Source organism: Aquarana catesbeiana, linkage group LG11 (assembly GCF_042186555.1).
Source record: "Aquarana catesbeiana isolate 2022-GZ linkage group LG11, ASM4218655v1, whole genome shotgun sequence".
Lineage (NCBI taxonomy): Eukaryota > Metazoa > Chordata > Amphibia > Anura > Ranidae > Aquarana > Aquarana catesbeiana.
Window position 1 is genome coordinate 88513493 of NC_133334.1, and position 144179 is coordinate 88657671.

The window sequence follows — 144179 nt, forward strand, 5'->3', positions numbered from 1 at the left end:
GAAGGGGGGTAAACCTTCCGGAGCTAAAGTAGTTAAAGACTGTTCCTTTTCCTTTGTTTCCAGTCACCTGTCAGCAGGGAAATCCCAGCTGACAGCTGACAGCTGACTGAACAGCTATACAATCCAATGAGAGCACTAAAGGACAGCCTTTCTGCTGCATTTACTAACACTTGTGTAACCTGCCCTCCTGAAACTTTCCAAGCAGTATATCACACTGCATTTTTATTTGGCATCTGCTCACCTGATTCCATTTAAGCACAGTCAGAATTCTTAAGCCCTGATAAAGGGGAGTGTGTTTGGCCCCCGAACAGTGGTGGCTGGTGCTCAGAACTTTTGGGGGGGGGAGCAAACAAACTGAAAAAATGTGGAAAAAAAAACATCAATTGCATCATGGTGGGCCGTGCGTGATGTGACGCACACGGATTGGGGGAGGGGCCTGGCGGCGCCGCCATGGAAGCGGGCAGCGGAGTAGCTCCGGATGCAACCATCAACCGCACGCGAGACCCCACCGGACCCACCGGAGCCGTAAGTAGGTCAGCTTTCTCGGTTCCCAGCGGCGGTTCCCGGGTTGCCTGGGGCGCTGTGTGTGCCGAGCGGGCTCTCCTCCCTGATCCCCACCTGCCACATTGACGTGTGCTGGGTGTGAGCCGCCCTCCATAGCCTCTCCTGGGTCCCCCCCCCACCTGCCGTGCATACTTCTCTGACACTCCTGGGTCTCTCCGTAAGGCTGACAGGCCGGTCAGCATATCATCCTCACTGCGGCTCGATAAATAAAATGAGCTACAGCAGCCTGCGGGAGGACAACCTCAAAATCTTCTGGCCATACCTTGGCTATGCCTGAGTGGATGGTTGGCTTGAAAAGCCTCAGTTGGACTCCATCCTGCGAAGCGGATGAGAGCTGTATTATCAGCGAGGTCGCGGGTGTAACCCCTGGGAAGACAATATTGGTCTTCGAGGTAATGTTGTGAGAACTGTTTTACGTGAGCAGGCTTACAAGAAGATATGTATCATTTACAGATTCCAGCGCAAATAAGTGTGAAGTGCTGGTTGGTTCTTGCATAGATCAAATGCCCTAAAAAGTTCTGTGCAGGAGGCTCTGCTATAATCAACGCCAAGCTTGGTCGCTTCTGAAAAGGAAAACATTTTTGTTATACTCTACAACAATATATTGCAGTAGGTTGGAGGACTGGATCACTGATAGAGCATCAATGTTTAAGGGGTATGTTAGTGCTGACAGCCTTGAACTTTTTTTTTCTTTTTTTTTTTTTGTGCTTAAATAACGATCTGCCAAAGGTCTTAGAGTGAATAACAGTGCGCTGGGGAGTGCAGGGCCCTTTGTTAAAATACGCAATATAAGATCGGCGGGGTGGCACGGAGTGCAGTGGGGACAAGCAAATAGAGAAGCAAACACATTTAGTAAGTGAGGAGAGAGAGAAGAGGTTCGTGAGTGGTGTTGAAAATGAGAGGGCGCCCTCAAAGAGGAGCGGAAGTGAAGCAGCTGAGAGAGAGCCTAAACTCTAGCTCCATACAGAAGTATCTGAAGGAGGCAAATCCGGGAAGTCCAAAGAATCCAGTCCAAGAAAGCAAACAGCAAAGTGGGAAGGATAAGAAGAAAGGATTAGGGAAGGATCAAGGCACCCAAGGCAGAACATCTGGGGAGGAAAGGGAAGCCTCCTGCATGGTGGAAGATAGTACCATGGAAGCACTCCCAACAAAAATTGAATTACTGGAAATGTTTGCCAAATTGGAAACTGTAATCAAAACAGAAATCCTTAACGTTAGAACTGACATGGGCCATTTGCTGAAACGAGTAGAAATAGTAGAAGAGGTCTCTGAAAAACAGAACCGAGAAATAGTCGAATTAAAACAACAAGTAAGGAATCTGCAATTTGCCCAACGAGACATTCTCTATAAATTAGAAGAACAAGAAAACCAAAGTCGCAGACAAAACTTGAGACTGCGTGCTTTACCAGAACAACATGGCGAAGACCTGCCTACCAAAATGAAAGCTATCTTTAATCCAATCTTAGATAGAGGCCCAAATGAAGAACTGAAGATTGATAGGGTCCATAGGTTGAGGAAACCCCCAAACGTCAGTGAAGATTCACCTAGAGACGTGATTATAAGGTTCCATCATTATGAGGATAAAGCAAGAATTTGGAGCAATCTTAGAAAAGTTCAGCCTGTAAAATTTGATGGGGCAGAGATTCAGATCTTTGCCAATATTTCGGCGGGGACCCTAGCCAGGAGACGCCAGCTAAGACCTCTGCTGGAAGAACTGAGGAAGGCAAATATAAAATACAGTTGGGGTTTCCCCACTTCATTGAACGTAGTGAAAGCGGGCAGAACAGTCAGATTGAAACATATGGAGAACTTGCAAGATTTTTGTAGCGAGCTTGACATCCCGGTCCCAGTTATGTCTAATTAGTAGAAAGATATTCCTGATGGCGGTCAGGTCTTCAGGGACATTGGATGATGCAATTGAATCAGTGACTTTGAAATAGTGGGGGGAGGATGGGGGGGGTCTGGGGGGAGGGGCAGTGCCCTGTGTGGGGGGATTGGCGGGCCTTGGGCCACCCGCTTGCCTTGTCCCCCCCCCCTTTTCTCTATCTAGTGGGGGGGCGGGGCGACTGTGGCGACCCGCTGTCAGAGTCGCACCCCAATGATTTGGCTGGTCGCAGACAGAGATCAATGGTACCTCTCTGCTGCGGACTTGTAGCCAGGGATTGGCTGGCAGGGAGTGGGGGGAAGGGGGTTAGGGGTTGGGGTGGGTGGGTTGGGGGGGGGATTTGGTCCTGCAGAGGCTCCGTATAGGGGTTCAAAGAACAACATGCGTCATTACAATGCCGTTCTATTTAAAGATTAAATGACAGAGTTCACTTGTCTCACATATAATGTTAAAGGGCTGAACTCCCCTCTTAAGAGACACAAGGTGTTAAGAGAATTAGAGCAATTTAATGCAGACGTTGTATTTCTTCAGGAGACCCACCTCTCACAGGATACACATGTCAGATTATTTTCCAATTGCTTCCCCAATTGGTTCTATAGTGACTCCCCTATCAAGAGGGCCAAAGGGGTGGCAATTGGGCTCTCAAAAAGGACCAAGTTTGCACTCTTGGAGAGGAGCGCAGATATGGAGGGCCGCTATCTCTTCTTGAAGGTGAGGGTGGGAGAAAGGGTTTTTACTCTGGCAAATGTTTACTGCCCTAATAGAAACCCAGTCGAATTCCTGTCTCAGGTCCTGAATAAGTTGGTGGATTTCAGGGCAGGTGAGGTGATTTTAGCAGGAGATCTCAATTTTTGCTTAGATCCAACATTGGATAGTACATCTAGTTCACAGGGAGTGGGTAGGAAACTCTTAAAAAAAATAGGACAGAAATTGCATAGCTGCCATATGATCGACGCATGGAGAGTACAACACGCGAAGGAAAGGGACTATACTTTCTTTTCTTCAGTCCACGGGTCTTATTCAAGGCTCGATTATTTTATGGTAGATCACAGATTACTAGAACATGTTAAGGCTACAAAGATTGGAGTCACTACGCTGTCTGACCATGCCCCAGTCCTGATGAAGGTGGAGATCCCGGGATTCCGGAGGTCCCCATTTTCATGGCGATTGGATGAAAAGCTCATCGAGAATCCCAGTGTCAACAGTAAGATACAGGAAGAAATCGATGGGTTTTTCTCGATAAACGATACCAGTGAGATTTCTGGATCAGTCTTGTGGGAGGCGCTGAAAGCGTATATAAGGGGTATTCTGATTTCAAAAGGGTCCAATGAGAAAAAAGAAAGTACAAAAAGGAAAACAGAACTTATAGAAGAAATTTACCATCTCGAACAGTTACATAAGGCAGCTAGTGGTAGTCATAACTCACTCCTACATCAACTAATTACAAAAAGAGAAGAACTAAAAGATCTAATGGAGGTAGATTCTAAGCATATTCTAAATAAAAACCTAAAAGATAGATTTAGATGGAATAACAAGGTGGGGAAGCATCTGGCAACAGTATTGAAAAGGAAAGGGGGGACCAACCTTATAGATAGGATCCAAAATAGAAAGGGGGTACTAAAATATACTTCCAGAGACATAGCTGAAGAATTTCGGAGTTACTTTGCATCCCTCTACAAGGTTAGGCAAGGCGGGGTAGGTACCCTGGAAAGAGAGGAAAAAATGGATGAGCTTATAAGGGAGGCAGGTTTACCAAGCCTCTCGGACAGCGATGCAAAAGAATTAGATGGTCCGATCACTGTAGAAGAGATCGAGAGGGCCTTAAAAACATCTTCCTCTGGAAAGAGTCCAGGGCCAGATGGTTTTACTTCCTATTTCTACAAAAAATTTAAGGAGTCCCTGATCCCCAAGCTGTGTCAGATTTGGAATAGGGTAGGGGGTCAGGAAGAGTTTTGCGAGGGGGCACTGACGGCGTCAGTAACTCTAATACCGAAGGAAGGGAAAGATAGCTCACTGTGTTCGAGCTACAGGCCGATAGCTTTGCTCAACACAGATATTAAATTATACGCCAAGGTATTAGCCAGTAGATTAAAGGATAAAATGTCGTACTGGATCCACCCAGATCAGACGGGTTTTATACCAGTGAGAGAGGGGAGGGACAATGGCGTTAGGTCGCTCCTGGTCATGGATGCGATGAAAACAAAGGGGACCCCCTAGTCGGCTTCTGTTGATTGATGCAGAGAAAGCCTTCGACAGAGTAGACTGGGGGTTCATGTTGAGGACGTTGAGGGCAGTCGGTTTGGGTGGTACCATGTTGAACTGGATTAAAGCATTGTATAAATCTCCCTCGGCATTTGTCAGGGTGAATGGTACATCATCGGCGGAGTTCAGGATGGAGAACGGGACCAGGCAGGGCTGCCCTCTGTCCCCCCTTCTGTTCGTTCTAACCCTGGAACCCTTACTAGCCTTGATTCTAAAGAATCCGGATATATGTGGATGCGTGGTGGAGGGAGATGTACACAAGCTCTCGGCGTTTGCCGATGATGTATTGTTTTATAACGTTAAACCGAGGATTTCACTCCCCAACCTAGCTACTCTGAGGAGATATGGGGAGCTATCAAATTATAAGGTTAACCTTAGTAAATCTGTTGTTCTAAACATCAATATTGATGGACGAGAAGCAACTAAACTCAAGGAAAATTTTCATTTTCCGTGGAGCAAAAAAATAAGTTACCTGGGAGTTACATTAGCAAATTCCTTAAGGAAATTGTACCTCTTAAACTTAATTCCTCTCCTCGACGAGATCAAGCAGGAAATGAGAAAAAGTATGCATCTTCCGATCTCTTGGATCGGACGAGTAAATACTGTTAAAATGACCCTGGCCCCGAAGATCCTGTATAAAATGCAGCTACTCCCAATCCCGTTAGCGCAGACTTTTTTTTAGGGTATTGAACAATATTCTTGCTAGATTTATATGGAAAAATAAGAAGCCACGGATTGCCTACAAGGTCCTGAGTAGGGATAAAGCACAGGGTGGTCTGGCTCTTCCAGACTTTAAAAAATATCACAGAGCGATAGTTTTATCACCGGCAGTGGCGTAGCGTAGGTTGTCAGCACCTGGGGCAAGGCAAGTAATTTGCACCCCCCAACCTGCGGACTTTTAGCTATCCCTGAGTCCCTTCAAATACAATAGTACTGACCTACCTGATTCCTATACTGACCACTACACACTACACTGAGAACTACACCTTCCACTACACTATATTGTCCACTACAATGACCACTATACTATACTGTCCACTATACTACACTGACCACTATACTATACTGTCCACTATACTGACCACTATACTATACTGTCCACTATACTACACTGACCACTATACTGTCCACTACACTACACTGTCCACTATACTACACTGACCACTATACTACACTGACCACTATACTGACCACTATACTGTCCACTATACTGTCCACTACACTACACTGTCCACTATACTACACTGTCCACTATACTGACCACTATACTGTTCACTACACTGTCCACTACACTGACCACTACACTACACTGTCCACTATACTACACTGACCACTATACTACACTATACTGACCACCATACTACACTGTCCACTATACTACACTACACTGTCCACTATACTACACTGACCACTATACTACACTATACTGACCACCATACTACACTGTCCACTATACTACACTACACTGACCACTATACTGACCACTATACTACACTGTCCACTATACTGACCACTATACTATACTGTACACTACACTACACTGACCACTATACTACACTGTCCACTATACTACACTACACTGACCACCATACTACACTGTCCACTATACTACACTATACTGACCACCATACTACACTGTCCACTATACTACACTACACTGACCACTATACTACACTACACTGACCACTATACTACACTGTCCACTATACTACACTGACCACTATACTACACTGACCACTATACTACACTACACTGTCCACTATACTACACTGTCCACTATACTACATTACACTGTCCACTATACTACACTGACCACTATACTACACTACACTGACCACCATACTACACTGTCCACTATACTACACTACACAGACCACTATACTACACTATACTGACCACTATACTACACTGTCCACTATACTATACTGTCCACTATACTACACAACACTGACCACTATACTACACTGTTCACTATACTACACTACACTGTCCACTATACTACACTACACTGACCACTATACTACACTGTCCACTACACTACACTGTCCACCATACTACATTAAACTGACCGCCATACTACACTGTCCACTATACTACATTACACTGTCCACTATACTACACTGACCACTATACTACACTGACCACTAATACTACACTACACTGTCCACTATACTACACTGACCACTATACTACACGACACTATACTGACCACCATACTACACTATCCATTATACTACACTACACTGTCCACTACACTATACTGTCCACTACACTGCTCCCCATACTGACCACACACTGACCTCCTTACTAAACTACACTATAATGACCACTATACTAACCACTATACTATACTACACTGACCACTATACTACACTACACTGTCCACTATACTACACTATACTGTCCACTATACTGACCACTATACTACACTATACTGACCACTATACTACACTATACTGACCACTATACTACACTATACTGTCCTGCCTACAGCCTCTCTCTCTCGCCCCCCCCCCCCACACTGACCTCCTTACTAAACTACACTATAATGACCACTATACTAACCACTATACTATACTACACTGTCCACTATACTACACTACACTGACCACCATACTACACTGTCCACTATACTACACTATACTGACCACCATACTACACTGTCCACTATACTACACTACACTGACCACTATACTACACTACACTGACCACTATACTACACTGACCACTATACTACACTGACCACTATACTACACTACACTGTCCACTATACTACACTGTCCACTATACTACATTACACTGTCCACTATACTACACTGACCACTATACTACACTACACTGACCACCATACTACACTGTCCACTATACTACACTACACAGACCACTGTACTACACTATACTGACCACTATACTACACTGTCCACTATACTATACTGTCCACTATACTACACAACACTGACCACTATACTACACTGTTCACTATACTACACTACACTGTCCACTATACTACACTACACTGACCACTATACTACACTGTCCACTATACTACACTGTCCACTATACTACACTGTCCACTACACTACACTGTCCACCATACTACATTAAACTGACCGCCATACTACACTGTCCACTATACTACATTACACTGTCCACTATACTACACTGACCACTATACTACACTGACCACTAATACTACACTACACTGTCCACTATACTACACTGACCACTATACTACACGACACTATACTGACCACCATACTACACTATCCATTATACTACACTACACTGTCCACTACACTATACTGTCCACTACACTGCTCCCCATACTGACCACACACTGACCTCCTTACTAAACTACACTATAATGACCACTATACTAACCACTATACTATACTACACTGACCACTATACTACACTACACTGTCCACTATACTACACTATACTGTCCACTATACTGACCACTATACTACACTATACTGACCACTATACTACACTACACTGTCCACTATACTACACTATACTGTCCACTATACTGACCACTATACTACACTATACTGACCACTATACTACACTATACTGACCACTATACTACACTATACTGTCCTGCCTACAGCCTCTCTCTCTCGCCCCCCCCCCCCCGGCCAGTAACATGACTCTCACGAGGGAGTCTCACTCACCTTCTTATCCTGGCCTGCATCGATCCGGATGAGGAGGAGAAGACAGCGGCGGCTCACATTGTTTCTTCTCTCCCCTGCGCCCTGCCTGCTGCCATGTTTAGTGTACAGCGCCCAGCGATTGGGCGTATGGGGGGTCATGTGCGGAGGTAGGACTTCAGTAGCGATCGAGGACAGGCCAGCCCTACGCCTCACATGACCCCCATACGCCCAATCACAGGACGCAGGACACTTAACATGCCGGTCGGAGCGCGGGGGACACAGGAATTTTAAATTAGGAGGAGGCAGCCAGTGACACATACTGGGGCCCCCCTAAATGTCGTGCCCGGGGCCACAGCACCCCCTGCACCCCCCACGCTACGCCACTGATCACGGGTGTAAGATTGGGGAAAGGAACCGATAGATAAAAGATGGGTAAAACTAGAAAAAGATTTGAGTAATGCGAAATTACACCAATTAATTTGGAATCCTCCACACTTTAGGAAGCTAGGCCCTAATGCACATAACATAACACGTTACACTTTAAAGATTTGGGACCAGTTACATAAACAAAATGCTTGGGAGTTTAATTCACCATTTATTTATTTAAAAGAGAAGGAGTTTTTTTCCGCTTGGGTTGAGGGAAGTGGGAGGGAATTGGATAAAAAATAATGATACACAATTGTTGGATATTATGAAAACCAGTAAAATTGTCACTTTTCAGGAGTTAATCCTACTCAAGGACCTAATGAAAATAGACACATGGCGATATAACCAGCTTGCGCTCTTTATTAAAAGCCTCCCCAGTCCTATTAGAGATAAGAAGAACCTCAGGTCTTTTGAGAAATTATTTTTGAAGAATAGAGTTATAAGGAAAACAAAAGAATTATACAAAATAGTGCGGGATGAGGGTGAAGTAGCGAAACCGTTATACTTCAATAAATGGGAATCCAAATTGGGATCTATATCCAGCGGAGTGACTTGGAAGGCCATTCTAAATGCAACACACAAATCAGCAGTAGATACGAGAATGATAGAATCAAATTTCAAATGCTTAGCCAGATGGTACATGACACCAGATAGATTAAATAAAATGCAACCGGAAATTTCTGGAAACTGTTGGAGGGGGTGCTCCATCAGGGGAACAATGGCCCACCTCTGGTGGGAGTGCCCAATTATTAAAAAATTCTGGCAGGATGTGTTAAAGATAATACAGGAGATAAAGGGTACTGAGATCAAGGAGGATCCTTGGGTGTGTTTGTTCCGTGGGACTGAAGGTCATATTAGCAAGTATAATGTATCTCTAATTCCGGTACTTCTAAATGCAGCAAAAAGTTTAATACCAAAAAAATGGCAAGAGGTTGAGGGCCCAAGCATTGGAGATTGGTTAATAAGGGTTAATGAAACTTATATCTTAGAGGTGGGCGAGGTTGAAGATACTAGGCTAGAGATAGAAGAGGATCTGGATGGAGCAAAGTGGATATCCTTTAAAAAAACAGGGAGATTTGCCAAGAAGTTCATATAATGAATGCATGTTTTATTGGAAGCACGACTGCAGGTTGAGGGGGGTATGGGAATTTAGGCTGCTTATTGGGCTTAGTGTTAGTTGAGGGATTTTTAAATTGTGTAAAGAATAAACAAAGTTTTCTTAAAATGAATAAAAAATAAGAAAGTCATGTTTCTGCTACTATGATGTGACGATAATGAGATGGGAAAAAAATGAGCCATAAATGGTGATTTAAATCCTCTCAATGTAAACGCTGAAGTAGCAAAAAATAAATAAATAAAAAAAAAATTAAAAAAAAACATCAATTGCAGCCACTGTGCCATCAAACGCAGCCAGTGTGCCCATCAAATGCAGCCAGTGTGCCCATCGAATGCTGCCACTGTGCCAAGGAATGTTACCACTGTGACCCCCCCGTCCGCTTGCCATCTGCCCGGCACTTACCCTGTCTCGGTGGGGCAGCAGGTGATGGCGAGCAGTATCCTCCATGTGTCCCCTCCCCTCCTCTCCTCCTGATAGGCATCCAATCACAGCGCCTGTCGTTTTAGCCAATTAGGTGATGGACAACAGACCCGAGCACCTGATTGGCGGAGAGGCGGTTCAGTGTTTGAAAAGCAAATATTCATTCGCTGTTCTAACACACCTGGGTGAACTGCGAGCGCCAAGCATGGCGCTTGCAGGTCACATTTTTTGACGCCTATTAGAGCCTATGGCTCTAATCAGGTGCTTCAAAAACACCCTGCGATGCTGTAATTCAGACGCCTGAAAAAGGGCCTGGCTCCTGAACAGGGGGTGGCAGCAGCGGCCATGGATAGATTCATGCAATGCATGAATCTATTCATTGGTCATATTAGGGGCGGCTGGAGAAAAGGGGCGGCACCTGTGCGCCCTTATGGACACACCGCCACTGCTCCTGAAAGTGCATTGGCTCTATTCCGCTATGAATCAATTTTATCATTAAATTACCTTGGACGTTTGGCGCTCTCATTGGATTGTATGGGTGTGAATTCTCAAATCTAGGTTCTTTGCCTATTTCCTGAGGGTTGTCCCCGTTTTATGAAGTGCTGCTGAACCGGAGCCAGTGTGCCCAGTGACAATTTCAGTGACCCTTAGAATATCCGAATCCTCTACCCTATTTGTTCTTGTGTTTGAGCTGAATGAGCAGGGCAGGGATTTGTCACTGGTTGTTAAAATATCAGCAGGTTCCAGCTTCCCGACAACAAGCATCCCTGAGCTGGAAATGTCACATTTAGCAGTGGTAGGAATATTGAACTCCTGCGACCCAGATTCAGCTGACAGTGGGCTAAAGTCTACTGTCAGCTGATGTCACAGAAGCCATCCAGGCTCTGCAGAGATCCTGACAATAATGTCAGAATCCACCCAGATGCCCGACCGGCAGCCAGCTCAGCCTCTCAGTGCACCGCTGATATCCTGAGCCTGCCGCTCCCGCCCCCTTCACAGCCTGTCACTCCAGTGAGCACGGGAGGAGCAGAGCACAGAACGGTGATTCTGTGCTATGAGCAGACACGAGAAATGAGTGATCAGCAGTCTTTTATCGCTCAATTCTCGGTGTAGAGCTTGTGACAGACAGTTGCAGCTCAGATAGGTGCTACAACCATGTAGGTGAGTATATATATTTGTTTTTTTTAGTATCCTGCACTTTTCTTTTAATTAATATATTCGTTAAATAGTGAATTTTGGTGGAGGCGGAAGGCACAGACACATCATCCAGCCCTGCTGCCGGCAGCCCTTTAAAACTCTATGAGAGATTCACTTCCTGATTGGTTGGGAGGAGAATCAGTGTTACAATAGCGAATATTCATTTGCTTTTGTAACACACCTGGGTGGGCTTGGTTCGCATTCTCTGTGCCCCAAACCCACCTTATTTTGAAGCCTATTAGAGCCCTAATCAGCTGCCTCAAACCCCTCCCATTGGAATCCATGCATCCAGCATCCTGCAAGGGGCTGGAGGCATGGATGGGGGGGCGGTACCTGTGCGCCCTTTATTGACAGGCTGCCCATGCGCAGGCTGAATGACAGAAGTCAATAGATGTGGCATGGATAGAGCCATTTCCCTTGCTGGTGATTGTACTCTGACAGCCACAGCACCCACAGGTGTCTGAATATCTGAACAGTGACTGCTGATCTGATAGGGTGCAGTCACTGTTTGGTCGGCAATTTGAATCTCGATTCCTTTGATCTTTCATCTTTTGTGGAGATGGGTGATGCCAACCAAGTCACCCGCTGCCCGAATTTGATCAGTTCATCAGGAATCTGGAGAAACTCAAGCCACGTATGACCAGCTTAATAATCTGAGTTTGCCAAGTATGTTAGAGGGGTACAGGTGATATATTGATAGATTTTTTTTTAACTGTAACTTGTGGGCTCAGTGCTGTATTTTTTATTTTATTTTTTGCTACTTGTACTTGTTTACATTTTTTTTTCTTGTACTTCTAGTTCTTTTATCCTGTGTGACGGTTTGTCTCTGTTATTCTGTACTTGTACAGAAAAAAAAAATTAAACAAAATTTGATTAAAACAAAAAAGAATTTTGATAAACTGAAAAGATAGGGGTAGGTGACATAAACTGAAATGAAACCTGTCCATGCGAAACATGGCGTCCAACCCTGAGCAGGTAAAGGGTTTTTTTTGGGTTTTTTTTTTTGTACATGATCGGACATTTGGAGGGGATAAGCGTTTACTTCACCTCAAATTACAGTTTAACATTTAAGATTCTCTGTTCAAACTGCAGCATTTACAGCAGAACTGGAAAGTTTCCACTTTGTAATATTACCCTGTATTACTCTGTACATTCCGATGATCTAGAATAAACTACATATCCCATCATGCATGGAGTTCCTGTCTTGGGCCAGTTTGTCACTTATCACAATCTGCAGTGTCGACAGCAGGAAGGAGTTAGTCAGAGGGGTTAATGTGTTTAACATGTTGCAGGCTCAGTTTGTTTCAGCATGTGTGTTAACGTGTTTTCCGCAGTTTAAGGGTCTATGCCGGCTGTACCAGTGTACCAACGACGTGTGGCACTGAAGGGACAACTATGAGACATAAGATGTTGGTTCGCGTCGCCAGATGCCAACTGCTGGTCAGCTGCCTCTTCATCCTGGTAATGACATCATTTCTATTATTTCATAACACATCTGTACTTACAGCAATGCTTGCCATTTTGCACCTGCGAAGTATAAATTTTATATCTCAGATAAATGAGTTGTAATGTGTATGTATTCCAGTGTTTTTAAAGTGATTTCTGTGCTATAGGCAATGGATGAAGAAAAATGTGATGTATGATATAAGATGTGATAAATGATATAGCATATGTAATATGTAATGTAGCCATGCTAAATCTTAATTGCCACGGCTAAAATGATACCCTTTGACACATTTGATGGTCAGTACTGTACTACTGACATGCCCCTTTCGGAGTGGGGACGCACTGCAATCACATGAGAATGTTTCGAGGTTAGGAGGAGACATATTGTTTCCAAGCCACCTGCCAATCTCCCTTTGAAAAGCAATCCACAGGGAATTGCTTTTCAGAAGGGCAGCAAGGGCTGCCACCTGTGTGTAGTGCTCCAGTGTTGTACTCTCATGATTTAGGATAGGAACCACACTTTGCTGGTTATGTGGCTTCCACATACTGTTGGCTTATAAATTAGGGTTGCCACCTCATTCCTTTAAACCCAAACACATATTAATTACACAGGGTCTGAGGATAATTTAATGCAGATAAGGCACCTAGTGAGTTTACTTACCACCTAATCAGCTACAGAACCTGTGTAATTAAAGGGGTTGTAAAGGCTCGTATTTTTCACCTTAATGCATCCTATGCATTAAGGTGAAAAAACACCTTGCAGTCACCGCCCCCCCAGCCCCCAGTTTTACTTACCCGAGCCACGAATTTCCGTTGGCGCGTCCCCACTGTGACGCCATCCCTATCTCCACGGGTTCCCGGTTCTTGATTGGATAGATTGATAGCAGCGCAGCCATTGGCTCCCACTGCTGTCAATCAAATTCATTAACCCAGGGGGGCAGAGCCAATTCCTACATTCGGCCTCTACAGACGGCGAATGCTGTACTCGGAAGCGCGCCCGCAAGGTAACCCCATCGGGAGAGCACTTCTCCAAGGGGGTTATCTAATTAGGGCTGCCACCTCATCCCTTTAAACCTGAACAGCTTTGAATTACACAGGTTCAGAGGCTAATTAAATGCAGATAAGCCACCGAGTATGTTTAATTACCACCTTATTCAGCCTCAGAACCCGTGTAATTAATATGTGTTCGGGTTTAAAGGGATAGGGATAAGGTGGCAACCCTATATCTAATGCGGGGAGGAGCTGCAAGAGCCGCCGAGGGACCCCAGAAATGTATGTTCGGGGCCACTCTGTGCAAAACGAGCTGCAGAGTGGAGGTAAGTATGACATGTTTGTTATTTAAAAAAAATTAAAAACGATCCCTTAGTATCGTTTTTATATGTGTTCGGTTTTAAAGGGATGAGGTGGCAACCCTATTACAAATCCTTGCAACTGAGACCACTGCTTTCATTAAAATGTTACAGAGAAGTTTAACCACTTTAGCTCCAGCCTGGCCTTTTTCTGACACTTTTGTTTACATGTAACAATCAGTATTTTTTGCTAGAAAATTAGTTAGAACCCCCAAACATTATATATATTTTTAAAGCACAGACCCTAAACCACACTGTATTTGCACAGCAGTTTTTCAAATACAATATTTGTGAAAAAAATACACCATACCAAACATGTCATGCTTTAAAATTGCGCACGCCCATGCAACGGCGACAAACAATGTAAATTTTACTTTCCATAGGCGACGCTTTAAAAGTCTTTACAGGTTACCACTTTAGCTTTACACAGGAGGTCTGGTGTTAGAATTACTGCCCGTGATCTGACATTCGTGGAGATCCCTCACATGTGTAGAGACGATCGCTGTTTGCGTGCGTGCCAGACCGACGCATGCATTCGCTTTTGCAATTTTACTTTTTTTTTTTATTCATTTTTTATTTTTACACTGTCGCTTTAAATTGTTTTTTTTTTATCACTTTTTTTTATCAGAATGTAAACATCCTTGTGACAGCAATAGGCATGTGACAGGTGCCCTTTATAATCCCAGATCCCTCCTCTGCCCTTAATAGCATTTGATCACACCAAGATCTGTGTGATCGAATGCTTTTGATTTTCTAAAATTGTCGCCATTTATATCTGAGTAACCCGGAAGTGATGTGACTTCATTGCTTCCGGGTTACTATATCATAGAGCCCAACAAAGCTGATCCGTTCTTCATTGAGCTGTATGATCAGTCGGCAGAAGCGCCAGCTAGTCGATTGGGATTCCTGGTAGGATGGGAGATCCCTGTAAAGCTCTTTATTGAAATAAGCTGTTGTATGACAGAAGAGATCTTGCCAGTCTCGTCTGTAATAAATGCTCCCCCTGCCTGTCAGACATCACACTGAGCCGTATATGCGCAGTTCAGTATAGATTTATGGCCCCGGATCTGTGCCGCGATATGACCCTTTTGCACATGCGCAGGAATGACGTCTTTGAGGCCCAGCCATTCAATCGCCTGAAAGCACAGAACACAGAAGGAAGATCAGGCGAAGATAGAAGCACCAGTGGCCGGCCGGATCGATTACACTGCAGCGTGGAGGGTTTCTTTGACAGGTAACTCTGCCATAATGTGCTAAAATGACATGTATACTAGCACATTATGGCATAGCCCACCTGGGGAGGCCCCCCAAAAAAGTTATATTATATTAACTACCGCTTTAATAGCCACAAAAGATATAAATCCACCTTGTGTGCCTCAAATGCCTTTTCCACACCCACATGATACCCCATAAAGGTAGCAGTGACATGATCACTGTGATGTACATAGGCTGTGCAGAGAGCAGAGCTGTGGGAGGGGTTCAGCAGGCTCTACCTACCACAGGCTGCCTGGAGAAAACGACAGGAGGGGGCGGAGACAAAACCAGTCATTCTACACAAGTAAAGGGAGCATCAGTGACTGGTCTTTAATACAGGAAACACCGATGTGGAATAAATACAGAAAAGACACCAAGATTCAAGGACAAATGTACATATCTCTTATATTTAGAGAATATTTGGCTATCCCAGAGTTCAGCTCTAAATTGGATTCCTCTTTTTACCTAGCAGAGCAAAGGCTCATGTCACACTGGCAATATAGCTGCTGGCGTTGTGACATCTAGTCAGTGGTATAGCGTGGGTTGTCAGCACCCGGGGCAAGGCAGGTAATTTGTGCCCCCCCCCCCCCAGCCCATGGACTAACCTATTCTCAGCTCGCTTCGGTCTCGTGACATGACCCCCTGTGTTAGTCAGTTGGTCAGTGGTGGCTGCGGGAGAGAGGAGAGAGTGCTTGACAATGTCCGGTAAACCCTAGAGCGGTGACATCACCCATAGGTTCCCATGTCCCATCTGTTGTTTGCCCCCCCCCCCCGCATACACTACTGGCTTACACAGGGGATAAACGTGACTGGATTTGTGCAGCCTAAAAAAGTTGTATATATCTTTTTTACACGGGTTAGCCAGCATAGACATTAGAATTTTTAAGGCTAGTTAGGTTTAAACTGGAAATTTTACTTTAATCCCTCCCCATTGGTGGGTATTGGCGGAGTTAATTAAACGCTTTGTGCTGCATTAGTGGTCACTGGCATTTTTTTTCTAACACCTTCATAAAGGGGATAATTAACACTGACACTGGTGCCACTAATGCAGCACAAAGGGGTTAAATAACTGTCACCAATGCATCAGTGACCGGTAGCAGAATATTAACCCCTTCTTGCTGCACTTTACTGACTAACGACATTGATAATGAATTAACCCCTAAACCCCCTCCAGGAGTTGACCAATCCAGTTTACAGGAAAGTGAGACTGGGGGGGGTGAGAGAGAGAGAGAGAGAGAGAGGGGGGTGAGAGAGATGGGGATGAGAGAGAGGGAGTGGTGAGGGGGTGAGAGAGGAAGGTGAGAAAGTGGAGGCAAGAGAGAGAGAAGGGGGCTGAGAGAGAGGGAGGGGGTGAGAGAAAGAGAGAGAGAGAAGGGGGCCAAGAGAGAGAGGGGGTGAGAGATAGGGAGTGAGAGAGAGAGGGGGCTGAAAGAAAGAAAGGGGGGCTGAGAGAGAGGGGGTGAGAGACTGGGGTGACAGATAGGGAGGGGGGTTAGAGGGGGGGGGGGCTGAGAGAAAGAGAGAGGGCTGACAGAGAGGGGGTTAAGGGAGAGAGGGGGGCTGAGAGACAGTCCTCACTGCTAATGTTGGAGTGGGGAGGAGGTTGTTAGAGATGGAGTCCAGGCTTTGAAAGGCGCCCGCTGCTATGCGCCTCTTCGGGAGTCAAGGAGGCTGGGAAGTTCTTCACCCTGCTGGGCTCCCAGGCCTAGCAACCCTCGGTGTTAACCTTCCACATGGCCTCCGTCTGCAGGGCCACCCACTCACTGTCTGGGGATATATGCCCACACGCCAAGGACACCGCTGTGCCATGCTCTCACCGAACTGACATGACATCAAGGGGCAGCACACTCGGGCCAATTTTGCGGCCGGGCGATAGCCCTAGCTGCGCCCCCCCTCCCCAATGCTATGCCACTGCATCCATTGGAAGAATCTTCATGAGAGGTTTCCACTTTCACTAAAAAATTACTACCAGATTGGTAATGTGGTACTGTAGTGTTCAGTTGGTGCAATGTGTCAAAGGTTTATAAAACTGCAGTGGTTATTTTTGTATATCACTTCTTATAAAATATCATATATATCATATAACACACATTACACAATTGTAATTGCAATGGTATTAAACCCAAAAGTTACCAATTCATAAATGGTGATGTCTGCGTTAGGCAGGCCATAGACGCAAATTCCTTTTGTTGTAGGAAAGAAATTTGGACGATTCCCCCATCAACACAGACAGCGCTGACAAGGGGATCCCTCCTGCCGAGCAATTGTCTGCTCCCGGCGGGGGAAGCTATTGCCACTAGCGAAAATTGCAAGCAAATCCAGCAGGCTGGTTGTACCCAAGTTGATCGATCGGTCAACTTGGTACATTCAGCCTGCCCACACAAGGTTCGAATCTCGGGCGGTTCCTGATTCGAACCGTCTATGGCACAGTTTTCTTTTTTAGGCTTTCTTTCCTTTATTTTCACCTGGTGATCTGGCCAGTAAGTTTGTTGTTTTTTAATAGAAAAAAAGCTCTCCAACAAAGTTAGTGTGTTCAGACAAAACATTTAACACTGACAGGGGTGCTTATAGTTCAATGACCAGCTTTTATTTATTTATATCAATTCTTTATCTCAAAAGGAACAAAACTGTTGCTGTAACTGTAGTGTGAGCTGGAGTTTGGCTTCAATTTCTTTGTGTATTTAAACATGCTAGCACATCTAACACTCCCCTTGCCCCAGACTGACAGTGCTGATGTCCAATGATGCCCCTGTGCTCCTTCATCCAGAGTGGGGGCGCTCTAATACAGGAGGTGTGTTACTGGCCAGATCACCAGATGAAAACAGAGGGGGTAAATGTCTAAAAAAGAAAACTGATGTAGCCATCACATCTAATGAATGGTAAGCTGCAATAGATTACATTTTTGGTTTTTGGGTTTAATACTACTTTAAGAGATGTAAAATAAATATCTCTATCTGAACCCTGATTGGTGTTTTTTTTTTTTTTAAGATCCTGGCAGCAGCATGTTGCTTTGTGACAGTAGTGACCGGTCTGAGTCCTCACTTCACCATACTTATAGGAGCTTCCACATCTGAGAGTCCCATCAGAGACCTGCACTATGCCAGTAAGTAGGATTGTTTGTCTACATTATGCTCAGTGTATTTTGTGTTTTATTTCAGTTTTACATTGCTTAGTACTGATTGACTGGCAACTGGGCTACAATCTAGGGGTTAAGCGTTCTAGCACACTGAGTTGTGTACTTTAACAACATAGAGAGACGCACACACAAGAATGTTCCCCTAATGTTAGGTGTTGACTTCATCTATATTTATAAGAACAGCAAACTAAATTTATGATTACCAGTATTTCTTTTCCCATGTTATTGTGTGCAAATTAGGAAGATATTAAAACTAAACTCCGGCAAAAAGCTAAACATATTGGGGTTGATTTACTAAAGGTAAATAGACTGTGCACTTTGTAAAGTGCAGTTGCTCCAGAGCTTAGTAAATGAACAGAGGCTCTGCTGACTTCCATCATCCAATCATGTGCAAGCAAAAATGCATTTTTTTTTTATTTTCCTTGCACCTGATTGGATATTCTTTGCAAAGTAAAGCTTTGAGAGTTATTTACGAAAGGCAAATCCACGTTGCACTACAAGTGCAAAGTGCGCTTGAAATTGCACTGAAAGTGCACTTGGAGGTTCAGTCGCTGTAGATCTGAAGTGAGGGGAAGCTCTGCTGATTTTATCATCCAATCACGTGCAAACTAAAATGCTGTTTTTTTATTTTCCTTGCATGTCCCCTTCAGATCTACAGCGACTGCACTTCCAAGTACACTTTCAGTGCAATTTCAAGTGCACTTTGCACTTGTAGTTTGCACTTGTAGTGCAAAGTGGATTTGCCTTTAGTAAATAACCCCCTTTGCCTCATTTACTAAGATCTGAACTTTGCACAGTCTATTTCCCTTTAGTAAACCAACTCCACTGTTTGAATACTAATGTAGAAGTTGTTTTTCCTACAGAATGATCTGTGTTTTTGTCCATCCATTCTTAAAATTCCTAAAGCACTGCCACACAGTATAGCTGGGCTTGTGATCTGACTTTTCAGTCCTGTAGTGCAGGGGAAGGGGGGGCGGGGCTGAGCCACACTGTCTGTGTCTATAGACACAGGCAGCTCGGTTCAGGATTGAGCCTGCACAAGTGCCCCCATAGGGAGTGGCTTTATATGGGGACAATCGTGTAGAACTCAGCCCAGCTTCTCACTTTCCCTCATCAGACAGCAGCAGGAACCAATGTCCATACCAGTCGTATCCAGTTTAAGAGAATAGGAATCTGTACTTTATTCCAATAAATCAGGAGATGTGACAAAACACATTTCTTGGAATGGATGGAATAGATGCGGCATGGAGCAAAAAGTGCATCGGGGAATTTGGTAAACATCTATGTCCACGATTAATCTGATCTCATTGGGAGGCTCTGTCCAAATGTTTTTAAATTCAAAAATCAGATCACAGCAGGAAAACACAAAACAGCCAACATGTTTGTGGGGTCAAACTCCCTCATTTTCAGGAATAAAAAACAGTAAAAAAGGATAAAATAATAAAAGGACAATATATTATTATATAGATATTAACCAATTATTATTATAAAGGATGGGTAGATGTATGATATATAGAATGCATGATTTCATTTTCCACAAAATATACTAAAGAACCATGTTGGCTTTTTGGGTTTTGTAAAGCCCCTGGCTTCTTTTATGACTTGAAATATTCAGATCTGAGTGAGATTCCTCTGCCACAATTCCCAACTCTCTTCCTGGCCACCTTGGAGATTCGGGTATTTCTGCCCACCTTTGTGCGCTCCAGCATTTTTTGTTGCATCTTGTATAGCATGAAAATAAATTGACCATCATATGGGAGAATGGGACCCCCTTCCAATTTTTACGTTAGACTCATGATGATGGAATCCGTGCAAAACTCATTGGCAGATATCTTATCAATGAAGGTGCTGAGTCAGGTGATTTAACTATCCAGCCCTAAGCAAACATTTTAATACTGATTTTGGGTACTAACATTTTTATACAACTAGACAATAAATAAATGAAATGAAAAGTAATCACAACATAAAAGAGTGACAAAGTCACATAAAAGTTTGTTAACCCCGATGGAAATTCTGGCTCATCCTCTGTTGCAAGAAAAGCAAACAAACTCCTTTAGCATGCATGGAAATATGCGGAGTAGTAACAGCACTTGGTATGAAAGTGTAAGTGTAACCTTCTTTTAGAGTTCTATTATATGAATACAGTGGAAGTTTTATAGTGTGGGAGATGAGCATGTGAGGACAATGGTTATCTCTATAGATTGCCGTTACAGATGATGCCCAGACAGGAAGGGCAACATAAAAAGATTAACACACAATCTACTAGTCCAGTTCACATCATCACTGATAATATATCTACAATTTGTAAAGACGTGCAATTTTTCATGTGCCTGGGAATCTCTAGCATACATATACTACACGTGTCTACTGTCTGAGTGGGCAATTTTGTATGGCCAAAGGCAGACCTTTTGGGATTTGAGGGGTTTTATTTTTGTTTAATTTTTTTTTGCAAACTGATGTTTTATACTATATATACATATATATATATATATACACAGTATATTGTAAATAATTAATATTACACATTACTTTTAAAACACAAACTCAAATTAAATAATAAAATAATACAGGGCTCCATTCACTAAAGCAGATAGCATGCAGTATTTAGGACTCCAGACACATTTTCCCTAAATGTCGCATGCGATCCTGACACTGTCAATTTAATATGCCGTTTTGTGGTATTTACTGCAAACCGCTGAAAATGCTCAGTAAATATGGAATGAAAAGGCATTAAACTCAAATCACAGAAGGAAAAAAATAGTTCAATGCATGCCGTAATTAAATATGGGTCCAGGCATTCAGTATTTAAAGAATGTAAAAATCAAATAGACACTTGTGAGTAGTCTCTACATTTTTGGATCAGTTCTCCCAACAGTATTGCGTAGAAACCTAAATATGGAAATTATTAGGGTTGATTTACTTAAAATATAAGGAAACATTTTTTTTAGTTTTGGATAGAGTGGAGATGGATTAGAACACCTGTCGAGATTGTATTGCGGTCTGAGCCCCCATTAGGGAGATTCACCCTCTCTATTTGTCCTGTTTACCATTACTATTGAAAGTGAAATTAACCCCTTTGCGACTAAGGAGACCGGGCCGTGATGATCTACGTCAGCAGCTCAGTCCCACGACGCCCTCCTCCTCTCCTGCCAGCCAGTGAAAGAGCGCAGCGCGATCCTCGCATGCGCAGTAGGGGCCCAGCCCTGAAGCCGAAAGGCTACACTGCCAGGTTCCCTTAGTAGCAATGGCCGCAGCAGCACCCAACAAGCCGATCCGAAGATCGCCTGCGGTGCCCTCATCGCTGGACTCCAAGACAGGTAAGTGTGTAGTATGTGTAGCTGCTGACTTTTAATTTTTAAAGGGGCAGGCGGACCTCCTCTTTAATGCCTAAGCCCAATTTTCCAACTTTGACATGTGTTAGTAAAACCGTACATATCATCACAACTACTTCCAAGTGAATATCTTGTTTTTTATTCAGGACAACTTGGGCTTTCATTTGGTGGTAAATGGTAATGGATATCTCCTGATTTTTTTATTTTCAAAGGAAAACTGGCCCAGAATAGTAAAAAAAAAAATTTTTTTTTTTAAATGTAGCTGTATGTTTCTTGCTACTACCATAACCATGTTATTTTGTCGACTAAAACATTTTAGACGACTAAATGAATACTATTAGTCTATTAGTCCTACTAAAATGAGACTAAATGAGACTAAAACTAAAATGGCATTTTAGTCAAAAGACTTAGACTAAAACTAAATTGAAATTTGACTTCAAAATTAACACTGGTCTGTAGTGCATGTTCATACCTCAATACCATAAATAATAACATATTAGATTTTTTACTCCAGCAGTATATAATGAGTTTGGAAATTGTAGAGAAATGTTAACTAATGCATTACAATTTAATTACACCTATTAGATTTTAGATGACTAAAATTAGTTTTAGTCGACTAAAATGTACTGGAGATTTTAGTCGACTAAAACGTAGGACATTTTAGTCGACTAAAATGTACTGGAGATTTAGTCGACTAAATACGACTAAAACTAATACAAAATTAACACTGACCATAACCTACCACCAAAAAACCCAAAACAAATTCTCCCACTCCTCTTGATCGCAGCGATACCACATCAGTTGTTGTTTGTACCCGTAGTACAGCCCAGAAACAATAGTTTGACCCTTGACCCAAACACTAACCCTGGCACTGACCTAGATCAAACGTTGATCCAGTTTTTTTTTGTCATTATTATTATTTTTTTTTCTACATACATTTTTTTTTTTCCTCTAAGGGTCGGTTCACACTACAACGACTTGGGATCCGACTTGTCAGCCCTCAAGTCGCCCCAAGTCGCTTGACATTGGGAATTGCATTATAGTCAATGAGAGCCGTCTTAATACACTACTGAACTCGCTCCGACTTCAGAAAAGGTTCCTGTACTACTTCAAGGCGACTTCTAGGCGACATGTACCCATAGAATTCAATGGAAGTCGCCTCCAAGTCGGATCCTCATCTATAGTGAAGCGACTTTACAGGAAAAAGATTATGAGGGGGAACTCCACGCCAAATTTTAAATAAAAAACCGGCATGGGTTCCCCCTCCAGGATTTTAGGGGAACCCCCTATGCTGAAAAAACGGCGTAGGGGTCCCCCCAAAATCCAGACCCTTATCCGAGCACGCAGCCGGTCAGGAAAGGGGGTGGGGACGAGCGAGCGCCCCCCCTCCTGAATCATGCCAGGCCGCATGCCCTCAACATGGGGGGTGCTTTGGGGAGGGGGGGCGCCCTGCCGGCCCCCACCCCAAAGCACCTTGTCTCCATGTTGATGAGGACAAGGGCCTCTTCCCGACAACCCTGGCCGTTGGTTGTCGGGGTCTGTGGGCGGGGGGCTTATTGGAATCTGGGAGCCCCCTTTAATAAGGGATCCCGGATCCCGGCCCCCCACCCTATGTGAATGAGTATGGGGTACATCGTACCGCTACCCATTCACCTGGGGAAAAAAAAGTGTCAATAAAAAAACACACTACACAGGTTTTTAAAGTAATTTATTAGTCAGCTCCGGGGGTCTTCTTCCGACTTCGGGGGTCTCTTCCGACTTCTCCGCTCTCTCCGGCCTCTTCTCTCCGGCCTCTTCTCCCGCTCTTCGGTTCTTCTGCCGGGCTCCTCCGCTATCTTCTGCTCTTTTGCCGCTCTCTTGCTAGCGGTGGCCCGGTCTTCTCCGTCGTCTTCATCCCTCTTCTCTTCTTCCGATGTTGACACGACGCTCTCTCCCGCTGTGATGCTGTGTGAGCGGTGCGCAATGACTTATATAGGCATGGGGCATGGTCACCGGGTGATGTTACCCGGTGACCCCGCCCCTTATGACATCACATTCCCATCATGCCCCGGGCCTTGACGTCATAAGGGGCGGGGTCACCGGGTGATGTCACGCCCCATGCCTATATAAGTTAATGCGCACCGCGTACACAGCATTACAGTGGGAGAGAGCGCTGCGGGTGCAATCGACGCTGGCCACGTGCGATCACGTGTGCAAGAACCAGCACGGGGATTTGTGTGTGTGTGTGTGTGTGTGTGTGTGTGTGTGTAAACACACAAATCCCTGTTCTATCAGGGAAGAGGAGACATACCGTTTGTTCCTACTAAGTAAAAACAACACAATGTCTTCTCCCCAGTCAGTCCCATCCCCATACAGTTAGAACACACTGAGGGAACACACATTTAACCCCTTGATCGCCCCCTAGTGTTAACCCCTTCCCTACTAGTGACATTTACACAGTAATCGGTGCATATTTATAGCACTGATTGATGTATAAATGTCAACGGTCCCAAAAATGTGTCAAATGTGTCCGATCTGTCCGCCGCAATGTCGCAGTACCGCTAAAAATTCGCAGATCACCACCATTACTGGTAAAAATAAATAAATTATAAAAATGCCATAAATCTTCTCCCATAGTTTGTAGACACTATAACTTTTGCACAAACCAATCAATATATGTTTATTTGTTTTGTTTTTTGAATTTGGGGGATATTTATTATAGCAAAAAGTAAAAAATATTGTTTATTTTTTCAAAATCATCACACTTTTTTTGTTTATAGCGCAAAAAATAAAAACCACAGAGGTAATCAAATACCACCAAAAGAAAGCTCTATTTGTGGGGAAAAAAAGGAAGCAAATTTTGTTTGGGTACAGCATTGCATGACCACGCAATTGTCAGTTAAAGTGACACAGTTTGAAATTGTAAAAAGTGCTCTGGTCAGGTAGGGGGTAAAATCTTCCGGGGCTGAAGTTATTAAATTCATTATTTTCCTAAAAATTCTACAAACAATACCCCATAATGACAATGTCAAAGAAGTTAGTTTGAAATCTTTGCAAATTTATTTAAAAAAAAACAGGAAAAAAAAACCAGAAAAATCATATGTACATAAGTATTCACAGCCTTTTCCATGACACTCAAAATTGAGCTCAGGTGCATCCTGTTTCCACTGATCATCCTTGAGATGTTTCTACAACTTGATTGGAGTTCACCTGTAGTAAATTCAGTTGATTGGACATGATTTGGAAAGGCATACACCTTTCTATATAGGGTTCCACAGTTAACAGTGCATAACAGAGCACAAACCAAGCCATAAAGTCCAAGGAATTGTCTGTAGACAGGATTGTATCGAGGCACAGATCTGGGGAAGGGGACAGAAACATTTCTGCAGCATTGAAGGTCCCAATGAGCATAGTGGGCTTCATCATTCATAAATTGAAGAAGGGAACCCCAGGACTCTTCCTAGAGTGGGCTGCCTGGCCAAACTGAGCGATCGGGGAGAAAGGCCTTAGTCAGGGAGGTGACCAAGAACCCGATGGTAACTCTGACAGAGCTCCAGTGTTTCTCTGTGGAGAGAGGAGAACCTTCCAGAAGAACAACCATCTCTGCAGCACTCCACCAATCAGGCCTGTATGGTAGAGTGGCTAGACGGAAGCCACTCCTCAGTAAAAGGTACATGACAGCCCGCCTGGGGTTTGCCAAAAGACACCTGAAGGACTCTCAGACCATGAGAAACAAAATTCTCTGGTGTGATGAAACAAGGATTGAACTCTTTGGCTGAATGGCAAGCGTCAAGTCTGGAGGAAACCAGGAACCGCTGGCCAATACCATCCTTACAGTGAAGCTTAGTGGTGGCAGCATCATGCTGTGGAGATGTTTTTAGTGGCAGAAACTGGGACACTAGTCAGGATCAAGGGAAAGATGAATGCAGAAATGTACAGAGACATCATTGATGAAAACGTGCTCCAGAACGCTCTGGAACTCAGACTGGGATGAAGGTTCTTCTTCCAACAGGACAACGACCCTAAGCACACAGCCAAGATAACAAAGGATTAGCTATGAGACAACTCTGTGAATGTCCTTGAGTGGCCCAGCCAGAGCCCAGACTTGGACCCAATTGAGAGATCTGAAAATTGCTGTGCACCGACGCTCCCCATCCAACCTGATAGAGAGGTCCTGCAAAGAAGAATGGGAGAAACTGCCCAAAAATAGGTGTGCTAAGCTTGTAGCATCATACTAAAAGACTTGAGGCTGTAATTGGCGCCAAAGGTGCTTCAAAAAAGTATTGAGCAAAGTCTGTGAATACTTATCTACATGGGATTTTTTGTCATTTTTTATTTTTAATACATTTGCAAAGATTTCAAACAAACTTCTTTCACATTGTCATTATGGGTTATTGTTTGTAGAATTTTGAGGAAAATAATGAATTTAATCAATTTTGGAATAAGGCTGTAACATAAAATCTGGAAATAGTGAAGCGCTGTGAATACTTCGGGATGCACTGTATGTAGTGGGGATACTTTACTTTTTCACAATTATTTTTAGAGATATCTTTCCACTGACAAGTTCCCACTGACATCATTGATCTTTTTAGCTATCTATAAGTGACCACAAGTGTAAGGAGCATTCTTCTCACTGACCATCGCACTAATGTATCATGAGTTGTAGATATAGGCATTTTAGCAGGGGTTTCCTGAGACTGGAAAAATATTTCAAGGGTTCCTCTGTGTGGAAAAGGCTGAATGAAAGTGTAACAAAAGTCAAAACATTCTTTTTCACTTTGGATAGAGTAATGAACCCCTGTCTTAGTTTTTTTTGCCATCTGTGCCCCATTGGGGAGATTTCCCTTCACTTCCTGTCCTATTTCCAAAACAGGAAGTGTGAGGAAATCACTGCAAGTTAAGGGAATCCCTTGGGGACCCCCAAATCACTAGAACTAATGCCCCTGTTGAAAACCCAATCCAAATCTAAATAAACATTTTACCTTTAGTTATACTTTAAGTAAATACAAAATATCTTTATAACTGTCAAATATTGAATGAAAATAGTATCATAATCACACACATATATACTGTAAATACCCTTCTTCCACCAATTAAATAGACAATGTTGTATTTTTATTGGTGGAAGAAGGGTATTTATATACTGTAGATACCATTTTTTTTCTTTTACAAATATTTATACAAATATTTAAATTGTAAGCCAAGTCAAAACCTTATTTTAGTTCTATATAGGGTGGGAAAGGATTAGCAGTTCTGTTGGGTTTTTACTGCTCTTTGTTCTTTGGGGCTCAGTTAGGGAGATTTACCTTCACTGCTGTCCTGCTGACAATTGTTTCAAAGGCACGAAGAGATAGAAAGTATGTAATAGGGACACAAACAAAAATAAAAACCTGACAGGGGTTTAGTCATCCTTTACAAAAAAAAAACAAACATTTTTATTTCTGTCTGTGTTAATGTTGAGACTTTCTCTGACTTGTCAGCTCTCTGGTAAATGTTTTCTGCAGTGCATGAAGAAAGGGTTAATCTCTAATAGAGCCCAGGATGGCAGTAAATTTAAACAGGGATTATAACTCCCCTCCACTCTAGTTAAAAAGATCTTGGCTGGACATGCACTTTAATAAAGCGTAACTTCATGACACTGGTTTTGCAGTACACTTTGGGATTTATAAGGAGAGAGCACAGCAGAAGGTGTTTCACTTCAAATCCTCTATCTCTAACTGAAACTGTGTATGGACCCCTCAAAGAAAACCAAGAGGTGGATAAATCATTGCTCTGGCTCCCTTAGTTGTCTGTTTAAATTTCATATAGGAGGGAGGGCTGGATATATGGCTTCCCCCCCTATTCTAAATGGGGCTTCTAGGTTCCGATATCCCCTCCTCCACCTGCAGATCCCACATACAATGGGCCAGGGAAGTGAAAATGAGACCCTGCCCGCATCAGCATGGGGACAAAGTACTCTTTTGCAGGGGTGGCCTTGGTGCCCCTCTGGCAAAAGTACATGCTCAATGTATGTTTTAGGGGGGTGCGCATGCTCGCTGCCTCCCTTTCTTGGCCAACCAAGCTGCAAGCCTGGATAAGGGTCTTATATTTTTAGGGGTGGGGGGAGGCATGCTTTTTTTTTCTGTTTATTTTATTTTTTTCTTAAAAAGACAACACATTGTCTAAAAAAAGTGTGCTGTCTCTGGGTAATTTACGATGAGTGACACTCAATGACTCATGATGACTTGCCACCACGATGATCTTTTCTACCACTACTCCCATCACAAATGACACTTTTCCGCCATCTACTGTATATCAACAAACCAGCTAGGGAATCTGGGCAACTTCATTTCCCAAATATGGTCATAACCATATTTAGTCAATATCCTCACTGAGATCCACTTTGCTTCTTTGTTTACAAACAGAAGCGGGAAAGGAAGGAACTTTCATTTTGCGGTAGTATTTTTTTATCTAAATATCACTTTTAACCACTTCCCGGAACCACCAGCCCAGAAAGATTTACCCCCTTAATGACCAGGCCATTTTTGTGATACAGCACTGCGTCGCTTTAACTGACAATTGCGCGGCTGTGCGACGTTGTACCCAAACAAAATTGATATCCTTTTTTTTCCACAAATAGAGCTTTCTTTTGGTGGTATTTGATCACCTCTGCGTTTTGATTTTTTTTCGCTCTTAAACAAAAAAAGCGCCAATTTTGAAAAAAAAACTTTCTGCTATAATAAAATACGAAAAAAATATAAAAAAAGAATCTATTCATCAGTTTAGGCCAATATGTCTTCTGCTACATATTTTTGATTTTAAAAAAATCACAATAAGTGTATATGGATTGGTTTGTGCAAAAGTTGTAGCGTCTACAAAATAGGGGATAGATTTATGATTAATGGCGGCGATCTGTGATTTTTAGCAGGACTGCGACATTGCGGCTGACAAATCTGACCCCAAGTGACACTTTTTTGGGGATCAGTGACAATAATATAGTTATCAGTGCTATAAAAAATGCACTGATTAATGTATAAATGACACTGGCAGGGAAGGGGTTAACACTAAGGGCGAGCAAGGGGTTAACTGTGTTTCCTTGGTGTGTTCTAACTGTGTGGGGGCTGGGATCTCTGATCACTGGGAACAGCAGATCTCCATGTTGTCCTGTCAGAACAGGGATCCGCCTTACATAGGCAAATCCTTGTTCTGCCTCTCTGTACAGCGATCTTGGGTAGCTAGCGGACATCCAGTTTGCCGGACCCACCCGCGCGTGTGCGAGCGCACAGTATCCATTGCATGAAATGACGTACAGATACATTGTTTCACGCATTGGAACCGCCCTGCCGCAGTATATGTGCAGTGGGCAGTCTTAAAGTGGTTAAAGGAGTAGATGGTACTGGTGCACAATTTCACATGCAGGTTTGAGACACACCCCCCCCCCCCAGGATGTTATTTAACCGGTTCAATACAGGGCATTTTCACCCCCTTCCTTCCCAGGCCAATTTTTAGTTTTCAGCACTGTCGCACTTTAAACGACAATTGCGCGGTCGTGCGACATTGTACCCCAAAAAAATTGACGTCCTTTTTTCCCCACAAATAGAGCTTTCTTTTGGTGGTATTTGATCACCTCTGCGGTTTTTATTTTTTGCGCTATAAACAAAAGAAGAGCGACAATTTTGAAAAAAACACAATATTTTTTACTTTTTGCTATAATAAATATCCCAATTTAAAAAAAAAAAATTTTTTTCCTCAGTTTCGGCCGATACGTATTCTTCTACATATTTTTGGTAAAAAAAATCGCAATAAGTGTATATTGATTGGTTTGCGCAAAAGTTATAGCGTCTACAAAATACAGGATAGATTTATGGCATTTTTTTTTTAAATAAATATATATTTATTTATTTTTTTTACTAGTAATAGCGGCGATCGCGATTTTTTTTCATGACTGCGACATTATGGCGGACACATCGGACACTTTTGACACATTTTTGGGACCATTCACGTTTATACAGCGATCAATGCTTTAAAATTGCATTGATTACTGTGTAAATGTGACAGGCAGTGAAGGGGTTAACAACTAGGGGGGCACAAGGGGTTAAATATGTTTCCTAGGGAATGATTCTAACTGTAGGGGGCGGGGACGTATAAGGGGAGGAGACCGATCAGTGTTCCGCTGTACTGGGAACACAGATCGGTCTCCTCTCAACTGACAGGACGTGGATCTGTGTGTTTACACACACAAATCCACGGTTCGGCCCAGTTAACGGGCAATCGCGGGTGCCCGGCGGACATCGCGGCCGCCGGGCACACGCACCAGGTCCCGAGCAGCGCGGCGGGCAGGCGCGCGCGCCCCCATGGCAGCTGGAAAGCCCAGGCCGTTATATGACGTCCACCCAGGATGGGAGATCCCATATGTGGACGTCATATTACAATAGCCGGGTAGGGAAGTGGTTAAAGGATTTGTGAATTTTTAAAGCCTGACTGCAAGTTTACTTTGACTTTAAAAAGCTGGCCCAAACAAACTATTTATTTTACTATTTAATAAAGAGAAGGATTGGCGGGACTTTTCATGAAGCACACGGGAGCAACAAAAAATTTTTGAATAAAAAATAGATTTTAATTGGTTCAAATTATCATAACATTTTCATATCAAAATATTTAATGCATTTTGCTATATATAAGTATTTGTATTTTTTATTACAGTTCATTAGAACCAAGTATTGCACATAAATGAACATTCCAACAAGGAGTTAGTACAAATTATAGGATACATGAAATGAATAAGACATGATTATATGGATGAGAATAAATAATTATACAAACTCATAACAATCAAAATATCACTAAAATGAAGTTGGGAAAAGGAACAAATGAAAAGGAACGGCCATACAAAATTTGCATAAATGTATACACATCGGTTGTTAGCTCTACGCGTTTCAAGGCCTTATAGCCTATCATCAGGAGCAAAACCTTGGTAATTGTCTATGGATAAAGGAAACAAAAATGTTTAAATATTCTAAAAGAAATCAAAGGGCCAACCCATTACATGAAAGAACCCCCCATGAACTAAATTAGCCCACGCACTTACATGTGGGTCCACGCAATGGCGGTGTGGCCACGAAATTCCGGGGTCAGCCAATAGGGCCCCAACTGGGAGCTGAGGGGACGTGATGCTGCAAGCAAAGCCAAATACGAACAACGCCCCATATGGGTATGCGTGTGTATGATGATGGTGTTGAAGGGGGTAGCCACCTATGTGGGAGACTTCTGTAAAAAGTGTCACAGAAAATGCCCTTCGAGCCCCTTTTTGCTGGGGATTGGTTTAGGACCTCATAAATATGCATGGCAGCCCCTCCTTACTCCCACCCTCCAGCTCTGAAAGTTTGTACTAACTTCCAGACCAGAGGAAAGTGTCAAAGAGAGCTGCCAGATGAGTCACCCAGTCCCTGAACCACTAAACCCTGACCCAGATTTACAACCCAGGCCTGGCTCTGAGCCAAGCCAAATTTTCCTACACTAACAACTACTTCAAGCGCACACTAGAGGGTGCTACATGTATGTAACATCAGCTACATACAGTATGCACTACTGTGTTCCAGCAGATGTACGGGGACTTCCTGTCTGCTGCCAGAACTCAGTCTGACTTGATTTTGTTCTGACAGCGGACCGGAACTCTCAGTTCTTCTGCTGGAGCACAGTGCTGTTTACCGTATACAGCTGTTGCTAAATAAACTTTGAATACAGTTGTTCTGGTTTCTTGGTCCAGGATTATTTTTATTGTATTTGGCACCAACATTGTCCCTGCTACACATACCATACCTGATGTTTAAAGTTATTTTACAGTAGCTAAAAAATAAGCACAGGAGACATAGCTTACAGTTGTTTGGATGTGTATCTTGCTGATTCCTCTGCTGTTAGTAGTAATCTCTCCATTCACAATCCCCCCTTCAACACCAGAATATTCTGGTGCCGCAGGGGTTATGACAATTCATGGGCTATCATGGGCTCTCATCCAGAGAGCCCAACTATGCCTGTCCTTTTTGCCAAGCTGCTCCATTCATAGAAGTTATACTGCGGCTTCTATATATGAAACTGGATCTATGAATGAAGGTGGCTGATAGCTCTGCCCTCTCCGTTCAGATGTAGCACCCTCCTAGTTAGGTGCTAGGATTAGTTAGATTTAGTGCTGGCTCACTGTGTTCAGTGGAGCTGTATTTTGTTTGCTGGGTAAATGTAATTGTTGTCTTGGGTATATTTAGTTGTGTTCACTATAATCAGTGCAGCTGTATGTGATTAGTTAGGTCTGCTCAGTGTTTCAGCTGCTGATGGTTTGCCTGTTTCCTCTGTTTCCCAAAGAGCTGGAGAACTCTCTGGAACATAGGTGTGGAGCAATGCAGACAGCAGCATGAATATTTATAGTCTTGGCCAGTCCCAGGGAGGGTGGCCCTGAAGGCTTCTGGGAGTCTGTATAAATACTCTGAGACAGGGAGCTTCTGGGTATTTTCCTGCAGAGGGAAGGTCCAGCCTGGAGGTCTGCTGCCCTCCAGGGCAGTGCTGTCATGTGCTTGCTGTTCAGTTGGGCGACCTGAGGGCCTGGATGCTGAAGCTACAGAGAGCTGACTGTGGCTCTCTGCTGAAGATCTTTTCTGGTATTACTGGAGAAAGGTGTTGCTTGGAGGTTGGAAGAAGGCAACGAACTGTCCCTGGACATTTTGTGAGTACAGACTGCTGTGAGCCATCTTAGAGACTTTTGAACTGCTGCCACCCCTCTTGTGCTGGAAGGTCAGCTGTGTGTTTGTCTAAAGGGGACATTGACTGGTGTCCTGAAGAGCATAGTTTATCTAATTCATAGTGAAGGCATTATACTCTTATTGATCTTAAGGAAGAAGCTTGAATGCTTTAACTGGTTCTACTACAGAGGAGCTCTGTCCCCCTATCCATGCATTTGGCCCCCATGCAGGACGCCGGATGCATCAATTCCAATAGGGGGGGGGTGAATTTTTGAAACATGTGATTAGAGCCAGAGGCTCTAATAGGCTTCCAGAAAGGGTGGGCTCAGGGTGCAGAGCACTGCGAACTGAGCCCACCCAGTTGTGTGACAATAGTGAATGAATATTCACTATTTTCACACAGATTCTCCTCCTGGCCAATCAGGAAGCGGGTCAGAGACCCGCTTCCCAATTGGCTGAAAGGAGAAGCGTTCCAATTGGCCGCCGAGGAGGAGGAAGGAGATGGAAGCCGCTGTGATGCCCGTGGAGGAGAGCAGGGGAGGGGGAAGCCACCTGTGATGCCTGCCGCTTGTCGCCCAGGTGAAGTGCTGCCCACCATAGATGGGGTAAGTGGACCAGGGGTGGCTGTTTGCTGCCCCCCCCCAAAAAAAAATTAAAACTAGCAAAGGTAAAGGGACTTTGCTCCGGTTGCTCTAAACAAAGATGCTTGCTAATAACTGCTTCTACTACATGCCAAGTCCACAGTTTGCTTCAGCTTTTCTGAAAGGAGTTTAGTGTCCTCAACCTGTACATACCTGTAGTTCTTTTTTTTTTTTTTTTGGAGTATCACACTCAATTCCCTCAAACTATCCCAATTACTCTAAAAATAAAAACCACAAAAACAACACGCCTAGACTGCTTTTTGAGAAGAAGAGTGACTGTGCACATGTGCCTGGCTGCGGGCAATCCACTGGGAAAGAGCCTCGGCAAATTTCCAGGGGGGGGGCTCCTCCCGGTAGTGAGTGCTACACATAGGTAGTGTTTCATTTAAAGAGGCTGTAGTGCAGTTTCTGTGAACGAAGCAGCTGGGTGGAAAGTGCAGCCATAATCAGACTTTCTTGAGAGCCTTTGACATCCCCTTTTGCTGGCCATACACTATACGAAAAATCGGCTGTAATTCAGTAATTTGGCCAGTTATTGGGCACAAAATCGGTAATCGTTGGGATGTTTTTGAGCCGAAAAAACGAAGGACAAGTTTGGAAATTTTCTGCCGAACGAACGATAAATTAGAAAGGTAATGTGTTTCCTGTCCGAATTGTTTGATCTACGTATATGTAAAAAAATGAACACAAAATGGATTCATTTATGTCCACTGAACGATTTATCGGTCATTACACGATGGCACTATCGTTTGCTTTCACGGCCGAATGTTCGTTTTTTGAAAATGGGTTTGGCCGATTTTTTTCTATAGTGTATGGCCAGCATTAGTTGTATTAATCCCGGACACACTAAGGCTGAAGATTATGTGCCTGAAATTCGCATCGCACTGCCTAGAAAACGCACACATTTTTTGTGCAGTGCGGGCTGCGGATGTAACGCACATATGTGAACCAAACTCATTGAAAATAACATATTTTCAAATGTTCCTCGAATTGAATGCAGTGTAAGCCGCATCCAATTCGCATATGTGTGAACCCAGCCTGACGAATTGGGCGGGGGGAGTGGGTGAGGGCATGAATGAAGGAAGATTTCTACTAACAGCAGAGGAACCAGCACAAGGGACACATCATTCTGACTGTAAGTAAGTAATATTCCTTGTACTGATTTTTCTGTTTTTTTATTTTAGGTATACATAGGCTTTAAACAGCAGGTATAGTAAGTGTAGCAGGGGCAATGTTGTTGCCAAATATTATACAACTATTCCTGGGCCAAGAAATCAGAACAAATGTATTCAATTATAAACAGAGATTTAAAGTATTACTTCATTAAAATCTTACAGTAAATTTTTTTTAATGTAATTTTGAAAAACTTCAGCTTTTTGGTTTCTTTTATATCAGCACCCAGCACTTTTTAAAATAAAAAATGCAGCTTTCGTTGAAATACCCACCATGTCATCACTGTCTCCCACAGACACTTTGTTCCAAGTCTTGTTGCTGATCTTTTTTTTGGGTTGAATGAGAGTCAGTGTCATTCAGCCCACTTCCTGAGAGCCCAGGCTGCCATGGACACACTATATTCAAAATGTTATTCACCTACGCTCAAGTGGTGGGCCTGACAGGGCCGTCATTACTATTGATTGGACCCTGGGCAGACATTTTCTTGGGCCCCCCCCCCATGTAATTTTGTGCTCCACCTGCTCTGAGACATACAATAAATTACAGCTAGACTCAAAATCAGTTTACTGAATCAGATCAGGCAGTGTTTGCGATTGGTTGTCAGAGGTTGCAGCATATCATTACCACTCATTGGCTGCTAGAGGTCACAGCACGTGACTTCTGTTTGTTAATTGGTTGCTTGAGATTACTGCACATCAATACTGCTCAGTGATTGGTTGCTAGAGGTTACTGCACTTTAGTACTGCTCACTAATTGGTTGCTAGACTGTACTCAGGGAGGCATGATATACATATGAATGCTGCCTCTATTTACATATCAATGCAGACAGTCCAACACTATTAACATATTAATGGTGCCGCTATTTACATATCAATGTTGGTTATTTACATGCAAACACAGGGTCTGCAGGTGAGTCATCTGTACACAATAATAGGGCAGAGCTGTGCAGCATTAGTAACAGAACTTCACACTGCGATATCGGGACATAGCACGGGACTAAAACTTCAAGGGACAAGGAAATTTAAACAGGGATAATTGGCAAGTATGAGCTGCTTTGGGCCACAAAACAATGACAGGGCCCAAGGCAGCTGCTCCTTTTGCCCTGCCTTAAAGACGGCCCTGGGACCTGGAAATGTATTGTACAGACATAGGCACGCGCAGGGGGTGTGCTAGGTGTGCCTGGGCACACCCTAATCACCCTGTGTGCCAGGGCTGATGATAAGGCAGTACAGCCTGCCCTCCTGTACCGAGCCCTATTAGTTTTAAAGGGGGACCCAGGCACCTGTCGAGCAGGAGGGCCAGCTGTATTATTGCAGATGTTGATCCTCTGGTTCCTCCCATTGCAGCACTGCCGGCTTCTTCTCCTCTCCCTCCCTCTGGCTGCACTGTAGAGGGATCAGTTCTAGCATCTGCGCCTCCAACCTGTCCTCAGTCTCTTTTTCAGTCTAAATGTAAGGCATCAGGGGTCTGTTTAGAACCCTAAAAATTCACCAAAGCCCCCCAAAAGCGCAAAATTTTCAAAAATAAAAAAATAAAAATCTAAAAAAAAGTTTTTTTTCAAAAAAATAATAATAATTAAAAAAAAACAAAAACGATCACATGTGCTTTGCATTCACCGCTGCCTAGCTACCGACTCTTTTACTGTTTAAGCTTTAGGGTGCACACCCTAATTCGCACACCTATGAGTACAGATAACTTCTTTCTACGCCAGCGGCGTGCTGCCTTCCTCAGGACAATGGGTATCCTTGAAAGACAGACACCGCCTGGTCTTCCCGCACTACTGGTTCACCATATCAGACCTGAAGGAAACTGTTTACATTTGCTTTTGCTGTGATATGCCTATGTACACCATGTGTATGTGAGTATAACCATTGTCATTTTGGAATAAAATTTATTTTGGTAATGCGCTAGGTCGGTGCGCCCTTCTTTTGCTATTATTTTCCCATGGACACAACCCCTGAGAACTGCACTGACATTTCTATGTCCTGCAGCATTTAGGACACCTCAATTCTGGGGCAGGAGAGAACAGATCCAAGGATGTTATGTGAACCACTAGAAGACAAAAGGAAGAAAAGTATTTTGTATATATGCACTCATTTTATTTAAAAAAAAATTGTTGCAGGGGAGGAGCAGGAGGCGAGGCAGGATGGAGGGGGAAGCCGGAGATCGGCTTTAAATATTCTGCTTTAATTAAAATAAAATCTGGTACTTAAAGACACGATGAAAGAGAGGATGAAGATTGGCTTTAAATATTCTGATTTCTTTCAAATAAAATCTGGTAATTGAAGCAAATCAAAACCCAATCATTAAATCTCAAAAAAGTTGTAAAATGTTAATCTCATTTAATATTTCAACTTTTTAAATCTACAATTATTGAAAGTGGTAATAAACCAAAAATATATAATATTGCAGATTGCCAATCATTAGTTTCTTTGGCTTTTTTCCCTCTGTTTTCATCTGTTGATCTGGCCAGTAACACACCTCCTGTCTTTTAGTGGGACACAACTCTGGAGGAATGGGAACAGGAGGCACAGCAGACAGCAGCATTGTCAGTATTGTCAGTCTGGTGGAGGGTAAATGTATTAGCGGATTCAATTACACTAACAGATTGAAGCCAAACTTCAGATCATACGTTATAATCAGTTACAGCAAACCGTTTTTGATTCATTTGGGACAAAGGTTTTGCATGAATAAATAAAAGCTGATCATTTTAAATCACCCCTGCAACTATTAAGTGGTTTGTCTCATCCATGTAAACTGATACATTCTGCTGGAGAGCTTGAACTTGTGAAAAACAACAGACTTACTGGCTGGATCACCAGATGCAAATAGAAAAAAGTAAACCTAAAACAGGAAACGAATACAGCCATCACATCTAATTATTGGTAAGTTGCAATATAGTAAATGTTCGCTTTTATTTTTAATACTGCTTAAAGTTATACTTGGTAAGCCTGATATGAAGGCCTGCACTTATGGTTGGCAACTGTCTCCCAACTGCATTGTCACATTGTCGCATGTGCCCCTAGTGGAGATTTCAAGCATTGTGCAAGCATTTTCATTAGGGAAGCTGATCTAGAGAATTGAAGTTCAGCCAACTGTGGAGTGAGTGCACATAGACATGAAGCAAAGCTCCCAACTGTCCCTGATTTCGAACAAAGTCCCTCTGTCCCTCTTTCCTCCTCATTTGTCCCTCATTTTGGTTTGACCTATATAGTTGTATATAAAATACACTATTTATCTTTCAAAAAGTGTTTCCCAGTGCTAAGCCTTTCATCCAGTTTCTAAATTGCTGCATTCGTAAATTTCAACAGCCAATATAAAGGAATAGTAGTGGTAGAAAAAAGCATTTGTGGGTTTAACTAATATTTTTGTTGTATAATTCTCCTTTAAGGGGGCGTGGCAGGGGGTGCGTCCTATGCCTACACACTTTTGCTAATTGGTGTCCCTCCTTCCCATCTCAAAAAGTTGAGAGGTATAAGGAAGGGGTGAAAGGAGCTGCAGGATTAGAAAAGGTTGAATTAATATTCAAATAATGACCATTATTTATGATACACAGTGCTTTTTTTCATAAGTGATGTTTCTCAATACAGGTTATTATTTAGCTCGGTGATACCAAATTGTTATCATCTTAACAATGAAAAAGTGTATACTAAAATGTACCTACTAAAATCAGAACTACCGTCTCTATTTAAACGCCTCTTCTCTCTCCAGTGATCCTATATGGCTGTAGTGTCTGTGTATTACTCCTTCTCACAGCCCTGGTCAGCGCCGCCTCTGTTCAGCGGGAATCTCAAACCCTCATGGCAACTGTAAGTAGATAGAGGAATGTGTATGGAAAAGATGAATTAGTATAAGAACTAGGAAAAGAAATCAAATCATTCCTTGTACAGGTTTGATAAAAGAGACCATTAGGCGGAACTAAACCCATCGATTTAAGGCCCCTTTCACATGGGGCGGAATCTGTGCAAGTGGATCCACCTGCTCCGCTGATCCCCACTGACAGGCAGATGACAGGTCTGGGACTGCTCCACTGATGTAGAACGGACACGGACACAGCCTGCTGCTCTCTATGGGGCGGTCAGATGGAAACGGACTGCATGTCTGTTTCCATCCGATTGTCATCCAATCCGCCGGCCAGATGGCAAAAGTATCCCCAGCCATCTGATGATGGGTCTGCTGACATCTGCCGTCTCATAGGGAATAATAGGTGGTCTGATCAGGTCTGCCTGGAAAACAGACCCGATTGGTCCACTGGTGTGAAAGGGGCCTAATAGTTTCAGAAAACAGTTACATTCCCAGCATGCTGGGTGTGCTAACTGTAACATTTGCTTGTGCTCTCAACCAAACTGTCAAGCCATCAAATAGCTGGTGTCATAACTGATCACATGTGCAACACCATGACAGTTACAGATTAAACAGAAGCTAAGATGGCAGCTTCCTTGGCTGAAACGGATATAAGGGTTTAGTTCTAATTTAATTTAATACCTGCTATAAAAACACATTTCCTGGACTCTGAAAAAAATCAGTTTCCTCCAACTGGAAGGCAATTCCTCACCGCTTTTTCTCTAGGTGGCATTTTGTGTGTCCTGGGCTACATAATCTACATTTTTCTCTCTCCCTCACTATACTCTCACCTCTTTTGCTCAAATGTGTAGACTTCTTTAAAAACCTACTATTCAACTATCAAAAGTGTCATATTACAGTTGTGCTCATAATTTTACATACCCTGGCAGAATTTATGATTTCTTGGCCATTATTCAGAGAATATGAATGATAACACAAAAACTTTTCTTTCACCCATGGTTAGTGTTTGGCTGAAACCATTTATTATCAATCAATTGTGTTTACTCTTTTTAAATCATAATGACAAAAGGAACTACCCGAATGACCCTGATCAAAAGTTTACACACCCCAGTTCTTAATACCATGTATTGCCCCCTTTAACATCAATGACAGCTTGAAGTCTTTTGTGGTATTTGTGGATGAGGCTCTTTATCTTCTTAGATGGTGAAGCTGCCCATGCCTCTTTGCAAAAAGACTCCAGTTCCTGGAAATTCTTGGGCTGTCTTGCATGAACTGCACGTTTGAGATCTCCCCAGAGTGGCTCAATGATACTGAGGTCAGGAGACTGAGATGGCCATTCCAGAACCTTCACTTTATTCTGCTGTAGCCAATGACAGGTCTACTTGGCCTTGTGTTTTGGATCATTGTCATGTTGGAATGTCCAAGTAAGTCCCATGCGCAGCTTCTTGGCTGATGAATGCAAATGTTCCTCCAGTATTTTTTGATAACATACTGCATTCATCTTGCCATCAATTTTGACCAAATTTCCTGTGCCTTTGTAGCTCACGCATCCCCAAAACATCAGCGATCCACCTCTGTGTTTCACAGTAGGAATGGTGTACCTTTCATCATAGGCCCTATTGACTCCTCTCCAAATGTAGCGTTTATGGTTGTGGCCAAAAAGCACAATTTTGGTCTCATCACTCCAAATGAATTTGTGCCAGAAGGTTTGAGGCTTGTCTCTGTGCTGTTTGGCGTATTGTGGCAGTATACTTTGTGGCATTTGCGTAGTAATGGCTTTCTTCTGGCGACTCGACCATGCAGCCCATCTTTCTTCAAGTGCCTCCTTATTGTACATCTTGAAACAGCCACACCACATGTTTTCAGAGAGTCCTGTATTTCACCTGAAGTTATTTGTGGGTTTTTCTTTGCATCCCGAACAATTTTCCTGGCAGTTGTGGCTGAAATTTTAGTTGGTCTACCTGACCGTGGTTTGGTTTCAACAGAACCCCTCATTTTCCACTTCTTGATTAGAGTTTGAACACTGATGATTGGCATTCTCAATTCCTTGGATATCTTTGTATATCCCTTTCCTGTTTTATACAATTCAACTACCTTTTCCCACAGATCCTTTTGACAATTCTTTTGCTTTCTCCATGACTCAGAATCCAGAAACATCAGTGCAGCACTGGGTGAAAGATGCAAGGGTCTGTCAGGAGTCCAGAAACTCATTGACCTTTTATACACACACTAATTACAAGAAAACAGATCACAGGTGAGGATGGTTAGCTTTAGTAGCCATTCAAACCCATTTGTGCCAACTTGTGTGTATATTATCAGGCCAAAATCACCAGGGTTTGTAAACTTTTGATCAGGGTCATTTGGGTAGTTTCTGTTGTCATTATGATTTAAAAAGAGTAAACACAGTAGATTGATAACAAATGGTTTCAGCCAAACACTAACCATGAGTGAAAGAAAAGTTTTTGTGTTATCATTATTCTCTGAAAAATGGCCAAGAAATTATAAGTTCTGCCTGGGTATGTAAACTTATGAGCACAACTGTATATTATATTGATTGCATTTGTTATTTTCAAGTGGTATTATAATGGAAAAGTAACAATGAAAAAAAAAAAAAAGCATTCGTGGATTTAACCAATTTTTTTAGCACCAATTATTTTATGGCTCACATAAGTAAGAGCATGGCAAGGGCCTGCTGGTTTGTTACATAGCTTGTATTGCAAAAAAAGCCAAAGGGCAAAAATGGCCAAACTAAAAGCCAAAGGGCAAAAATGGCCAAACTAACCACCTTTATAGCTAAGCCCCTTAAGTTTTTTAGTGTGTTGCAGAATTATGACTCACTATAAGGGTAACATCTGTAAAGCTGTGCTGCCCTCTACTGGTACTGTACATTGCTGTTCTGTACAAAAGATAGAAAACCTACGTGTTTATACCAATGAAATGAATGCTTAACACAAATATGTTTTTTTGGGTCCCACATCAAAATCCAAATGGTAAACACCGTTTTATTGAAAATGTATTAAGAAACTCTAGTGGGATAAAGACATAACCCCACCAATTGGTTTGGTAACATGGTGCATAGAACAATGTGTTGGAATAATCCACAATACCCAGCCAGGATAATATATTTATTATAGGTGCCAGATACTAGACACTGTTAGTTTTTGGCTTAAGGCTGCCAGTGCCAAGAACAATTTAAATACTTGCAAAAAAAAAAATCTTTACTATTATTATTATTATTATTATTATTACAGATGAGCTAATGTAGAAAGTGCTTTGCTGTATGCAGCACTGGCTTATCTGTTGGGGAAGAGAACAACATTTGAACAGATTGACAGGAAAGCCATAATAGATCACAGTTGCAATGCTGGCAGGACATTTTATGCAATTATTTTTTATTTAAGTGGAAGTAAATCTATTGGTTTAACAGTTTCCTAAAACATGGCATGTTGTAAATGATAACGGTTACATTATTGTGCTATCAGCTGAACTGTCAAACCATCAAATGGCTGGTGTCATAACTGATCACATGTGCAGTTCCATGGCAACTGCAAATCAGAGGCCAAGATTTATTTAGCATTTAATTTATTTATTACAGGTACTTATATAGTGCCGTCAATTTAAACACAGTGCTTTACACAAATATTGTACATTCACATCAGTGCCTGCCCTCAAGGAGCTTACAATCTAAGGTCCTTATCTCACATACACATACGAGGCCCAATTTAGACAGGAGCCAATTAACCTACCAGCATGTCTTTGGAGAGTGGGAGGAAACCGGAGTGCCCGGAGGATACCCACACAGGCACAGGAAGAACATGCAGACTCCAGACAGGTGGTGCCGTGGTCTAAGATGGCAGATTCTGTAGCTGTAAAGGAGAGGAGGGTATAGTTCCACTTTAAGTACACTATCATATTGGAGCATGATTTTGCTGTAATCAGAAGACTGATTTATAATGCATTCACACCAAAAAAAAAGTAATGTAGGCCATGTTTTGTTCACCAAGGCACCAACGTGATTACATCACAGTATGCATCCTCTAGTTTTAGTTTACTGTCCTTCAGACTTTGAGGGGGTGAAACTGTGGCCAGTTAGGGTAAAAAAATGCCCAGGCGTCAATGGGAGTAAACAGCGCCCCATTGTTGGTATCAGGGGAAGTAATAGTGCACCATCATTGGTGTAAATGGGAGGAATAGTGTTCTGCCATTGTTGTCAGTAGGAGGAATAGTACCCCATTAATGGTATCAGTGCAAGGAATTATGCCCAGTTGTTGGTGTCAGTGGGAGGAATATTGCCCCAAGGCCTGGATAAAGTCAAGCAAAGGGCCACATCCGGCCCCCGGGCCGCAGTTTGGAGACCACTGCTCTAGATCTATCAAAAACAGTCACATATCCTGCAGCGATGAGACATATGATTCAAAATAAATAGAACAAGCTCAAAAGCATTATGGATGTCTCCCAAACAACCATTCCCATCCTAGTAGTTGAACAAGATCAGACATCAGAGCCTTGCAAGGCACCCCAAGCCTGAAGGTGGAGAGGCTGAAATAGACGCTGTTCATTCTGTGTCAGTACACCTAGGACCAAACACATGAATACAAGGGCAAAATGTAAATAAATAGCATACTATTCTACCAACAACATTTTATATACTGTGCAAGGCCACCAACAATGAGGACCCAGCCCAATTACACTGGCAGATAGGGTGGCAGTCTATGATTATTATACACAGTAACATCTTACTAAATGTCAGCAGCATGATGTGTGAGTGGGTGTGTGCCACTACTAGTAGCGCTGCTGCCCTTTGCCATGGCCTATGTTGTCTATTCGAAGAGCCATCTACAATAGGCACTCATAATACATTTAAAGTGTATCTAAAAACCCAAACCTTTTTTTTTTTTTTGATATGTTGATGAGGGGTTAGAACGCTTGTTGGGTTCATATTGCTGGATTGATGACCAGTGTCACCAGGACTGAAAGTGAGGGAAGATTCAAAATTTTAGGGAGTCACTCAAACAGGAACAGAACATTTCTTCTCACTTCCTGTTGTGCTTCCAGGAGAGGTAGTAAAGTGTGTTCTTCACAATTGGAAATTGGACACAGGTAGCAAAAAAAAATAATAATAAAGGTTTTAATATCTCCTATTCTATCCAAAATGGAAAAAAAGATTTGGGCCTTAAATATACTTTGAGGACATATTTAAGTTAAACAATTTAATTCAGATATATTAATGTGCCATTATTTTAGCACATTTATTGGTTGTCCGGTAGATGTGTGATAGGTTTAGCATGAATCTGTACCAGGTGGTAAAGGACAAATGTCAGCATATGCAGATGAGGATTTTAGGCAAAATTCTTCTACTACAGCACAGGGAATGTGTGCAGTAGGGATGAGCCGAACACCCCCCCTGTTCGGTTCGCACTAGAACATGCGAACAGGAAAAAAGTTTGTTCGAACACGCGAACACCGTTAAAGTCTATGGGACACGAACATGAATAATCAAAAGTGCTAATTTTAAAGGCTTATATGCAAGTTATTGTCATAAAAAGTGTTTGGGGACCTGGGTCCTGCCCCAGGGGACATGGATCAATGCAAAAAAAAAAGTTTTAAAAACGGACGTTTTTTCAGGAGCAGTGATTTTAATAATGCTTAAAGTAAAAAAATAAAAGTGTAATATCCCTTTAAATTTCATAGCTGGGGGGTGTCTATAGTATGCCTGTAAAGGGGCGCATGTTTCCCGTGTTTAGAACAGTCTGACAGCAAAATGACATTTCAAAGGAAAAAAGCCATTTAAAACTACTCGCGGCTATTGCATTGCCGGTCCGACAATACACATAGAAGTTCATTGATAAAAACGGCATGGGAATTCCCCACAGGGGAACCCCGAACCAAAATTTAAAAAAAAAATTACGTGGGGGTCCCCCTAAATTCCATACCAGGCCCTTCAGGTCTGGTATGGGTATTAAGGGGAACCCCGGCCAGAATTTTAAAAAAATGACGTGGGGGTCCCACTATAAAGGCATACTATAAACACCCCCCATCTACGAAATTTAAAGGGATATTACACTTTTATTGTTTGACTTTAAGCATTATTAAAATCACTGCTCCTGAAAAAACAGCCGTTTTTAAAACTTTTTTTTGCATTGATACATGTCCCCTGGGGCAGGACCCAGGTCCCCAAACACTTTTTATGGCAATAACTTGTATATAAGCCTTTAAAATTAGCACTTTTGATTTCTCCCATAGACTTTTAAGGGGTGTTCTGCGGCATTCGAATTTGCCGCGAACACCCCAAATTATTCGCTGTTCGTCGAACTTGCGAACAGCCAATGTTCGAGTCGAACATGAGTTCGACTCGAACTCGAAGCTCATCCCTAGTGTGCAGTAATGTGGTAACGCTCCATAGAAATGATTTAAGTTTGTTCACCCTTTCTATGTTCAGCATTGAAAATCACAAATGCTTTATTAACATTAGTGTTGGTCAGGATGATGTTTCCAAGACCCAGATTTTTATTTGAAGAAAGGAATATCCAGATTCTGAAGGAATTTAAGCAAATAAGACTTTAGTGCACAAATGTGTTTTAAATATCTGACAGATCTTCCACTGAAGCAGCCAATTAACTTCATAAATTATGTCCCATGGTAGCTTAGCAATCTTTTTTCTGACACTTGGGTATTTAAATTAATATCTTTAAAATAAATGCACAAATGCAAATAATTTGCGCTTTTCTGGTTCCATAACAAGTGACTGTACTATCCAGAATAGCCAGCAGGTGTCACCAGTATCTACCATACAATTTTCCGGTGTCTTGGAAAATACTGAACTACAAAATGAATTTTATTTTAATTAATGTTTTTTTTTTCTGCAGGCATTCATTGGGTTTGGCTTCCTGTTCTGTATATTAATGGCTGGATTAACCTGGACCCAAGAGTGCAAAAATCAGGTAGTTTGATCATTCTGTTCATATCATAGTCGTGATCTTTTATTATATATGGAATTTAAGTAGAGTATGAGAATGAAAGCATACATAGATCCTCAATATATAGTTTGAATAAGATTATATATATATATATATAAATTGGAAGGTTAGATTTAGGATCATAGGATGGAACGTAGAAGGTCTCCTCATGGGGGTAAAATATTCCCTTTACAGATCATTCTACATTATTGCTAATTTTTAGTGGGGGAAGCATTAGGGACACCCAGTACAAAAGTTCATATTGCTCAGAGGTCTTTTTGAAATGATTATTGGTAAAGAGCATCAAGTACATCCAATGCGTTTCAGGGGAAAGGCCTTCCTCTTTCTCAGGGCTGGAGCAGTAGAAGTAATTAGAATCAGGATGAACTGCTGGCAGTCCATAATACTGATAAGATTTAACAGTCTTTCTTGAGCGTTAAAATAAGTCTCCTATTGCATCTCATCATTATTCTAATTACATGTACTGCTCCAGCCCTGAGGAAGGGAGAGGCCTTTCCCCCCAAAATATTGGATTAACTTGATGCTTTTAATCAATAAACATTTCAAAAAGACCTCTGAGTAATATAATCTTTTGTACTGGGCCCGCCTCAATACCTACCCCAGAGTTCGTCATCTGCTGAGCGTTCTTTTTGTTGCTATCACAGAGGTAACAATCCGGGACCAGAAAAGTCTGTCTACACTATACCTTCATTACTTATTAGCTCCTTCTAAGGAGGCCTCACTCCACTGTGTATACGTCAGAACCAAGCATTGCTTCTATTGGTCCAGTACTATCACACACACACTGGGCTGCTGAAAGAAATCAAGGGGTCCCATACAGACTACCTGACAGCCCCCCCCCCCCCCCAAAGAAAATATTAAAGCTATATTTTGCTAAAAATACAATAAAATCATTATTAGCACACACAAATACAACATAACTCACAGAATTCCTGCTAAACCTAAAAGATAAAACTGAGTTAATAAATAAAAATGAAGATGGAATGAAAAAAATATACAGGCTGGGCAGTTGGAGCTCTGGTATCAGTCAGGGAAGATGAGAAGGGAGGAACTGCAGGGAGAGAAACAAAGTGACAGAGGTAATATTAGAGCCAGTGATGGGGGGGGGGGGCCTTACAGGGAGGGGGAATAGTGAGGGACGACTGTCACTTTCTAAGCGTATAAAAGCTGGCAGCAGGGGAAGGGGAGAGACCAGCTTTCAGCTGCTGGAGGAAGAGATCTGTAATTGTATTCCATCCCTAATCCCTCCCTGTATGGGCCCCCCTGTGTGCTTGGGCCCCCTACAAGTGGACCGGTGGTCCCCCCTATCAGTGGCCCTGCAAGCACACATTAGAAGTCAATTTTTTTGTGGAACGTTTAGGTTCCAACAAGTTGTTGAGACATGCGATGTGTTGACCCCCTTGTTTTTCACAAAGCTCCTTATATTGCCCTTATACTTAGGACAGTATAGGGAGGTAGCTCTTACTATCGAGGCTGGAAACAATATTGAAAAAAATGTTGTCTAATTCCATAGTTTTTACATTTCTGCATTCAATTCAATAAAAAAATTGTTTTAATCTTTTAAGTTGATAAAAAATAAACTAATATTGTGAACCAGATATCTAGTATAATTTCATGCATGGGTTCATCACCAATTTAACATAAAGAGCAACCAGCAGAGGGCATGCCGTGTCAACTTCCACCTCTGTAATTTACATTTGTGACATGCTACATAGCAGAACAGGCAATTCACAGCCTATACAGCCTATTTTTTTACTTTTACACTTAGACACTTTTTACATTTGTGTATGGGTGTTGAATCCTGGGATTCCATCAAAGAAGTGCAGGTAATACAATACTTGTATATGAACCTGGACAAAAACCTTTTGGCCATTCAAATATCATATATACCTGACTTATACTCCCATTCTATTATCTGATGGACCACAGCCTCCCTAAAATTACAAGACTGCATGATACAATCCTGACCTCTCACAGTATATAAAAGTATAATATTTCTCATCAAATTTTTATTTTTTTTTTAAATATAACAAAGATTCACAAATTGAGTACATATAAGGATGGTGGTACAATATTCAAATAGCAATAGAGTTAAACATATCGATTTATGAACAGGTTGAGTATATAACAATGTAAAAATGTAAAGCGTAGAGCAACAAATTAACCAATAAAATATTACATCAAAAGCATTATACATTATATTCTATTCTATTGGTTCCTTTTGCAAGTGCAGTCATAAGGAGATCAATTTAAAAGGTATATATTAAGAACAGAAGAGATAATCGGTTTATAAGTTCCACACAGTATGAAAAGAAAGGTAGAAAACAGAAAATAGGTGTAGATAGAGAGAAGAGGGTAGAAAAAAGGGGGGAAGGGAATGAGTGGGGGGGGTTAAAAGTGGTGATGCAATCATAAATGAATAGAAAGTATAGTCAAGACAAATAGTGTAAAATTACCAAGGCAATAATAGTGTGTCATCAAAGTCTGGAGGTAAACAATGCTTAACTCAAGGAAGTTTCTCAAATTGACCGATTCAATCTCTTTCGATTGCTTCCATTTTAGCATGAATAAGAGCTTTATTAGTTCTGTGTATGGTTTCAGCTAGAATTAAATATTTAGTTTTGAATGCCTTAGCAATGGTTTGTTTTGCTGCTGTTAGGAGTTGTAAAAGAAGGCGAAATTGATTCTGTGTGATCCCATCAGGTTTCAGGTTTAATAGGGCTGTAGCAGGATTGGGCTGTATAGGTATCAAAAACTGCCTTTCAGAATTTTTGGCAGTTGGGCAATCCCACCAAATATGAAGTTAAGTACAGCCACGAAAACAAGCTCCAGAGTAATCAGAAGCATATTTCGATATTCTAGCAGGGACCAAATACCAACGGGTTAGCACCTTAAAGTTAGTTTTCACAGCAACAATATTAGAAGAAGCAGACTTGGTGGCTGAACATGTGCTAGACAATTCAGTAGCATTAAATGAGCGATTAAGGTCTAGTTCCCATTTGGAGACATATGGGGGGGACCAGTGTTAGTATGAGCTAAAATTTGCTTGTAGAGAAACAAAACAAGTCCTGTAGCATGAGGGTTAGAAATATATATGCGTTCAAAATGCGACACCTGGGATAGTTGGGAGTTGGAATTGAGATGAGGTTGGAAAAAAATTTTGATTTGCAAATATCGGAACAGGAATTTTTTTGATTGCATAGTATTTTGGTAAACGTCCAAGGTGTGCAGTATGATAGTAAGCAGAAATATTTGGGAGACCTAAACCTCCGCAGCATTGATGGAGACAGAGTGGATTTAGAGGTTCAAGGTTTCGTTTTACCCCAGATAAAGGAGATAAATCTGCGCTGTATAGGCCATTAAAAATTGGATAGAACTGGGATGGGCAAGACTCTAAAATGATATAAAAACTTGCAGTCGATTTTTGATAGTTAACTGTTAATCCCGAAGTGTGTGCAAAACGGTTTAGGACAGAGAGGAGATTAGGTGCTATGATATGGGGAGATGACATCTGCAAAAAGACATACTTTGTGATGACATCCAGCTAATTCAATAACTTTTATATTTGGATCAGATCTAATTAAATGGGCCAAGGGTTCAATGAAGAGTGCAAATAGGAGGGGGGAGAGAGGACATCCTTGACAGGTTCCTCTTCCAATAGGGTAAGGGTCTGATTTAAAACCAGCTTATTTAATAAATGCATTCAGCTTGTCGTATGAGGAAGAAATCCACTTCAAAAAATGCAGTCCAAACCCCCATTTTTGAAGAATATATTGTAAGTATGGCCACGAGACAGTGTTGAATGCTTTTCTCGAGTGATAAAAAGCATGCAGGTAGACGTCTGTATTTAGCCACATGGGTGAGTAAAGAAGCTCTACAAATATTATCACTTGCTAGGCGCAAGGGGCTAAACCAAACTTGATCTCGATGAACAAGTTTGCCTATTGCTTGATTGAAGCGGGTCGCAAGTATTTTAGCTAAACGTTTAATATCAATATTAAGAAGGGAAATAAGACAGTAATTTGTCCAAGAGGTTGTATCCGTTTTAGATTTGGTAAGCATGGAAATTATAGCCATTAAGGATTCTGAACGAAAAGCAGAAAATCCATTGGGCCAGGGCGTTTATTACGTTTTAAAGCCTTAATAGCCACGGTGACTTCTGTTGCAGAGATGGGACACTCTAGTCGTTCATGGTGGGTTTGTGAGAGGGTTGGAAGGGTAATTTGTGAAAAAAGGGAATCACTAGCAGCATATTGGGCAAATATAACTTAGCAAGATTTAAGCGGAATGTGTGTAAAATTTTGACAGGGTTACTTGTGTATGAATCATGGTTTAGTTTGAGTTGCACAGGTGTCATAGGTTTTTGCAGTGAGCATAAGGTTCGAGCTAATAGGGTAGCTGGTTTGTTTGCTTTGAGGTAATAAAGGTGTTGTGATTTACGTATTAATTTATCTATCAGTGAGAAACAGTTTGAATTCTAAGTGGGCTCTATCAAGCTTAGCTTTAGTAGAAGGGGAGGGAGAATTTTGGAATGCATCGTGACACAGATTGAAATCATTTTCAAATTTTTGGTGAAGGAGCTTACGCTTGCGTTTTGAGAAATGATGCTTGCCAGATAAGCGTACCTTGAATCACAGGTTTATGGGATTCCCAAAGAGTGAGGGGAAATATCTGCAGAAGTGTTATTAATGATATAGTCATTGAGAGCATGTTTAATATCTAGGCAATGGGGCAGGTGAGTTAGAATGGAATCATTAATGCACCAAGACTAATCTTGGGGCCATGCCAATACTAGAAAACGATTTGTATTAATGGGAGTAATATGTAAAGCACTACGAGCTGGATTGAGCTTACGCCAAGTCTAACATGTTATGCTTAGCGATAAATTGCTGAAATGAAAGGTTAGGGGAACAAGAGGAGGGAAAAGGGGGAGATTTATCCAAGAAAGGTAAAAGAACTTGGTTCGAATCTCCACATAATATCACTGTACCTAACACTTGCACAATTACATGAAAAAAATGGAAAAGAAATGATAATGGATGTTTATTAGGAGCATATCAAAAGAAGGGGCGAGAACAGGGTGGTGGGTCTTTAAATGAAGCATTTGATGACGATAAAGTACAAATGGTGAAGTAGTTGGAAGGATTTTAATAATTGTCATGAGGTACAGTCAAATATAGAACATGTAAGATATACAATACATAGCATTTATAGCATAATAATGTAAAACATAAAATGTTACCAGTTCATTGTCACATTGTATAATAGGCTATAACTTCCAAAATTTCACCAAGAAAGGTAAGGGTAAAAGTTGGTAATACATAGTAATCCTTGCACGGCCTATGACCACAAGATCCAAACCAGAAGGGGTAAAGAGGGTAAACATAGTATCATGGGTACTAATTGGTAATCAAAACGTGTGGCAGCTCAACGCGTTTCGTGACTAGGCGGTCACTCGTCAGGAGCAAGCAAATGATGAATCTGGGGGTAAGAGGGTTGGTTCAATTTAATAGGTTGTAAACATATATATAAAATAGCGGGGTAAAACCCCCTATCTAAATGCCAATAGACTCACTAGGTTCGTATGGTGGCGGTGTGGTGCCGTGAAGCAAAGCCATCCGGAATGGCACTCCCACCCGGGAGCCGCGGCGGACATCTCCCCCGGAGCGCCCCCCAGAGCGACAACCATGGCAGGCAAAGGAACAAGGCAACCTGGACGAAAGAATGGGTGAAGGGATGAGGCAATTAGTACCGGGGGAAGAAAGTGTGAGGAAGAGGGTGAAAGACCTTTTTTGCAACCCTGATCCTATGACCAATTTCCCTTGATTCATCTTTACTAGTCCATAGTGTACATTATAGTTATTTAACTACCCAACTCCTTATATATATATATATATATATATATATATATATATATATATATATATTTATCTAATTCCAGCTTTATTACATTTTTTATTCTGGTTTTGTACTTTATACCATCGAGTGTCATTATTGCCATGCGCTGGTCCTTCTTGGTTGTGGGTTGGGCCGTGCTGCTTGCCGTCCGGGCGTTCTCCTTTCCCGGGAGCTGTGACGTGCCTGATAGGCCTCCACCCACCCTCTGCCTTCCTCATGCCTGGAGGGGTGGTGGCGCGGTCACCGCACGTCAACGTCACGCATCCCGTGCTGGACGCCTGATGCTTCGGCGTCCGGCGCGTGGTAGCCATGCTCGCGAGCAGTTCAGGGGGGCGGTGGCGGTTGGGGGGTGGAGCGGTCTATGCCCGCCCTGCCTCCTCCCCCTTCCCCCCGTCATCCTGTTACGCTGGCGTGACGTCGGCGGCGTCCTCGCCGTGGCGCCTACTTGAGCGTCTTCCGGGCGGGTTCTGTCATTCAAGGCTCCCTGTACACTTGTTCGCACGCCAGTCCAGGCTCTGTCTTTCTGACACCCCTTCCCAATACTCAGGTACAGTCACTTTTACCACTATCTCTGGTCTCTACTCTCACTCCTCTCACTGTCACCCACTACCCCCCTTTGGTTCACCTCCAGCTGCACTCCACTCTGCATCCAGCCCCTTTTCGCTGTCCACTTTACTCACACCTTCACTCCCCAATTGGGTCTTTCACCCTCTTCCTCACACTTTCTTCCCCCGGTACTAATTGCCTCACCCCTTCACCCATTCTTTCGTCCAGGTTGACTTGTTCCTTTGCCTGCCATGGTTGTCGCTCTGGGGGGCGCTCCGGGGGAGATGTCCGCCGCGGCTCCCGGGTGGGAGTGCCATTCCGGATGGCTTTGCTTCACGGCACCACACCGCCACCATACGAACCTAGTGAGTCTATTGGCATTTAGATAGGGGGTTTTACCCCGCTATTTTATATATATGTTTACAACCTATTAAATTGAACCAACCCTCTTACCCCCAGATTCATCATGTGCTTGCTCCTGACGAGTGACCGCCTAGTCACGAAACGCGTTGAGCTGCCACACGTTTTGATTACCAATTAGTACCCATGATACTATGTTTACCCTCTTTACCCCTTCTGGTTTGGATCTTGTGGTCATAGGCCGTGCAAGGATTACTATGTATTGCCAACTTTTACCCTTACCTTTCTTGGTGAAATTTTGGAAGTTATAGCCTATTATACAATGTGACAATGAACTGGTAACATTTTATGTTTTACATTATTATGCTATAAATGCTATGTATTGTATATCTTACATGTTCTATATTTGACTGTACCTCATGACAATTATTAAAATCCTTCCAACTACTTCACCATTTGTACTTTATCGTCATCATATGCTTCATTTAAAGTCCCACCACCCTGTTCTCGCCCCTTCTTTTGATATACAATAGGGATGGAAATATGTGACCTTACCAGGCCACAATTTCAATTAAAGTCCCAAGGGATGGACTATCAGCCTCACCAGGCCAGATATCCTTAAAGTCCCTACCCCCTTGCCTTTGCTGAAATTTATTAGGAGCATAACATGATACAATGGTTACAGCAACATCAGAAATGTGCCCAAGAAGAATGAGTTAGCAGCCTTCAGGATCTTTAATCTCAGATGAAAGTACAAATGGGGTTGTACAGTGAATAGCTATAAGAACACCTTGTTGTTTAGTAGCTGCCCAGGCTGTATATACCTGTGGATAAGAGAAGCTGAAAAACTTAGGAGTAGATTGTTCAGTAAAATGGGTCTCCTGTAGGCAAGAATGTGGATTTTAGGTGTGGCAAATGAACGGAATGCATTAGTGCGTTTTTGTGTTATGTTAAGACCTTGGACATTAAGTTAAGTTAATTTCTGACAGGAGGATCGCATACAATTCAGTATAGAAGGTAGGAAAAAGGAAAGGCTGGAAGAAAAGGAAAGGAATTGGCTCTCGTCGAGCAGATATTACTAAGATTTGAAAAATAATAAAGAGAGCTAACAGCTCAACAGAAAAGCGTTCTGGGGTACTGGGGGAGCGAGAAACGCTCCACCAAAGGCCAAAGAGTGAGGAGTTAAACTATGCAAACTTTTTTCTATCAAGTGAGTCCTAAACTGGTAAGACAAAAAAGAGTTTATCAAACATCTAGTTAGTTGGAAGTTAAAGATATAAGAATACCTCAAGTCAAAAAGAAAAAAGTCAGTCCATAGAGACCTCAGGAGTTGGCGTAGAAGAAGAAAAACGACCAAGTTTTGATTGCCCCTGGCGACTTTTATTTTCTTCAGCACCAGCTGATTTTGCAGGGAATGGGTAAACATTCAAATTCATGCATTGCTTTGGTTGAGAGGGCATTGTAGCAACTGAATGTTTTGGAAAGAGGATTGGAGTTCTTCAGCAGAACAGCAGACATATTATTTAGATCCTTGGTAAATGAAGCGAATTGAAAATGGAAAGCCCCATTGATAGGTGATTTGGTGTCGTTGTAAAACTTGAACAAGTGGCTTCAAAGCCCGACGCTTAGAGATGGTGAGCTGAGCTAGATCAGCAAAAAGTTGATAGGTATGTTCCTGGAAAATCAGTGAATCTTTTGCTATAGCTGCAGCTAGAAGTTGTTCCTTGGTGCGGAAATAGTGAAATTTGCACGGTGGTCCATCAGCTTTGCGAGGTGTGAGGGCTCTATGAACCCTGTCCATCTCCATTCGTTCGACTGGTATGGAAGGCTATAGTCCTTGAAATAGGGATAGCATAGTGGCTTGCAAGATAGTGACAGATTCAGGTATGCCACGTATACGGATACACGGAATACCGGGCCCTATTTCCTTAATCTTCTAAACTAGATTGAAGGACTACGTTTTCCTCTTTGAGGTTTTCAAATTCAACTGCATAAGTCTGGGTGTTATTGTCAAGTTCATCAACTCACAGTTCAAGATTTGCAGTGAGTTGGCTCAGTTCTCCGATTTCCCTAGTCAGACTGTTTGTTATATGATCTGAGGTTTGTTTAAGGGCTTTGTGAAGCATTTTTTCAAATTGCCTCAGAACAGAAGAATGGCCAGGGTCTGTAAAAGATGTCATTTGTGAAGTTTGTATATCTGAATCTGATTCATATTCCCCCTGTATTGCCACAGACACCTTAGAGCGCTGAGAGGATTTCACTGAGTGTGAGGTACCAGAGGGAGGGTATGAAGCTAGTGCCATTCTGACTGAAACCTGGGGCAGTGCTGCTTTGTTGTTTTTTGGGCTTCTTTTTCAGGCGAGAGCTCCCAAGGATCATTACATTAAGTGACGGGGGTTATTAGGCAGACTGAGTATCACTATTTACCGGGTGAAGCTGAGCCAGGACAAGGTATAATATGGCAGAAACATCCCTTCAGGAGCAGAGCTCTGAGCTGGCATGTCTGCTCAGTCGGGCTCCGCACATGCACCTGCAAAAGTACAATATTTCAAAGAAGCTTCACCTTTTACCATTATCAGTCCTTGAGATCCAGTTCGGAGACTTTGTCTAGGCTGAGATGATGTAATTAGATGGGGGAGTTCCCACGGCCAGAATACAAGAGAGCAGCAGGGAGGATTCCCCCATCCACTGTGAATGTGTGGATGGGGGAAATCAGCTGGCTGAACGAGAAACTGTACCATGTATGGTCAGGTTTACATTTACACAATACTTGCATGCATGTAGTTAACATTGAAAAACAAATCTGGTGCTAGGTCCACTTTATTGGTACTCTTCTAGCTGAATTAGCATTCAGTAATCTATCTTCATAGGGACAATGTCTGGGCCACTAGTGGCTGACTGCAGTTGGGTAAAATAACCCTGTTTATAAAGCAAAGAAATAAAACCACAACTACCTTGCAATAGCAGTTAGGCAATACTCACTTCTCAGGTGGCAACTTAAATGTTTGCTCTGTTGAAGAGCTATAGGCGCTGCTGGTATCTGACACTGGGTGAGTTGATGTTTCTTTAGGACAAGAAACAGGCCTTTAATGCTACATGTAGGTGGAATGAAGGCTGGCTCAAGGTAAAGAGACCTCACTATTGCAGGAGGTAAAGCTCAGATTGGTGAGTATTAAAGAAGTTGTAAAGGCAGAAGGTTTTTTATCTTAATGCATTCTATGCATTAAGATAAAAAACCTTCTGTGTATAGCAGCTCCCCCAGCACCCCCCTAATTACCTACCTGAGCCCCTTCTCTCTCCAGCGATGTCTACGATCCCCTCCTGATTTGGCTGAGAAAGAGCAGCTGTCAATCAAAGTCAGTCAGCCAATCGGGGGGGGGGTGCCAGGTCGGGGCTCCATGTCTGAATGGATACACAAAGCTCTGACTCGGCTTGGGTGCCCCCTGTAGCACACTGCTGGCTGAGGGTCACTGAAAGGAAGGAGGGGCCAGGAACAGCAAAGAGGGACCCGAGAAGAGGAGGATCCAGGCTTCTCTGTGCAAAACCACTGCAACAGAGGAGGTAAGTATAACATGTTTGTTATTTAAAAAAAAAAGTGATCACTTTAACACTGTGGATTAAAGCTGTGGAAAGGTTATTTTTATGTTCTGTTGTGATCAAATTATAGTAACTGATGCATTATTAATAATGCTTTATAACAAGTAAGTAGTCACCAAACAAAATAATTATAGCACAAGCCCCAAAGTATTAAAACCTACATACAGTATTCCTAGAGGAATTGGAGTGATGCAATAATTGTTTTATATAATCTCTAATTATGTCATTTTAGTCACATTTTAATAGGTCTAAACGTATTGTGATTGAAAGTGGTTGTAAACCCTTACATTTACCCAGTGAAGTGACTGGCCTCAGGTGATACACAGAAGTTAAACTGATACAACTCATGTAGGTTGATTTGTTTATCTGCAGTTTTCTGTTTTCTACATCTGTTCAAAGTCTAGAATTTATAAAGCTTGTCTGAGCTGTCAGAAAAAAGGGGGCATAGAGATGAAATCATACTCCGCAGAGCTCAGTGAGGAGAGCTCTGAGAGCTGATTGGAGGGAAGGGACACACCCCTCTCCACACAGCATACTCAAACACAGCTGAGGCTGCCAATCAGCTGGAGGTTCCTCCCCTGTCACCATTTTTCTCTTGGTTTCAGGAAAACGTTTCAGACGTGTGTAGGCATAGGACTCACACCCCTGTCATGCCCCCTTAAAAGGAGAGTTATACAAAAAAAGATTAGTTAAACTCACAAGTGCTTTTTTTACCACTACTATTCCTTTATATTGGCTGTTGAAATTTACAAATGCAGCAATTTAGAAACTGGATGAAAGGTTTAGCACCGGGAAACACTTTTTGAAAGATAAATAGTGCATTTTATATACAACTATATAGGTCAGACCAAAATGAGGGACACATGAGGAGGAAAGAGGGACAGAGGGACTTTGTTCCAAATCAGGGACAGTCCCTTGTAATCAGGGACAGTTGGGAGCTATGTGATTCATGCTGATATTAGAGGATGGAAGTAACAGACAGAAATGACACTTACTTACTTACTTAATTGAGACAAGTACACACTATAGAGGGATATGCTTTGTTCATATTTCAAGTCTGAGGTTTACAACCACTTTAATGGAGATGACGCAGTGGGCCCAGATATTTAAATATACAGGGCCTAGAAAATTTTAATGGTGGCCCTGGTAAGCACCATGAGGATCCCATAAGGATCACATAATTATTTTAGCACAGTATTACCTGTTATTGGGCTAGATGGAAATAGTTTTTCTTAGGGTGTATTATATCATGCATTGTGAATGCACATGCATTACAGACGTTACGGTACAATCAGATGTGTTGCATTAAACACGCCATTCGTTTTGAATATGCTGGCAGTACACCTTAACACACTAAATATCAAATGCTGCAGTGTAGATGTGTTCCCACCACTATATCGGTGCACTGGAACCACAGTGCGATCTCCCTGCTGTGACTGCTGTCCACCTGGTAGTTTTGGTGTTTCCACCCACCTTTGCTCGTTCCTGCACCCCTTCTTGCATTCTCCATAATGTAAAATAAATAAAATAATAAAAGCCACTGCTGGTGGGTATACCCTGGAACTCAAGAACAAATAGAGATCTTCCCTTATGAATTTCAATAAAGATCTAAGAAACTCTCAAATTGTTTAAATTCCCAACAGGTACCAAAGGCTGAAGTATCAGTTTTGGGAGGTACTGACCCTCTAAAGCAGGGGTCTAAAACTGGTGGCCCTCCAGCTGTTGCGAAACTACAAGTCCCATGAGGCATTGCAAGGCTGACAGTTACAAGCATGACTCCTACAGGCAGAGGCATGATGGGACTTGTAGTTTCGCAACAGTTGGAGGGCCACCAGTTTGAGACCCCTGTTCTAAAGTGACCATTTCACCACAGGGACACTTGTACAGAAGGAACATCCTTAAAAAGAAGAGAAAATATACTGACCTTTTTTCCACCACTTTGCTTTTCCCCAGCCATGGCAAGAGTTAGACCCATAGTGATGAGAGAAGCAGCGGGACAAACCACTGCATGCAGCAGGGGAGCTGGTATTTTCCACAACTGGATGTGTGAAATACCTGCTGTTGCCGAAGGAGAAGCGAAGCTGCAGCATTTCAACACACAGGCTACTGTAAAGGTAAGTATATTGCCTCCTTTTTTTACAGGGTATGTCTTCTGTACAAGTGACTCTGTGGTGACGGAGTCACTTTAGGAATCTGCTTGTTTTAATAGGTAAGCTACAGTAAGATTTACTGACATTGAAAGCAATATACAATGCTAATGTAAGCATATTACATTTTTATTTCTGTGACCCTTTGTATTGAGTGACTTGAACAGTTGATGACTTATACTCACAGGATCTATCTGGCACACCACAATCCACAGAATGTTCATATTTGTGCATTGTGGTGATCTGTATATGTGTGTTGGGGTGTCTGCTCATCACTCATCATACACCACACGTTACCGCAATGCAATACTAGTAATGGGCCCAAAGTGAAATAAAATGACACTTCTGCCAATGTATCACTCTATATCAGGAGTTTCCGAACAATGGGCAGTTTACTGTCCTTCAGACTTTAGGGGGCCGGACTGTGGCCAGTGGTATTAGAAAATGCCCCATTGTTAATGGCAGTAGACAATATCTTATGCTTGGTGCTAAGTGGGAGCAAAAAAAAAAAAAAAACACTCAGGTGCCTGTGGTCAGTAGGCTTAGGAATAGTGCCCTATCATTGCTATTAGTGGAAGGAATAGTGTCCCATCATTGGTGTCAGTGGGAGAAATAGTGCCCTTTCATTGGTGTCAGTGGGAGGAATAGTGCCCCATCATTGGTGTCAGTGGGAAGAATAGTGTCCTTTCATTGGTGTCAGTGGAAGGAATAGTGCCCCATCATTGGTGTCAGTGGGAGGAATAGCGCCCTATCATTAGTGTCAGTGGGAGGAATAGTGCTCCATTGTTGATATTAGTGGAAGGAATAGTGCCCCATCATTGGTGTCAGTGGGAGGAATAGTGCTCCATTGTTGATACGAGTGGAAGGAATAGTGCCCCATCATTGGTGTCAGTGGGAAGAATAGTGCCCTATCATTGGTATTAGTAAAATGAATTATACCCCAACCTTGGTGTCAGTAGGAGGAATAGTGCCCTATCATTGGTGTCAGTGGGAAGAATAGTGCCCTTTCATTGTTGTCAGTGGGAGGAATAGTGCCCCATCATTGGTGTCAGTGGGATGAATAGCGCCCTATCATTGGTGTCAGTGGGAAGAATAGTGCCCTATCATTGGTATTAGTAAAATGAATTATACCCCAACCTTGGTGTCAGTGGGAGGAATAGTGCCCCACCCATCATTGGAGCACAGGTGTGTCAGGAGGAAGCTGTCTCTGGAGCTGCTGCAGGTGATCCGTGTGAGAGGGGAGTGGTGGTGAAATCTCTCCCAGCCCTCCTGGCCCCTTTCTGGGGAAGCCATGGAGGCCAGCAGGGCCTCTCCTGCTGGAAGCTCACAACCATCTCCTGGGCCATCGGATGCCTGCCCCTGTACAAACCATGGCTGGTGATCTCTCTGCCCCTGGTGAGGGTGAAGGCTCAGAGGCAATTCAGGAGCGAGTGGTGGCCGGGATTAAGGTCCTGAATAGAGAAAGAGACAAGCTTTACAAACTGAGAGCGGAGCTGAAGCGATTGAGAAGGCAGCGTGAGGGCTTGCATAGCCAGAAACGTGGGTCCATGGATTCCAGAGATCCAACTGGCCAAGGTCCGGGTGGAACACCAAGAAACCATTGTGGCCATGATGGAAGGCAGAGATGGGCCATTTAAGGAAAAGTTCTGCAATGACCGAAGGTTTGCCAGGATGACAAAAATGGAGGTGGAGGAGGAGACCCCAAATTCAGACCCCCTGCCCCCTCAGGGAGAGGTAAGCAGCCCCATGCCTTCCCAGGACTCAGGAGGCACGCTCAGGGTAATCCAGGCAATGGAATCTCCTATGTGGGAGGATCAGCTGGTGTTTCATGAAGAGGACATTGCTGATAGTGTGCCTGACAAGGTAAAGCCTGTCAAGCCCCATGTGGTGCATAAAACTGTTTTTGTGAACACTGTGACTGATACTGACAATGTGCCCAGTGACAATCAGGCTGCTAGTCCCATGTGTAGCAATGCTGTGCTTGCTGATGCTGCAGTGCAGCAAAAAATGCATTTAAAAAATGACATTCCTGCAGAGGAACTACAAGATTCAGCAGAGCCAATTACCCCCCTTTAGCTGAGTCTAAAGCTGTTTGCCCCACAGCTTCTGAGGACTCTACAGCACAGCTTCAGGAGACAGCTGGTATTACATCAGAAACTGTGACTATTCCTGATGGGAATGTGAATGTTTGTGTGACTGATAAAAATCATCCCAGTACAAGTGTGATGGACAGTCCTACCAACTCCATTCCAGCAGATAATAATAATAATAATAATAATAATAGTAATTGTAATGAACAGACTAATGTGACAGTGTGGGGCCTTGGACCTGATAAACCTACATTTGCTCAGGTGGTACGCTCTGCTCCTGGTAGCTCCGCCCCAAGAGGGTTTTCCCCCTGCGACCTACCACCTTGAGCACCCCGGGATCTGGTCTTGGGTCTCTGGCTTCTGCTGGGGGTCCAAGAAGAAATGTAGTCATTCTTAAATGGGAAGGTGGTGCAATCCCTCCAGCACGGCGTGCAGTGGTGGACATGATTTTGGAGATGGGTTTTGGGGCAAACGATCTGTATGCCCTAATACATGTTGCTGGGAGCCGGGAATATACTATTAGTTTCACCAGGCCAGAGGGTCTGGACCTGTTCTGGGAGTGATATGAGGCTCGATGCAGGTCGAGACCCGAATGGGAAGGTCTGGCCCCAGTTGCGGTTTCACAAAGATCTACAGTAAAAAAAAAATAACAATTATTCTCACTAATGAGAGTGTTCCTGCTCGAGATTTAGAGGTCTGGTTAAAGAATTATGGTGAGGTATTGACTAAGCCCGATAAAATACTTGATGAGCGTAACATCTGGACTGGGGGTTGGTCGGTTACAGTCAGGTTGGCCAGGGATGGGAACGTTGTCCGTCACCTGCCCTCCTCAGCTTTTATAGGGAGGGATAGGATGACTATTTTCTACCCTGGTCAGCCGAAGCTGTGTCACCGCTGTGGAGAAAAGGGGCATTTGAGTTCCTCCTGTTCAGCCTTGATATGTTCAGGGTGTCGGGGTCAGGGTCATATGGCCAAGGACTGCACCGAGATGATCAGGTGCAACCTGTGCCTGCGCCTTGGCCACCCCTATAGCAGATGTCCTGAAGCCTGGCACAATATGGCAAAGGAGGTACTAGATGACTTGTCAAGGCTGGACAGGATGGAGGGTGATGCCCCTGGTGTACCATCCGCCTCTGCGGTGACTGACTCCCCTGGTCCTGCTCAGGATCCCTCTCCAGTTCCTGTGGCCACCCCTCCTGTGTCTGTAAGTATTCCTTCTGTATCTGTCTCTGTGTCCCCCCAGCCTACTGTATCCCCTCCTCTTGTGTCAGAACCTTCCAAGTCTGTGCCCCCCGAGTCAGTTCCCCCCCAGGAGTCTACCCCTCCTAAGTCTGACTCAAAGGGAGCACCCCCCCCCCACCAGGAGTGGTAACATGTACTAAAAAGGTTGCTTCTTCCTCTGTAAAGAAGTCTTGTGGAAAGACTTCACAGAAAAAAGTAAGAGATGAGGGCATCTCTGAAGCTGACCTGCAGTACCTGGAGGAGAGAAGGAAGGTTGGGAAGCGGAAGAAGCAGGTGGTGAGGACAGAACAGGCTCCAGTGCCTGTCTCCAACCGTTATAGGTCCTCTAATTGGGATATTTCTTCATCTGGAGCTTCTTCGGAGCGAAGTTCTGATTCCGAAATGGAGTTTGAGGCGGCCTCAAGAAAGAGAGAGGCATCTGGTGATGAGCAGCAGAGGGGAGCTAAGAAGCAATCCACCCAATAACCCAAATGGCGGTTCCCCCTCTGTTAAAAGTGGTGACAATAAATGTCGCCAGCATTAAGTCAGTAAGAACTCGTTCTATGGCCTTCTTTTTGTTCAGCCAATTAGACGCTGAAATTGTATTTTTGCAAGAGACTAGGCTCACCTCCTTGGCAGATATTCATATGGCCAAGCGAGAGTGGAGGTATGGTCCATCTTACTGGTCTCTTGCGGCCGAGCCTTACGGCGGTGTGGCGGTGTTGTTTAAAACCGGCATGGTAACTGTCCGGCGGGTTATTGAGGTGGAGATTGGGAGATGTATGGTCTTAGACGTCCTTGTGGGAGGGCAGGACCTGCGCCTAATTAATGTTTATGGGCCGCACACAAAGTGGGACAGGAAGTGCCTTTTTACAAGGATCAAACCATTTCTTTTTACATCCCGGCAAGTGGTCTTTGGAGGTGACTTTAATACAGTAACTAGGCCCAAGGACAGGAAGGACTTCAAGGACAGGCTGGGATATGATAGCGTTTTTTTGAATAGTATGGTTAGGGATGCTGGTCTTGTGGATGTGCACATTAAGCACCTCCCGGATGACACCGGGTTCACTTTTCATCGAGGTAATAGTCAGAGTAGAATAGATAGGTTTTTTTTGAAGGAGACCTCTGCTTTCTCGCCCCCAGTGGTGCAGGCAGTAGAGTTCTCTGATCACTGTATGCTATCTGTGGTCCTGAATGCTTCAGACGCCCCTCAGAGGGGTAAGGGCATCTGGAGATTGAATTCGACTCTACTCAAGGAAGAACATGTTAGACAATCCTTTGAGGAATTCTTTCAGGCACAGGTGACCATCCTGGACTTTTGTAGCAGCAAGACTGAGTGGTGGGAGCTGACCAAAAAGAGGATCGCTGGATTCTTCAGGGGCCTAGCCAATAGAAAACAGTTTAATAAACACATGACCTACCAACGTTTACGGAGGAAGCTGGATATTCTTGTGTCGAGAGGAGGAGATCCTGGGGCAATCTCCGAAGTGAAACTCCTTCTCAGGAAGTGTCAATATGACCGGCATGCCTCTCTGGTTCTGGAGAGGGACTATGGGAAGTACCACTTGCCTGACCCTTACCAGAACTGCAAACAAGGTGTAGCAGTTAAAACGGTCGTTGGCCTTAAGGACAGTACAGGTTCCTTGACAAAGTCCAGGTCAGGGATTCTGGAGGTCGTGAGGTCCTTTTATGCTGACCTTCTTGGGAGGAAAGAGCTTGACCGTGACAAGATGCAAAGCTTTTTGGACTCTACTCCAGGTCTAAATGATGAAGATGTCCCATTGATGAATTTGACAGAGGAGATCACAGTTGAAGAGGTGATGAGGGCAATTGAACAGCTTGCCATTAAAAAGTCACCTGGACTGGATGGCTTGACGGCTGAGTTTTACAAAGCTTTTAAGCCTATTCTGGCCCCACATTTGGTAGAGGTTTTTAACAGTTGCCTTGCAGAGGGGGTACTTCCCCCTTCCATGAGGCACTCGGCTGTGATTCTTCTTTCAAAGGGTAAAGATCCTTCGATGATTGAGAATTGGCGCCCCATCAGCCTTCTTAATGTCGATAGAAAGATACTGGCAAAGATATTTTTCTGGCGCCTATCGTCAGTAGCAGAGTCTTTGCTTTCTCGCCATCAGCACTGTTCGGTCCAGGGTAGGAGCACCTTCACAGCGGTTTTAGCTGTCCGGGAGGCCTTGGAGCGATGCAGGGCTGCAGGCTGGGGAAAGTATTTGCTGAGATTGGATCAGGCAAAGGCTTTTGATCGTGTCAACCATGAGTACCTGTGGTTGCTCCTTAGTAAGTACGGTCTGCTGGGTGGTTTTGTCGATTGGTTGAAAGTCTTGTATAAGGGGGCAGAAAGCTTTCCTCTTGTTAATGGTTGGGTTGGGCAGTCCTTTGAGGTTGGCTCTGGAGTGCGTCAAGGTTGTCCCCTGAGTCCCCTGCTCTATGTGTTTGCAATCGACCCTTTCATCAGGAAGCTAGAGAGCGGCATGTTGTGTGGGGTGCCAGTGGGGCTCCCGGGTGAGCCACCTTTGAGAGTTGTTGCCTATGCGGACAATGTGTCGGTGATTGTCAGCGGGGCGGGTGAAGCAGAGGAGGTGGTCTCTCTGACATCACGGTATTCTGAAGCATCAGGCTCCAAGATCAACCAGGAAAAGAGTGAAGTTTTCTGGATGGGAAAGGAAGGTGAGGGGTTTGATCTCCCGGACACCTTTCCAGTGCCCCAGGAAAGAATTAAGATTCTAGGCATTGAATTTGGACCTGGCGATTATGGCCTCAAAAACTGGGAAGGCAGACTGGAAATTGCCAATACTAAGGTGGTCAGCTGGAAGAGATGGAAGTTATCTATGAGGGAAAGGGTTGATCTGATTAAGACTTACCTGATTCCGATCTTCTTGTATGTCAGCTTTGTCTGCATCTTGCCAGTGTCTCTCTATGCTAGGGTCAGTAGTGTGTTCTTCCAGATGTTGTGGGGGAACAGACTGAACCCCATCAAGAGGAATGTCACCTATCTATCCAGGAGGGAGGGTGGCTTAAGTATGGTCAACCCAGTTCTTTTCTTTTCACTGCTTTTTCTCAAGTTTAACATTGGTAATATGCTTGCAGTGGAACCTCCTGGATGGGTAGGCATATTTAGATCTTGGTTTAGGCCTTTTCTGCGACTTTGGGAAGAAGGTGGCCAAGTGAAGAATCTCAGGGGTCATCGTGGTCAGCTACCAGCCTATGTCGCTCCGTGCCTGAAGTTACTACGGCAGTGGCGATTGTCGGCTGAAGATCTCAGATCGGTTCCCCGGGAAGTCCTTATGAGTCGAGTCTTGAGCGAAGTCTTTCATGACCCACTGGCCTTAAGGGATTGCCCAGGCCCAGTTTTGAGGGCAGGGTTAAGACTTATTAATTTGGACAGAGTACCCCCTAAATTCAGGGATCTGGCCTGGTTGTGCTTCCATGGGAGGCTCTATGTTAGGGGCAATTTGAAATTCCGCAGTGGGATGGATCGTAGCTGTCCTCGGGAGGAGTGTGCAGGTGAGGAGGAGACTATGGACCATTTTCTGCTTCATTGCCCTTTTAACATAGAGGTGTACAAACAGGTGGGGCGGGCCCTCGGTGTTCCTTTCCTCTCCAGGCTGGGTTATGCTGAGTGGGTGTATGGAGCATTCAATACTGGTGGGGTTTTTTGTTTGGATACACTTTTTCTAGTTAGCCTAGTAGTCCGTTATTTCACTTGGAACGCACGGTGTCAGGTCTGCATTCGGCGGAAAATCCTTCCTGTTCAGGTGGTGGTGTATGACATTTTGCATGAGGTGGAGAAGATTCGGGTGCTTGAGAGAGACAAGCGGAGTCAGGGGGCTTGGTTGAAGGCGTGGAGGGGTTTCAAGCCTCCCTGACTGCCAGGGGTCTCTTTCCCGGGTGTGGCTGTCTGTCTCTTATCACCCTAGATTATTATTTTTTTGGATTAATTTTTGATAAATGGCTGTGTACATAGGTGATGGGTTGTGCCTCTTAGGCCCTCTCTGCTGCTTTATGTAAATAGTTTTCTAAAAATGTGTTCGTAGCGGATTATGTATATATTGTAAATATTCTGAACATGTATGTGTATTCCTTGGATTTCTGTTGAAGTTTTGTACTATGGTTTTGTTTTTTACTTTTGTATAAAATTGGTTGCTTGATTTTTTTCAATAAAAGATCAATAGTGCCCTATCATTGGTGTCAGTGGGAAGAATAGTGCCCTTTCATTGTTGTCAGTGGGAGGAATAGTGCCCCATCATTGGTGTCAGTGGGAAGAATAGTGCCCTATCATTGGTATTAGTAAAATGAATTATACCCCAACCTTGGTGTCAGCGGAAGAAATGTTGCCCTATCGTTTGGATCAGTGGGAAGAATAGTGCCTAATATCAGTGGGAAGAATAGTGCCCTAAGGCCCAAATAAAGACAAGCAAAGGTCTGCAGTTTGGAGACCACTGATTTATATAATTATTTAGGAAACTTCAAAGATTTATAGAAAGCAATGGGATGCCAGTTTAGGGCAATGGAACTTACATCCACTCTCTCGGACACACTAGCTGTTCTAGAATCTGTCTGTAATAACATATTTCCAGGTCACACCTGACTTTGGCATTTTGCAATAGAGACATTTTTGCTATAGCTGTTCATTGTTAAACATTAGGAGCATTTCTGGGGGGGGATTTTTGGTACAAATCTTCGAATAACCAGAGATGATTTGCAGCTATGATACTGATCTACTGTATATACATTCACATGGTAAGTGCATGAATGGTGTTAATTACACCACACACCACCAACCTCTGAGAATAATTCAGTCATTCTTTGATGGAACACTGACTATTAATTAAGATTTCAGTGATCTCTAGCCAGTGTTTGATGCTAAAGATAATAATTTCACATTACTGACTGTCAATAACCAAACACATACTGTATGTGCTATTTACTAGAGTAAAAAAAAATGTCACACTGTGAAAATTAAACAATCAGTATATTACTATTCTTTAGTTTAGGTTCACATCTATGCGGCTGCATTTAAAGCGTTTTTCAGGCACGTTTTGCAGTGTATTTTGAGTTTTTAAACCCTTGTTTCTTTTGCATTTTTGCATGAAGTTTTCATGCATTTTGCATTTTACGTTTTTTTTTCCTTCTCTTTAAACACACTGTATATAGCTGGTTGCTAAGCAGGGGGCTGGGAAACCGGCTGCCGCGTCCTTAACAACCGATGAGTCATCAGCTGTCAGTGGTTTCCCCGCTGACAGCTGAATGTTAAAAAAAAAAGTTGCTGGCAAAAAAAAAAAAAATTGCAAAACAAACGGCGTGGGGTCCCCCCCTAGGCCCATACCAGGCCCTTAGGGTCTAGCATGGATTTAAAGGAGACCCCCCCCCCCCACCCCATGTCAATTTTTTTTTTTTTTAAATGGTGTGGGGGTCCCCCACAAAATACATACCAAACCCTTATCCAAGCATGCAGGTCAGGAAAGGGAGGGGACGAGCGAGCACCCCACTCCCCCCCGAACCATACCAGGGCGCATGCATCGCATACTAGCACATTATGTAAAACTTACCTAAAAACAAAACCAAGCCAGTGCTGCGCCGTCACCGCTGAGACGACTTCCATCTTCCCCGGTCACTTCCACGCATGCTCTCACCATCAAGAATCCAGGAAGCTCAGTGACCCCATCAATAAGATACAGCAGTAGTGTCTCCACAAGAATACATGCCTTGGCCTTTACTCCACACAAGAATTTTCCAATAACCATGTATATCAGGCACAATAAGGGAGAAGCCACATAGTGTAATATTGCAAAGAAAGTTCTTTTAATAAAAAGTAAATGCGCTTACATGTATAAGGAAAATACATGCGGTATATGGAAGCACAGTGGTGGGACCATCTGGCATGCTTGTGTGTGATGACGTCACATTTCTGCTCATTCCGACGCGTTTCTCCATAAAAGGAGTCCTTTGGGATTGCAGGCTTTAGCGGCCGTTCTTCTGTATATTTTTTAATCATGTGCACTGATGTGTAATGTTTCAAACATGTGTATTGGTTTGTAAATCGGTCTTCACTTAAAGGGACAGTGCACTTTTTATTTACAGTATTTTATTGTCCAGTATTCAGGATTAAGTTGCAGCAGTCCTATAGCCACAAATCACTTAGCGCAGGGTTTTATTATATAAAGCAACTTTCAGCCACTGACAGTTTGCAGATAACAGCAGCGTTGTCAGCCTTCTGTGACAGCCCTTACAGTTGTCAGTGCCTATCTGATAGACCTGGTAGGCGGCCAATTGGTCAGCTCAAAGAAGCGCACAAAGCAAACTAGGAAAGCTGCCGCTAAGTGGATGGAAGTGTCCTACTCTGCAAGAGGAAGTGCTCTTACTGGCAGGATCTCCAGGTAAGAAATTTTATATTAGATTCACAAAAAATATTTTTGTAAGAAAACTCTATACAGTGAAGCATTACACCAAATATACTGAAAAATAGATGATGGGTTTACGTAGTGAATGGAATAACTAAAAGATTACTGGGGGTATTATCAGCTGTTTATATTTAGCAATTTCTCATGGAGTTGAGAAGAACAGTTACAAAAGCCAAGCATTTCCTCCAAGACACTGTAATTTTACTCTATAGTTACTAGAGTGCTGGAGAGACTACAAATTAGTACTTCAGCTGTGATGGTGTCAGCAAGAATAGGAGAAGCTTCAAGACAAAGGGTTCATTTATCACTCGGGTGTACAGTAAATTTGTGCCACTTGACTCAAGTCTCTATGAGCAATACATTTGCCCATCTGCTCAGATGATACTGCTCATTCATTGTGACATGAAACCCTTTTGTATGTAGATCTCTAAGCTCAAATTTTCTGGAAAAAGCTTTTAAAACAACTATGTCACAAAAATCTAATTTTAAATAGCACAGTAGAACACAGTAGTGACACCAGGGCCAGCAGGAGGAACCACTGAGCATAGGAAGGGACACAGGAAAGCAACACTCCTAAAATTGTCAGTTTCAGAAGAAACTTCAGACAGTGATTTTGTGTTACTGGAGTGATGATTAGTGATGTGGGACGTGGGAAAAATAAGTATTTACTCTATTTTTTACAGGTACATGTACTATGGTCCATGTGGACAGTGTCATTTAAAGGCCACATGCACATGCCAGCTTTTTAATGCATCGGGGAGGCACAATTGCAGCATCTAGTCTGTTGCCTGAAGCCTGTCAGTCTATAACAGCCAGTCAGCTGATTAAAAAAAAAATTGCAGATTCCCCCATCCACTTATTCAAGGTGCATGAAGGAATCCTCCCCATCATGTCATTGTATTCTGACAGTGGCACTTCTCCACTGCCAGAATACACTGGTCAGCACTGCAGTGGATTGGCAGCATGTGCTGATTGAACACAAATTTCCCAACATTCTCATGAGGGACCAGTTGATCACTAGGTCGACCATAGGTAGATCAAAATTTTGCTGGTTCCTGCTGAACCAGATGAGTTTTGCTCTATCCATGGCCAGTTTTACCCTCTTATGTACTGTATATAAGAGGGTAAAACTGGCCATAGATGGATCGAAATTTAGACGGTTTAGCAGGTTAATTTGCAAGGATTTCCCCCACTTCCTGTTTTGGCTATGGGACAGGAAGTGAAGCTCAATCTCCCCAATGAGATATAGATGGCAATAACAACAAAAAATCGAACAGGTTATAACCTTTCCTTATTCTATCCAAATGAACGAAAAAGTTTTGCTTATAGTGCTACTTTACCACAGGTTTTGTAAGCAATGCCATAACCTGTGGACAGTTGTCTTTGACAGTGCAAACAACAGCAAGTAATTATGGAAACCCCAGATACCCAATTCTGGTCTTTTAAGACCAAAATGATTACTTAGTAGGTGAAATGGTTTTCAAAAGCTTGGATGCTCTTGTGGTATGATGCTGTGATTAACCACTGTGGTCAACCCCAGGAATGCTTATGTATTTGCTGCTGCTCATGTGCAGTGACCACCAACCATAAGGACAGTAAGACTAAGCATATATACAGGAGTGACATATGTATCTGTACTTGCATGTTAAAGTACTTAGGTATTTTAAATTTTATATATAGTCAAACCTATTTTTTTTAGTTTTGTGGCAAAAAAACAATGGTGAAAGGGGCTTTTTAATGATATAACATTTAGCTTTACACTACTTTTCCATGGATTATTAGTTACTCACTCCAACCATGACAGCACGCAAGTAAGCATGCACTGTTTTTTGTGCTGTGGCAATGCAAGACAAAGGCACATCGTACAACAGGCAATGAAGCGCAGGGGACGCAGGTTCCTGACACACCTGGAAGTGTCTATTGCTAAAGAAACTGATGTAGGCCACAGTGCTCTAACAGGGGAGTTGTAGGAGACATGTCCACTGGAGAGGTGAATATAATACCTCTTCTATTGCAGAGTACCAGTTTGATTATTTTAGAGACTTGACATGATCTCATCTATGATGACAGGTTCTGGACCATTAAAGAGGTTGTATACCTTCCTTTATGATTTGTAGCTAACTGTATAGGTAAGCCTAGAATAAGGCTTACCTATAGGTACTGTAAATATCTCCTAAACGTGCGCCGTTTAGGAGATATTTACTGTATACTGCATCGATGATGTCATCGGCGCATGTGCTCTGAGCCTCTAAAGGAACAGCCTCTCATGCCGCTTCTTCAGGAGCATGTGCCGTGACCGGGTGCTGAGTCTGTGGCCCCAGAAGAATAGTCTGGATAATCTTCCAACAGAGATGGGCGAAGATGGATGCGGCCTACAGCAGGGACGACGCAGGCTTCATTTGCAGGTAAGTGTCACATAACGTGCTAGTATGCGATGCATACTAGCACATTATGCCTTTACTTTTCAGGGAAGAAAAAAAAGGTGAAAAAAAAAGAGTTTACTTCCTCTTTAAGGGATGTGATGCCTGGGGCCAATAAGAGGGGCTCCCAATTATGTAACTATGTGGCCACACAGTGATGACATCATCAGAAGCCCATCCTACCTGACTGTAAGCTATTGGTGACAGCTTGATCACAGTTGTGGGGCCACAGTTGTGGGGTTGTGTGAACACACTCCCAAAACAACACAGCAACTCGTACACTATATTGTCAAAAGTATTGTGGCGCCTGCCTTTGCACCCACATAAACTTTAATGGCATCCCAGTCTTAGTCTGTAGGGTTCAATATTGGTTTGGCCCAACCTTTGCAGCTATAACAGCTTCAACTCTTCTGCAGCTATAACAGCTTCAAGCAAGGTCCATAAAGGCACAGTGGTGTAGTGGTTAGCACTCTCGCCTAGCAGTAAAAAGAGTTGCTGGTTTGAATCCCAACCACAACACTACCTGCCTGGAGTTTGCATGTTCTCCCTGTGCCTGCGTGGGTTTCCTCCGGGTACTCTAGTTTCCTCCCACACTCCAAAGACAGGCTGGTAGGTTAATTGACTTCTATCTAAATTGGCCCTAGTATATGAATGTGAGTTAGGGACCTTAGATTGTAAGCTCCTCCAGGGTAGGGACCTATGTGAATGTACAATGTATATGTAAAGTGCTGCGTAAATTGACAACGCTATCTAAGTACCTTAAATAATAATAAAGACACATATGAGCAAGTTTGGGATGGAGGAACTTGACTGGCCTGCACAGAGTACTGACCTCAACAGAACACCTTTAGGGAGAGTTAGAGCAGAGACTGCAAGCCAGGCCTTCTCATCCAACATCAATGCCTGACCTCACAAATGCGCTTCTGGAAGGATGGTCAAACATTCCCATAGACACCCTCCTAAACCTTGTGGACAGCCTTCCCAGAAGAGTTGACACTTGGACATTAAGATCTACCCATCATGCTACTGCACATATTTGTTATGCTTTTAATATAGTTAATGTAGAGGGGGGCTTAGGGCTCCTTATTGTCATGTGTTTTGCTGGCTTTATCTATCCTTGCACAATATGGATAAGTTAAATCCTATGTTATATAAAGAACTGTCCACAGCAACAGCTTGCACTGCTTCAGAAAAAAAAAATCCTACAAGTGTGAAAATATTCATACTGCGACATTCATTGCTATTAATGTAAATCTGTATCATTCACAAGCAGATGACAGACAATCTCAACACACTGAGTCTAATGACCAGCCCACTCTCCATGTTAGAAGACAGATGCTGGAAGAAATCCAGATATGATATATCCAGATATAGCCAGATCTAACTATTAATTATTAGCGTCATTCTTGATTAAAATGTTCATTATGGTTTATGTACATTCTGCCCATGTAGTTGTACAGAGTGTCACACGCATCCTCTATATGCAAGGTTAAACTCATTTCGGAAATGGAAAAGGGGTGACAGGACATTTTGCAGATTTTGGCTTTGTGGGAGCTCACTGCTGGCTGCCATAATATAACATTTGTAACTTTCTAATTTTTTTTAGGTTGAAGCTTCATTTCTAGACGTGTATGATGATATATTTGAACAAGTTCTTAGGAGGTCTTCTGAAGACGCAAAGAAGCAGCTTGTACAAACCCATGATATAGTAAATATCTTCACAGGATTATAAATTATACCTTCTATTTACTGTTAGAGGGGGCACCAGGGACTCATATGGGAGAAGAAAAACATTATTCTCGTCACTTCCTTCTTTGCAAGAAGGTCTCTTTCTTCTTTCTACTGCTTCTATCTACTGCCAGTAGAGGCAAATAATTATGTTATGTTCTCAGTTTCAGTGCTGTGGAAAGACTGGGGGACATCTGAACATACCGGATAGCCACAATTTTTGCAAGAACAGAGAAGAACACGTACGTTCAATCTTTTAAAAGAATATAATTAAAGGCACCTATCCTTATAATAATACATCCTGCGAAGCTGCTCTCTTTAAAGTGAAAAATGTCAATTTCAATAAGTGTAAATAAGAAAAAGAATAGGGCGCTAACACAACCAAATTAACACAAGATTGTAAAAAAAAAAAAAGAATGCTAAAAAATGAATGTTCATAAACATGTGCAGTAGTCCCCACATCATGTGGAACACATTTTCTGTGTTATGATGGATAATCTTCCAATAGTGAAACACCATACACCACCACCACAATGGGAAGTGCACACTCACCATGGACTAACAGTAATGTCCTGTACACACGGTCGGACATTGATCGGACATTCCGACAACAAAATCCATGGATTTTTTCCGACGGATGTTGGCTCAAACTTGTCTTGTATACACGCGGTCGCAGATAGTTGTCGGAAAATGCGATCGGTCTGAACGCGGTGATGTAAAACACGTACGTCGGGACTTTAAACAGGGCAGTAGCCAATAGCTTTCTTTTCTTAATTTATTCTGAGCATGCGTGGCACCTTGTGCGTCGGATTTGTGTACACACGATCGGAATTTAACCGATCAGATTTTGTTATCTGAAAATTTTATAGCCTGCTCTCAAACTTTGTGTGTCGAAAATTCCGACGGAAAAAGTCAGATGGAGCCCACACAGGATTGGAATTTCCGACAACACAATCCGATCGCACTTTTTCCGTCGGAAAATCCGACCATGTGTACAGGGCATAAGTGTGCACTTCTCACTGTGGTGGTGGTGTATGGTGTTGCACTACAGTATTGGAAAATTATTCATCAGAAAACAGAAGATTTTTTCCACATGGTGTGGGGACTACTGCACATGTTTATGGACATTCATTTTTTAAATTTTTTTCTGCAATTTAGTGTTAATTTGGTTGTGTAAGCACCTTATTCTTTTTCTTTTTTACACATTCAATTTTTTTATTGAGTACAGCTCCTGACGTGGTGGTGGTGGCTTAGAAATAGCGATGTCATTCACATCCTAGTAAAAAAAAAGTCTTTAAACTTTCAGCTAGATAATGGGACATTTCTAATTTGTGTATTATCTAGCTAAGATTTATATCATTTAAACACAGAATGACCGAGAGGTCAACTTACAAAAATGATCGAAGGGGTTTACAAAAGACTAGAATCCTTCATTTGAACTGGAACACTGTTTAAAGAGAGGGTAACGAAATGCCAGTACTAGGATTATTTCTTAGAAAAGTCTTTATTGTTACATTAATCTCTAATTATATTGAGCCTAATGTCTGCAAAACCTATTTGTTGGGGAAGGTTTAGTGCCTTCCACTTCTGTCTGAGTCCCCACTGGGAAAGGTGACTTCACTTCTTCTCCAATGACAGTATGTCACAGAGGCAGCAAGTGATGCAAAATCTATCCAATTGGCACAGAAAGAGCAGCACTGCTTTTTTTAATTGACATTATTTAGGACCAGTCAGGTTTTTTTGCTTCAGGCTGGGTTCACACTTATGCATATTGGGTGTGGGTTTTTCCCGCATCCGATTCGCATGACAAGAGATTGTGACCGGCTCTCAATGGAGACGGTTCACACATCTCCGGGGCGCCCGCGGAGCACATTTCATGGGGGTGTATCTTTGGCTCCGTTTCAGGTCTGAATTCAGGCAAAACTTCGGGCCTGATTCATCCCTGAAACAGAGAACAGGGACGCACCAGGCCCCTGCTGTGAAACGTATTAGGTGTGAACCCAGCCTTAAGGTTACCTGTACACTAGCGGTTTTCATAAGCTCAAAAAGACCTAGGAAAAAAAACGCTGGATGGAAAATGCTGATAATAGTGATATAGTCCAGAAATATTAAGACAGAATAAATGTGGATAAAGCACCTGGACCAGATGGCATCCAACCACGTATCCTAAAAGAATAGAGCTTTGTCATTTCAAAGTCATTGTTTCTAATTTTTAGGGACTCTAATGACTGGAATATTCCCACTGGATTAGCGTAAGGCCAACGTGGTGCCTATATTTAAAAAGGGACCAAAGTCTTTACTGGGTAACTATAGACCTGTTAGTTTAACTTCTATAGTTAGGAAGATACTGGAGAGTTCAATAAAAGACCACATAGACGAGTTCTTGCTGAAAAAAAAAATATTTTAAGCAACAGACAGCATGGATTAATGAAAGACAAAATGGTCTAAGGTTATCAGAGGTGTACCTCAAGATTCAGTGTTGGGACCCTTACTTTTTATTATATTTATAAATGATATAGGGTCTGGGATTAAAAGTACCATTTCAGTCTTTGAAAATGACACCAAGCTATGCAGTGGAATAACATCCTTACAAGATGTCTCCAACTTACAAGCCGACCTCCACGCACTGTTTAATTGGGCAACTACGTGGCAAATGAGGTTTAATGTAAAGTTATGCACTTGGGAGCTAAGAATATGCATGTATCATACATGCTAGGAGGAGTACAATTGGGGGAATCCGTAGTGGAGAAGGATCTGGGGGTTTTGGTAGATCATAAGCTCAATAACATGCAATGCCAGGCTGTGGTTTCCAAAGCAAGCAAAGTCCTTTCTTGTATTAAGAGAAGTATGGACTGCAGAGAGAGAGATATCATTTTGCCCCTGTACAAATCATTAGTAAGACCTCACCTGGAATATGCAGTTCAGTTTTGGGCACACGTTCACAAAAAAGGATATTGGGGGGAACTGGAGAAAGTGCAGAGAAGGGCAACCAAACTGATAAGAGGCATGGAGGAGCTCAGCTATGAGGAAAGATTGGAGGAACTGAATTTATTTTCTCTTGAGAAGAGAAAATTAACCACTTCCTGCCCAGGCCAATTTTCAGCTTTCAGCACTGTCGCATTTTGAATGTCATTGAACACTGTACCCAAGCAAAATTTTTATATTTTTTTCCCGCACAAATAGAGCTTTCCTTTGGTAGTATTTGATCACCACTGGGTTTTTTATTTTTTTGCACTACAAATAAAGTTTTTCTTTGTTTCTGTAATAAAACTTTGTACATAAGTACATTTTCTCCCTCACTGATGGGCAATGATGAGGCGGCACTGATGGGCATTGATGAGGTGGCACTGATGGACACTGATGATGAAGCACTTATATGCAGCACTGATGGGCACTGATAGGCGGCATTGATAAGCAGCACTGATAGGTGCCAATGATGGGCACAGATAGGCAGCACTGGTGGGCACTGATAGGTGGCACTGGTGGGCACTGATAGGTGGCACTGGTGGGCACTCATAGGCAGCACTGATGGGCATTGATGGGTGGCACTAATAGATGGCATGATAGGCAGCACTGATTAGGAGGCACTGACAGGCAATCACTGATGAGCACAGATTGGCATTTCAATGGGCACTGGTTGGCATCCGTGGTGGGCTCTAGTGGGCATCCCTGGTGGGGATGCTTTAAAAAAAATACTGGATTATTTCCTAAATGTACATAATAGAACTGGATCCTAACATGTATAGGTAAAGTTGATCCAGGGAATATCCGATTGCCTCTCGGGGATCAGGAAGGAATTATTCCCCCTGCTGAAGCAAATTGGATCATGCTTTGCTGGGGTTTTTTGCCTTCCTCTGGATATAATATTGTGTATATGGGATTGTATGATATTTTTTTCCCCTTTTTATAGGTTGAACTAGATGGACTTGTGTATTTTTTCAATCTGACTAATTATGGAACTAGCAGCATTTTAGTAGCTTTTAGAAGCATTTAGGAGTATTAGCATTTTATGAGTGTTTTGCAGTAGAATAAAACTCTTTTTGTTCCAGTGACACCTGGTCTCCTAATGTTTTGTCCTAGTGCTAAGGAGGCTTCCCCAGTAGGCAGTGGTGGCTGGTCCTATATTTTTTGTGGGGGGGCTGGCAGGTGGATTGTTTGCCACCCCCCGCAAAAATATAGCCCCAGCCCCGATCGGTCAGATTTAGCCTCAGGCTCTAATCATGTACTTCTAAAAAAAAAAAAAACCCCAGTGGAATCCATGTGTCCAGCACCCTGTATGTAGATTAGGGGCCAGGCGCATGGATTAGGGGGGCGGCACTTCTGCGCCCCGTATGCCAATAGGATCCCAGACATGAGAAGAGACTAAAAAGGGATTTCAGCCGCACAATAATTTCTCTCCAATAATTAAAGAAAGGTCTGGGCTGGTGTTTGACTTTAAAATGGCCTTGTGCACTATACAATGAACATCGTAATAAGTATTAAAACGATCCAAATTTATAAATCCTTACATCAGCCAAATTTCTTTACAACACTGTCACATATTGGATGGACAAATCCATCATAAAAAAGCAAGAAAATTGCAGGAATTAAAGCACAGCTACATGTCTTATGCCCCGTACACACGGTCGGACTTTGTTCGGACATTCCGACAACAAAATCCTAGGATTTTTTTCCTACGGATGTTGGCTCAAACTTGTCTTGCATACACACGGTCACACAAAGTTGTCGGAAAATCCAATCGTTTTAAACGCGGTGACGTAAAACATGTACGTCGGGACTATAAACGGGGCAGTGGCCAATAGCTTTCATCTCTTTATTTATTCTGAGCATGCGTGGCACTTTGTCCGTCGGATTTGTGTACACATGATCGGAATTTCCGACAACGGATTTTGTTGTCGGAAAATTTTATCTCCTGCTCTCCAACTTTGTGTGTCAGAAAATCCGATGGAAAATGTCCGATGGAGCCCACACACGGTCGGAATTTCCGACAATACGCTCCGATCGGACATTTTCCATCGGAAAATCCGACCGTGTGTACGGGGCATTAGTGTACAGAAACAACAGGTGCAATTCAATAAAAATTATTTGCTGCTACATTTTAGAGCTGCATTTGTAATTAGTTTAGGAATTTATATCTGTCACAATTCAGTTAAGTTATTTAGTAATTTTCTATTATTTAAAAAGAGAAGTATGGGTTCTGAAATAAACAATCATTCAAACTCACTTAGGTGGATGCTGCATCGATCCGACACTGCATCTGTCCCCCGCCAGCTTCAATACCAAGAATCGAGGGATCACATGGCTGCTAATCACTCAGTTCTCAGTCTTAAGTGAAAAGACAAAGATGACTGTCAGTCACCTGCTCTCATCATTCTTGTGCTGGACTGTGGAGGGGGCAGGAGTGGCTGTCTCAGGCTCTCAGTGGCACGCTAATAAGCTGAGCAAGCTGCCGGTCAAGAATCTGGGTGGATCCCGAAATTAGAGTCAGGATCTCTCCAGAGTCTGGACCAGTGAGTGAGTGACATCAGTCAACAGCAGACTTTAGCCCACTGTCGGCTGAATTTGGGTCACAAGAGTTCAGAATGAAGTGTACTCCTGTGACCTACAGAAGTAGGGCCAAAAGCAAAATAAAAAATACCCCGGCAATAAAAAATAACTAGGAAAAGGGGAAAATGGTGTTCAATATTTATGAATATAAGTGACTGAAGTGCTGAACTCAGGGGCAGGGGTAGCTGTCATAGCATTTGACAGACGTCCGGAGGCAGGGCAGGACAGTGAACCTATGCCCTCCAGCCACAGCTAAATGCTGGATCCTCATGATCATTACTAAATGCACAGTGTGCATGGGGGCTTAAAAACTGGTTGTGTTCTGATACAGACAGCAGAGCTCCACTGTAATCTGCAGAGCCAGGCTGTAAATTTGACAGCTTGGCCCTGCTAAGGGCTGATACAGTTGGCTGGCACAACAGCAGGAGAGGCTTTACCTGTAGCTGTGCACTACTACAACCTACCACCTAAGGTGGGCATCTCTCCTGCCTCTGCATCAGCCCGGCCCTGGGAAGGTATTGTCCAGGAGAGGTGGAATACAAAAAAAAAGGTTAGAGGCATGAAGTCAATTTCCAAGCAAAATTAGGTATGGAATAGGAAGTGTCTTCCAGTAAATACTCCATACCATGTTATAGTAAAGGGATTTTAATGTAGATGGTAAATGAAAATCAGTGTAGTTTGGTTTTATAAAATGTATGTTATATTCACAACTAAGTGGCATAAATGTCTATTAAACTCCTCCTCTCTCTTCCTTACAGGACTGTGTATCGATAATATCTAAAGCTTTGCACATACATTTACACTGGGTTAGAATGTTGCTGCTCCTGTCTCTAGGATTCACGGTAGGTAATGCACCATGCTTTGTACCTACAATTGAGACACACCAAAATACATTGCACTGCAATTTTAAACCAATGTTAACTTTAATCTTATGTAACAGTTAATTGATAAATAAGAAATAATGGAAGTAACAGAATATTTTTACTTTCTTTACACGGCTATCTCCAGTGATGAACCAAAGGTTGATTTAACTTGGATCATCTGCAGATCATTCCTGCATTACAAAAGTTGGTATACGGGGGAGGGGTCCCAAAAAGTGGGGTAGAGAGACTGGATGTGCTACACATGCCCTGTGGCATGTCCAAAGTCTGCAACTAGTTAAAGAAGAATTCCAGTTATTATTACTTTATACAAAGTTACATTGGCCCAATTTGGACCAATGAATCTATGCATATACCATACCTGGCCAATCCCCTGGATGCTGAAAATCACTGAAGTAGACAACACTACTCCAGTGATTTCCACTTGGTTCTGGGTTCTGTGCTGAACAGCTGCCCTACTGCATTCTGAACACAGGAGGTCAATTGCTCTGAACCAGCACCATTCTGGATTAGCAGTGTCTACTTCAGTGATTTCCAGCTTCCAGGGGGACTGGCCAGATATAGTATACTGTATGCATCCATGTTAGGCTAATGTAACTATGTATACAATATCCATACCTGGAATTCTTCTTTAATTGTTCAATCACAAGCTGGAGGTAAATAGATGACCAAGTTGTATTCCATAAATGCAGTTGAGAAAAGTCAGTTCCCAAAGTTGTCTCAGCAACCAATCACATTCTCAGTTTCTCTTTCTAACATAAAAAAAGAATAAAGCAGTCTCTAAATGAGTATTTTTTTTCATTCAACCTGCGGGTTGAATGAAAAAAAAAAAATCTCTCAATTTCTTCATCCACACAAGTGAGATGGGTGGGGAAATCCTCCCCACTGAGCTATTGTATTGTTATTTTAACAGCGAGAACACATCCCACCATGAGAATACACTGATCAGTGTTGCAGGCCATAGCCGCATAGCCGCGCTGATCGAAAAAAAAAAAAAACTAGCGGGAGGTTGCACAGATATCAATTGTTAGAATGACTTCTATACAACCTGCCTATACAAGGATGAAAATTCATCTGGTCCCTGTTGAACCAGATGAATTTCAATCCATGCATGGCTTGCTTAAGAGGAGAATCTGATTGGTTGAGGATTGCTGTCGTCACGGATCATTCTTTGATCTCCTTAAAGTGGAGTTCCACCCACTTTTACAACTCTTCAGCATCCCTCACTAAACTGTGCACTGTAAACGAATTGGATATTTTTAAATTTTTTTTCTCAGCACCTACTGCATATCTGCTGTATTCATTTTTCACGTCCTCCTCCCTGGCCGTGGCCCATTGCATCATTTCCTGTTTGCAATGCCTTCTGGGAAGGGGCGGAAAACTTCCTCTGACACTGCCGTTGCTATGGAAACCTGACCTGAAACCTATTACACTGCTTGTGCTGCACTGAGCATGTGCGAGATCTGCAAGGATGAGACCCAGGAAGAAATACAGTCTGGCTTCAGATGCCCACACTTAAGATGGCCACGGCCTGCTGCAAGTTTAAAAAAAAAACAAACTACTGCTATAAAACTAACAAAACAGACCTTAGTTTACATACTAACTTTACTAGAATACATTAAGCTTGTGTATTATAGGGGTATTTTTATTCAAAAAGTATAATTTCGTCCGGAACACCACTTTAAGGACCTTTGACATAAGGTGCCCCATGAGATAAGTTTCCTAGCAGGAATGCTCTAGATCAGTGGTCTCCACACTGCGGCCCAGGGGCCAGATGCAGCCATTTTCTTGCCTTTAATCAGAGCTTGAGGCAGTGTTCCTACCACTGATATGAGACACTATTCCTCCCCCTGACACCAACAACAGGGCGTAATTCCTATCAATGACACCAAAAATGGCGCACTATTCCCCCCCAATACCAAAGATGGGGTACTGTTTACTCCCACTGACGCCAGGACAAATTCTACCCTCACTAGCCACAGTCCGACCCCTAAAGTCTGAAGGACAGTAAATTGGCCCTTTTTTTAAGAACGTTTGGAGACAGCAGCTCTAGGTTAACACTGTTATTTTACTTTGTTGATTGTGGTTATGAGTTTCGTCATCTCTTTGTTAAAATAACATTTGATATTCTCTGTAGCTCATCTATTATACATCTGATTCCCAAATAGGAGATGGTTTCTGCAAGGAAATCTTCAAATCTTCTTTGTTTAAAAAAGTAAATGAAGAAATGACAAAATAAACAAAGCTTGAGGGAAAGTGTTCTTGTGGAACAAAATCCAGGCCAAAATCTGAAAGACTTCAACTAGCTGTTCAGTACCGAGGATGTGGAATTAAACATCTGTTACACTGTACAGCCTTCACAGGGAAAGTCAGAGATTCTCTTTTGGGGCTTGGTTACATCATATGCAGTCAAGCGCGTTTTTAAACTTAGTGGGGGATTTATTAAAACTGGAGCGTGCAGAATCTGATGCAGCTCTGCATAGAAACCAATCAGCTTCCAGGTTTTATTGTCAAAGCTTAATTGAACAAGCTGAAGTTAAAAGCTGATTGGCTACCATGCACAGCTGAATTACAAAAAAAAAAAAAGGAAAAAAACATGCCAGCAAAAGACAAATTCGAATGGATAGTTATACAAATATGTACAGCGCTAATGTGAAAAAGTCTCTGTATGGCTACAAGACAATATAAGTGACAATGAAACCAATATATAAAAAAGCCCTTATTTCTATAAAGTGACATGAATGAACATTTCACAATGTCAATGATTGAACATTAACCATATAACAAATGTGACAAAAGTGAATTTGTCCATATCAAAATGATAATAATCAATAATGACAGAAAAAACAGTCCAGAGTGAAAAATAAGTTGATCCAGACAAGGAGGTTTAGTCCTTATGGCATAAGTAAATCTTAGGAATCTCGTGAATATAGAAGACAGCCACCCACCAACTTTGAAAAGGTTTACCGGAACCTATGGACTCAGTAAGGCATATGCCAAATAAGTCACCAAGGCTTGTGGTGTATAAACACCAATGAGATGGAACCTCTACGCCTCTAGCTTCTGGCTAGAATGGGGGATGATCCCTCTGTCCCTCAGATGGCTTGGAGTGATAGTAACCCGATAATCTGGTAGTCTCAAACAAGGGGTGGACCAAGTCGTCCCCGTATATTCCCACGGTTTAACCAAAAATGAAACAAATGCTCCACAAATGCTCCATCCAAACCATAGGCATAAAAATGAATTTATTAAAAAGAAGTAGGAACACTCACATTTAGCTTTAAAAGCGCTTGTAGAAGTATTCAAATAGCAATAGGTATAACGCAATGGAATCAGCTAGACTTGTCCCGACACGTTTTGTCTACAAAGACATTATCTGGGGGGATGACCTGCACAGCTGCACCAGATTTTGCACTCTCCAGTTTTAGTAAATCAACCCCAGTATGCGCTTTCACATGCGTTTAACCACTTCAGCCCCAGAAGGATTTACCCCCTCCCTGACCAGAGCATTTTTTGCGATACGGCACTGTACCCAAACAAAATTGGCGTCCTTATTTTCCCACAAATCGAGCTTTCTTTTGGTGGTATTTGATGACCTCTGCGGTTTTTATTTTTTGCGCTATAAACAAAAAAAAGCGACAATTTTGCAAAAAAAAGCAATATTTTTTTTACATTTTGCTATAATAAATATCCCCAAAAAATGTATAAAAAACAAATTTCTTTCTCAGTTTAGGCCGATATGTATCCTTCTACATATTTTTGGTAAAAAAAAAATGGCAATAAGCGTATATTGATTGGCTTGCGCAAAAGTTATAGCGTCTACAAAACAGGAGATAGATTTATGGCATTTTTATTATTCATTTTTTTTTTTTATTAGTAATGGCGGCAATCTGCAATTTTTATCATGACTGCGACATTATGGCGAACACATCAGACACTTTTGACACTATTTTGGGACCATTGTCATTTATACAGCGATCAATAAAAATGCACTAATTACTGTGTAAATGACACTGTCAGGGAAGGGTTAAACACTAGGGGGCGATCAAGGGGTTAAGTGTGTCCTAGAGAGTGATTCTAACTGTGGGCGGGATTGTTTTACTAGCACATGACAAAGATCACTGCCCCTGATGACAGTGAGCAGTAGATCTCTGTCATGTTGCTAGGAAGAACAGGGAAATGCCTTGTTTACATACAGTAGGCTTCTTCCCATTCTGCCACTCCGTGACACGATCGCGGGCCCCTGACGGACATCGAGTCCGCGGGACCCACGGGCACGGAGTACGCGGCGTGCGTGTGCACGCCCACAATGCCGCAATTTAAAGGGGACGTATCTGTACGCCCATTTGCCCAGCCGTGCCATTGTGCCGACGTACATCATCATGCGCTGGTCAGCATGTGGTTAAAGTACAGCATGCTGCATTTTTTTCACAGCTGAACGCACATAAATGCACGTTGTGGGAAGATTAGCTTGTGGGGATCACCTTTTCTGAAGGACAGTCAGCAAACGGGTACTTTCTTAAAAATCTGGCGGATGCCAGGTTTATTTACAAGGATTGCAAAATAAAAATAAACAAAACAGTAAAGTAAATCCTTGCCGTCCGGCGCTAACTAAACAAACAGTCTCCTATCTAGACAGTGCGGGGCTGGTCCCCGTCACCCACAAAACATGCAGTAAAGCAAACCATATAGTCCAATAGCCAGAGCTCCTCTCACTCAGGTTCCTTCCTGAGTCTCAAAACCAGAGCCCTGTTGAGCTCTCTTCCTGGTTATTTAAAGTCCACCTGAGTGTTAGCTCAAGTGGACCAGAACATCTGGACCGGAACCTAACCTGCCACAGAGGCTGGAAAAACCCGGCCCGGATTCCGGTTCAATCACTTACAACAGAACAAATGCGAGGTGAAATGTAGCGATTATCCACTATATCACCTCGCATATCGTCACATATCCTCCCCCTCTGCTCAAGCCCCTGCGGCTGAGCAATTGACCCAAGCATATACAGTGCATGCGGGAGAGGGCATCTGCATTATTTTGGAGCTTGCCCGGCCTATGCTCTACTGTAAACTTAAAGGGCTGTAGAGCCAGCAACCATCTTGTCACGCGGGCATTTTTCTCCCTGTTGTCACACATCCACTTTAGGGGAGCATGGTCGGTGACCAGCTTAAATGACCTACCCAACAAGTAATACTACAGGGACTCCAAGGCCCATTTAATAGCGAGACACTCCTTCTCGACAATAGCATAGTTTTTTTCATGCTTATTCAGTTTTCGGCTCAGGTATACAACCAGGTGCTCCTCACCATCTCTGTTCTGGGATAGTACAGCACCTAGGCCCACCTCAGAGGCGTCTGTATCACAAACCCCTTTGTGAAGTCCTGGGTCACCAGCACCGGTAGTACACAAAAGGCCTGTTTTAACTTCTGAAACGCCTCCTTAGCTTCAGGATTCCGTTTGACCACAACCGACCCTCTACCCTTCGTCAGGTCGGTCAGAGGGAAGGCAATGGTGGCAAAGTCTGGTATAAACCGTCGGTAATACCCCGTAATGCCTAGGAAGGCCCAAACTTGTTTCTTGTTTACTGGATGGGGCCACTTTTGAATTGCCTCAATCTTATTGGTCTGAGGCTTGACAAGTCCCCGGCCAATAACGTACCCAAGGTACTTGGCTTCCTCCAGGCCCATGGCACACTTTTTTTGGGTTGGCCGTGAGACCTGCTTCCCTAAGGGAATCTACCACTGCTTGTACCCGGGGCAGGTGCGATTCCCAATCTGGGCTGTGGATGTCCAAATAAGCAGCCGCATACGGGCGATGTGGTCTCAAAGTTTTGTCCATCATTCCCTGGAGGGGCCCCGTGCAGACCAAAAGGCATCCGCTTGTACTGAAACAAGCCCTCAGGAGTGGAAAAGGCATTCTTCTCCGTGGCCGATTCAGTTAGCAGTATTTGCCAGTAGCCTTTCGTTAGGTCTAGGGTTGTTATGTAGCGAGCCTGTCCCAACCTGTCCACGAGTTTGTTGACCCGAGGCATCGGGTATGCATCGAACTTAGACACACTGTTGAGTTTCCTAAAGTCATTGCAAAACCTGATAGTGCCATTAGGTTTTGGGACCAGCACTATGGGGTTCGACCACTCACTGTGGGACTCTTCAATCACGTCCAGCTCTAACATATTTTTGATTTCTTTTGCAACTGCCTCTCGCCTGGCCTCTGGGATTCTATATGGCTTTACATTTACCCGAACCCCTGGTTCCGTCACTATGTCATGCTGGATCACCTTGGTCAGTCCGGGAAAGAGGGAGAAAAATTCTCTGTTTTTGTGCACAAACGCCTTAACGTCACTTTGTTGTGCCACGGACAGGGAATCCGTTATGGGGACGTCAGGTGTCACCGGTACCCGATCCGTTGGAGACGGGGAAGCAGCCAGTAAAGTCTCTCTGTCCTTCCAGGGCTTTAAGAGATTCACATGATAAATTTGGTGTGGTTTCCTTTTCCCTGGCTGGTAGACTTTGTAGTTTACCTCCCCCAATGAAAGTACGGACCTTGGCATCCCGATCATAGACCCTCCTCTGGGCCTCCTGGGCTCGCTCCATATGTTCTCGCACCAGGGGCAGGACAGCTGCGATTCGATCCTGCATCAAGGAGACATGCTCTATGATGCTTCTATATGTGGTGGCCTCTCCTTCCCACGTTTCTTTGGCGACATCTAGCAACCCCCTGGGATGTCTACCATACAAAAGCTCAAAGGGGGAATAGCCTGTGGATGCCTGCGGAACCTCACATATGGCAAACATGAGATATGGTAGCAAAAAAATCCCAGTTTCTCCCATCTTTGTCGACCACCTTTTTCAGCATACTTTTCAAAGTTTTATTAAATCTTTTGACCAAACCATCCGTTTCGGGGTGGTAGACAGAGTTACGGAGATGGGAGATTTTGTATATTCTACACAGTTCCTTGGTAACCCTGGACATAAATGGGGTACCCTTATCGGTTAAGACCTCCTTTGCGATCCCCACTCGACTAAACACCTGGACCAACTCCTTGGCGATAGCCTTGGCGGAGGTGTTGCGCAAGGGTATGGCCTCGGGATAGCGCGTCGGATAATCCAGGATCACCAGAATATGCTGGTGACCCTGGGCAGATTTCACAACTGGCCCCACGAGGTCCATGCCAATCCTCTCAAAGGGGACCTCGATTATTGGTAGAGGGACAAGGGGGCTGTGAAAATGGGTCGACGGCGCCGACATTTGGCACTCGGGGCACGATTCGCAGTACTCCTTGACATCTGCATACACCCTAGGACAGAAAAATCTCTGGGCGATTCTCTCCCTAGTTTTTTCAATACCGAGATGTCCCCCCATTACATGACCATGGGCCAGGTCTAGTACCACCCTGTGGAAGGGTTTGGGAACCAGTAGCTGGTCTATCTCGTCCTCTCCACGTTTTACCACTTTATACAATAAATTGTTTTTAATGGCCAAGTAGGGGAAAGATACCCCCCAGTTAGGATCTACAGGTTCCCCATCCAACATCTTAACATTTTCCCTGGCTCTCATGAGGGTGGCATCTCGCAGTTGCTCGGTACAGAAGTCCTCTCTCCTGACCTCTAAGTCGGGTACCACATTCTGGCTACTCTCATTGTCAGGGTCAGAGGTGTTCTCCTGTTCGTTACCCTCGGGCTGGGAGCTAGCTTCCAGGTCCTCTGGCTCCCCAGCCATGACAGGGAAAGGAAGAGGAAGAGGATCTCCGGCTTCCTCAATCCCACCAACAACATCCCCTTCCCTTTGGCAAAAAGGATCTGGTGAGAGTTCATGTGCTTCCTCAGAAGGGGGAGCTCTATCTACCAGGCTCCCTTTGCTCTCCCATAAATTCCAAAAATGTGGAAAATCTCTCCCCACTAAAGCCTCATGAAGCAGTGAAGGTACCACCCCCACTGAATGTGTTACACTGCCCCAGGGGGTATCAACCTCAACCACCGCTGTCTGGTAGTCCTGAGTGTCCCCATGGATGCAAATTACCCCAATAGTACTGGGGTGTAGTTTTGTGACCACACTACCAGAGTCTAGCAAGGTTGTGAGTGGCTTTCCATTCACTGAAATAACACACATCTGTTTTTCAATGCGACTCAGACATGATGCAGTACATGCAACCTGTGCAAACAGAGAAATGCGTCTTTTCATAAAAGCATACTCACATTGCATAGGTTCATCATCTAAAAGGACAGTTTGCAGCAATATGCCCTAATGCATGGCAATGAAAACACTGTATGTGGCCTACCCCCAGTCCTCTTAACGGCCCCAAAGACCTTCCTGGCTTCTTTGGCCAGTCTCCAGGTCTAGGACCCACAGTCTCATCAGCTGTAACAACAGTCTTATCCACCCTCCCCATGCTCTTGAACCCCGGAACAGTCTTAACAGAACCGCTGGGCGATCTTGCACCTCTAGAGACACCAAAGTGGGGCGTAGATGGATTCACCAAGTCCTCAGTGGCAGTGTACCTCTCCACTAGGCCCACCAACTGGGTTGCAGTTTTGGGGTCCCCCTGTCCGACCCACTTCCTCAGGGCAGCAGGGAGCGCATGCAGGTACTGGTCCATTACCACACGCTCCACGATCTGAGGGCTTGTCAAGGTCTCTGGCTGCAAACACTTCCTGGTGAGGTGGACCAGGTCAAACATTTGTGAACGGGGTGGCTTGTTGCTGGAGTAGGACCACTGATGCACACGGTGGGCTCGGACTGCCATGGAAACACCCAAGCGTGCGAGTATCTCTGTCTTTAGAGTTTCATAGTCCTGGTCCTTATCTGGTTCTAAATCAAAATAGGCCTTTTGGGGTTCTCCTGTTAGAAATGGGGCCAACAGACTGCTCTTTTGGCCATCCCTCACGGACAGCGACTCTTTCAAAAGTCGCAATGTAAGCCTTGACCTCATCGGCAGGTGTCATTTTCTGTAGGTGGTAGGATGCATGTATCAACTTTGGTTCCACTGGCACAGGAGCTGCGGACCCCTTTTTAAGTTCCACCAGAGCCTCTGCAAACTGCCGGTTCATTTCCTGCTGGGCCGCTTGTTGTGCTGCAGCAGCCTCTGCGACTTGGCGGTTGGTTTCCCTCTGAGCTGCATTGGCCTGTAGCAGGGCTTTTAACATTTCCTCCATCTTCAGAAAAGTGCACATGTGGTGGAAGATTAGCTCGTGGGGATTACCTTTTCTGAAGCACAGTCAGCAAACGGGCACTTTCTTAAAAATCTGGCGGATGCCAGGTTTATTTACAAGGAGGTTTGCAAAATAAAAATAAACAAAACAGTAAAGTAAATCCTTGTCGTCCAGCGTTAACTAAACAAACAGTCTCCTCTCTAGACAGTGCGGGGCTGGTCCCCGTCACTCACAAAACATGCGGTAAAGCAAACCATATAGTCCAATAGCCAGAGCTCCTCTCACTCAGGTTCCTTCCTGAGTCTCAAAACCAGAGCCCTGTTGAGCTCTCTTCCTGGTTATTTAAAGTCCACCTGAGTGTTAGCTCAAGTGGACCAGAACATCCGGACCGGAACCTAACCTGCCACAGAGGCTGGAAAAACCCGGGCCGGATTCCGGTTCAATCCCTTACAACAGAACGAATGCGAGGTGAAATGTAGCGATTATCCACTATATCACCTCGCATACCGTCACAACGTATATAAATGAAACGCGGTAAAAAATGTAATAATGCTATAAAATGCATCACAAATTGTATACTCTTACTTTATAGAATGTGATACCCAACTGACTTAATTATACCTTTATACCTCTGAAGAAGGACCCTTTGAGGTCTGAAACATGTAAGGTGTCCACACCTGGAATGTACAGTGGTTAGCCCTATCTACGTGTTCCTTTGGGCAACCACCGTCTTTTACTACTGTGTTTCCTTCATCTTCACATCAAAGAGAGGAGCTTAGATCAGCATATGATGTCAGTTAAAGAAACCTTTCAAGTACATTTTTTTTAATTTTTGTTCAAATAAAATTTTAACCCCTTAAAAAATTGTAACTTCTCATTAACACATAGTTAAATCTAGTCAACCCAAATTAATTCCTTGCACTCGCTATTATTTTTCTACTTTTTTTTTAAGTATATTCTTCAAGCTATTAATATTTTACCTTCTTTTTTTTTAACTCTTATTCATTTTCTTTGTTAATTTTTTTTAGCATTGCATTAAAAATGCATAAAATTGAAAAAGAAAATTTGCATTTTTTTAAAATTTTATAAATATCTTTGAAATGCTTTGTTCAAAAACTGCGGTTTTAGTGTCATTATAAATGGAACAAATTATAGAATAAATTTGATACTGTTTATGTACTGTAATACTATTTCTTTTTTATACTATCAATAGAAAAAAATCAGCAGTTTTTTTATTTTTCCTATGTATTTTTGTTTATAGATTGTGTAAAATAAAATAATTTTTTCATGAATAACTCACCAAAAGAAACTCCTGTTTGTCATGAAACACATACCTACGGTATCTCATTGTTATCCTAAGTAATGACAAAGTTATTGCAGAATAAATAGACCCCTAACAGAAATTGCTCTGGTCCACAAGGGGTATATACAGTAGGTGCAAGAGGTGAACTGGTTAAGAGCTGTAACAACTTCTGGCTTCTCACCACTGTCTGATGTGTATGCCCAGCTAAAGGATATTTTAGTAACCCTCTTTTGCCAGAAATTGAGAAGGACCGAAGATAAAATGTGTGAACAGTGAGCATTTAACCAGCAACATCCAGGTAGGGTGAGCTACAGGCTAATGTGACTCTGCTGTGGATCTATAAACTTCCAGATGAATAGAACTAGAATATAGAACAAACAATATATTTTAATAGCTATTTTATAGGTATTTATGCCAGTTCTATGAATAACACTCAACATTTATGTCCTATATCTTTCTACAGGTCTATGGCATGGTGCTTACGTCCTTTCTCTACTTCTCTCTGCCGAGAGGAAACGTCTGGGATCGCAGAGGGGAATACAGCCTAAACAATGCTTTAATCTGCCCCCCGGGTACTACACAGGACACCCCACTTTCTCTGCTTCTGTCAAACCATTCTGTGCAATGAAGGGTTCCCTTTAGTCAATGAGCCAGCCATAGCCCCTCTATTTCCTATAGCAGCCATATTATTGTAACTTATATTTTCTACCGCAGGTTAGGAAATAAAAGAAGGAATATGATGGCTGTGTAACAGTTACACTTTAATTGCATACATATCATAAATAATATTATTAATGCTGCTGCTTAGTAAATAAGACCAAAATTGGGAAGGGAATCTACCACTGAGTGTATAATATGGCAGGACAAAAAAAAAAAAAAAACATATGCAATACAGTCACATTTCTCCGTGTTTTTTTCCTTTAGCCTGCAAGTATAGGAAATTATCTGTCGACATGCCAGAAGTACAATCAGATTCTAATTTCCTAGGTCCACCAGTCAGTATCAGGGGGGCCCAGACCAGGCACAGAATCGGTCTCCTCCCTTCTAGTACACACAGGCCGAATGTCAGGCCGTGTGTATTGGAACTGGACCAACAGAAGGGGCATGACTGAAAAAGGTCTGCCGACTGACTCCTGTTGGGTGGGAGTGCTGACCGGAGTGTTCTGGCCGGGGTGGGGTTGGGGGCAGCCCCCTGTCAGAACACAATAGCACAGCAGGGGTGATTGCTGTACTAACATTGAACTGTTAGTACAGTGGCTCCTCCTGAGCTGTCAGGTTTTTTTTTTCGTTCAGCCCTGCTGGGTTGAGCAAAAAAAATTACTAGTGTGTATGAGGATTAATGGTGAAATACAGCAGACAAGGAGCCATGCCCAGTGGGAGAGTTTATACATTGTAAGCCATGTTGTTGTCGTTGCATTAAAGTTCAATTAGAGAAAGAGAATGCTGTGTTGTGCAACCTGAATGTTTGATATTTGTCTTCTAATTTCCTCTTGTGGGCAATTGTTAGAAATGGTGTCAGTCCTGTCCAATGGTCTCTTGCTAAACCACAGCATCCTTTCCCCTCTCCTCTTGTCCACAAAATAAGTACAATTGTTTTGCAGCCCAAGATAAGAACTGGGAGGGCTCCATAGACTCCTTGAGAAAACAGATCCAGCTATGAATTTCTGGCAGGATCAACAGTTTTCACCTATTGAACAGATATGGTGCTACTGCCTTGCAGCTCTGAGATCCTCAGTTTGAGTGCCAATCAGAGTCAGAACACTATCTGCATGGAGTTTGCATGTTCTCCCTGTGCTTGTGTGGGTTTCTTCTTGGTACTCCAGTTTCCTCCGAACCATACAAAGTCATCTTGGTGGGTTAAATGCCTCCTGTCTAAAAGTGGCTCTGGCAAGTTACTCTACCGCCTTACCATCTCTCCAAACAGCAGATAAAGCGCTTTGAGTCCCCACGGAGAGGAAAGGTATAGAAATAAAAGAAAAAAATAACAAAACACTTTTAATTGTATATGTAACAGATCGAAATGGAGAAAATAAGAGAAAGTCATTGATGGGAATGTTTTTTTATACATTAATATAGTATTATTTGTATAGTATTTATTAGTAATTAAAATTAAACAGGGCACTTGCTATATAGATTTACACCTTGGATTGCGAGCATAATTAATTCCGGGAAACGTGCTTGTAATCCAAAGCACTTGTATATATAAGAAATAATAGAAACTCAGATGATTAGTTCCACAACTATTTATTCATAAGTCCTTCAGTTTATAGTCCATATAAAAAGATTAAAGCAATATGATAGGTTGTGTAACCGCCTCTAAGTGTAGCAATATGGTTACATTTAACCACCTCAATACAGGGCACTTTCACCCCCTTCCTGCCCAAGCCATTTTTCAGCTTTCAGCACTGTCGCACTTTGAATGACAATTGCGCGGTCATACAACACTGCACCCTAATGAATTTTTTATAAACTTTTCCCCACAAATAGAGCTTTCTTTTGGTGGTATTTGATCACCTCTGCGGTTTTTATTTATTGCGCTATAAACAAAAGAAGAGGGACAAATTTGAAAAAACACAATATTTTTTGCTTTTTGCTATAATAAATATCCAATTTTTTTTTTAAACAATGTTTTCCCTCAGTTTAGGCCGATATGTATTCTTCTACATATTTTTGGTAAAAAAAAATCGCAAAAGGTTTGCGCAAAAGTTATAGCGTCTACAAAATAGGGGATAGATTTATAGCATTTTTATTTATGTATTTATTTTACTAGTCATGGCGGCGATCTGCGATTTTTTTATTGTGACTGCGATATTGAGGCGGACATATCGGACACTTTTGACACATTTTTGGGACCATTCACATTTATACAGCGATCCGTGCTATAAAAATGCATTGATTACTGTGTAAATGTGACTGGTAGGGAAGGGGTTAACACTAGGGGGTGATCTAGGGGTTAATGTGTGTCCTAGGGAGGTGATTCTAACTGTGGGGGGATAGGACTGACTGGGGGAGGTGACCAATCAGTGTCCCTATGTACAAAGGACACACCATCGGTCTCCTCTTCTCTGACAGGACGTGGATCTGTGTGTTTACATACACAGATCCACGGTCCTGCTCGGTTGCTGGGCAATTGCGGGTGCATCGCAATCATCGCAGCCGCCAGGCACGCGCATCGGGTCCCCAGTGACGCGGCGGGCGCGCCCCCTAGTGGCTCGGAAGGGCGATCACGTTATATGACGTCCGCCCAGACCGAGAGCTGCCTCGTCCCACCGTCATATGACAGTGGGCAGGCAGCTAGTGGTTAATGAAGGTACAACATTTAGCAACTCACATGGTTGATGATTTAAAACAGGCACATCTAAGTATGCAGGCATCCTGGGTAAAGCTGTCCACATAGACCATCCTCCGCACCACCATCGACATCATCCCTTCAACACTGCGCTCCACGGGAGCTTCAAGCCTCGCTTTTGGATCGCTCTACTGCAGGGTAGTCTTTCCGGTCACAATTGCAGACCGACAGCAGTGAGAGCTGGCGGTGCGGAGGGTGGTCTGTGGACAGCTTTACCCCAGATGCCTGCATACTTAGATGTGCCTGTTTTAATCATCAACCATGTGAGTTGCTAAATGTTGTACCTTCATTAACCACTAGCTGCCTTCATTAAATGTAACCATATTGCTACACTTAGAGGCACCTCTCTTCTCATTTATATTCAGTTGTGACGTGATGCTACTTGTATATCAAGACATCGCTTGTATATCAAGTCAAAAATATTTTTTTTTAAATTTTGCTTGTCTTGCAAAATGCTCTCAAACCAAGTTACTCTCAAACCAAGGTTTTACTTTACTTGTTTTTTGTATGTCTGTTTTTATTTTTATTTTTTTATCTACATAAAGATTGTGTATACTTTTATGATTCCTAATTTAGTCAATTTAAATATTTTGTGAGCAGATGTATGTTATTATTGGTGTGGTGAAACCATTAATGGTGTGTTTTATTTTATTATTTTTTTTTTTCAAAACCAATATTGTAGACAAAAAATAAACAGTTTTGAAAGTTTTATTTTGAATTATTTTTTTCTTGGACTTTATAAATTAGTATTCCTTTGTGTCCCCACAGAAATGGGTTTCTAAAAAAAAAGATCCTGATCTTATTAAATTGTTCTGATCGCTAACATACTTTATGGACCCCAAAGTTGTTCTTTTCAGATCAGGCTCCACACTAAGATTGTACATATTGGTTAACACCTCAGCAATGGAATGATTCCCCATATACTGTCAAAGGTGCACAAAACACTTGAATAAATAATTTATCAGTAACCTCCCACATTTATTTTAGTCAAAGGACTAACATAATTTATCCAAATTTAGTATGAATTTGTATCTAAAATAAAATAGCTTGGTGACTGTAATATGTTGCACAAGAAAGTTGTATCAAATCCATCGCACTCCTTACATACTCGACCACAGTTTGTGTAGGGTGCTGTGGTGAATTGATGGATGGCGCTACCATACAATCATCGTAAAGTAGGGATCTTCACCAACACACCTTGGTATTGCCATGCTTGCAGCCACCATCATGAAGGCTCCATGGATGGTACCCTCCTAACAACTTTTTTTAAAACTCCTGGTAGAGACTGAGATTGTGAGCCTGGAAAATATTACATAAAGAAACAGGCATCAGAGGCCAACTTTTCAGGACCTCTCAAGGTCCTTTCTCTGCATTGAAAAAGGGATCTTATGAGGCCCCAAAATGTTGGTCTCTGATGCTTGTTACTTTATGTAATATTTTCCAGGCTCACAATCTCATAATCGCTACCAGGAGTTTTAAAAAAAGTTGTTAGGAGGGTACCATTAATGGAGTCTTCATGGTGGTGGCTGCAAGCATGGCGCTGATATATACTGCACATGCCATCTGTCTGACAGTAAATACCTCCAGTGCTCCATTCACCTGCTAAACGTGAAGAGCTGAAGTCTTTTGTAAGCTTCTCCAGGCTTGGATCTTAGGCAGAGCTAAGGACTCCCCATGTCCCGATTTGAGAATTCTGAGTGGCCAAATGCCAAGTACCAGAGCTGTTATGTGGTAGGAAGGGGAGTGAGTTATATGCTTCCCCAGACCTGTACCAAAATTTCACATAGTTTGCACAACTGCTATCTAGGGTTTGCTAAAGAGCTGTGTCTTGAGAAAGGACGCAATAATAAACGTACAACAGCCTTTATGCAGAAGTACCCTTAGATGGAATAGCAAGAAAAATGGCATGAGTCACTTTAAATAGACACCTTATTTGTCTTCTGTTATATGATCAATATACATAAGAAAGTAGTTCTTTAGAATAATTGTGACATGAACATATACTCATAATACATACAATACATAATTGCTCTGGCTGATTGTGGATGTTTATACCTTGTGAAGTCCCGTCCCCCCCCCAATATCCATTTCTTTGAGGAACAATAACAATTGTCATGACATTTGTAGGACTTAAGCCCAGTATACTATTGACACTCGTTTTACCCCAAAGTTTTTCCCCCCACCTCACTCACATAAACCACTCAACCCGGTTGGAGTAAATGGCCTTTACGGCCTGTTTATTAACAACTTATAAAATACATAAATAACATTATAAATAACCATAAACTCTTTATAAATTTTTTGAGGTAATGTAAGAAAAACCAACATAACACTGATCACTGCGAACAATTTGAACTTTTAAGGCCTCCAGTCGGAAACCCTTGACTGTAGGCGGTACCCCCACGTTCGCAATGACCTAACCTTTTAACCCCTTCCAGGTTACTCCCTCGTGACCTGGAAGTACTTGAAATCAACCCCCATCCTTCCATGGATGGGTACCAAACAACCCCCATCCCATGAATGGGTACCACCTGTTCCATACCTATACCTAATAATTCCTTAATTCCAGCAACCCAACACTGCCCCCCCATTTTCACTAAATAGGGCGGGTGGGTGAGAATCTCCTCCTCCTCCACTCTGGACTGATGTCACTTCCTCCCTCTCCTTCCTCTCTATATTGTGGTCATCTGACCTACCCAGACCCTCCCCTTTCTAAAAGGGGAAACCATCCTTAAAGCGACACTGTGCTGTCCAGCACTGTCATGCCGTCCCTATGCCCATTCCTTTTTGTTTTGTGGCTCCGGGACTTTCTGGAAAATTGCACTCTAGAGCTCTGAACATAGATTCTTCTCTTGAGATTAATTATTCTGGGGTGTCTACTATGGTCAGACATAGTCAAGGGACATAGTCATTCCCTGTGCTGACCTTTCTCAACCAAGCTCAGGTGACTATCAACTTATTTTTATTTGTACTTTATTGGTAGAATTTTACAGAACATAAGTAGTCAATGTCAGGCTAGGAAATCCAACCCTCTTACAATTTCTAAGACTATTGTTTACATTCACAGAAAAATCAGTGACCTACTACATGAACTCTCAGAGCCCATTCACACAGGGGCGACTTTGGATCCGACTTGAAGTCGCCCTTGGTCGCCCCAAGTCGTGCAACATGTCAAACTCCATGTTAGTCAATGAGACCCGTCTTAATGTGCACTACTGAAGTCGCTCCGACTTCAGAAAAGGTTTCTGTACTACTTCAATCCGAGTTTTAAGCAACTTGTACCCATTGATTTCATTGGAAGTCGCCTCCAAAGTCGGATCGTGTCTTAATTGAAGCAACAATACGGGAAGAGAAAATTGTTTTCTCAGGCAAACTCCTCCCTCCCACAGAGCTAATTGTTGTTTGATTGGCCACTGGAAAGTTGCCTGTCCTGGAGGCGACTTGAAGTCGCCCCAAGTCACGCTGTTGTGCGTGCTCAGGTCGTGTCCAGGTCGCCTCGCAAAGTCGCGGCCAGAGTCGTGTTGCCCCTGTGTGAACCGGCTCTTACAGTAGAGTTTGAGATTTGTTGTTACAAAACCTTGGCAGATGTAAAATAAGATAATGTATTCTTCTAGCACACTCCACCCACGGTCTGCTGCTAGTCGAAAGGATATTAATAACTGTAATATTTACACTACATAAAGGTTTAAAAAAAAAATAAAAACATTAGACTTCATACCAGACTTCAAAATGATGGTCGAGGTTACACCATACTTTTTTATGAGTTTTCAATAGTGACCTCTAGTACAAAGTTGTACAGTTTATAGGTCACATTAAAGGTGGTAAAACTTCTGAAATTATTTATCTTTGTCTCATTTTTTTTACATCACAGAAACCTGACATTTTAACAGGGGTGTGTAGACTTTTTATATCCACTGTACAGTACATATTTATCTCTAGCCAATACCAACAAAGGGAGGTTTTGCAGTATACCTTCATCCCGGTCGTCATCTGTCAGCATTGGTATATCCTTTAGACCAGCCGTCATTAAATGGTGGCCCACGATCAGAGTCCGGACCGAACGATGCTCCTATCTGGACCGACAGCCTGCCATTGTAGTGCCGAGTGCCAGCAGTCACTGGTTTGCTGGGACCGCGGGTTTCCCAGCAACCAGTGACGTCACGTGTGTGCACCTCGCCCCCCACTCCTGACCATGGTTCTCTCTCCCAGCTCTCACTCCCGGCCATGCCGCAAATTGAGGGTGTGACGTCACATGCGCACCCCGCCCTCCTGATGCTTGCAGCTCCCGTCTCTCACTCCCAGCCGGCCCGCGAGTTGGGGCATAACATCATGTGCTCGCCCTGCCTTCCTGCTTCTCACAACTCACGGCTCCCACTGCTTGCAAGGCAAATCTTGCAGCTTGCCAATCGTGCTGACTCCTGCAAGCAAGGTATGTGGGGCACATTTTTTTTCTATGGTGCTCGCTGATGGGCATATTTTTTCAATGAACACACTGATGGGTATATTTTGTTGTGCCCATCAGAGTGCCCCTCAACATAAAATATGCCCATCAGAGTGCCTTTTAATATAAAATGTGCCCATCAGCATGCTACTTATTTTATGTTAAGGGGCACTCTGATGGGCATAGTTTATATTAAGGGGCACTCTGATGGGGATATTTTATGTTAAGGGGCACTCTGATGGGCATATTTTATGTTAAGGGACACTCTGATGGGCACATTTTATTTTAAGAGCAACACTGATGGGCACATTTTGTTGTGCCCATCAGAGTGCTCCTTAACATAAAATGTGCCCATCAGCGTGACCCTTATTTTATGTTAAGAGGCACTCTGGGCATATTTATTGTTAAGGGACACGCTGATGGGCACATTTTGTTGTGCTAAGGAGCGAGTCTGGAAGCTGGCCGCCGCATCCTTAACAATGGATGACTGGGTCAGTGACCTCACAAGGGGGCGGGACCACCAGGTGACGTAGCCATGTGGCCCCGCCTCTTACCTATGTTAAAAAAAATTTAAACCGGTGGAGCCTGCAATAGGCAGATGGTGAGAGCGTTTTTGTTTTCTTTTTCAGGTGCGGCGGGCAGCGTGATTGACGATGGATTTACATCAAGGGACACTGTTTTGTTATTTTTTAATAAAGGAATTGTCAAAAACTGTTTGTGTTTTTATTACTATTTGACACTTTTTTGGTGAATGGGTAGGGCTACCCCATACTCGATCACATGGGGGGGGTTGGGATCTGGGGGACCCCTTCTTAAAGGGGCCTTCCAGATTCCGATAAGCCCCCTGCCCACAACCACCGGTCATGGTTGTAGGGATGAGTCCCTTGTCCCCATCAACATGGGGACAAGTTGCCTTGGGGCGGAGGGTAGAGCCCCCCTGCCCCAAAGCACCCACCCCCCCCCCCCATGTTGAGGGCATGTGGCCTGGTATGGTTCACTTGCTCATCATTGTCCCCTTCCTGACCTGCCAGGCTGCATGCTCAGATAAGGGTCTGGTATGAATTGTGGGGGGGACCCTACATCGTTTTTTCTTATAATTTTGGTGTAAGGTTCCCCTTAAAACCCATACCAGACCCGAAGGGGCACATTAGTTTTTTTTTTCATCATTTTTAATTGTCGGCTTTTTCATATAAATTCAGATATCAGCAGGGAACCTGCTAACAGCTTATAAATCATACATTGTTAAGGACGCAGTGGCCTGCTCCTTAGCAACCAACTATTTGTCAAAAAACAGCAGGGGCGTCCCCTTGACCCCCACACTGTTTTGTGACAAATACTGCATGTGATACCACAAGCAAAACCCTGGTGGTAAATATCGCATGCTTTTTTACTGTCTAGTCCGTTTGTGAATTGAACTTAAGAGTTTTTAAAGGGATATTTACCGGCACAGTTTTTTTTTTTCCCAGTAAATACAGCTATATCAAGATTCAAGGCCTCCTTTAGTCTAATGAAAACCTCCAGAGCCAAGAGCTGCTAACACCCTTCCGTATAGAGTGGGTTGTAAGGCATAGTGGGTGTAATGCAAGGTAGATTCATGGGCGCCAGACACTTCTTGAATGCAAAAAGTTTTCTTTTATTTATTTCTCTTGAACAGAACTTTGGGAGAGAGGGTAAGGGCCAGAATACCATTAGGTAGTTGCAATGTTAATTAGCAGACTCCGAGACTTCTACAGGTAGACAGCCATGCAAGGAAAGACATCCAGTAAGACACCACATCTGCATGTGTAGGAATGCTGTCTCCTATGGCAACAGTCTTAGAACAGTTCCTAACACAAGTCGTAACAAACTCCTTTACTTTCTCTACAGTCACTTCTTGTAGGTTATCAACCCACTGAGCTCCCAGTCTCTCTCACTAGACTTGTTGATTCACTGCCACTGAATCCCTTGAGCTCTTCCTATCTTCACTTAAGTATCTTCTTCAAGCATCACCCCCGCTTCTCTGCTGGATCCCTATCTTGGCACTCCAGATACTTCTCAAGCTTCACCCCACTAGCCTGCTTGGTCCCTAGCTTGGCACACAAGGCTGCTCTGCAAGCGTCACCTCCGCTGGCTGGGTCCCTGGCTTGACACCTGCTGAAGTTCCCCAATTCTTCACCATCCCCGGTTGGTGAGAATACTGCTCCGGTAATTGCTTCAGCTACTCACTGTGGTCCCTGGTAATAAGGTGGTTGGTCCCTTAGTGGCAACAGCTTCCCCTCTACCTCCGACCACGACAGGTTCTCCTGCCGGCAGAACCGTCACTTCTGGTTGGACTGCAAGCCGCAGTCCCAACCCTACGCTGCTCTCTCTTGCTTCTGGATAGGTCCTCAGACAGCCTAGCAGCCAGATGTGCCCAGGATAGGCCCAAACTCCAGCCTAGCAGCCCAGGCAGTACAACACACGTCCACCCAGACAGCTGTCCAGGTGATACAGAACAATGATCACCTGACTCGACCCAAATATATAGGTTCTCCCAGCAGGACAAGGGATTTAAGAAAACCCCTGCCCATTGGCTCAGGTACCCCATATACTCCTATTCTGTCCTTGCTTTGCCATTGTCTTATCTAATGTCACCAGGTACCTAGCCACACAGCGGCAGAAGAGAGAAGTGCAGCAATTCCAGACTTAGGATGAACTCATTTGATCCCTAACAATGAGCCAAGGTAACTACACCTGGCAGGTAAATTTAGGAGCAACCCTTTCTAAACATCAGGGTGCTACACAGCATAATAAATATATATATTTTTTATGAATTGGACTTAATTTACAGCATGCAATAATTTATGCTAATGAGTCATGTGACTGCATTATCCCATGCTGTAAATGTTAGTAAATTGATGCCTTGGGGGTTAATTTAATAAAGGCAAATACACTGTGCACTGCAAGAGCAGTTGCTCCAGAGCTTAGTAAATGAGCAGAAGCTTTGCTGACTTTCATCATCCAATTATGTGCAAGCAAAAATTTATTTTGTTTTTTAATTTTCCTTGCACTTGATTGGTTACTTTTTGCAAAGTGAAGCTTTACCTCATTTGCTAAGCTTTGAAGCAACTGCACTTGCAGATTGCAACTGCACTTTGCAAAGTGCACAGTCTATGTGCCTTTAGTAAATCAACCCCACACTGCCTGGATGTCCAGGTAAAACTACAGGAACATTTAAATAATAATAATAATAATAATAATGTAGCCAACATACTGTATCTAAGGAATGGTGAACTGAAATGTAATACATTCTCCTTTTTGGGTTTAATACCACTTTAAGCTTTTATTTGATTCCAAATATGCCTGTTAGCTTGGGACACAGTGTAACAACACTGTCAGAGAATAACCTCATTGTGATAGATCCCTGTACTCAAGATGAGTCTGCCCACCATAAATGCTTCCTCTGTCCGGTACCACACGATCCAAGATCCCTCAGAGCACCCAGTCATTAGCCGTAACTCAATGTAGGGTGAAAACAACAAGCTGTTTATTGAAACACAGGTACAAACACATATACAACTCAGGGGCAATGCCCCCTCCCTTGGATTCAGGGCGGGGTAAACTGTCCAATTAGCAATAAGGAACAAGCAGGCATTGAAACGTTTGAACAATAGAGCACCTTATCAGCAGGGAAGGCTGTTGGAGGGATTCCCCCTCCCCTCTCCACCCTGCCCCCAGTTTACATGCCAGGAACACCCGTAAAAACATCCATCCCATAATACACTTCTCCTAAGGCAGACAGACAATAGAACAATGGGACACAGCCACACCCCAAACGATCCCAGCAAAGAGTCCAACAGTATGAGACAACACACAATATTCACATATATATAACTCATATATACAACACTACATACATATACAACTAGCACAGATCATACTGGGGCTCTCTGTCACCCTGTGCCCCTAATGGACACAGGGTGATTTACATATAGGAAGGGCCGGGGGAGCTGGACACTGACTTTCCAGAGCTCTCCAAGGTAAGCTGGGTTCTACAAGCCCCCCACCCAAAGTGACTCCCGTCTAACATCTCCCCTTTCGGCAGGGGACTAACACAGGAGGAGACCCCAGACGGGTTGACTCTGAAGTTAGTCAGTAGTTCCAGTCCCCCAAAGCCGGTATCCACACAGTACCCCAAATAAATTGTCCCAAACATAGCATTACTCACCCAGCCAACTTCTGCCTCTCTCGTAGAACATACCCGCCGCTGGGAAGAAGTGCGGACTGGCCCTTCTCCCTGGAGTCCTTTCAGCCGCTGGAGAGAAGACAAGGTGACTGGGTTCACTCCGTCATGCTGTTGGGGATCTATGCCGGCTGCTCAGCATCCCTGGGGTATACAAGTGGAGACCGAAGTCCCATCTACTTGTGGTAGATGAAAATCCCCCAGTGCGTGTAAAGCATGTCTCACCACAGTGCTACACCATTTTTTGGGGTTGTGTCAGTGGAAGTGAAGTCCCATCCACTTTCACAGGAACTCCCTCTTTTGTTAGTTGAGGGCAGAGGCCAGCAGCAGTATGCTCTGTTGCCAGCTCTTCTGCTGGGTTGGTGTCAGTGGAGATCGCAGTCCCATCCACCGATATCAGCTCAAACTGCAGTTGTGTGCAGAGGCCAGTAGCATTCTGCCCTGTTTGCACTTCATCCACTCCGGCTAACTGTTGGGGAGTGACTGTCACCTTCTCATCATGGGCCCTGGAACTGCCATAGGTGTGGGACAGAGGTCCTGGACCCTCTGTCCGATGGACATCGCTTCAGCTGGAGAGATCTCTTGTAACTCCACAGATGCTGCTGTTGGTGCTGGGCAGAGCTCAGTGAAGTTTGCTCCTGATACCAGCTCTTCTGCTGGAGGCTCACCAGTTTGTTCTTCCTCAGCAGAACAGTCTATTAAATCCCCTCTTTAACTGGTGTCTGGAGATAGAGGTTCACCATCTCCTGTCCGTAGAACGAAGAAGAGGTTACTGGTGCTGGGCAGAGCTCAGTGATGTTCGCTCTTCTGCTGGAGGCTTACCAGGTTGTTTTTCCTGGAACTGGAACTGGTGTCTGAGGATAGAGGTTCACCATCTCCTGTCCATGGAACCCAGAAGATGCTATTGGTGCTGGACAGAGGTTAGCAGAGCTTTGCACTGTTGTCAGCACTTCAGCTTTGGGGACAGCAATCTTCAGAGATTCCACTGCCGATTCTCTGGCATGCTGCTGGACAGGCACATTCCTCCAGCCAACCTCGTCTTGTCCAGAAACAGGTTCATCCAGATGAGTTAAAATTTGCTGCATCCCCCATAAGAGCTCTGCTTTCCTAGCTGGAGGTAGAGATGAGCAACACACACTATTACTCTGCCCCATTCCCGTCAGCTGTGATTTCAGGACTGTTGGCTGGTACTTTTGCATAGTTACAGGCAAAAGGAGCCAAATCCTGCTGCTGAGCAAAGTCTAGCAGCTATCTGTAGGCAATCTCCAGCTCCCATTCCTGAACGGCCAGAAACTCCAAATCTTCCTGTGCCCAGAGCACTTCCGAGATATTTAGTTTTCGCTCTCTGTAATCCATTATTTCCTCCAAACACCACTCCAGATCATTCCCAAAGTCAGGGTCCTTTGACAGCCTTCAGTACAACAGTCCCAGGCCACCGTAGTCAAAGCTTTTCCGTGGGGCTGTCATCCGCTGTCCATGGGCACGCTACATATCACTGGAGGGTTCCGTAGCCCTCGTCCAACCGCATCTCTGACCGGATCAGCTTGCTTAACTCGGCTGTCCACTCCTGGTTCGGTTTTCCCCCTAACAACAGCATTCACACTTCATACCGCGACCAGTACCTTACATGGAGGGGAGACTTTCTCCCTGGTGGTGCTGCTCGCGAGCTAGCGCTTTCTTCCAGAGTTGTAGGCAGACAGAATCATACCATCCCAGCAGGACCTGCACTGATTCTGGTCCTCTGTGCTGTATCCGCATCTCTCACAACCTCCTTTGGAATTCCTTTCTATGACGGCTAGTATCTGTACCACTGCTCTCCTGCTATCTAGCCCTTGGATCCTGGTGGTGGTTTGGATGTGTTCAAGGCAAGGAAGCACAATTCCATTGCTGCCAACCAATTGGGATGGACCCCTGTATTCAAGATGAGTTTGCCCACTGTAAATGCTTCCTCTGTCCGGTACCACACGAGCCAAGATCCCTCAGAGCACCTAGTCATTAGCCCCAACTCAATGTAGGGTAAAAACAACAGACTGTTTATTGAAACACAGGTACAAACAAATATACAACTCAGGGGCATTGCCCCCTCCCTTGGATTCATGGCGGAGTAAACTGTCCAATCAGCAATAAGGAACACACAGGCATTGAAAGATCTGAACAATAGAGCACCTTATCAGCAAGGAAGGCTGTAGGAGGGATTCCCCCTTCTCCTCTCTGCCTTGCCCCAGTTTACATGACAGGAACACCACTACAAACATCCATCCCATAATACACTTCTTCTAAGGCAGACAGACACAACAGAACAATGGAACACAGCCACACCCCAAACAATCCCAGCAAAGAGTCCAACACTATGAGACAACACACAATATATACATATATACAACTGTACAGTGGGGCTGATTTACGAACATGTTGGCGCATTTGCGTGAGCAGGAATAGTTATTGCGACATGGCGCATACCTAAAGTAATAGAAACCAGCTGGTGACTTGCGCCGGATGCGCGGAATCATTGTGCGCATGGGCGCAGACACATTCTTAAATACAGAACAGACATCGGGCACTTGCTCATTGTAATTGATCATGATCATTGATCATGTTAATGAGTTTTTCCTTATCACATGGTTTTATTCCATTCATTAATTTCTTTTTGAAACAACTCAATAATTATTCTAGAGATCTTCCTCCTATCAACAACTGTGCGGATATTCCCTGGACTTGGATGTGAAATGTCATAATTGTCAAAATGTAATTGTGTGCATTTTATGGTAATAATCTATAATCATTGGTGGACCTGAAACTTCCATGAAAACATCTTCTTAATACATGTCTGTGTATTATGCATTTTGGACAATTCATTTCCCCATACACTGTGCAATGTGATTGGATGACATATAAATCTTCTCATCCATCTGAGCAATTCTTTCCCCATGCACTGTGCAATGTGTAAAGGGTTAATACCCAAAAAGAGAAAGCTTGTGTCTGGTGGTATAGCTGATTAGTAACTCCTATTCAGAATGTGTCAGCACAAAACCAGATGCAGTTCTGTGCGTTTTTTTTTTCTGCACTGAGGCTGAATCACACCTATGCATTTTTAGGGATTTTTGCATTTTGCAGATTTGCACTACAGAACATGTTCCATAGGAAACAATTTTAAATGGACTGTACTGCAAATCTGCAAAATGCAAAAAGCACTAAAACTGCATAGGTGCGATTCAGCCTTAGGGCCAGTTCACACCAGATGCAGTTCTATGCAGTTCCGTTTTTTCTGCACCAATACAGTCAGTTCTGGTCAGTTTCTGCACCAGAAACTGACTGCATGGTGTAAACTAGAGCCATTGGAATACATGGAAAACACTGTGCAAGCATTTTTAGTGCAGAAAAAAACGCACGGAACTGCGTCTGGTGTGACCTAGCACTAAAAATGTATGCAGTGTTTTCCATGTATTCCAATGGCTCTAGTTCAGACCATGCAGTCTGTTTCTAGTCAGCTCCAGTGCAGAAAAAAAGCGCTCAGAACTGCATCTGGTGTGAATTGGCCCTCAGAACTTTAGTTCTTAAAGAAACCAAAGGTAGTAATGTTGTAACTCCTATTTTTGAACAAGCGTGAAAAATATATTGCTCACAAAGAGGGGAGTATTTCCAGCATATTATCTGTGTGATCATGTGTGTGTCTATGGGTAGTCCCCCCCCTATGTATATTATCTGTGTGAGTCTATATATTATAATAAATAAATAAAAAAACTCTCTCTCTATAAAAAAACACACACACAGCATACATTAAGACCCGGTTCACACTTGCCAGACATCGCATGTAATTCGCAGCGCACTGCCGTTCACATTACATGCGATGTCTGTGCGGTGCGATATCAGCCATACAGATAGTATGGCTGATATCGCACCGCATTTGGTGCAAACACGCACAGGACCCTTTTTTCTGTTCGGACCAGAATCAGATCGCATGTGTGTTCACACATATGCGATCCGATTCATGTCCGAACTGTCAGTTCGCAGTGCGATATGCAAGCTGAACTGGGGGTGTCGTTAACAATGTATTGACACTCCCCAGCGATTCGCATATGGCAGTGTAAACTGACATACGAGTCGGTGCAATGCGGAAACCCGCAGTGGATTCCCAGTGTTCTCGCATCGCACCAGTGTAAACCAGGCCTTATGCAGATTTTGACCATAAATATGTAATGTGTCTAGCCACTAAGGCCCGGTTCACACTGGTGCGATGCGAGAACACTGTGAATCCACTGCGGGTTCCCGCATCGCACCAACTCGTATGTCAGTTCACACTGCCACATGCGAATCGCTGGGGAGTGTCAATACATTGTTAATGACATCCCCAGTTCAGCTTGCATATCACACTGCAAACTGACAGTTCGGATCGCATATGTGTGAACACACATGTGATCCGATTCTGGTCCGAACAGAAAAAAGGGTCCTGTGCGTGTTTGCACCAAATGCGGTGCGATATCAGCCATACTATCTGTATGGCTGATATCGCACTGCACAGACATCGCATGTAATGTGAACGGCAGTGCGCTGCGAATTACATGCGATGTCTGGTATCACACAAGTGTGAACCGGGCCTTAAGGACCAAGCCTATTTCTATTTACAAGTTAAAATCTGTATTTTTTGGCTTGAAAATTAATTGGAACCCTCAAACATTATATATATTTTTAGCAGAGTATAACGGATATCATTGCAATAATTTTTTCACACTGAGGCGTTTTGCAGGCGCTAAAAATAGTGCCCTGAAAGAGTGACTCCATTCACTCCAATATGAAAGCCCTGAGTGCTTTCACACTGGAGACAGAGCAGTGGCTGTTTCAGGGCGTTTTGCAAGCATTATTTTTAGCGCCTGCAAAATGACTCAGAGTGAAAGGGGTTTTCATGTACAATCTGTGGCATGTAAACCCAGGACAAAAAACAGGGAAAGTCTTTGGGGTTGATTTACTAAAGGTAAATCCACTTTGCACTACAAGTGCAGTTGGTGGAGATCCGAGGGGGACATGCAAGGAATATAAAAAACAGCATCTTTGCTTCTACATGATTGGATGATAAAATCACCAGTGCTTCCCCTCAGATTTTCAGCGACTACACTTGTATTGCAGAGTGGATTTGCCTTTAATAAACCCCAAAATACCTAAGAATTTGGGGTGTACACAACAAAGTGCTAGAGTACAATTTGCTTAATCAGGACTCTAGTTAGATTGACCTGTGTGTCCCCAAGGAAAGGCATTGGTAGGGTTTTACCCTCACTCCTGTTTGGCTATGTGACAGGAAGTGAAGACAATTTTAAGAAAAGGGACACAAAGCCCAACCTAAGAAAGACAAGCAGGGGTTCTAACACTCGGTTTCCTTCACATGCCCACAATTAGAATAGGATAGTCCTGTGCTAGATTTTAGCTCAGTGCTCTAAATCAGTGCTGCTCAACCCTGTCCTCAAGTACCCCCAACAGGCCATGATTGCAGGTTTTCCTTCATCTTGCCCAGGTGCTTTAAATCAGTCAATGGCTTGGTATTTTGGACAGCTAGTTTAGCCAAGATAAAATTCCCAAAACTTGTCCTGTCGGGGGTACTTGAGAACTGAGGCTGAGAACCACTGCCCTAAAATGGAAAATGGAATACTTACCTCTCTGTAATTTATTTCCTGGTGCCTATCCATGGCAGCATACGCACAATCCATGCATATACTACCATGAAGGCACCAGGAAAGTAACTTAGACAAAAGCACACATTTTTGGGATTTGCCATCCCAATCAGCCTAGTTAAGCTGCAGCTGGGAAATGAAAATGTTGCATGAAAAGTAACAAAAAACACAAAACAAACATTTGCTACAAATTTTATTGGTCAACAAAACAGGACTTGGAAAAGAGCAAGGAAAGCAAAAAACACATGTATGTTAATTTGAGACACTAGAATATGGTTAACATGAGTTAAAAGGAGTGTGCCCACAAATGGATAGCTATTAATGATTTAAACATTAGTCAACATCTTGAGAACGTTTTTTGCAAAATAATGCAGCACAGACAATTAAATCAAAGTGAACAACCTACAAACGACACATTGACATCAAATATATTTCAAAGGAAAATATCACCCACCCAAAAAATACAATAAACCAAAGTAAAAAGAAAAACTTGCTCGAAAACACATCTGTTTTGCAAAGACATAAACAAAATACAAATAGAAAATACATGTGTTACAAACTCAATAAGGACACCCAAATGTACTCTCTTGCTGGACACACACACTTTCCTCTTTTCAGGGCAAGGTAAGGAATGCTATCTGCAAGCTTTATATAACATAGGTTTGTGTGCTAATGAGGCAATTGAAAACACATGCACAGTCCATGCAACACACAAAATGTTCACCCAATGTAGAAAGAACTTCAAAGTGGGTACACCTGTTAAGGATGTCCTTAAATTACTAACCCAAAAAACACACTCTCTGAGCATGCCCAGAAACATCCAAGTGCTGTTCACACACAAAAAAAAACGAAAGTCCCTGAGCATGCCAAGACCAACCCAAATGCAGCTAACACCAAATAAGCCACCCCCCTGTCCAAAATTAAACACATCATCCAGCATGTCCTTAATTAAGGTTAAGAAAAAAGAAGGTTAAAAAAAGTACTGGACTGCATCAAAAGCGCACCAAAAACGTATCATAAATGCACTGGATCGCATCAAAAATGCACATGCATCTGGACTGCGTTTCTATGGAGTGAACTAGCCCTAAAGCTAGTAACTTGGGGGAGGGGGGGGGTTACTCTGCCTGTAAAGTGGTGCATCTGTAGCATGTATCCAAAATGCTGTTTCAAAGATGTACGGCTTCAGATAAAACATCCAAATCTACATTGCAGCTGCAAGATTTTAACATAAAACTAAAAATAGCCTGCCCCCCCCCCATACATACAAACCCCTAACCAAACACACAGCAAGCCAGCCCATGAAAGGGGGGTGGGTGCTTAGGAGCAGGAAGGGCTCGGGCACCCCAAAAGTCAACCACCTTGTTCCCATATTCAGGGGGACAAGGGCCTCTTCTACACAACCCTAGGCTGGGGTTGTGGGGGGCTGCAGACAGGGGGGCTTTACAGAATGTGGAAAGCCCCTTTAAACTAGTGGGTACAAGGTGCTTTGTGGTTGGTATTGGGCTGAGCCCAACATGCCCCAAAGGCAGCCAGCTATGTTGAGTGCATGTGGCCTTGTATGGTTTGGGAGGGGTCTCTTCTCGCCCCTTTCCTAGCTGGCCCTGTTGTATGCTCGGAAAAAGGATGTGATTGGATTGATGAAGGCAGCTCACAGCCTTTGGAGATTGGAGAATGGAGTGTGGAGTTCCCTTTAGAAGCAAAAACTAGCCCAAGGAAATCATATGTATTAGAGGTGGAAAGGTTAAATGTCCTTTTAGGAGGAGCTAGAATAGCGAGAGTTTTTTTACATAATTTTAACAAGGTACATGTCACATGTTGGCAACGTAACATGCTAACATGACCTGTGTGCAAATCTCCGACAAAAAAACACATAAAAGTGAACCAGCGTAAAAAAAAATAAAAAATGTCAAGTTAAGCGGTACGCCCGTTCAACCCACGCAAATGCATTTACGTTACTTGACATTTACTAAGATTGAACCATCGCATTTGAACGAGCACAGTGCATGCGCAGTGCTTAAATTGACCTCACGCAGTTCTAAACATACTTGCAGGCACAGCAAACTTGTTCAGAAAAAGTTACTTTCTCATTCTATTTTGGGCATATTTGTTACTTGGGCAGTTATTACTATACTTCTTCACATCACCCCGCATCACCCCCATAATACTGGCACTTCCAGCTTCTTTTAATTTTGAGTTGAAGATGTCCTGTGCCATGTCCATAGTGGCGCACTGATCGCCTCCTCCCGTGTGCCGAGATTACTGTAGTAAATGGGGAATAGCGCTGTGTTAGGCTCTATTCACACTAATGCGTTTTTTTATGAATTTTGCATTTTGCAGAAATGCATGGGAATTTTTTAACATGGGTTCCTATGGAACATGTTCACATCAATGCATTTTTGTGCCTCTGCGTTTTTGGAAAGGGTCGGGGACTTTTTTTCATGCAAAAAGCAGCGTTTTGCATGTAATAGAATTCAATGGACCCACATCCAAAACACAAGTACCGTGTTTTTACAGTGGTTTTACTGCGTTTTTGCCGTGTTTTGCGTTTTTTTTTCTTTCTTTTTTTTTTACACTGTGTACAGATTAAAAAGCAAAACGCCGCAAAAACTCATGTTCAAAAACGCGGCAAGAAATGCTCAAAAGCAACATGCATAGATGTGAATCGAGCCTTACCGGCGCAAATGTTTCATAAATACCAAAACGTACATTGCGCCTCAGCGTGCACCTCAACTCATGGCGCAAGCGGTTCGTAAATCAGCCCCCGTGTATGGGGAAATGAATTGCTCAGACAAATGAGTGTATTTAAATGTCATCCAATCAGATTGCACGGTGTATGGGGAAATGAATTGTCCAGAATGCACAATACACAGACATGTATTGAAAAGATGTTTTCATGGAAGTTTCGGCTCCACCAATGATTATAGATTATCACCATAAAATCCAGGGAATATCTGCACAGTTGTTGATAGGAGGAAGATCTCTAGAATGAATATTGAGTTGTTTCAAAAAGAGGTGAATGAATGGAATAAAACTGGAAGCAATATTCTCCATGTGCAAAGGAAAAGCTCTTTAACATGATTAGAACTACAATGAGCAAGTGCCCAATGTATAAGCCGTTGTGCACGCTGGAGAACGCAGATGCGCCTGTGTGCAACACACATATTTAACAAGCTAAAGCGTGTGCGCCCTCTCAGGCGAGGATGAAATGGTGAGCTTTGACAATGTGCATGTGCAGTTGAGTAAGCTGAAAGAAGGGTGTAAAAAGGCTTGATTAGGTGTAAGACAGATCTACATGTTCTGGACAGAATTTGTGCATTTAAACAATATTATATACATACTTTTTAGCCTGGTAATAGAAGATGGGACACTGTAGTAAAGTTATCCACAGTATTCAGACAAAAATGTAGAAGATTACATTGGCTGCGCTTGGTAATGGTAGGCGCGAAGGATTGCGCAAGTGCGCAATAGCGCTTCCTATGTAAATATGGTTTGGTGCATATAAGTGCACTATAATTTTTGATAAATGTCTTAAGTCCCGTTTTTTGTGCAATTGCTCCAATTTCTCCACTGCACCACAGGCGCAGGTCTTTAGTAAATCACCCCCAGTGAGTCTGACTAGCACAGATCAGACTGGGGTTTCTCGGTCACCCTGTGCCCCTAATGGACACAGGGTGATTTACACATAGGAGGGGCCGGGGAAGCTGGACACAGAGTTTCCAGAGCTCTCCAAGGTGAGCTGAGTTCCACAAGCCCCCCACCCAAAGTGACTCTCATCACACCTCATAGTAACTTTTTATATATCTCATATGCCATTGCTTAGATTAGAAATACTAAGAGGTTATCCTTGAACAGCCATTATTATTCATTTCTTTGTTTATTGTTTCATTTTAAGATGATAATCTCAAAGTATGTACTTGGATCCATTATCACCAGTACTATGAGGTGACTCTCAATACTATTTTCTTGCTGTTATTAACCTCATAGTGACCCAGCACACTTTTGCTGTCACCATTCCAAGCTTCTTATTACTGCTTGAGGATTGTGTTTTACATTAGGGTTGCTTTACTAAAACTGGAGAGTGCAAAATTTGGTGCAGCTGTGCATGGTATCCAATCAGCTTCTAACTTCAGCTTGTTCAAAGCTTTAAATAAAAGAAGAAAAAAAAAACGGACGCTAAATGGTTTCTATGCAGAGCTGCACCAGATTTTAAACTCTCCAGTTTTAGTAAATCAACCCCTTGTGTTTCCTGAAATCTCTATTTGCAGCATACTGTCTGCATCTGTAGATATTATATCATCATTATACAAATAACTGCCCTCTGTAGGTGCAGGTAACCAATCTGACTTAGAAAAGAATAAGGTTCAACAAAGTTCAGCTGAGTCTTCCAGAATAAGCAGGAAGGCAAACAGGCTCAGGAAAACAGGACTGATGGTGGATGTTTAGATTGGATTTCCGGCAGCTACAACTGAAGAATCTTGCAATCCTCTCTAAAAATAGTTAGGCACTATACATTAATAAAGCATAGAGGTTTCAGTGTTGTAAGATCACCAAAAAGAATTTTGAGTAATTTTCCCCATTAAGGATTTGATTGATTGGCAGTTTTTTGAAGCATAAACAAATGCATCATTAACTGTCTAGGGACTGCTAGTTATTCTTCCATGTATTGGGCTCTTAACACCGTCTTAGTCACTTAGGGAGAAAGGAAAAAGGAAGACGGGGATTTTCTCATCAGGTAACATTAAAGTGCTTGACAGAAAAAGCAAATGAGTTCAGTGCAGTTTTATGCATGGTGGATGATTTATGAATGAAAACGATTTTTGTAAATTGCTGTAATGTACGCAGGGTAAGGCGTTGTCAGGAAATATGGAAGACAATTGGCTGCATACTAATGTCTGTATTTATTCATCGGAATGGCCAGAAACACTGCGCTGAATTTAATGATATTCCTTCACCTTCTGGCTTTGACTTTCATTTGGAAATGCTGATGGAAATAACTGTAACATGGCTGTAATAAAATGTACTGCTGTTCCAGGAAATTCATATAGGACCACAGGTATTTCATTATAAAGACTACACAGCACTATGGTCTCAGACTTTTTTAAAGGGTATCTAAACCAAAAAAATAAGAATATAATATACTGCAGCTTTCCATTCCTAAAATGTGGTGCCAACATTACTTTGCTTTTTTCAAGCTTCTGTTCCTTTTCAGTGATTCTTCCATTAACACACTTCCAGTCCTAGGGTGACGATGCCTCGCTCACCCTACTGTGTCAGGACAAATGGCACAAGATGGGACTACAGGACCCTGCTCTTCTGCTGTTGTCCATAACATACAGGGGCATGGCAATGCAATCCTCTGTGATAGCTGAGAACAATGTATTGTAAATACTCGAGTATAAGCCAAGTTTTTCAGCCCATTTTTTTATACTCGAGTGAATGTCAATTTAAGAAAAAATGTCCCGCAATGGAGGTGAAAAAGGGGCGGGGCCTTCCCTCTAGGCGCCACTCATGAATCGGCCCGGCGCCCCTGTCAGTTTCCCCTCCCTCCCATGCTGTGTGTCCAGCCGCATAATGATGTCCCGCCTCCTAGACCTCCTCTTGTGATAGATGGCACAGTGATCCAATGCTAAGAATCATTGTGCCATGTGTCATAGGAGGCGGGACATCGTTACCACGGCTGCATTGCAAAACAGATCTGACACAGCGGGACATTGTGACATCTACCAGGAACTGGTAAGGCTGTATATGATGGGCACTGGCAGGCTGTATTTCATGGGCACTCGCGGGCTGTATTTCATGGGCACTGATGGGCACTGGCAGGCTGTATTTCATGGGCACTGATAGGCACTGGCAGGCTGTATTTTATGGGCACTGGCAGGCTGCATTTCATGGGCACTGGCAGGCTGTATTTCATGGGCACTGATGGGCACTGGCAGGCTGTATTTCATGGGCACTGATGGGCACCGGCAGGCTGTATTTTATGGGCACTGATAGGCTGTATATGATGGGCACTGGCAGGCTGCATTTCATGGGCACTAATGGGCACTGGCAGGCTGCATTTCATGGGCACTGATGGGCACTGGCAGGCTGTATTTCATGGGCACTGATAGGCTGTATTTCATGGGCACTGATAGGCTGTATATGATGGGCAATTTACCAGTAGCTGCTGTATTTCCCACCCTAGGCTTATACTTGAGTCAATAAGTTTTTCCAGTTTTTTGTGCTAAAATTAGGTTCCTCGGCTTATATTCGGGTCAGCCTATACTCGAGTATATATACGGTAACTCATAAATCTGGGCATACATGGATTGAAATTCAGCTGGTTCAGCAGGGACCAGCCTAATTTCGATCTATGTGTGGCCACTGTGGTTGTACAGAAGTCAACAGTGGCGGCTGGTGGTATATTTTTTTGGGGGGGTGGCACCCCCCCGGTCGGTCAGTCACCAGCCCCACATTTACCCCATTTAGGTCGTGAGCAGCGTTTCCTCCAGCGGCAGCTTCACCCTGCGTCTCTTCCTCCTGGGCTTCACGGTGGCTTCCCCTACGTCTCCTCCTCCTCGGTGGATCTCTTCTCCTCTCGGCCTCGGGTGACGGGTCTCAGGCCCATCTTCCTGATTGGCCAGGAGGAGAATCAGGAAGACAATAGCGAATTTTAATTTGCTATTGTCACACACACAAAAAACTCCATTAGAATCCAATGCGTCCGGCGCTCTGCATTGAGATTAGGTGCGGGGTGCATGGATTTGGATGTAGCGCCCCTGTGCCCCGTATTGATGGGCCGCCATTGGAAGTCAATCTACCAGTCAATTTCTATTCAACCGCCCTGTCGGTATTTTCTTGCTCGATCTCGATCGACGCTGCAGGCTATAGCCTGCAGCACTGATCAGTGTATTCTGATGGCAGGGAAGTCTCCTTGCTGCAGAATACAAAGATGCAGCTGGGAGGATACCCGCATCCACATCAAGTGTGTAAAAGGGGGAATTGAGTCTGTGGGGGTTATTTACGAAAGGCAAATCCACTTTGTACAAGTGCAAACTACAAGTACAAAGTGCACTTGAAATTGCACTGAAAGTGCACTTTGAAATGCAGTCGCTGTAAATCTGAGGGGTAGATCTGAAATGAGGGGAAGCTCTGCTGATTTTATTATCCAATCATGTGCAAGCTAAAATGCTGTTTTTTTTATTTTCCTTGCATGTCCCCTTCAGATCTAAAGCGACTGCACTTCCAAGTGCACTTTCAGTGCAATTTCAAATGCACTTTGCACTTGTAGTGCAAAGTGGATTTGCCTTTCGTAAATAACCCTGGGGAGTTTATTTACGAAAGGCAAATCCACTTTGCACAAGAAGTGCACTGCACGTGCACTTGGAAGTGCAGTTGCTGTAAATCTGAGGGGGACAATGCAAGAAAAAAAAAACAGCATTTTTGCTTGTAAATGATTGGATGATAAAATCAGCAGAGCTTCCCCTCGTTTCAGATCTTCCCCTCAGATCTACAGTGACTGCACTTCCAAGTGCACTTGTAGTGCAAAGCGGATTTGCCTTTAGTAAATCAACCCCCCTGTATTTTTTGTTCAATCTGTTGGTTGAGCAAGAAAAGCAGACCCATTTATGGCTAGCTTAAGGCTGGGTTCACAAATATGCTGGTTTGGTTTTGGTGCAGAGTCCAGTGCGGTTTCTATTCAGCGGTTCATGCGATTTAGGTGTAAATCGAATACTGAAAATTTGCCCTTGAATCCAACTGAAAAATGCACAAGACCCTGTAAAACTGGCTCCACTGAAAGCCAATCTGGTTCACATGTCATGCGAATCAGATGCAGTTCAAAATGCATCCAATTTGCATATATGTGAACCGAGGAGTTAGCATAGGCAAGGATCACAGGAAGTTATCAGCTCACAGGATCTATGGCAATATAAACAGGCAGGGGCGTTGCTAGGTCTGCAAGGTCTTGCCACCGTCACTTGCCACTAGATGTGGATTGTCACTTGCCACGTCACCTGCCACCATTTGCAGATTGTCACCTGCCACCATTTGCAGGTTGTCACTTGCCACCATTTGCAGATTGTCACTTGCCACATCACTTGCCACCATTTGCAGATTGTCACTTGCCAAATCACCTGCCACCATTTGCAGATTGTCAATTGCCATGTCACTTGCCACCATTTGCAGAGTGTCACTTGCCATGCCAGCCAGTGCCACCAAATGTGCATTGTCACTGCATTGGTGGCAGGCTGGCAGCACTGGTCCATTTAGTGAGGGCAGGAGAGCAGGGACGCGGGGAGGGCAGTGAGAGATGATGTAATCTCCCTGCTCCCTGCCGCACCTCCGACATTTAAAAGGCCCAGGCTGTGAGGGCGGAAGATTGCTGATGTGTGGCGGACAGTGAGAGATGATGTCATCTCTCTGCTTCCCGCCGCATATCGCTCCCACGCCCGCTCGTCTCTCCTCCACCTCCAATGCCACCCGCCGCAGCCGCGACCTGCTGAGACTCGGGGCTATGGGCTCCACATTCAGGGCTCCAGCCTCGATAGCAACACCCTGGCGACACCTGTATAAACAGGTATTATTTGTACTCGGAGTCTCTAGTAGACCATATTAGGAAAGGTCTGAGGGGAAACAGGAAAAAGTGACCTGGGTTGTGCCGTAGTCATGTGGTCTGTATGCCTAAAGAGGCAAAAACAAAAACAGTAGGATGAGATAGCAAAAAGATTTAATCGAAAGTAACTGTACGTAACATTAACCAGCCAAATGCATGAAAGCCCGTGACATCTCAACATGTGGACCCGGCATATATCTGGAGACGCATGCTGATTTCCATCTACCTAACTTCTTAATTACGTGAACACAGACCCTTTGGCGAGAAGCAGCAGAATCCTCACCTATCCTGAAAGAATATGTTTTGAAGTTCAAACCTAGGTTTGGCAGCAGGGGACGGCAATGGTTCATGAACTGTGCTTGTGGAGAAGGAAGCACTAGGGAAAGGCAAAGTGGCCTATCCCTGGGATCATCCGCTGTTGCCACCATGAGTTGGTCTAAGACTGTGACCGGGCACCAGGCATTGCTGGTCTAAAAATCTCTAATGTCAGCTCCTGTCTGCTGCGTCTTGCAAGTGTCCAGATGCAACCAGAAATGATCGTACCTAACTAACTGGCTGATCAAGAATATACGGGATCTCGTCCCACTACGAGTGAACTCACCCGGCCTGAGGAAATCATAGAAAGCCAGATACATGGCTGCCTAGAGGACCTAACTGGGTAGTCACCTGAAAGGAGACCAGGAAAATTTATCCAACATGCTCCGGAAAATATGCCCTGAGATGGGGAGTCTGCTAACCTTGGTAGGAGGCTGCTCTTCTGAATCCCCTTAAGAATAGCCTTGATGGGATGTGCTGCAAAAATGGACGGCCTATTGGGGTTCCGCAATGACAAAAGTCTTGATTTCCCACCAGATAAGTCTTGATAGTGCTGTAGGATAGCTTGAGCTGTGAGTGGCAGAAGGCAACGAAAGCAAGTAGATATTGAATGTTATGATAATCGAACCTAGGATACCGAGATGGGAGAGCCTGGAAGGTATCCCAGGCCGTGTCATAAGAATTCCTGGTGTTAAAATTGACAATGACCTGTTGATCAAAGCTTCATCTGCAGCAGGTAAAGCCGGGGCATTGTGGCACAGGCGTTTGCGTCTGGGACCTGCCGGAAAAATAGCGGGTAGTTAAAACGGGACAGAGCATCCGCTGCTGTATTCACTACCCCACTGATGAACCTACAGTGTATGTGGAAATGGAACTGAAGAGGCAGCCAAATCAGCCTACATGCAGAAAAGGGTAAAGACCTGGATCTGCCTTAGAACAATTTCTAAGGTAGCCTGATTATCTGTGGAGAAAACAACCATTTAACCTGTCCAAAAGTGACCCCACGCCTGCGCTACCGACATTAAGGGGTAAATCTCGAACAACGCTGATGTCCTCGCAAATCACTGGAAAAGCCAAGATATTGTCTGGCCATGACCCAGCTAGCCAGTGAGTACCAAAAATAACCGCATAGCCTTTGGTGGCTGCTGCATTAGTCAAGACTTGCAGAGAAAACCCACTCTGCAGGAATGAACATGGCGATTCCATTCCAGTGTTGGAGGAACTCGTCCCACATACGCAAGTCAGATAGAGCCACGGAATCTCATATGACCCGAGAGTCCGAGTCAGGGGCTAAGGGTAACAGGACCCACAACCGAGAAAAGAACGACCTACCCTGGGGAACGATCCTTGCGGCAAAATTTAGCATGCCCAACAATGACTGCAATTCTACTCTGGAACAGGCCTGGGAGATCGTAAACACATATATACGGTCTGATCCTCTCTAGCTTATCTGTAGACGGGCCTGCATGGCCCCAGTATCCAGCGTGAACCCAAGGAATGTAAGTGTAGTCACCGAGCCTTACATTTTCTATGCCGCCAGAGAGGCGTTAAGCGCTGAGAAAAGTGATGTTAGTTTCCGTAGATCAGCGGGGGCCTGTTTGGAACTTTTGATGAGGAGGATATCGTCCAGATAGTGGATGACTTCATGACAGCATACTACATGGGTGAGTATCCAGCTGAGTGCCAGGGCAAAAGTATCCAACGGCCAAAGGCTGCTTTGGACCCAAAGGTTAGTTTAGTAGCAAAATAACACAGACCCCTCCACCTTATCCCATGCCACTGCCGAGTGACAGCAGAATCAGAATCTGCTAAGGCAGCTTTGGAAAGCCAAGTGCCCTCATCCACCCCGATGATATGTTATATAACCTGATTCACTGATGCGTACTTGCCATGGTTGAAGTTGTTACAAATCTGCGACTTCCCTAAAAATTAATCGGCCGACCTAACTTGTCAAAAAAAGCAGAATGAGCTGGATCTGGGAGTAACCTAGGGAAAGCCCTGGACAAACCCTGTAGAACGTGAAGTTCCCTATTGGGGCACCAGTACGAGGATGACTGATATGATGCACAGACTGGTGACCTCAGCCCAACAAAATGTCGGCAAACCAGCTCTGTGTCTATATAGCTCCAGACTGCTACCCGCTTTTTTAACATCCCCAGGAATAAAATGTGCCAGGCAAATGGAAGGAGCACATGTAATTTTCCATTTTTTTTTTTAACCTAAAGCTAAAAGGTACAGGCATGACCAAGGAGTCCCGAAACCTGCTGATGTCCCTAGAATGGTAGGAGCCTCTGGGGCCAGACTTGGATGGTTTACCAAAACCTCAACCCTGGCCCGCCACTCCTGACAGGAGGTTGCCAGTGATCTCCGCATGGCGTGAAACTGTGAAGGGGACGAGGTGACAGACCATAGGGTAGTCTGCTCAGTATTAGAGCCTGAAGCACAGGGGAATAATAACAGCTCCGCTCTGTGAGCTGAAGTCAGGTACAAAATATTCCTGTGTCGCAGTTACGCCATGAGTCTCGGGACAGTCCAGGTTCTTAAAGAGGGCGTGCTACCATGTTCCGAACCCCTAACCGGAGCAGGAGGGATGGAGTCAAAGTCTTCGATATCTGCTGCCTGTGACATGACCTATACAATCGAGAACAACACCATCATAAGCAAAATTTATAACCAAATGAACCCCAACTTACCCTAATAAAAGAAAAATCTCTTTACTTACTAAGTATACGTTGTGCAGGACTGAAAATGTGTCCGTCTCCAGAAACTAGCAAAGCCGAGTTACCTGAGGCATATCAGGCAAATTAAAAATGTAAACTCAGGCCTATGCAACCTGAATATGTGTCAGGCAAGTGATATGAGTAGTGTGGTGTCATGACGTATGACCTCGTAACGTAAGCCGTGTGAGAAATGGATGAGGAGACTTGCCACTGCACAAGCCAATTAGAAACGATCATCTCAATCTGTTGGTACCCATAGATGTGATAGGTAAACCTGCAGTGGAGTGTTGCTGTACGATCTAAAACGTGAAATTATAAACCATTTATGAGAGGACAATGAGAAAAGAAATGTACGTTTGTACAGGACTAAGACGTGTCAGTCTCGGGATTTAGACGTAAGCCGAATCACCTGAGGCATAGTAGGCATATTAAATGTAAAGTTCGGCCTAGGAAACCTGAAAATGTGACAGCCAAATGCTCTGAGTAATGAAAATACTGTGACGTATGAAACGTGTATTGAGTGAGGAACGGATGAGGAGGCTTGCCACCGTACAAGCCCATTAGAAACGACCCATCTCTGTTTTAGGGATGTGGTCAACCTGGTACGATGTTTCACGTATGGTGGACCTGTGCCAAAGTTTGCCAGTTTTGGATTAGAGTTCATTCTCTGATCTATTCTGTGACCATGGTGAATATAGTTAAAAATCCTAAGGTGGCTCTTCTTAACGAACCTGTTGTTGATACTCCCAGACACCTTCAGACTTTAATCTAAATAAACTGACATGGCTCATGCTCAACGAAAAGCTGGTCGGTATTTTGCAGGATAGAACTGCTAAGTTTGACCGTGTTTGGGATCCTTGGGTTAAAGCGGAGTTCCACACAAAAATGGAACTTCCGCTTTTTGGAATCCCCCCCCCCCTCCGGTGTCACATTTGGCACCTTTCAGCGGGGAGCAGATACCTGTCTAATACAGGTATTCAGCTCCAACTTCCGTGCATAGATACCCGCGCCACCCGCGCCACCCGCGGGTATCTATGCCATTTCCCGTCCCCCCGCTGTCTTCTGGGAGACACACGGGTCCCAGGAGACAGCAGGGACCAGTGGGAACGTGCAGTGCGAGTCGCGTATGCGCAGTAGGGAATCAGGAAGTGAAGCCACAAGGCTCACTTCCTGATTCCCTTACCGAAGATTGCGGCAGCACCCATAAAAATAGGGATAATTGTAGACACGCACCCACACTCGCTCAGGTTGAACTCGATGGACTGGTGTCCTTATTTAACCTTACTAACTATGTAATTATGTAGCTATGTAGCACCCGAGAGCCGAGGGACAGATCAGCTTCCGGTGCCAACATCACGGGCGCCCTAGACAGGTAAGTGTCCATATTTTAAAAGTCAGCAGCTGCAGTATTTGTAGCTGCTGACTTTAAAAAAAAAAAAAAAAAGTCGGCAGAACTCCATTTTAAGTATCTCCAACTTCCAACTAACTGAGGGGTGTGGGTGGTGGAGGTGAACGTTCGGACAATCCTTTTCCTTAAGCTGTGTCTCATCCTTCTTCTCCTCTCTTCCTTCCCTTCATTCTTTTCATTGTCTTTCTTCCTTCTATTTCCTCTTCTCCCCCTTTTCTTTCTTGGATCCGCATTTCCTCTATTATCTAGTTGAGTTGCTATCACTTGTGGTTGCGTATTACGTTTACCTATGGCCCATTCTGGCATGCTGATAGATGATAGCAAATACCTACCGTACCGTAATACCTATAATATGAAGATATGATCCTGTACCGTGTATGCGATGACAACAACCTTGGTGTTGAGGGAAATGAGAAGTACCAACCTGAAATGGACTGAAAGAATGAACTCGGTGCAACCTGTTGATATGTAGAAACCCCTACTATAGAAAAAGGAACACAAACACATAAAAAGCTAACACTCAGATCAATGCGTACGGACCAATGATGTCAGTTCCAAAAAACGTTTGTAACAACCCCCTCCCCCCAGATTTCTGATATTTGAAAGAAAGGAGAAGTGGTAGATGGCATGAGCTTGGGTGGAGATGGTCCGGATGCAGTGCGTGCACATGTGACCCACTGAGCCATGCTTGGTGTGTGGGGTGCCTACGTGCTGAGTACTGGGAGGTACCTATGAGTTTAAGCCATCCCCAGATATCCTGTGGCAGGATGCGGTTGCGGGCTGCTCCTGAGCCATACACCGATAGTTATGCTTGTCCTAGTACATGTGAAACCAGGTGGTAACACTGAGCTGCCCCCAAAAATAACCGATGCCCCAGAAGAAATAAGGCCCAACATAACAAAGAAATGCGCAAAAACTGGTTCACCTCCCACCAGAAGTAAGCTGCTGAACTCAAAACAAACCTACTCCTCCCAGATGCCCACTAACGCGCATCAACCTTCTCTGTGGCCGAAAACCTGCCGAGGTGCCGGGTCCAGCAGAGACAGGGACCACCGATGGCCAATAACAATCAGGTTGACACCAGCACTGGAAGATGGCAGCTACAAATGGAAAGTGTGATTGGTTGCTGTGGGTATGTACAATGTCGATAGCTGAAGCCATGAGCGTATGACATGAAAAAGAAAAGAAGTGACAGAAATAACCACCTGAGAACCCATGACATGAGGACAGCAATGGTACCCCTCCCCCCAAACACAGTAACCAGCAGGAAGATTTATAGATAAAATACCCACTGTTGCAAATAATTACTTAATTTGAGAACAATAACACCCTTGTGACCACTACAATTGCAGCCTACATGCTGAGTAGCTAAAAGACCTGCAGCCACCCTCTCCTTATCCAGTCTGTGCCAGCAACGTGCACTGATACCCTAGCTAAAATTCCCCCAGCAAGACCACTATATGCAAATATAGAAAAAACTATACCTAGAGAGACACTGACTGAGGAAGGACACCACCAACCGAAGAAGCAAGGGGGGGGGCTGGCTGCCACTGGGGGACCCCCGTAACCACACAGCCAATGCCCCCAGCTCTCAAGAGCAAACACACACTCCCCCCACAAAAATCCACTGCGGAGAGGAACAAAAACAGCCCCCCCAACCCCCTCCAGACACCAAACATGCATGGATGAGCTGGTACCCCTGAGTTACGTCCTGAAACATAACCTGTGAGCGGAGCATACCCCAGAATCGTAAGGTGGGAGCAAGCATCTCCCACTCTCCTGCGTACTGAATGAAGAGACCTCCCATGATGCAGTCGTAGGCTAGTGAAGCGGGCAACACCTGGAGGACCTGTCGGCACTCTGATGTCCAGAAGTAGCGCCTGTACACGAGAGAACCATCGGCCGGCAAAGGAGGATAGAGGACGGGTTTAAATACAGCCTGACTCCTCCTACAGATTCAGGCTGACCTCCGGTCAGCCTTCCCGTTTGTACTTACCAAATAGATATCCAAAATTCTTCCAATGGTAATTGTAGCAGAACAAAAGGAACCTAGTTTCCAAATTGAGCTACTTTGAAGGTCTCATGCACACTGGATGTTTTTACAGCTGCTGTTTTTGGCGTCAGACATTTTTTTTATGCAGCCAGTAAACTCCCCAGCATGTTATCCTATGTGTCCATGCACACATAGGCTGTTATCAGCTGTTTTTAGCAGGGGCACTTTCTAGCTGGAAAAAAAAAAACTCAGAACTAGTGGGTTTTGAGAGGAGTTTTTCAGGTGTAAAAACGCTGTAACTGCTGAAAACAGCTTAAAAACGCCAAAGAACACTGAAAAACGTAGCTATTCAGCATTTATCAGTGTTTTTGAGCCATAAGCTTTTCGCTGATTTAAAGCTGGTTATACACATAAAGTTTACACCTTGTAAAGTTTACACCTTATAACGTTTACACCTTGTTAACAGGGGGCATACTACAGCATACGCCCGTGTGAGAGGCATTTTTACACGCACAGGGATGTTCCGTGCATCCCTGTGCAGGCAGTCCCATTGATGTCAGTTGGGACATTGTGACTGCATGGACACAGCAGCTGCTCTCAATTTGACACCTGTGTGGGTGCATGACACCGAACGCACACTGTCTGCATTTGGGGCCATGCACCCACACCAAGGTCAAATTGGGAGCAGTAGCTGTGTTAATTCCCAATTGACATCAATGGGACTGCCGACACTGGGATGCATTGAACACCTGTGCAGGTAAACATGGCCCTCGCAGGGGCATGCGCTGTGGTAAACTCTATGTGAAGGATTCCCAAAAAAGACCCAATTGAATGGCAATATCATTTTTTAAACAATATTTCGTTTTACAAACACTATCGACCACTTGTCTTAAAAAGATATGTGTCCTCGTTTTTTCACCTAAATCTATATAATTAGAGAGTAAAGTATAATAAAAAATAGCATGTATAAGGTCAATCATTTGATAAATGTTGTGCTAAAATAGAAAACAGTTTAAGCCTTGGTTCAGCTGAACTCGCACAATTTAATTCCCGCATGTCAGTCCCGACTTCGTGGGTGATTTCAGAGACATCTGTGCGGGTTGCTGCACAGATATCAATAGAAATCGCACCCCAAAGTCACCAAAAGTAGTACAGAAAATACTTTTGGGAAACGGTGCGGTGCAGCAAATGCGGCGTCGCACCGATTCGGACGGTGTTATTGTCAGGAATTGCCGCCGATTTGGCATGCGTTTTGACATGTCAAATCGCATGCCAAATCGCTCCAATGTGAACCAGGGCTAAATAAAACTTCAGGGGCGACAGTTTTCCTTAGGGACATGGCTTCGGACGCGCTTTGTTAAAGCTCTCTGAACACCAGTCAAAGCTCCTGTCACTAAATAAAATGGTTAGCTGACAGTCCTGTTTACACCTTGCTTTTGCTTGGTGCTTCGATGAGGCTTTGGTGGGGCTTTTTTGAGGCTTTGGTGGAGCTTCAATGGGGCTTCGGTGAGGCTTCGGTGGGGCTTCAGTGGGGCTTCAAGAGACCTTTGCCATAGACTTTTATGGAGGCTTTGAAGACGATTTGAAGCACCGCTGAAGCTACATGGAGTATCATTTTTGAAGCAAAGCAAAGCAAAAGCAGGTGAAAACAGGACTGTAAGCTAACCATTTTATTTAGTGACAGGGGCTTTGACAAGCATTCAGCGATCTTTAACAAAGCCTGTCCAAAGCCTTGTTTTGAAGCAAGTGTAAACTAGCTGTTAATGTATGTTGAAGCAAGTGTAAATGAGCCCTTACAGAACCAAATATACAGTAATTCGTAAGGTGGAGTTTGACTGCTGCAGCTGCTTTAAAGCAGAATGCCATACTCATGGTCACAGTAGGAATGTAACAGCTGTGCCAGGATATCTCCAACTGACAGATCTTAGTGCTTCCACCCAGCATTAAACCAGCACTCCGGGAAGCACTACTAAGATCTAAACCGATTGCTTAGTAAAGCCCAACTGCAGTTTTTTCTTGCTATTGGCAAGAAAAAATTGTCTCTGTACCACGCTTTTAATATATAAGCCCTTACTGGTTATATTATTTGCAAGGCTCTAACAGTGATATGAGACCTTTTTTTACAGCAATGCTTAGGATCCCATAGTTTACCCAACAATCTTCCATGATCTCCCGATGGGATTGCAGTAAGTCATATATTGATTTCCATTTATTGTACTGGTCAGCCTTTGTCAAAGAAATTAATTTGTATTTTTAGGACCCAGAAAAAAACATTCTGCTAATAAAAAAAAAATGCTTAAACCTGGCAATAGACTTTGTAGTTTGTTGGAGATGCATGCATAATCTGAAATCCATGCACTCTACAAGCTGTCCAACGCAGTTCAGTCCAATAAAGGAAGGAAAGCCGAAGACAGACCCGGCAAGGCTGCCAATGACAGTTTATTATTAAGGGAGCAATAGCCATTGTAACCACTGCCAGGACAAGGTCCTTTAGAACCCAAGGCAATAGGGAGTGTGCCTCCCCCCTACCCTGCATCCCTTGGGGCTGAGAATTACTTAATCAGAATAGGTTGCAAGTCTTTCCCTTTTTTGCTCTCCCCTCCTGCTAAAGTGCTCATGCAGCTCTTTTACCTACCGTTCGGCCGTGTCCTGGTTGCAGCAGGTTTTCTAACCTACCTTATTACTAGCTTACTCCAAAAACTGCAGAGTCAAAGGTTCAAGGGTCACTCACAGACATAAGATCATAACCTGATCCAGGTGAAAGCAACCATATCTGTTCCTTTTCATCTCACTTGTTTTTTTTAAAAACAATTTCAGCCACTTCTTTCCTGAGATTTCAAATATGATTGAATAGATTTTTTGCAAACAGCCTATAGTCCCAACAGAAACTGTGAAACAATTAAAGTTGTTTTTGGTAGGTTGTCTTCATCCTTTCTGTCTTTTATGCAATTAAAAAGTGTTAGAACGTGCCTAAAAATACCTTAAAATTGTGATGGGTTTAGCCATTTTTAGTTCAGAATTAAAAATAACCTTTGGTGATGGTCTGATACCCTGTTTCCCCGAAAATAAGACCTAGCGTGATTGTCGATGATGGCTGCAATGTAAGCCCTACCCCCCAAATTATCCCTAGTTAATGTCCTTGTAGGTCTTATTTTCAGGGTAGGGCTTATTTTTGGGGAAACAGGGTAGGGCTTATTTGGGGGGTAGGGCTTATATTGCAGCCATCACTGACAATCACGCTAGGTCTTATTTTCGGGGAAACAGGGTATGAACATACGGTTGATGGTCCATATGAATACATTGGGGTTGATTTACTAAAACTGGAGGGTGCAAAATCTGTTACAGCTGTGCATGGTAGCTAATCAGCTACTAACATCGGCTTGTTCAATCAAGCTTTGACAAAAAAATCCTGGAAGATGATTGGTTTCTATGCAGAGCTGCACCAGAATTTGCACTTTCATGTTTTAGTAAATCAACCCCGGTGTGTACATTTTTGGGTGAGTAAAACTACCTCAAGAAAGACATCCCAAATTAACTCAAATATTATATTGCATCAGAAGAAACATGTAAAGAAGCAAAGAGCAGAATAGGCCTGTCAGCCTTTCTCAACCTTTCCAACACGTTGGAACCCTGGCTTGCAATAACATTCTAGTCTCAGGGAACCCCTGCTAACAAATTTCAATATCTACAGTTCATGATACTTTAGTGTGATGGTCAGTGGGAAGAACTCTCCTCTAAAGATCAATGATGTCAGTGGGAGCTGCTCAAAGAACCCCTAGCAAACTCTGGAAGGACCCTGGGGTTCCATGGAACCCTGGTTGAAAACCCTGTGCCTGGTGGATCAAAAAGGTAAGAACGTCTAAAGTTTATTTAGCCAGTTTAAATCTTCCCTATTTACACTCCAACAGACCTCTTTTGAAAAACTATTATGCCGCGTACACACGATCGGACTTTCCGCCAACAAAACCGTGGATTTTTTTTCCGAAGGATGTTGGCTTAAACTTGTCTTGCATACACACTGTCACACAAATGTTGGCCCAAAATTCCGAAGGTGGGAACACGGTGACATACAAGATGTATGACGAGCCGAGAAAAAGGAAGTTCAATAGCCAGTGCAGCTCCTTCTGCTTGATTCAGAGCACGCGTGAACTTCATCGTAAAGTCCGACCGTGTGTACACGGCATTACTGTCGCCAGACTGATCTTATTGTATTATTCTGAGCATCAAAATGTCCCATAATTCCTGAATTCACTCTAGGTGGCATGATATGATACCACAACTGAAATTAGAGGTGTGGGAGGATGTTGTGGATACCTACACGACCTATGTCATATATTCTAAGGACAATCTCATTCAACTCAAACTCTATCACCAAACGTATTATACACCATTGAGATCACATGACCTAAAAAATAGACAATCCCCACTTTACTTCCATCTTTGCAGTCAGGAAGTGGATTTCTATCATGCCATAGGCTGTGCCGCAAGATACAGGCTTTCTAGTCCCAAATGTGTGGTTTTATTGAATCAATCCTTGGTCTTCCAAATGTAATATGCCCCAAGACATGTTTACAAGAATCGATAGAGGACCTTCCTATTAACTAATATACCAAGAAACTGTTAAGAAAACTTTACTTCTATGCAAAAAGTGATATAAATTACCTAGAAAAGACCCCTACCTTGCATTCTCTGCAGTAAGCTAAAAAAACCTTCTGCATGCGGTCACCCCCCTGAGACTGATCTTGATCCTGTGATGTGCACGAGAGCAGAGGCTCACTCTGCTCTGTCCCTCTTCATTGGCTTAAATACAGCAGTGGTAGCCAATGTCAATCACAGCCAATGAGTGGGAAGCAGGGGGCAGGACCAAGCCGTGCTTTGTGTGTCTCGTGGACACACAGAGCTGGCTTGGGAGTGAGTGGGCATGAAAGCCCCCATATTAGCAGCTTGCTATGGGGGCACTCAGCAGGGGGTAGGGATCCAGGAGTGCTGGTGGGGGACCCTAGAAGAGGAGGATCAGGGTTGCTCTATGCAAACCATTGCACATAGCAGGTAAGATGACATGTTTGTTATTTTAGGGGAAAAAATCTAGCATTTACTATCGCTTTAATCAAGTCTTCCATTGTACTGCTTAGGGTTCCCCTAAAAGCTTTGACAGGATTTGGAGCCTCTGGACTCAATCCATCCTTACCACCTAACCACACTATTGGCCTATGAAAACCTCAATTTTTAAGCCTTATTTCTATATATATATATATATATATATATATATATATATATATATATATATATATATATATATATATACCATATAACTGCAAATAATATCAATCGTATGTAAGGTTTCCACTATGTGATATGTGTGCTGCTGATATTATGTAGGGACATGTGACTTGTATTAATTTTCTGTTACAAAGAAGTTTCTTTTTGTTTGTATTTATATGCATTTTACATGCTTAAACAACAAACAGCATCTTTAAAATAATATTTAGCAAACTTGTTTTCTTCTGTTCGCTCATAGAAAGAAATTACATAAATATGGTGCTAATTGCAACATAAATAACACTAACTTGAAATGTTATCTTAAAGCTGCACTATCAGTGAACACTTGTACTGTATATGCTATGTGTTGACAGCTTGCCTTATCTACATCTGAGGTCTGGTTATACAAAGGAAATTGTTGAGGAGGGCGGAGGTGTGAATTTTTGTTATTTTGTTTGAACCTGTCTCTAGCCTTTATTAAACACATTTATGAAACTACCAATTGTGTAATTAAAGGTTTTTCTAAAGGTATACTCCAAACAAGTAAACATATTGTATTTCCTACTTGGGGGGCACAACAAACTTGCTAGGTTACTTTGATGTTCTTAGTTTCCATCTTCTACCCCTGGCTACTCTGCTGATTGAATCTTTACAATTATCTGTATTGTCCTCTGTGACAGTGAAGGCCTGTGTATTCACTGGTTCAACCCCACCCTCTCCTACATCTCACACTATAGCATGAAAAAAGTGTATATGGCAAGTAATCAAATTCCTTCAGTGACTTCCAGGAGTGTTAAATGCCTTTGTTAAGCAACAGGTTGTGTCCTGTAGTGAAATGGGGGTCGGACAATTGTTAGCAGGGTGATAGGGAGGGGTAAAGGTGTACCTTTGCACCCATAGAGGGTGACAGATTAATTACATACAAAAGCTTGTGGTGGCGTTAAGACAGCGCTCTACTTGACATCTTCACAGGGTTCTCTACTGTAGACACTACGGGCTAGACCCTTTTCTACACCCAACATAAGCTCCATTAGCATTTCTGAGCCTGGTGGTAGAGCACACACCAGACTTCACCAATTTAGAACACGCCACTCTCCTTAGTGACACTGTGTAGACCAGGTCCAGCACAAGGGATGGGCAGGAGGGACGGCTGCCCAGGGAACTGTGGTATCATGTGAAGTAGGGTGGTACCACAAGGAGATTGGCATTGGGAGGGGGTTTGTGTTGGGAGGGGGAATTTTGGGATCAGCAGGGGGTATGAGTTGTTCTAGAAGGGAAAATGTGTGAGGTGTGCTAGGAGAGGTGATTTAGAGGGATTTGTGTTTGGAGCAGGGACGGGGGAAGAGAATTTGTACTAGGAGGGGAGATTTTGGGGGTTTGTGCTAGAAGAGGTGATATAGCAGAGGGGTGAGGGGAATTGCGCTAAGAGGAGAAATTATTTTTTGGGGGGGATTTGTGCTTGTAGAGATGAATTGGGGGGGTATTTGTGCTAGGGGGGATGGGGGATTTGTGCTGGGAGGGGAGATTTAGAGAGGAGGGGATGTGTACTTGGAGCGTAAATTTGAGGGATTTCAAGGGTAGAGGACTTGTGATAGGAGGGGGGATTTTGGGGGGGGGGGGTTAGCAGGGAAAGCGGATTTGGACTGGGAGGAGGGGGAATTTATGCTTATAGAGTAAGCATGCAGATTAGTGCTAATTTTTTTTGAGGGGGGGGGGTTGCTTACACATAAATCTTGAGGTGGTGCAGTTTGGCATCTTCGCCCTGGGCTCTAGATGACCTTGTCCCAGCACTAGTGTAGTGTAGACACACTAGATCCGCTCTCTGTCAGCACTGTCTCCTTGAGGCCACTCTCTCTTTCGAGACTCCTTCGGAAGCCCTGTACCGCAGCTAGACCCAACCAGGGGGGTCCTGGCTGCTAGGGAAGGCACCCAAAGCACACCATTCCCTTCATCACAGGGACCCTCCGTCAACCCCTCTGAGTCACATATTGCACTGGCTGTTAGATGGCTGCTATATTTTGTGAATCTCCAACCCTCAAATGTTCTCTGTAACACCTCCTCAAGGGTCAACTCAGCTTCACATTCACTTATAGAATTCTCTTCCCCGAACCCAGATGTTTTGTGTGGTCACTCTCCCCATGTAAACACCACTATGTACTCTTCAATAAACTCACACCAGGCAAAGGTTTTCTTCAATTGAATAGTTTTACTGGGGAATTTCGAACATCAACAGAAAAACATATCTCCTCATCAGTCAGTGCCATTGCCCTGGTGCCCCTGCCCCGTGGTGTGGTCTTTACCTTGGTTAGTTAATTCAAATCCAAATAATTAGCAAGTGTCCAGTTCCTTGAACTCCAGTCGGGTTTCTGGCAAGGGGCTGCAGAAGATCTCAGTTCGATCATGGCCCTTTTCTTACAGGGCACAACGGGTACATTTTTTTTTTTTTGCAGAGACTAACAATGTCTCTCTAAAGCTGAACTCCAAGACAATCAAATATTGACTAAATCTGGGTAATGTAAATTTTTACTTGAATCTTGGTGTGATTTGTGTATTTCCTCCAGATCTACAGCCCAGTGTGAAACTTTGCCTCTGTGCAGGAGCTTCCTGTAATAAAGACAGGTCACTGCTGCGCTCTCACCTGGTACAGGGTGACTGGTCTTGTCTCCACCCCTTCTTCTAGTTTTCTGCATTTGGCCTTAAGTGGGTGGGCCTTCTTTGCCCAGACTACTGTGCAGCCCAGTGATGATGACAACACTACTAATTTTCAAGAAAGTATCTGGGTATGTAAAAGCATTTGGTGCACACAAAGTGGATTTATATCCTATGTGACTAATGAAGAATATATTTCAATTAAGTTTTAGTTGCCCAGAGTTCAGCTTTAAGTTTGGTTTTACATCTATTTTAAATCATTCCAGTTGAGTTTTAGTTAAAAATGATGTGCAGTAAAAAGAAGTGAAAGAAATGTATGCACACAGCTGGTAAAAAGGGGAAATAACACTCATATCTGGGACCCTTCTTGGCCTTGGGGCATCTGTATACTATATTATGTACAACCACACTGTCTGCAAGTACATTTTTAGATTCTTATTTACACTGTATTTGCTACAGGCATACCCCACTTTTAAGTACACAATGGGGTTTATTTACTAAAGCTTAAAAGTGCAAAATCAGGCTCACTTCTGCATAGAAACCAATGAGCTTCCATGTTTTATTACAAAAGCTTAGTTGAACAAGCTGGGGTTAGAAGCTCATTGGTTTCTATGCAAAAGTGAGCCTGATTTTGCATTTTGCAGCTTTAGTAAATAAACCCCATTGCGTACTTAAAAGTGGGGTATGCCTGTATTTATTTATTACAGGTATTTATATAGCAGTGGCAATTTATGCACAACTTAAAGCTGGCCATACACTGATTGAAATTTGGCTGGTTTGCGGGGACTGGCCATATTTTGATCAGTGTGTGGCTTTCCCTACTCTACAGAAGTCAATTGGTTGATCACCTTCTGTTGAAGGGACATGCTGGAAAACATTTGTTGATCGGCGGCTGTAGCCAATCAGCTGCAGCCGCTGATAAGTGTATTCTGAAAGTGGCAGGTCCCGCTGCCGGTATACAATGTCCTCACAGCGTAGATGCCTACATCCACCTTGCTGATTGGCTGCGGCTGCTGATCAATGTATTCTGACAGTGGCATGCCCGCTGTCAGAATACAATATCCTCGCAGTGGACATTCCTCCATCCTCGCTGTTGAATAAAAAAGATAACCATCTATGGCCAGCTTTACATACTGTACATTCACATCTGTCCTTTCCATTAACCACTTCAGCTCCGGAAGATTTACCTTTCTTCATGAGTAGGCCATTTTTTGAGTACGACACTGCATTATTTTAACTGACAATTGCGCGGTCATGCGACATTGTACCCAAATAAAATTGATATCCTTTTTTTCCTACAAATAAAGCTTTCTTTTGGTGGTATTTGATCACCTCTGCGTTTTTTTTTTTTGTTTTTGTTTTTGTTTTTTTTTTTTATTTGCGCTAAGATAGTTTTGGAAAAAAAATATATATTTTTTATGTTCTGCTATAAAACACATCCAATAAAAAAAAAAATAAATAAAAAATCTAATTTCTTCATCATTTTAGGCCAATATGTATTCTGCTACAATTTAGAGAGGAGCCAATTAAGCTACGAGCCTGTCTTTGGTGTGTGGGAGGAAAACAGAGGACATGGAGGAAACCCACGCAATTACGTGTTTTGTATTTAGTCTGTTTACACTCAGTAACCACATATAGCAATAACCTGGACAATATGGATGCTTAGTTCTTTATTTCAAATACAGTAAAACCTTGGTTTGAGAGTAACTTGGTTTGAGAGCGTTTTGCAAGACAAGCAAAATGTTTTAATAAATTTTGCCTTGATATACAAGCAATGTCTTGATATAAGAGTAGCGTCATGTCACAAATGAGTATAAAAAAGAAGAGAGGAGCCTCTAAGTGTAGCAATATGGATACATTTAATGAAGGTACAACATTTAGCAACTTATTGCTACACTTAGAGGTGCCTCTCTTCTCTTTTATACCATGTAAAAAAAATGCTTTGATATACAAGTGCTTTGGATTACAAGCATGTTTCTGGAACAAATTATGCTCGCAAACCAAGGTTTTACTGTACTTAATAATTTCATGAACTAGGAAATGAGTTTTAGTTCCTCTTTTCAGCACCCAGACACCTTCTGTGCCCTCCTCCCTTTCCTGTGTGTGGTGTTTGAATTCATGTAGCATCTTCTCTGTCTTATTCTGATTCCTCTACTTTCTCCAGCACCATTTTCTCACCCCTCCCTTTTTTTTCTCTCACCCACTCTCTAAATCTGTTCTGTCGCCGTCTTTCCCCACAGAAATGTTTTCATCTTTCACAGTGACCTCCCCCATCTTTCCTCTATAGATGAGATCACCAAATATTCTGCTTCTCAGCTGCAGCGCTGTGAATGAAGTGTCAGTACCACAAAAATGACATGTATTTCTTATATAAATGCCAGGTTATCATTGTTCCTGAGATTGTGTAAATGAATAATAATGCCCGCACAGCCGGGACAATAAATTTGACTGCATTTCCTGGACTAAAAGTAAAGCCGAATCTTCCCATGTTTTGAAAAAACCCTGTTAAATACTAAGATGTCCATTTATCAAGCAGCGAAAAATAACCGCTGCTGAGTTCTGAGTGCCTGTTTATGAAGTGGTGTAGATCGCTTCTCCTTTTGAGGATTGAAGCAATCTACAAATGCTTTGAACTGTGGAGAACGCCTCCTGTTACTGTAATCTGGCAAGGCATAGCGAGATTACAGTACCAGAAAATCGGTGAAACACTCTGGTGTCCATTTATTAAGCAGCAGTAAATTACCGCCGCTAAGTATGGCTATTCTCAAAGGAGACCGACCGTCCACTTCAGTACATCACACTATACCTCATATTAATAAAATAATAAAGTTAAAATCCCCCTACACAAATTATATATATATATATATATATATATATATATATATATATATATATATACACACACACACACTATATTGCCAAAAGTATTGGGAAGCCTGCCTTTACACGCACATGAACTTTAATGGCATCCCAGTCTTAGCCTGTAGGGTTCAATATTGAGGTGGCCCACCCTTTGCAGCTATAGCAGCTTAAATTCTTCAGGGAATTCTGTCCACAAGGTTTAGGAGTGTGTCTGGGGGAATCTTTGACCATTTTTCCAAAAGTACATTTGTGACATCTGACACTGATATTGGACGAAAAGGCCTGGCTCGTAGTCTCCACTCTTATGCTGTGTACACATGGGCGGACTTTTTACAACTGGACTGGTCTGACGGGACGAATCCGTCGGACAATCCGACCGTGTGTGGGCTTCATCGGACCTGCAGCGGACTTTTTCGGGTGAAAATCAGACGGACTCTTTCAAATCTTTCCAACGGACTTGAGTCCGGTCGAAAAATCCGCTCGTCTGTATGCTAGTCCGACGGACAAAAACCGACACTAGGGCAGCTATTAGCTACTGGCTATCAACTTCCTTAATTTAGTCCGGTCGTACATCATCACGTACGAATCCATCGGACTTTGGTGTGATCGTGTGTAGGTAAGTCCGTTCGTTCGAAAGTCCGTTGGAAGTCCGTCGTAAAGACTGTTGGACCTTTGATGCCGAAAAGTCCGCCCGTGTGTACAAGGCATAATTCATTCCAAAGGTGTTCTATCAAGTTGAGGTCAGAACTCTGTGCAGGCCAGTCAAGTTCCTCCACCCTAAACTTGCTCATTTAGTTCTTTATGGACATTGCTTTGTGCACTGGTGCGCAGTCATGTTGGAACAGAAAGGGGCCATCCCCAAACTGTTCCCACAGAGTTGGGAGCATGAAATTGTCCAAAATGTCTTTGTATGCCGATGACTTAGGTGTTCCCTTCACTGGAACTAAAGAGCCAAGCCCAACCCCTGAAAAACAACCCCACATCGTAATCCCGCCCTCCACCAAATTATTTTTTACCAGTGCACAAAGCAAGGTCCATAAAGACATGGAAGAGCGCATTTGGGTGGAGGAACTTTACTGGCCTGCACAAAGTCCTGACCTCAACCCGATAGAACACCTTTGTAATGAATTAGAATGGAGACAGCGAGACAGGCCTTCTCATCCACATCAGTGCCTGACCTCACGAATGTACTTCTGGAAGAATGATCAAACATTCCCATAGACACACTCCTAAACCTTGTGGACAGCCTTCCCAAAAGAGTTAAAGCTGTTATAGCTGCAAAGGGTGGGCCAACTCAATATTGAACCCAAGGACTAAGACTGGGATGCCATTAAAGTTTATGTGAGTGTAAAGGCAGGCGTACCAATACTTTTGGCAATATAGTGTATGCAGTATATATATATTTATCTATATAAACATGGCAGGGGGACATTTTTACTGTCTTGGGGGGTCTGATTAAGGAATAAGGAAGTCAATAATCTTCCTCCTTCCTCCTCAGTTCTCCAGGGATTCTCTCTTCTCTCCCAAGTTCTCCACCTCTGAGCTGGAGAATCTGGGAGGGAGAATCTGACAGAGATCGCCAGTGAGATGCCAAGATCACACCTTCATACACTGGTCATTTCTGTTTCTGTCAATGACAGATTCTCTGTGTATGGAGATGATCAGTGGAGAGCATGTTCTCTGTTGACCATCAGTTTCATAAACCAATAACGATCTGAGATGAGCTGCAATCTTCAGGATCACAGCTCATCTCGATTTCATAAACAAACACCTATATGTGGTACAAGGAACTAGTTTCTATTTATGAAATGTGGCATCTCTTTGGTTTCCAGGGAGAACTGAAATAGGGAGTTTATAGTGATTTATTATTGTCCAGGATGTCCATAAAGGTGGAACTATTTAAAGTGATGGTAAAGTCTCAATTTTTTTCTCTAAAAATAACAAACATGTTATACTTACCTGCTCTATGCAGTGGTTTTGCACAGAGCAGCCCAGGTCCTCCTCCTTTTCTCAGGTCCCTCCTCTGTGCTCCCGGCCCCTCCCTCCTGTTGAGTGCCCCCACAGCAAACAGCTTGCTATGGGGGCTCCCAAGCTGAGCTGCAGCTCAGTGTGTCCATTTAGCCATGGAGCTGCTGTTTGGCCCCGGACCCTCTCTGTCCTGATTGGCTAACTGACTTTGATTGACAGCAGCGGGAGCCAATGGCACCGCTGCTGTGTTTCAGCCAATCGGGAGGGAGAGTCCCAAATGTCGGAGACGCTCGTGGACATCGCTGGACAGATATGGGGCTCCGGTAAGTATTAGGGGAGCCGACGGGGCTGCTGCACACAGAAGGCTTTTTATCTTAATGCATATAATGCATTAAGATAAAAAAAACCTTCTGACTTTACAACCCCTTTAAGGTTTCATGCATGCGGTTTTACAGTTTGCAGAGTCTGTGTAGTAACACTACCAAGACCTGCAGCTGCTGTGGTAAAGCACCCACACGTGCATGGGCCACTCTGTGACTACACAAGATAAGAGTGCAAATCTCTCCAGAGGGGACTGTACAGGATGCCAGGGATGAGTCCTGAACAGGAGGTATATATTCCCCACTATTTAGGTTGTGTTCCCTTTAGGGGGAAGATGGGAACACAGTTGGAGTACCCAGGGGTTCTCAGTAGGGTGAGGGGTTTGGGGGCAGTTCAGTTAGAGAGGAAAGGACTGACTTACAATGGTCTCAGGTTAGTAAATCCAAATTTGGGACCCTGAATTTAGAGACTCAGTGGGACATTGGGTTGGAAAGAGCTTCCAATCCTGATTACAAGGATTTTGGTCCTGAAAGGAAGGAGTCAGCACCTATCTTTTAAGTGGAGTGTGAGGCAGGTCTCAGCTGTGAGGAAGTGTGGACTGACTGACATTGAATGAGCCAATATTTGCTGAGCTCCTGCAGTCTTCGCAGGACCCTTAAGCAGACAGGAACCCTAAAACCCTGGTGCGGGGTAGATATACTGGCGGTGAGCCATTGTATTGTTTTCATTATGCATTTACACTGTTTACAATTACTTTTGCTGAAAAAAGCTGCTTTTGTGTGCCTGAACTTTCTAAACTCCTCAAAATCTTTGTAACGTTGTATTACTTTTGCCTAAGTAGTTTAATGAAAACATGATTTTATTTTGTCATAGTTTTTTCAAACACATAATGGGATTGTGAATGTTGGATTTACAGTGCAGAAATTAATTTTCACCTGTAGTCCTGTGTTCTCACAGAATAAATCTTGTGTTTCAAACTTCCAGTTGTTATGCTAACACTAAGAAGGTATTCTTCCATAGGCACTTGTTAACCTTTTTAATAAAACATTTGAAGAAACTCATCATTTCCTTGTTAATTGGCAAAAACGTATGACATATAATATACTGTACTGGTGATTGTATTGAGCTTCACTGTAAGTGATATTACCTCCCCAAAAGCAGTAACCACCCTACTCGTAGAAGCTGAAATATAGAAAAAAAAAAAATACACCAATTAATGCAGCCTTGTATTCATTAATACATCATTACATTTTTTTTGTTTGTTTTTTTTTTAATTCAAGCAGGGTAAGTAAAAGTATCTGAATTTGGCTTGGTATCAACCTTCCAATCCCTTTATAGCAGACTAGGGAAAAGAGAAGCTGCAAAGGAGTCACTCAGATATACTGTGGTGCAAGGAGCATACTGATACAGCAGAGTGATAGAGGTGAGCTCATCAGTATGCTGCTTCTCTTTTCAATGTCCAGTTCCAGAGTAGGGGTGAGGGGAGGTGTAAAGTGCAAATGTAAGCCTCCGGCCCTGCCAGGCAGTTATGCTGTGTCGCAGAATCTTAGAACTGGTTGGGTAGAAATACAAATACTTTGGCAGGTATGTTTAACTGTTTGCTCAGAGTTCAGCACTGAAGAAATTTGCTGCCTGTGCATTTTTAGCACTCATGGCCAGATCTGCATCCGTAAACAATATCTGTAGGGTCTATGAAGGAGTAAAACATGGAGAACGCCAGGATTCCGTGGCTCTTTACTTCACATGCACAAGCAATATCTGTAGGGTCTATGACCCATTCAGGATCATCCATCCTTTTTCTGACCTCATTGAGCCTCTTCACATGCACAAGCAATATCTGTAGGGTCCACGAAGGAGTAAGACACAAAGAATGCCAGGATTCCCTCATCCCCATCCAGGATCACCATTCTTTTTCTGACGTCACTGCGGCTCTTCTTCTTACATGCACTTTAAGCGTACCTTTCCTTATGATATGATGCTTCCCACTGAGACCTAGGCATTCCCAAGATGTTCATCAGAGACCAGAATCTTGGACAATTTTTCTGTCCACATTAGAGCTCTCCTTTGCTTACAGTCATTTCCTTCCTGCTTTTAGTGTGTTTTTCCTGAAAGCTATGAATGATTTTCTAGTAAACGTGCCATAATGTATAAGTTCTTTCAAAATCATGGAACATTAGAGTTCTGATTCTTTATTCCCCTACCCCACCCCAACTGTCTGTTACCACAGTGCTCCTGCCTACCCATCAGATGTCAGAGGACTTTCTGTCTGTTGACTTTTACACAATTCAGTTTCTGAGCTAGGATCTAGGTTTAATAGAATAATGTAAGGATTCTGGTCTCAATTTCCACATGCATCAACCAGAAACAGACAATCTAATCAATACCATATTATGCACTGATTTCATCAAACTATGGTGCATATTTATTAAGCAGTTAAAGCGGAATTAAACTCATTAACTCGGAATTAAACAGGGCTGTCAGTGCTCCTGCTGGTCATGGGTGCTTCCATCTTTTCCCAATCCTCCTTCTAGGTTCGATTTGTTCTACCATCTTCACATGATTTTAATTGTTAATTGATTTTAAATTGGATTGTACTGCCCCCCCTTCTTTTGGAGGAATGGATACTTTTTCCTATATAAACTTGATTTTATTGTAAATCTGCATGCTTTGAGGAAGGCTCTTGTCGAAACATGTCATGCCCCGTACACACGATAGGATTTTCCGACGGGAAATGTTTGATAGGAGCTTGTTGTCGGAAATTCCGACTGTGTGTAGGCCCCATCGGACATTTTCCATCGGAATTTCCGTCACACAAAATTTGAGAGCTGGTTCTCAAATTTTCCGACAACAAAATCCGTTGATGGAAATTCCGATCGTGTGTACACAATTGTGATGCACAAAGTTCCATGCATGCTCGGAATCAAGCAGAATAGCTGCACCGGCTATTGAACATTTTTCTCGGCTCATCGTACGTGTTGTACGTCACCGTGTTCTTGACGTTCAGAATTTCCGACCAACTTTGTGTGACCGTGTGTATGCAAGACAAGTTTGAGCCAACATCTATCGGAAAAAAAATATGGATTTTTTTTGTCGGAAAATCCTATCGTGTGTACAGGGCATAAGAGTTTTGATGTCGCACTGCTGTTTGTGCTCAATAAAGATTTAAGATAAGAAGAAGCAATCGAGTTGCCGGCATTCTTTTTGCAATTTTGATGTATAGGACACAATGGCCTGAGCACCGTTATCCAGCTCATCATCCTATAAACATGCCGTAGAGCTTGGGTGAGTCTTTGTCTACATGACCTGTTCTACTGCTTGAATGGCCAGGCAACGATGATGTCACTTCAGAGGGGTGCCTTAAATGTATGCCAAGCTGCATGCACAGCTCAGCATACATTATTGCTGACAGACAGGGAGAAGCATTTATGACAGAAGAGACCAAAAGGGTCTTGTCTGTCATAAAAAAAAAACCTACTCGTCAGCATTTTCTAAATGTTTTATTTCAATTCCACTTTAATATAATAGTCACCAAACATTCGCTTCAAGTGAATCTTGCAGGTGCATGTGTTTTATATGAGAGTGATTCCTTCACCACCAGTGAATGTTTGTTAAAAGTCACATTCAAGGTTTATAATTTAAAATATGCCCTTATTCATATTAGAAGCATGTAAAGAGCCTGTATTGAAGAAAATGATGCCGTGGGCGGCGCTCTGTGACATGGACGCCTGATCACAGAGCTCCGTCCCGCTTCGAGCCTTCGGCGCCCCCCGCAACGGACACACTCTCCCCCCACACCCTAAATCGGGACCGGATCACACGGACAACCCTCGGGCACAAATCCGGATGGATCAGTCCACCTAAAAGGACTCCCACAGCCTGTTTCACGGCCTGGCTGGAAGCCGCAGAGACACCTAAGATGGCGGCGGAACGGCACACTCACAATGCTGCACACACAGGCACAGCATCTTCTTCTCCCTAGCGAGCTGCTCTTCATAAGGAGGTATGTGGAGGGGCCCCTCTGCTTCAACCAATAATGGAACCAGCTTCTCCTGCCTCCACATTATCCCTGTTTGATCAGACCCTGGATGAAATGAACCTGCCACTCACTGTTTCAGCCTCACAACGGCATGGCATACAGCAACAGGATATGGGCCAGATTACCTCATATCCCCATGATATCACTATGCTGTTCACTAAATTTGCAGAAATGCTTGATAAAGGACTTGCTCAAATCACTTCAGATATCACCTCAGATATTAAATCAGACCTCCATCTCCTGGGCCCGTGCATTGAGCATATTGAAAATAAAATGGACGCCACAATCGATTGGGTCAATCAAAATACAGATCGCTTTCAAGAACTACATGAACAGTTGGAAGGGGCCATCGCCAAAATTGATGACCTTGAAAATAGGTCCAGAAGGCTGAACTTCAGGATCAGAGGCCTTCCTGAGACTTTCACTGACATTTCGGAAGCAGTGCACTCTCTCATCAAAAACCTTATACCTGACATCAGAGCCCACAAATTGGAACTCGATCGGGCCCACAGAGCCCTTGGACCCCCTCGCTTGGATGGTCTACCTCGGGACATTGTGGTGAAATCTCACTACTACAATGTTAAAGAGGAAGTCATGAGGAGAGCTCACACCATGTCTCAAATTCAGCTTCTGGGTCATACAGTTCAAGTTTATGCTGATATTTCTCCCTATACTATCCAGAGAAGGTGAGCACTCAAACCCCTTCTGAATGTCCTAACACAGAAAAATATTAAATATTGGTGGCTTTTGCCTCTGAGCCTGAAATTTGAATTTAATGGCATGCCCTTCAGATTCTCTACACTCGCGAAAGAAGAACTTTTGCTGAAAAAAACTGGGACTCCTGCCCACTGACCCAACGTCACTGTTGCAATCAACTCCATCCAGCCTGCCCAAACGGCCACCTCCATCTAGTCCTCTCACATCTATGTGGCAAACACCCAAGTACAAGAAAGCCAAGGAAGGCACTGCTACATGAACTACCTGACCCACTTGCTTTTTTCCCTTTCTCATCCCTTTATGGGATGCGGGCGTGCCTGGCCCCTTCACCATACAGGCCTCCTACTTGGGAGGGCGCCTCACTGGTCTTGAGGGACGTTGATCATTTTTGATCCTCTCTGTGTTGGTTTTTTTTTTTTTTTTTGCCCTTTTGACCATTTTAAGTTGTGAACCTCCCTGATCCTACCTTTACAGGTTTAGTTATCAGTTATAGTTGGGGAAGGGAGTGTGTCCTAACATGTTATAGATTGTTTATTACCATTGATTTTGGGGGTGCCGTGCACGGAGCGGCACCTTTGCACCTCCTCCTACACTCAGAGCCGGATTTCTTTTCTTCCTGCTTCTGGTTGGGATCTCCCCCACTAGTTGGGCGTACCATATTTGTATCTCGGGATATGATGAAGGCATTTATCCCATATCCCTGGATCCTTCTCTCTTTTCCTACTATTCTTCTGTTCTCTTTCCCTCTTATACCCTTTACTAAATTTTTATTCTTTTCAGTGACGTGCGCAGTCTTTTACATATACATTGTACATTCACATCAGTCCCTACCCTCAAGGAGCTTACACTCTAAGGTCCCTAACTCACATTCATACATACTAGGGACAATTTAGACAGGATCCAATTAACCTACCAGCATGTCTTTGGAGTGTGGGAGGAAACCGGAGTACCCGGAGGAAACCCACGCAGGCACAGGGAGAACATGCAAACTCCAGGCAGGTAGTGTCGTGGTTGGGATTCGAACCAGCGACCCTTCTTACTGCTAGGCAAAAGTGCTATCCTCTAGACCACTGTGCTGCCCAGTATGCAAATATCCGGCCTCTCGGCCGGCGGGCCTTGATGCCAAGAGGCCACATATTTGCGTACCAAAATGTAAACAAACCTGTGCCAAGAGCACGCACCAGGGCACAGTTACCAGCACATGAGGAAAGCTCCCAGTTGCTACTTGCAATCAGGGGCTTACCGATCACGTGACCACTGTGACAGCTAATCATGGCGGTCACATGATCATAAACCCCTTAACCACTTCAGCCCCAGAAGGCTTTATCCCCTTCCTGACCAAGCTCTTTTTGCGATACGGCACTGCGTCGCTTTAACTGACAATTGTGCGGTCGTGCAACGTTGTACCCAAACAAAAGGGGCCTAGGGGGAGAGGAGGAGTCGCCTAGGTGGCCCGTAGGTGGAAGCAGGAAGTGGGACAGGAAGTCCCACACAAAACTAAGCACCCACTCCCCCCCCCCCCAAAAAAAAAATTACATGCCAAATGTGGCAAGTAAAGGTAGTTTCAAGAAAAGCCCCTACTTTGGGTAGTTTCTTGTCACCAAGTTTCTTTAATCCTGCTCGCAAATCACAACCTGGTTACACTTCAAAGGAATTATAAATGTGGGATCACTAGTTGCTTGTGTTGTTCCTATATTTTGGGTGGCAATATAGTGAGTTCCATTGCTAATGGTAAAAGTCACAGGATTCATTCATTTTTTAATTGTATCACTCAATATGTTGTGTATACTATAACTTGTGGGATATGCCAGGTGCAGTATGTCGGTAGGATGACCAGATGCTTGAGAGATCATTTAAATGATCATCTTTATGATATTGCAAAGTGGTATCTTACCAGTGGCGGTAAATTTGTTTGGGGGAGCGGCAGCGCTTCCTCCAGGTGATTGGCGGTGGCTTCCCCTGCATCTCCTCTGCCTTGGCATCATGGTGGTTCGTGCCGTGCATCTCCTCCATCCTCCTCCTAGGCCAATAGGATCGCTTCTCCTTTTGGCCAGTCGGGTGACTGGTCTCAGCACCCTCTTCCTAATTGGCCGAGAGGAGAATCAGGAAGACAATAGCAAATATTAATTCGCTATTTTCACACAACTGGGTGGGCACACTGCTTCCCAAGCCCACCTTTTTTTGAAGCCTATTAGAGTTAGAGCCTATTAGAGCCTCCGGCTCTAATCACATGCTTAAAAAAATAAAAACCCATTGGAATCCATTGCATCTGGCGCCCCGCATGTAGATTAGAAGGTCAGACACATGCATTACGGGCTACCACTGCATCTTACCAATGTCGCCAGACATTTCTATGACCGCCTCTCTGATGACATCTCTGCTGTATTTATTCAGGTCATTGAAAAAATGTTAGTACCATGATCTCCCCACTGAGCTATTGTGTTCTGACAAGGGGACTGCCACCCCCCGCCAGAACACACCAGTCAGCACTCACAGCCATTGGCTGCCAGCACTGATCGGATGCCGATCGGCTGCTGGTTTTCCAGCATGCTCGTTTGACACAAGCTAGTCATAAAATTGGTGTCTGTCAAACAAGGACCTGTACACATGGACCGAATGTCGACCAGTTTCTATGATACCGGCTGATTTCAGACATTATTCGGCCCGTGTGCACTGGGCTTTAGGCTAGTCCCAATTGGATCTTTTTTTTGTTCAGCCAGTGGGCTGAATGAAAAAAAATGAACATAAGCGAGGCGGATTGCGGAATCCTCCCTGCTCACAGCGGAGACTCTTTTGTTGTCAGAATACACTAATCACTGCTGCAGTTGCTGATCAAATGAAAAATTTCCAGCATTCCCATTCAATGGAAGTCAATTGTTAAATCGACTTCTGTTGAGCAGGAATGGACATAGATGGCCAGTCCCTACTGGATCGGGTAATTTTCGATCCATCTATGGCCAGCTTAAACCACAATGGCCGTGCCTCCAAGCACAATATATGTACTGCATATATAGAATACTGTTCCATATCCTTTTCAGGAAGACTACCCCCTACTGTGCCCTGGACTAATCAAATATTTCTGCCGGAATTACTACCGTTTCCTTGATATTTCCTGTCTCTCTCTATTTATACACAGTCTCAAGTCATGGTTATGACATGTGCATTAAATACTTTCCTCTGTTTCTTTCGAATATCTCCCAGTCCAGTTCCTCCCTGCTGCGCAGCAACTTAGATTCAGCTAGTATCCACACATAGGGAGCAATTCTTAGCTTATACAGTATATGCTTAGCGCTCTTTTTAAATGTGCATTTGAGCAGCAGATCTCTTGGGAGGGTGCACTGTAAGACGAGCATGCTTATTGTATAATAAATAATGTTGATGGCCAGTTGTTATTCTCAGCAGCACTGTGCTGGACATGATGTGAACAGAATGCTGAAAGGGCTGCCATGTATACAGCACAGGATCCACTATTTTTGAAATAACTTACCAAGACATTTGGAGGCTGAGCTGCTGTTCCTTTGCATACCAGACACATTAGATGACATTAGGATGCAGAAACGCATCTGGCATCTGTGGAATAAAAAAAAAACACAGGTTGGCCGTGCCGCTAAATTCTCTCCTAGGCGGAGGAGATCTCCATGAGACAGCAGAAATAATTGTACGGCATTGTCAGACACAAACATGCTGCAACCTACAAGTATATTGTCTTTTAATAGGGTTAGAACCTCTGCCAAATTTTTACTGCTCAAAACAAATACAGTAAGGTCCATAATCAGTATATTTGGGCACAGGCACAATTTTCATACTTTTGGCTCAGTAGGCTACCAGAATAAAATTAAAATGAAACAATTCAAATAAATTTGAAGTGCAAACTTTCAGCTTTAATTCAGTGGGTTGAATATAAAGTACAAATTTTAGGAACTGCAGCCATTTTTATACACAGTCCCCCTATTATCAGGGGCTCAAATGTAATTGGACAGATGAATATAATCATAAATTAAATGTTCATTGTTTTATATTTTGTTGAGAATCCTTTACTGGACATTACTGCCTGAAGTCTGGAACTCATGGACATTACCAAAGACTGGGTTTCCTCCTTTCTGATGCTTTGTCAGGCTCTAACTGCAGCTGTCTTCAGTTTTCTTTCTTTTTGGGTCTTTCTGCCTTTAGTTTTGCCTTCAGCAAGTGAAATGCATGCTCAGTGGGGGTGAGATCAGGTGATTGACTCAGCCATTGCTGAATATTCCACTTCTTTTCCTTCAGAAGCTCCTGGGTTGCTTTTGCAGTGTATTTTGGATCATTGTCCATCTATACTGTGACACGCCATCCAATCAACTTTGCTGCATTGGGCTGAATCTGGGCTGACAGTATATCTCTAAACACTGCAGACTTCATCCGGCTGCTTATGTCTTCTGTCACATCATCAATAAACACCAATGACCCAGTGCCACTGGAAGCCATGTATGTCCATGCCATCACACTGTCTCCACCATGTTTTACAGGTGACGTTGTGTGCCTTGGATCATGAGCTGTTCCAAGCCTTCTCCTCACTTTTTTCTTCCTGTCATTCTGGTACAGATTAATCTTAAGTGGCGTACACACGGTTGGACTTTTCGACCGGACTGGTCCGACGGACAATCCGATCGTGTGTGGGCTTCATCAGACCTTCAGCTGACTTTTCCAGTCAAAAATCTGACGGACTTTAGATTTGGAACATGCTTAAAAACCTTACGTCGTTTAGACCCAGAAATCCGCTCGTCTGTATGCTAGTCCGATGGACAAAAACCGACGCTAGGGCAGGTATTGGCTACTGACTATCAACTTCCCTATTTTAGTCCGGTGTACGTCATCACGTATGAATCCATCGGACTTTGCTGTGATCGTGTGTAGGCAAGTCCAGTCGTTAAAAAGTCAGTCTGAAGTCCGTCAAAAGTCTGTTGAAAGTCCGTCGGAAAGTCCGTTGGACCAGTCCGGTTGAAAAGTCTGCAAGTGTGTACGCCCCATCAGTTTCATCAGTCCAATGACTGAATGCTTTTCCAGAACTGATCTGGCTTTTTTAGATT

At 43.4% G+C, this 144179-nt stretch overlaps 1 protein-coding gene across 1 annotated transcript; it reads left to right on the forward strand.

Annotated features, from left to right (window-relative positions):
- Positions 1-12726: 12726 nt before the first annotated feature.
- Positions 12727-92654, forward strand: TSPAN32 (tetraspanin 32). The gene is made up of 8 exons (XM_073604709.1): positions 12727-12988; positions 18565-18679; positions 38258-38355; positions 45217-45291; positions 71629-71730; positions 71915-71992; positions 78056-78139; positions 89088-92654. The coding sequence occupies exons 1-8, from the start codon at positions 12923-12925 to the stop codon at positions 89250-89252; spliced, it is 783 nt and encodes a 260-aa protein (XP_073460810.1). The 5' UTR covers positions 12727-12922; the 3' UTR covers positions 89253-92654.
- Positions 92655-144179: the final 51525 nt, after the last annotated feature.

What these genes read in the sequence shown, in the direction of transcription:
- TSPAN32 (XM_073604709.1), top strand. Translation starts at nt 12,923, where the DNA reads ATGAGACATAAGATGTTGGTTCGCGTCGCCAGATGCCAACTGCTGGTC. An exon ending in CCCAAGAGTGCAAAAATCAG is followed by an intron (nt 45,292 to 71,628) that starts GTAGTTTGATCA and finishes AATTTTTTTTAG; the next exon opens with GTTGAAGCTTCATTTCTAGA. An exon ending in TCCTGTCTCTAGGATTCACG is followed by an intron (nt 78,140 to 89,087) that starts GTAGGTAATGCA and finishes ATCTTTCTACAG; the next exon opens with GTCTATGGCATGGTGCTTAC.